The sequence below is a fragment of the Siniperca chuatsi genome, linkage group LG13, assembly GCF_020085105.1.
Source record: "Siniperca chuatsi isolate FFG_IHB_CAS linkage group LG13, ASM2008510v1, whole genome shotgun sequence".
In the NCBI taxonomy this organism is placed as follows: Eukaryota; Metazoa; Chordata; class Actinopteri; order Centrarchiformes; family Sinipercidae; genus Siniperca; species Siniperca chuatsi.
Window position 1 is genome coordinate 27791574 of NC_058054.1, and position 144179 is coordinate 27935752.

At 41.0% G+C, this 144179-nt stretch overlaps 3 protein-coding genes and 1 long non-coding RNA gene across 6 annotated transcripts in view; 1 reads left to right on the forward strand and 3 right to left on the reverse strand.

The window, feature by feature from the left end:
* The window catches only part of chd7 (chromodomain helicase DNA binding protein 7), a 78062-nt gene extending 55648 nt beyond the window's left edge, over window positions 1-22414 (reverse strand). The window contains exon 1 of the mRNA XM_044218366.1: window positions 22073-22414. The gene's annotated coding sequence lies outside the window, so the exon portion shown is untranslated. The remainder of the gene's footprint in view (window positions 1-22072) is intronic.
* An 8971-nt stretch (window positions 22415-31385) lies between these two features.
* Window positions 31386-65033, reverse strand: rab2a (RAB2A, member RAS oncogene family). Its single transcript, XM_044218797.1, has 8 exons — window positions 64807-65033; window positions 52188-52259; window positions 50310-50377; window positions 47050-47132; window positions 43826-43918; window positions 43109-43220; window positions 37304-37372; window positions 31386-32485 (listed from the first exon to the last, which is right to left on the reverse strand). Exons 1-8 carry the CDS (start codon window positions 64850-64852, stop codon window positions 32390-32392), a joined length of 639 nt encoding a protein of 212 aa, XP_044074732.1. The 5' UTR covers window positions 64853-65033; the 3' UTR covers window positions 31386-32389.
* On the reverse strand, window positions 59761-62569 carry LOC122886502. Its single transcript, XR_006380377.1, has 3 exons — window positions 62458-62569; window positions 62264-62370; window positions 59761-61952 (listed from the first exon to the last, which is right to left on the reverse strand). It is a non-coding gene; the product is annotated as an uncharacterized LOC122886502 (long non-coding RNA).
* Window positions 65034-80899: 15866 nt separating the features above from the next.
* On the forward strand, window positions 80900-117077 carry ca8 (carbonic anhydrase VIII). 3 transcript variants are annotated; one of them, XM_044219368.1, is made up of 9 exons: window positions 80900-81302; window positions 88373-88558; window positions 88814-88938; window positions 92083-92178; window positions 95788-95850; window positions 95970-96018; window positions 97262-97374; window positions 104822-105014; window positions 114259-117077. In XM_044219368.1, exons 1-8 carry the CDS (start codon window positions 81230-81232, stop codon window positions 104954-104956), a joined length of 840 nt encoding a protein of 279 aa, XP_044075303.1. In that variant the 5' UTR covers window positions 80900-81229; the 3' UTR covers window positions 104957-105014; window positions 114259-117077. The 3 variants fall into 3 exon arrangements, with proteins under 3 accessions (XP_044075303.1, XP_044075302.1, XP_044075301.1); XM_044219367.1 differs by lacking the exon at window positions 114259-117077 and adding an exon at window positions 109222-109373 and having other exon boundaries at window positions 80905-81302; window positions 88367-88558; XM_044219366.1 differs by having other exon boundaries at window positions 80906-81302; window positions 88367-88558.
* The last annotated feature ends 27102 nt before the right edge of the window (window positions 117078-144179 follow it).

Here is a 144179-nt window from a genome sequence, read left to right on the forward strand (position 1 = left end):
CAAACATTGAAATTAGAGAAGGTACACATTAGACCAAAAGGGTGCTGTATGCTTCAAATGAAGTGTTGTTTAAAACCCTGGCCTGTGTTGAATGTAGTTAGAAAGTGCGATCAGCACCTAGAAAGCATTAATCCCATTCGTATCTTTTTACTGAATATCGGCCAATAACGATCGGCAGCCGACTGAATGCTGCATCCCTACCCAATACAGGTCTTGATAGGAGATTATCAAAACTTTGGCAGTATTGGCCAGGAAATCACAAGCATATAGTTTACCCAAAGCACTAAGCCCACGTTAGAAGGTGCATCAAACACACACACACACCTCTCACATTAGCACTGCCCCGACACCCTCAGAGTCATTATGTGTGTAATGTAATTAATTTTATATTTTTTATTATTTTTTATTTTTTTAATTATTTATTTATTTATTTATTTATTTAGTGTGTGTGTGTGTGTGTGTGTGTGTGTGTGTGTGTGTGTGTGTGTGTGTGTGTGTGTGTGTGTGTATTAGAACAAGGGGCCCAGCAGATGCCACTCTGAACAGCAGCCAGCCAACAGGCCAGAGAGTCAGTCAGTAGTTAACTACTTTGGTTCGTCAGCCAGCTGAATGGCTTGCAAACAGTCAGTCCTGGCAGATGTGAAGACAAGGGGTGCTACCTTTTTAGCCTCTGTGTGAGTCTGCTGATCTCCCTTGCTATAAAAAGGAAAATAAACATGCATGCAACAATCCTATTTTATTATTAATAAACTATCCGATAACTGACGACTCTAGAGGTGTGTGAACATAATCAACATCTAAGGGACTGGGTGGCCAACGCAACACCTCAGTCTGCATGAGTGAGGGTGAAAGTAGGTGGATCTAAGCATGCACGAATGAGTATGTGTAGGCCATATCGGAGACCGGGACAGGGAGGAGGTGGGGGAGGTTTGCTTGTTGCTTCTATGCACTGCAAAAAAAAAAAAAAAAAAAACACCCAAGCCAACTTCTACAGCTACAGAGTTCCCCTCCCCCCTTCACCTCATTTCTTTCCTCCTCCCTCTCACAAATTTTCGTCATCCATTTATTGGGTCATTACAGAGCCCGGCAGGTCTCAGGTGTAAAACGTCTTATTATTTCTTCACTGGAAATAATGTGCACAAACTAGTAATTTTCCTTTTCTAGTAAATATTTTGTACAATTAAATGGCTAAATTGTGAACCAAAATGACTTAATTCATCCACTCAAAAAAGGTTAACAGAGTTATTGTAGCACCAGGAACTGAAGTTAAAGGTTGTTGTGGCTAGGCTGCTCAGTTTTAGAGGAGCACCTAAAGTGTTAGCAGCAGGCTAACAGCTATGTTTGAGTGTACAGCCTACTGAGGCCTATTCCAGCATGCATTGGGGAAGAGGTGGGGTACATCCAAGACAGCTCGCTAGTCTATCACGTAGCCATCAGTATCTCACAGTCACACGAACTGTTTTGTAATTACAACAACAATTGGCAGATTCTGTATGGCAGTGTGGCAGCATTGTTAGTGCTAGTGTTTGTCAAAATTCTGACCATATTTCACATAAACCCTGCTGCTTCCTGTCACAAGGCAGATGTTTTCTCTTCAGCTTTACTCATCAGGGTAAAAAATGCTGGAACTGATTTGTCTATCAGCTTTTAATTCCTTAAACCATCTGCTATTGCCAGAAACTCTGAAAGCTTTAGCTTTAAAATCTACCTTGCTCTCTTAAGTAATCCTGACAACAAAAACTTAAAATTGTGGAACATTGTGTATTCGTCTCATTTGTAAAGATTACAGAAAAAGCCAGTTTAATTGATATTCTTCTAAGCTTCTAAATCTAATAACCGCTAACCAGGGTATCTTTTCTGAATGAAGTGTAAATAATTTAACATTTTTAGTAACAACAATAACTAAGACCAAACAATTAGCCTACTCACTAATAGCTAAAATGTTCCTTAATGAGATTTGTCATTTTACTCTATCATCATCATCATACTACTGTTCAATGTCGAGTTTCTGGGTGACAAGAATATCCAGTCAATCAGTAGTAAGCCAACAGTCACCATTAGCATGACACAGGACTGCAGTTAAACTGACTCCTGTGCTGGGAGTCTCAACAATGCCTGATGGGAGCATCGACTTGTTGTGTAAATAGCAGTTAACAAGCCCTTTCCTCCATGTCTCTGAACCATAAACAAGCTGCCAACACAAAAACAGGAAGACAGGTGCTGCTCAACTTTTCACTAGTTTATGGTCAGCAAAAGGCAAGGGCAGGCAAGGCATGCACATACACTCATCTATACACTACTTTGTTATTCTTAAAGCCTCAACAGTGGTACAGTGATTCTATGTTTGCGTGTAAGGTGCTATAACATCTGTGTGCTAATGGCTCAGTTGCTAACATAGCATGGAAGTCAAATAGACCAACACAACTGTATTCTCCGCAGTAGCTGGTGGACTAAAGAGCCAGAGATATAGCCACACTTACATGCAACAATATTTAATTAAATGAATAACTGGTTCAATCACCACTATTTTGCTCTACATCTAGAGCATGAACACATCAGACAACACAACATTTGGACTCATTAAATCACAACATATGACAATTAAATTTATAAAGGGTGACAGTTGAATTAATAGTTCCACTATTCTACCACTGTTGTAAATAGTTCTAACACATCTGGATTAGAGAGACCTGCTGCAACAAATCAAGCGCTCCCAATTTCGCTACAAGTTGTTCAAATTACAACACTATTTCTCTACTTGACTAACTATGCAGAGTCAGAGGGGACAGTGACAAAAACAGACAAAAATCACAAAGACATTCAATTCACAATTATATAATTAACAGAGAAAAGCAGCAAATCCTCATATCTGAGGAGCTGGAACCAGCAACTCTTTGGCAGTTCTACCCTAATTTATCATTTTCCTCTATAGAGCCCATTCAAACATGCTCTTACAGTATGACAGCCCAACAGAAACTAATGGCCTCTACACAGCTAAAGCAGCGCTTCAGCTGTTGTCGTTAGAGAACTTGTGTTTGGCTACTATTAGATCACAGTAGTGTAAGCAGCAGCACTGTTGAGTTACATCACTTCCTGTGCATTTCAATCACTACAGGGGAAAAAAAAGTTTCCGCGTGTGTGTGTGGGGCAGGTGAGAGTAATTGAGTATAATTTCACATCCGTTGCAGCAAGCTACTACGAAAGCAACTGATTTCCTGTCAACTCAGACGCACACTACATTTGGCCGTGAATTTTACAATACAGAATAAATGTAGCTGTAAAGCACTGCTGGCTACTGTGTGTGTGCGGCAGCCTCAGGATATTCATCAGATAACAGCTCTAGTTAAAAGTAGAAAGGCAAGAGATTCTTTCCTCCACTCGTCCGCCTCACTGTCTGGACTTTAGAAGTTAGTCTCCCACGAGATTACACTTGTCTGCACCTTGGGCCTTGTTTTTCAAATGTGGCTACTAATTCCGCCTAATATGCGGTTATCAGGCTAAAATAATCCTGTTTATTCTCATCCAGCTAATTTGGTTCTTTGAAAGCAGTTTGAGGAATGACTCAATCACTAGCCGGCCTCAGCTGTCACTCATGATGTGTAACCTCTTTTTATAGCATCAAATAACTAATTAAAACCAAGCTTATCGGAAAAACGAACACTTGAACACACATCAGCGCTAAAAACTCTTAAAAAGCAGCTTTAAAATTGCATTAACAATTTTAAGTAAAGTGAGTTCTGCAGTTAATCAAAGTTTCAGTGTTCAAATGACAAATTTTAATGCCACGTTCTTCCTCCCTTGGTCTTTTAACAGTCCGAATCTTTTAGTTGAGTTTGACCTTTTGCTCACAGTATCTCAAACTACATTTGGATTGGTTCTTCTTTAAATGTAGATTTATTTTGTTGTATATTTGATCATGTATAAGTAAAGGTAACTCTTCATTATGAAAATTAAATTATGATAATTACATCAACAGATTATGATTTCTCAATAACACACATCTTTTTAAAATTATTATATCAACACTCATTCAATATAAATCTAAGAAAGCAAGCCCTTTGTATTTGAAAATTACTTTATGTACGGGGTTCACCATTAAAAAAAAAAAAAAAACCTTGGTCATGATCCAGCTAACTGTCAATAAGCCTGCACTTTTGCAGGTTTGGGCTTAAGGACTTTTTGCTTTCACAACAGGTCCAGGTGGATTTTAAACCAGCTTCGAAGAATTTAAACATCCAGACTCATGTCAAATTGTCAACATTCTAATCTGGATAACTCGGTCATCCACGTACCGCAAATCTCTAACAGTCATGGAAAAGACAAGCCTTCTGCTCTCCTCAGCTTCGTTTTCTTTAACTTTCTGTACCACTTCCTCTGCCATTTCAGCCGAAGTTTGAGCTCTTGTCTCTTTCTCACAGCAAACACACACAGACACACACGGAATTAGGTGAACGGTCAGTGTGCTGCTGTAGACGCCAAATCTCATCAAAGGATGAGCCCACCACCCTCCCCCTGCCATAACACATGTGGTGAGGAGTTAAGACCATATCCATTAGGGGCGTAACAGTACATGTATTCGTCCCGAACAATTCAGTGCAGGACATCGGTACGCCCTGTGACCCAAACTACTACTGTCAAAATAGTCTATTTATGTTGACTGCTTGCACATACGGAACAGAAATTCTAGAGCCCGAGCATTACCCAGAACGTTTTGGCAGTGCACCGGCTGTTGTCTATCAGCTGTAGCATGCTAGTTGGCTTAGCCCGGTTAGTCAAGCTCATGTAGTGTCGCTGCCTCCGAATGGCAAACCCAAGTGAGAGACCAGAGCTGGAGGATCCTCCTGTGACATTTAGATCCACTGTATGGGAGCATTCCGGTTTCCTGGTTAGTTACGATGGGCAACTATGAGTGTCAAACTGTATGCCAACATTGTTCAGCTGAAGTCGGGTATGTCTGTGGAAACACTTGTGACATTCACAACGGCATCACCCGAATGTGTCGATTAGCGGATTGAGACAAAACCCGACTGGAAGGAGAGTCCTCCTCCCCGCAGCGTTCAGACAGCATCTCACTGCAGAGTTCGTGCCAAAGCAATAACTAATGCTATAGGAGTGCTTCTCGCTGCAGATGTGCGACCATACTCTGAACGAGCGCAAGCAGCAGTTTTTCAGGAATTAACAGGTCAGAGTCATAAGAAAAACACATTTAAAATCACTTAAAATCCATTTTATAGACTTGCTTTTATGTGATTATTTTTTAAACTCTTTAACCATTCTTATCTTTCATCATCATTTGTCTTCTCTCAACTATGTTTTTGCGTCTTTTTTCTTGTTTTAATTTTACCTTAGTTTGGTCTTGCTTTTGTTTGGCCTTTCTGTTATCCAGCTTTTGCTTTGCTTATCAAAGTACTTTGTAAACTCTGTTTTTAAAAAGGTGCTTTGTTGTTGTTGTGAAGATGGAGCATTGCTGACATTTGTGTTACTTATTTTCATTATTGACAATATGCCAGTATCTGAGTGCCTTAACTGTTACAGTAAAAATAATGGCCAATGAGCCACTGAATGTTTACATTTTTCGAAATAAATGACAAAAGTATTATTTTATAATTTTTTTGGTTTACTCTGCTGTACCAAAAACATACCGAACTGTGACCCCAAAACCGAGGGACATACTGAACCATGAATTTTGTGTACTTTCACAACCCTAATAGCATCAAGATGAGGGAGCAAACAACTTCTGCCTTCATAACTTTCCAAGTTGGAAAAAAGCTGCCTCAAACTGATGAAAACGCATAAAACAGTTGTGTAGAGTCTTGGCATCTGAAAAGCCTTTACACAAGACATTTTCTCACTGGTACCTGTAGCAACACACCCACACAGCCCCATCAGTGTGAACATCTAAACATTACAGCCATTTAGTATGCACTCAGACACGATCAACTGAATCAAAAGTGTTAAAAAGCCAAGGCTGATGTCACCTCCAACTGTCGCTCTAATCACTTATTTTGTATGGAAATATTGTCTAATCACAACGCACATGCTGTCATTGATCTGCCTGCTGTCAGACAACGCACTACCAATAAATGTGTTTTGAATGACAGTTTAGTTGCAGCCCTACACCACAGCATCACTACCAATCCGCCTGTCTTTCACCTTCAGCATGGGCTACAATACTAAGTGGTTAACATAGGTAACTGTTATCAGCAGCTTAAAAGGCCCTCAAGCTCCTATCATGCAGGCCTTCACAAATTCAGTGAACTACCCAGTGACCGAGAAAGAAAAGATATAGTAACACAACTGAGAACTTGTGTTCACTTATGTGGTTTCACACGACCACATTGATGTTTATCAGTGTTTTCAGAGGTGACAGCATGAACATGCTCAAGCTCTAAACAACAGAGGTCAGTCTGAAGGGAGATGACTCGATAAAAAAATAAAGTAAAATAAAATCAACAAACTCCATCACCCCTGTGAGAAAGCCATTCCTCTCCATTATTAGTGGTGCACAAATACCGCTTTTTCAGAAGTGATTCCAAGTAGGCTACATCATTAAGTGGATCAACCAATGCTGAGTAACGATCTAAGTACATATTAGTCATTGATGCGGTTGTCATGAAATGACAAAACTTACATAATGTTCACATCTATTACAATACATATTTTCCTACAAAAACAATCTTTCACATATAGTTATAATATAAAGGTATTCATAATTAATGGTACCAGAGACTCTTCGTCAATAAAGTGAAATAATTACATTTAATGGTACTTTCCCCTTGTCACACATGCTTTTCCCTTTCTTTACCAAGTATCAGACTGTTTATCTGAAACTGATTAATTTGCAGATTGACGTACCGCGATACCAGATTTTGGTAAACTTGTACATTTTTAGTTAAATGTCAAAAGCAAGCCTGAATAAAATGTCATAAAACTGAATGCTGGAGGAATACAAGAAGATGTTGCTTAACAAAAGGGAAACTGTAGCAACAAAGTGTCCACGAACTCTGTACAGTGTGTCTGTTGTAAAACTGAACTAGCCTACCACAGCAGCACGACGCCGATGCTTCAGCATCTCAGCAGAAAGCATAACGCTACAGTCTGTGCATCCAGTCCACAGAGAACATGGTTTCTGTAAAACCCAAAATGTAATATGGCACTTAAATGCACTAAATGGGTTTAGTTTTGACAAATTATTATGCAATTTAAGCAATAAAAATTTAGATTTTTCTAAACATTAAACTAATTAGTTCATTTTAAGAGACCTGCCTTATTTTCTCTTTTGCATATTTACTGTTACCCTTTAATAAAGCAAAGGAAATTCTTATCCGATTACTCAAGTAATCGTTGGACTACTCTGTAGAATATTTGATTATTAAAATAAAAATCGATAGCTGCAGCCCTACTACCAGTACTGTTACAATGCAGCTGTGGGCAGTATCTTGACATCAGGTCATATATGTAACTCTAAATCTAATGCTAACTTAGGCTACTAGAAATTCCTGGGAAAAGAAACCAAAGCACTGGACAGCTGAGACAGTTTCAGGGTGAGAGGGACAAAGCCTTTCCTTTGCTTTTCTTGTGTGTTGTAACGATGTCCCAAAATAAAACTTGAGATTCTATATCAGGACTTTGACCTTGAAGCAACTAAAAGTTTTTCTATGCAATTTAAACACAGTGAGAAGAAATATGAAAAGGGTTTGGCCCTGTCACTGCTGGAGGCAGGTACATGAGCCTGTGAATCCAACAATGTAATTAACAGTTCCACAAGTTCCACCTCACCTGAAACCATAAGTAATCACTGAGCGGGTCTAAAACATGTAGTTTTAGCAGATTTGATAAATGAACTGGCGAGCTAGGCTCAGGAATTTACACCAACTGTGCAGCTCTGTCAAACCACAATTAGAGGCCATCCGTTTAGTCAAGCCAAAACCACAGAATATCACTGCCAAGTTAGTGCAACTGAATGCCCTTTCTAGCAGCCAGCTGTGTTACAGTCATTCACTGTGGTGCATTAGAGATGGGCCTTCATTTAACAGAAACCCTAATGAAAACACTGTCATCAATGCCCAACCCCATCAAACCGTTCTTCTCATAATTTAACAGATACATGTAGTGAAAATTAGACTGAAACTTACACTTGTTGTAACACGTGTAAAGTACTGGAAAGCTGATCACAGTATTGTGCAGTTTAAATGTATATAATCTACTTGTACTAATACATTTGTTGGCTATTTAAAATTTTGAAAATGCCTGTAAACAGTTGCACGTGACCATGTACCACTGTCAAGAGTGAGTTTTCACTCAAACCAATCCCTACATCAGGTGATGTAGGTGAAGTACCTCCAGTCTGAGTGAAGGTGTTTATTCAGGACCTCATCTGGTTGGTTGGTATGAAAACCTGCAGGCACTCTGCCACACATCTCCTTTTTCCTACTCTAAACAGTTTTGAAAGCCTATGTTAATTGTAATTTTTTTCAGTCTGAGGAATCTGGTGGACAATTTGTATGTGGTTGTCCCCCTCTTGATGCTCCAAGTCAGATCTGAGAGAGCTCCTTATTCAGTTCCTTTTAACAACAAAACTTATTGCAAATTAAGGAAAATTGCTGATTTTATTTGTCCTTAATAATCTGACATGTCATACTCGACCAAACAGCTCCAAATCACTCTGTGCAGGCAGTGTTAGTGTGGGGTGAAAGAAGGAAGAGATTAGCAAACAGCGGCTCAATGCAGTCCTGTCTGTGCTGTTGAAAGTTTGGCAGCGAAACCGTCTGTAGCCTCCAGGCTTTACTACAGGAAATCTCTGCCATGTCAACAACACCATTTTTCCACTGAGACACAGACAGACAGGCAGAGACAGACAAATAAAACACAGCCAAAGAAACAAACTACACCAAAAGCTTAGCAGACACAACCTAACTAGACACCTGAAGTAGTGAGTGATCTCCCTCTTCCTCTGGAGAACACGTGTGCACCCACCCACCTCCCATTACCACTAGGATCTAAGCCGCTATAATTTATACCTTTGTTCCCAAATGGAGGACAGCACGCAGGAGCTGGCTAGCTGTGTGTGTAATTACGCTCAAGTGAGGGGATGCAGGGCCGTGTGTTTGGGGCTGGGATTTGAGGCCCGGAAGGAAGGAAGAGAGAAGGGGGGGGTCAAGAAAGCGAGAGAAGAATGAGAGAAGCAGTGAAGCTAGAGAAAATGTGGTTATTTTACGCACGGCTGCTTCGTTAATGGACAGTGTGTGCGCAGTGTGCATGTCGGGGTGTGTGTGTGTGTGTTTTAGGGAGGGGGGTGGGTCAGCAGGAAAGGGCTGTGTTTATCTAATCTGTTCCCTGCCTTTACCATGTGGTAGGAAAAACCACTGGCCGGCTCCCAGTCTGATCCCAGAGGACACAAGAGGCCGAGAGACAGGCACAGGAGAGGAGGAGGAGAAGAGAGAGAGAGAAGTAGGCCACAAGGGTGACCAAGGAACCTGCTGGTGGAGTGTATGTGTATGTCTGTGTGTGTGTGTGTATGCATGTGCTCACTGAGCTAAAGAACCTGTTATAGGGTCTCTGAAACTGAGTCTAGTCTGTGAAAGTCACTTGGATCTGAGTGTACTAAAAAGGTGAGGGATGCATGTGTGTATGTGATGATGACATTGAGTGTAAGAGGGAGGGATAGAAAACATAGGGAAGTACAACATGGAAAAGAGATTAAAAGTATTGTTATACTATCAGTTATTGTGTGAATTCTCTGCATTGTTATTTCTATGTTTAACATGTAAAAGCGTTCCTTACTGATGGGAATTTTCAAAAATTGTGCAGTCAGTTTTGAAACCTTTCAGAAACTAATCAGCCCGAAACCTCTCAGATTCAAGGTCAAATGAAAGACTACACCAGTTTATATTTTGGCCAACCAGCATGGAAAATCTATTCATATTGTCCCATGTTGGATGTCAAACAGTACAAGTTGTTTGTTTTGAAGCTAGACCAGGTTCAATATAGTGGTAAGATACAATGAATCTTATTCTACATTCTCTTTTGGCTACAACTCCATTATTATAAAGGATGTGTAGTGATGACAAGGTGAGCAATCTCTGTTGAAAGTGAAAAGGAATTATGCAAATCTGCCAAGCTCATGGGCTCAAACAGTAACAGCACTGCTGTGGATCTTTAAGAGCTTACACTTTTACAACAAGAGCAAATAAAGAGACATTTGACTTGGAGGTGTTCTCTACTGAAACTGACAGCAACCATTTTAACTTCAGCCAAGTCATTACACATGGGGCTTCACAAATTAGGGCTGGGCATCGAACTTCGATACTATCGAGTATAAAAAAATGCCTTGTCATTCGGTACCAAATTTCGATAGCTAAGTAGTAAATCTCATCAGCATGCCTGTACCAAGATGTAATAACGCTGGTGATTGGCTAACGTTACTCCTCGTAGAGGCATGCAGGAAAAACACTACATTTTTTGTTTTGCTGCCAGCTGCTTATCTGTACAGATAACTAAGTGAACTTTGTGCTGCTTGTTAGCTAGCCAGTGCAGCTAACCTGTATCTGCTCGTCGGTGAGTCCGTTCACCACATCGAGGCGAACAGCGTTTCTGATGGCAAACATGATGGTGCTTACCGTTATAGACCGGCAGATGGCTGTCAGACCACAAACATCACCCACACAGTTATTCCTTTCTTCTTATTCCCTGTTTAGTGTTATGTAACATTACTAGCTTACAGCAGCTTCTCTTCACAGCACAGTTGACATTGAAAAGCTAACTTAGCTAGTTAGCAGATGAGCTACCGTTACAAGTCATTGTGATCTATTTCGCTGTGGCAGAAAAAAAAAAAATCACGAGAAAATGCGATCAATAATCTGATTGCTCTGATTACTCTACCCTCAGTTTCCAGCTCCAAAATGTATTTGGGAGACCTCCAGTTTAAGGTCATTTTAATCGACATTAGCCTTACTCGTAGCTGGTAACTAGCTAGCTTCAACTCTGCTGTGAAGAGTAACTTTACAAGACGACGCCGTAGTAACCAACAGGGTCTTGTTATTTATTTTCTGTGGCAGCAAACACAACACACAGCCTTTCAGTAACTATTATACAGCAACCTGAGCTTATCTGGACTACCCCTCACACTGGGAAAGACTCACTTCCCACAACAAACCAGCTACACTCCGTCACTCACTCACACACACACACACACACACAAACAGGTTACCCACAAATCCACCTCTGTTAAAGAGGAAGGTTCAGCTGGAAACACACAGGTGCAGTTAGCAGTGGATGTGCTAACCAGAGGTGGAAGAAGCATTCAGGTATATTACTTAAGCAAACGTACTAATACCACCTTGGAAAATACTACACTACAAGTTAACGTTCTGCATTCTAAACCTATGGTTAAACTACGCTTAAAATAAATATTGCTATAATACTTAGGCCTACATACTTTAAGTACTCATTGCGCAGTAAAATGGTCCCTGTCAATGTTTTACTAATAAAAAAAGTTTTTTATATATTATATATATATATAAAATTAAGATTAATATTACTGCTGCATTAATGTGTGTTGAATTTTAATGCTGTAGATGTTTACGGTTGTGCTAATTTTAACTACTTTATATACTGTTGGGTAGTTTAATTTATAGCAATGCATCATTTTCTAAATGACATGGTACAATTTGAGAATTTACGGTATGTTATTCTAGAGAAAATGTGTATATTGAGATATATATATATATCTCGCATATTAGCCTAAAAATATTGAGATATTATTTATAAGCAATAACGCCCAGCCATAACTGTACACGGACCAATCATGCATAGTGTCGTGCGTAGACAGCCCCCAAAGGCCCATTCTGAGCCAGGAAAAACCCTGAATACTACACAGAATTCCATAATTTTCCTCCTTTTAGTCCAGTTATCCAGGTTGAGGTAAGTGTGCAGTGTAAAAACAGTTTCTCCAGCTGCACACAGGTCTTTGAACTTCCTCCTTTGAAGTGAGAAATTACATCGTAATGTGTATTTTCTTTTTGTTAAAATGGATTTCATAAAATTGGTGTTGAAAAAAGTATCGTTCAGGAACCATGTATCGAAGTCAAGGTATCGGTATCAGAACTTTTTCAACAACAGCCAGCTCTACACAAAATCCCAAAGCGACTCGAGGTTCTACCCTGAAAAGTAGCATACAATGGAGAGAAAGGATTTATTGCCATTCAAATAGCTGTGAAATGCTTCATAAATACAGTTACCTTGTGATTAGCTGACTGGTCTGCTCCACTCATCTACTAAAAGAGGTCACTAGATATGGTCTGAAAACGTATATACAATCATGCAGGCTGGAAACGGAATAGGTTTCTGTTCTGAGCTTTATACACTATTATCTATACACTCATACTCCATTCATATAAGAGATCAACCTATGTTTGACTCATTTATGAGACTACTGTAGTGTCCAACTCACACTCAACTCAGGTCAGGAGGAAGGTCATGATGCCAGGTCAGTTGACATATACTGACCCTTTCAGGACGACAACCAATGGAAAGGTTTACCTCATCGGTGTTTCTGTCTGGCTGCAGTACTATGAATGGACTACAGCTTCTACTTCTCCCACTGCATTATTGTCACCTCTCCCCTCAGACTGCATGGCTCACTAGCAGCAACAGAGCGGTGTCCTATAGAGAGGCGAAGTCGCTCCCCTTCCAATGTCCCCCATAGGACCTTATTTCGGAAAAAATATGTACGGTAGTCAGTGGCAAGAGAAATAATTTTTTAGTCCTGTTTGAGTTGTGCCATGAATTACACATGATGTTTGTCAATTTAACGGAGCATTTTTTTAAGTCAAAAAAGTCGCACTTTGTCATAGGTTTGTCGTAGTACCATTTAGTTTTGTGTTAAACTGCTCAGTGAAGTACATTTCTTGCTCGCACAATATACGTCACCAACACCAACATGGCCGTCCCTTGTAACGTTGGCTTACAAGATGCGTTTTGTCCTGCGATTCCTGGCCTGTTTATCAGCCGAGAAGCAAAAGAACAAGCAAGACCCGTTGCTCATGTGATTAAATCCAGTACTTCATACATCCATGTACGAAACACACAGGTATCGTAGCTTCAGCGGCTCTGGGTAGCAGGTAGAGATAGAAAGTCTAATTCCTTATATAGTTTTACGATAAACTGCGACTTTCTTGACATTAACTTTTAAATTGACAAACGTTTAATTCATGGCACAATTCAAACGGCATCAAACAATTATTTGTCTCTTGCCATTGACTACATTTTTTTCCAAAATAAGGTCCAATGGTGGTCCACCAGAAGGGGAGGGACAACACCTCTCTATTCATTTAAAAAGATCTCATCTCTCTGGATTTCTTCACTGCTCTTTTCATGTGATTATTCCAATACTGGTGTCTGAATTCCTTAATGTAAACCTAAATGAAAATCAGAAATCAAACTGTTGCTCAGTGATGCAAATGAGTTATCTCAGTGGCAGACTACATGCTTTGGGGAAACCCCTGCAACTCCTATCAAAACTTTCAAAAGGGTAGACTTTTCAAAAACTACAGGATTTGTTACTAGCTGGGAGTCTCTTCAGCCAGTTCAAAAAACCACCAGTGGTTTTGGGCTGTTGAGAAGATCAGCCCTATGCAGATAAAGTAAGATGAAGCTCTGGAAACCTTTCTGAGCAACAAGAACCGACCGGACTTTTCTGATTCTCTGTCTAGATACGAGCTTCCAAAGAAAGGGTTTTCACGATGAACTTCCCACAATACTGAAAACACCGGACTATCCCTTTATGCAAGAGCAAACAAGGCAGCACACACACACACACAGTATAGAACAGGCTACCCCCACACCTCCTTAATCCATCAATCACTGCTATTGACATGCCCTTTTAGACCAATGGGACAGGCAGGTCTGGACTGTGTCCCCAGAGATTGGCCGGTTCCCCTCCCTGCCCCGCCTGCCTGCTAACAACCAATTAACTTCCAGAGTCCTGCCTATAAAGCTGTGGGGTAACTTCTCCCCTGGGACACATACACACAACCCCTTTTTCCAGAGTCAATGCGCTCTACAGGATCAAAAGTGCTTTCATTGTGGGTTAGAATGCAGCTTGGGATCTCCTACGCACTTTTTTTTTTTTTTTTTTTTAAAACAACTAGATCTGAGTAACATTTGTCAGCAGGATGACAATTCAGCTGCTGGTGTTTTTGGTCATCTGAATGCTATAAATGATTGATGAACATTAGCTACCAATATTATTTAAGAGGAGGTGTGATGTAGAACCCGGCATGGGCCAAAAACTCAACGTGCACTACTACTACTACTACTACTAAGAGGTAAATTTATTAAGGGCCTCAAACATAACTACCAGTGCCATAGACAATCATGCCCACAAATATTAATATCAACTAGGGCTGTAGTCAACCAAAGTCAATGAAAATCTTGATCTACTGAAATTCTACCTACTCGTCAACCAATCGATTGGTCGATGGGGAGAAAAATAAAAACTACACATTATGTCTAGACTAACTAAAATCGCCCACAGTGCGCTCTACCCGGTAGCCTAAATGGGCGCTAATCAAAGTTACACAACGTTGCCAAGCAAATTAATTCCCGCAGTTTGATTTCTTTTTCACACATAGCTATCAAGTATGTCTATAGAGTAAATTTAAATACAGCAGCAACACACACACCAGCGAGGATCACAGAGAACGGGCTTCCGTATAACAACAAAGCTAACGCTAGCTGAGCTAGCGCTGCAGTATAAAGTTCCACAAAAAGCAGCAATGAAAATATTTACCGGCATCCAACCTACTACTCTCGTTATTAAGTTGGCTTCAAATGGGGCTTAACATTCACAGTTTCTCTTGACTGTCCCTCAAAATTACAACATTATTCCAACATTGCCCCAGCCTGTGGGAGTAGCCACATTAGCTGCACAACATGCTAACAGTTGTCAACAGGATAACCTACAAATTAAACAGTAAAACAACATAAAACATGGCAAAACTTACAGCTTTCAAGTTTGAAGTCGGGTCAAGGACAGCCGTATCGATTCATCATTGAGCTTGAACCATTACTGGGCCTCGTTATGAAAGCAGTCTGTACTAAAACACACACACGTTGCCATCAAAAATAAACTTTATCCACTCAGCTCTTCCGCCCTCTGAGGCTGGGGGCTGATGTAGCGATTTGCGCTGGTTCTTTGACAAGGTATCAATTAGTTTGGAGCCAAATAAATGTCCCGTAAGTTAGGCCTAGCAGTTGCCATTAGGTTGGGCGAGCTCAAGTTGTGAAAACGGGGGTGTTTTGACTTTCTGTCTTTAGTCTTATAGTATATTAAAACATATGATTATTAAAACAAACATTTGTTTGGTAAAATATATTTTTATTCAAAATCAATGTTTTTCTAACATAGTCCTATCACTAAAAAATAAAATACATCAGGTCTGCGAGCACCTTCCTTCTTATAAAAGTAACACCAGCGATTGTCCAACCAATATGAATTTCGTCGGACAAGAGCATATCGACCAACCACCAGAAGGTGTCAGTCTTAATACCGACTGTCCATTACAGAGAAGCATAAGCATGCAGTGGAGAATAATGCTCTGCACATATACACAGAATTCTAGGGGCACCAAAACAAACTATTGTGGTTTTAATAAAGAAGTCAGGCAATAATTGGCCTTTTTCCATCATTCTGTGAGTAACCGTGATCTGATTTTAGCCCCCACAGTGGGCCATGGGCTCAGTCACCATTGTGTTACCTCATTTGGCGACAGATAGTGACTTTAACATGTATTTAAATGAAAATCTTCGAGATTATAACTTTAAATGAGTCAGAGTCCGACCCAAGCCCGGTCTATAAAAAATAAAAGAAGGCCCGAGCCCGACCCAAATTGACTCAGCCCGCTTGCAGGCCTCTAGTGTGATGGGAACATGTATACTCGACATTTCTAGGCGATACGTACATCTTCTCTTGCATGGGGTTAACATTATTCCTTTTTTATACATCCCTCCCCGCTCTGACCTTGCATCCATCTCCATAACTGGATGTTGATTCCACAAGCAAGCAGCACTTGTGCAAACCATGTGATTCACTCGAGGAGAGAAATGATGATAGAAAATGAGGAGAGATGGAAGGATGCATGGATGCCACAACAGTGCCATTAAACCACAGCGTGCGCTGGGAAACTGATGAGATTTTCGCGGCGCCACTTTTCAGCGATTCATCAGCAGCTGATGACACAAAACTCCCACATATTTCCAGCAGAGAGTTCTGGGTTTTAGCTTTACTTATTTGTAGTAGTAAGGTTAGATGGTGTATGAGAGCTGAAGGATGAAAGGGGGGGGGGGTTATGCCACACATCAACACCAGGAGAGGTCAAGGACAGAATAAAAGGCATGCACACATATGGGTCAGATATGTACTTGACAGGCAGTCTCCTCTATCACACACACACACACAAAAAAACACATACAGCCCACACACAAACACTTGAGAGCTGTATCAACGCCAGCCTCTCTTCTAGGCACAGCACTTGGTCCAGAAGGCCCTCACTGCAGGAGGAGGATGGGGGGATGGGGGAGGCGAGTGCTGAGGAGGGGGCAGAGGGAGAGACAGGTGAGAGGGAGCGAGAGAGACAGTGATGACACTCAGTTTTGAATGTCACCACGGTGCTAAAGACCCCCGCTAACCTTTTGGCTGGAAATGAGAGGACTGGAGGGAGGGAGGGGAGGAAACAGACAGGCAGGCAAAGATGGAGAGAGAAAGAGAGATGGAAAGGGTGAGAATGAAGAGTAGAAAGAAGAGGAGGGAGCTCATGCATGGGCAGAGAGGGAGTGGGTGGGTGAGGGGTGGAGCGATAGATGGCAAGATGAAAGAGATGGAGACAAACAACATCACCACTTCTCATCTCTGCTAACAGGGCTACCATCCACGACACATGATGACAGAAGACAAAATGGCCACCCTAACAATCACCAGTACTCTGGCTCAGATACCAAACACCAGGCTCCAGACACTAAACTCTCCGACAGGAGCACTGCAGCATCAGATGCTCTCCACCCTACACAGGCAACAATATGTCAGCTTAATATTGGCCTTTAAGCCAGACAGTCAGTGTCACCCACCTCCAAAATACAAGTTTCTCCCTGGTGATAATGAGGGAATGTTTGTGATTACTTTAAAAATCTGATGTCTGGCCAGAATACAAGTGTGGGAAGGCTTCAGGAAAGTCAAATTGGTAAAATCTGCAGTGACCTCATAAATATAAAGGCAACAATTCTGTATGGAAATTATAAATTAAATAACATATCACCCATAGAGCATTTTCCTCCACATGCCATGTTTTAGATTTTCCCAAAATATTACCACCATTGCTTGCTAATTGAATAAACAAGTCATGGCACCTGCTACCAGCCAAGAATCTGGTCATTTTTTCTAGCCTTTCTTCTATCTTTAACAGTCAATTTTAAGAATAGAGACCTAAGGCATTAAGATATTATTGATGTTCAGCTGCAATGTCTTTTTAGGAATGTTTGTCACCTGTAACTGAAAATATCAACACTAAAAATGAGCTCTACCAATCCACTGTCAAGGGCAGCATGGCCTGAGAGAAAGCACTACCTGTGCCTAAGAAGAGGTATTCGCAAAGAAGTCGCCAAAGAACTAGCTGCTGCTCAGATTTTGCTTTGAGCATAGGTTACTGTTAAAATTGACGACAATGTTTAGCAATTGACTCAGAACCCAGAGATTTTAAGACGTTTCGGGTACATTTCCCCACATCCACAGTGGAAATTCTGCCCTTGGTGGTAGAATTTAACATATATTAACTACCCAAAGCTACTGTTCATTTAAAATATTTTATTTTGAGGTGCTGAGGCTTATTCTATGTGCCAATTATTGAGCAGCTGTTCATGTAAACAGTCAATTCAACAATGACATAGGTATCTTAGTGATACCTGTACCACTTTGTTCTTATCCTCACAGTATTATTGGACATATTGCCACAGCCATGTTTAATACCTCTTGTCAGGTCACTTTACTAAAACCATATTGACAACACAATTGCTTTCTTCCTTGCAAATACTTTTTCTGTTAGTCAACTTCAGCACCTAAATGGACCAGGTATGCGAGTGGGTACTGCTAATGCTTCGAGTTTGACATGAAAATCACTTTAGGGCAGCACAATAAGTCATGCTGAGTGACAGGGATCAAAAACAGAGTTTCACTATCAGCTTCTGGACAAAAACAATCTCAGCCCCCCCTCACAGGGCCACAGCTTTCCTTCAGATAAATCCATGTTAACAAACATTCAGCTGTTTTTAATGTCAGAATCAGAATCAGAAATACTTTATTGATCCCCGTAGGGAAACTCTTTGTTACATGTGACTGGTTTTGTGAAAATGTGGACTGATAATCTCATAAGTGAAAGAGTCATTTCATTCAGAGTTGGAAGAAATTAGAGAGAAAGACAAAGAGAAAAAGCAATCTCCAAAACTAGCAGCCTGATGAGCTACTCTCGTCAAATAGTATAAGACCTGCTGCAAAAACAAGTGAACGGGACTGATCGGGATTTTGTCCATCAATGGAAACAGCAAAATTACTTTCTGAAGTTATGAGCAAAGTCAGTATATACACACACAGTGTGTTTGAATGTATGTATGTACAAAAGATAACCAGCAAGGGACATATGCAGATAACACACAGCAAAGAGAGTAAAATTAGATGGGATGGACAAAGACATTAACAATGGCCACTTTCACTAGCAGAGTACAACACCACCAGTGTTGTCAGTTACAAGTTATAGTGCTCTCTGGTGCCAATAGGGGCACTGCTGACCTCTCATCCTCCCTTGCGCATGCACACACATACCTATTTCACCTTTGGCCTCTCCTCATCTGGCCCCTTTCCCCACACCTTTTTTAAGTTTAGCTACCTAGCTCTGAGCTATCCTGAACCAGTATGAAAACAGTGAGTGTTGGTTAAAAAGGTCAATAGAAAGTGGCACACTATGAGTGAAATGTTCAGATAACACTAATGATTCATGGGTCAAAATAACAGGGAACAGCTTATTCAAAAACATGACACATTGAAAAAACACCTGATCCAAACAAAGTGCCTCTTTCATTATTCCAAAAGCTAAAGTGACTGAATGAACAAGGCCATGGCATACAGTGGCATTATCAAATCTTTATGGTCATTATAAATGTTAGTTTGAATGTGTTGAGATAAGATCACGGGGGTATACATGTGGAGAACGAGCATCAGATATTACACTGGAAATGAATTGCATCATTCTGTGAAATCTCAATTAACTGGTAAATTTTAATGCTGTGTTTCGTAGAGTATGAGTCACTTCACTTGGTGTATACCCATATCTTACCCCCAGTGTAAGGTGGCAGGGATTTCCCCGACTGTGTGTGAGGTCATGTCAGGGACATTTCAAGCATGTCGGACACTGGACTTTAAATGTGAAATGAGAAACTTCTAAGCATGACAAAAATCTACATATTTCAGGCTTTATGGTATGGAGCAGACAGGATAAACAGTTAAATGGGTCTAACAACAAATTACACCAAGCAATAATTTAAGGTAAAGTGATTGTTCCAGTAACTATTAAGCAACATTTAGATTTTGAGACGCTTTGTTTCCTATCGTTTCAAATGTTAATGCATATATTATTTTGTACCAGTTTTCCTCCATGCCCTCTGACGGTGAAAAATGCCTATGTGGCAGGGTTTTTTAACCTCAAGGCCTACCAGCCAGAGTTAGGACAAGTGACTCCAAGGTCACCAACATAACTTCCAGAAAAGCCAACCAGTTTGAACCAAAAACAGGCTCCCCTCTTAAAAAAAGAATAAAACTCCCACTTATCAGCCTGCATGAAGCCATTTCAAAATATGTTAATTTAAAATATATACATTTAAAATGCAAAAATGATTTTAGTTGTCACTACGTGAGGATCAAATGGGGGGTGGGGGGTGTAACTTTGTGTCCAAGCTCCAGCATAGTCCAGATCAACTACCTCTCCAAAAAACCAAGGCAGCCTTGTGGCTGAAGGGGGGAGAGTGCCTCAACTTTAAACATAAGAAAAGACAGACAGACAGACAAACGGGAGAGAGACCAAATAGTGCTGAACATCTGTTGTGTGCTCTGTGTGTGTGTGTGTGTGTGTGTGGTCGGGGCCTCTTATCTATCTCTCTGTGGCCCGCTTAACATGACTAGCTGCCATCTTGGCTCACAAACACAAGGTGGTGGGGGTAGCAGCTCCTGGGTCTATTGCAGACAGGGAGGAGGAAAAATAACGAACAAGCACATGTACACCGAATGTGTCAGACTGGGAATAAAACCACCATGTGATAATGAACAGCAACGTGTGTTTTGGGGGATACAACGCTTAGTTTTTTTCCCCAGAGATAGGTCAGCCAAAGTTGCGTGAGAGCGGCAGGGTGACCATTATGCAAGTTGACCGATTACAGAACACATAATGGAGAAAGAGGGCAGGATAGCACAAGAAACACACGCAACAAAGTCAGACTGTAAAGAAAGAAAGAAATGCAACCGTGTGTGTATCCCGTAAAGGTGTGTTGCCGTAACTATCGACAAGTACAAGGGAACCGGCAGGTGTTTTGAGCTGCATTTTCTCCCGTCCACATCGAGTAACAAGTGTAAACGTTGTGATTACCAAACTTCAGTCGCCGGATACAATGTAACATTACAAACAAGCTCTGGTGACAAAAGCCCAAAAGGGAAAATACATAGCGTTACTTTGCCTTTTAACCTCGACAAAAAGTGAAGCGAAAGATGCATTAAGTTAATTTCCTTGCCCAAGAGCTATGTACCGACTGCTAACCGCCCTGAGCAGGTTATTCGCTAGGGGGAGGGGGGGGCAATAAGTGGTCTTCGCCCGTACACAATGGGGATGAGACCTCACTCGCAGGCTAGCTGAACTTCTGTGTCCTAGCGTTGGGCTAACATCCAGCGGCTAGCACGGCTAATTAGCCTATCAACGGTGTTTCGCACGTCGTTCCGGAGCAGGGAACGATTCGCTCATCTCGGTTTTATTGAAGTAAAGCACTTTCCTCTCTAATCTAAAGCTCTACACATTAAAGAGTCTTTTTCGTCCATATGAAATGGGTTTTTAATCATGTAAAACGTGGAAGAAACAACGTGAAAAACACGGTCGTATGGAATGACCGCCTGGCCTCACTGCTCACCCCTCCTCTTCTCTGTCCCTTCCGTCCAATAAAGCTAGCGACTACTACGGACACTTCACACTGTCCCCTTCCAATAAAAATACAAGTATTCAGTGGAAGTATAAGTACTATTTATGCTTGTGTGTATAAACATTTTAATTCAACCCAGAAGAAGCGTTTTTGACGATGTAAGCCAAGTATTCTCCGCTGGGAATCTCCCTCTGAGAGCTCCGCTCATTCAGTCGGCCAGTGACTCACCTCTACGCTCGAGCCACCTCGTGTCTCCTGGAAGCTTCAACACAATTAGCTAACTGGGCTAACGCTCCCATTTTAAATCTGAATTAAGTCAATATTTCATATTACAAAATTCAACAAGTTATCGGGGAAACAGACTCAGAAACAGAGTGTCTCTCCGTGTTGTGCTGGACATTTTTCTTTCCACTTTTCAACTAACTAATGGGACTGTTGTGCGTGTGTGTGTGTGTGTGAGTGTGTGTGTGGGAGAGAGAGAGCGATGCAGCGGGTGGCAAAGCTAAATTTGCTATTGTTAGCATGTCGGCATGGCAGCTACATGGACCTTCAATGACTTTCTGCTGAAATGAAAAAATAAAACGTAACATAAATAAACCAGCAGTCCTGAACATAGTCTTAACAGTGAGTTAGCCCTGAATGAAATGACCATCGGGGTGAAAACCCAAGTCGCACGCCGGATTAAAGAGTCCGATTGCGCTGAAAAAGTACGGAAAACTTACTATTAAGAAAGAATATAAACCGTTTTTATTCAGAACCAGTCGTAACTATGAAACAATCACACTCGTACTGACTTCTGCTCGACAAAATATAAAATGCAGTCACTCAAAGGGGGCATTTGTTAGCTTACCCAACAAGCTCGGTCACTTCGGGCTTTTATCAAATCAACTCCTCGTTAGTACGGTTAGTATCTCCGCTTGCTTGAAAAAAAAATCCTCCGTGGTCCCTTTTCGTTTGAAATATAAATAAACAGGGGAAAAAAGTTCAAGTTTGTTTTTCATGAAATATTTCTCCGGCGTGTCTCGCATCCGCGACCTCGCCGACTAGTGTGCGTTGCTCTTCTCTCCTTTGTGTTAATTTCACTCAAATCGAGTTTAATCCGATCGATCCCTCGGCTGGTCGCGCTCCCGAGTCCTCCCCTCCAGACACTCGCTCACCTTCCTCGGCCAGGGGGGGCGCGCTCCCGAGGACCTCTCATACAGATAAACAGGCGGCGTGCGCGGTCACTGACCCCGCCGTGCCCGTGTGACGCTCACTGAGAGTTCTCATGTAGGGATGGTAAAAGAAATATAGGCTACATGGGCGGTAATTGGACTATGGATGGTGTTTGAAAGTGTGAGTCCAAATTAGATTTTTTTGGTTTAATTTTAATTGTTTTAATGGGACGATATAAACACAATAGAAGCCAGAAACCTGTTTGGAAGCCCAATATAAACCAATATCAAGAGGGCCGGGCAAAATGGTTCGGTGACATGTGTGTTCATTTATCAGATTAACAAGTTATAAAATCATCCTATTTGTTTATTTATTATTTAGATAAATACATACATGTTGTAGGCTATGTGGGTTTGGGTTTAATCTATAGCCAGGTAGCTCTGCCATAATGCTTTAAGTTTCTATTTCTCATGTTGAGGAAGATGGGTATTTTAACACCTATGATTTGTACATCCCTCCTGTGTGTGTATGGTTGGGAAAAGCAAAAGATAGATAGATAGATCTATCTATCTATCTATCTATCTATCTACACACACACACACACATATACACACACACACACATTCACACAGTGGTGTGCAAAAGTGTTTGCCCCCTTCCTTATTTCTTATTTTTTTGCATGTTTGTCACACTTAAATGTTTCAGATCATCAAACAAATTTAAATATTAGTCAAAGATAACACTAGTAAACACAAAATGCAGTTTTTAAATGAAGGTTGTTATTATTAAGGGAAAACAAAATCCAAACCTACATGGCCCTGTGTGAAATAGTGATTGCCTCCTAAACCTAATAACTGGTTGGGCCACCCTTAGCAGCAACAACTGCAATCAAGCGTTTGCGATAATTTGCAATGAGTCTTTTACAGCGCTGTGGAGGAATTTTGGCCCACTCATCTTTGCAGAATTGTTGTAATTCAGCCACATTGGAGGGTTTTCAAGCATGAATTGCCTTTTTAAGGTCATGCCACAGCATCTCAATAGGATTCAGGTCAGGACTTTGACTAGGCCACTCCAAAGTGTTCATTTTGTTCTTCTTCAGCCATTCAGAGACCCCACAACAACATCCAAAGAACTGCAGGCCTCAATTGCCTCAGTTAAAGTCAGTGTTCATGACTCCACCATAAGAAAGAGACTGGGCAAAAAAACAGCCCCAGATCATCACACTACTACCACCATATTTTACTGTTGGTATGATGTTCTTTTTCTGAAATGCTGGGTTACTTTTACACCAGATGTAATGGGACACACACCTTCCAAAAAGTAAAACTTTTGTCTCGTCAGTCCACAGAGTATTTTCCCAAAATTCTTGGGGATCAAGATGTTTTCTGGCAAAAATGAGATGTGAGCCTTAATGTTCTTTTTGCTCAGCAGTGGTTTTCGTCTTGGAACTCTGCCATGCAGGCTATTTTTGCCCAGTCTCTTTCTTATGGTGGAGTCATGAACACAGACCTTAACTGAGGCAAGTGTGGATGAGTCGTCGCTGCGCTCTTGGGGTAATTTTGGTCGGCCGGCCAGTCCTGGGAAGGTTCACCACTGTTCCATGTTTTTGCCATTTGTGGATATTGGCTGTCACTGTGGTTCGCTGGAGTCCCAAAGCTTTAGAAATGGCTTTATAACCTTTTCCAGACTGATAGATCTCAAATACATTCTTTCTCATTTGTTCCTGAATTTTTTTGGATCTCGGCATGCTGTCTAGCTTTTGAAGATCTTTTGGTCTACTTCACTTTCTCAGGCAGGTCCTATTTGAGTGATTTCTTGATTGAGAACAGGTGTGGCAGTAATCAGGCCTGGGTGTGGCTAGAGAAATTGAACTCAGGTTTGATAAACCACAGTTAAGTTATGTTTTAACAGGTGGGGCAATCACTATTTCACACAGGGCCATGTAGGTTTGGATTTTGTTTTCCCTTAATAATGACAACCTTCATTTAAAAACTGCATTTTGTGTTTACTTGTGTTATCTTTGACTAATATTTAAATTTGTTTGATGATCTGAAACATTTAAGTGTGACAAACATGCAAAAAAAAAAAAGAAATCAGGAAGGGGGCAAACACTTTTTCACACCACTGTGAAATGTGACTATATATATATATATATATGTATATATATATATATATATATATATATATATATATATATATATATATATATATATATATATATATATGTATGTATGTATGTATGTATGTATTAGGGACATGGTCATCCATTACAGTTTGTTCCTGGGTTCCCAGATGGTAAAATTTTGGTTAAACATTTATGTTGTGAATGGAATGACTGCAGTAAGACCAAAAATATTGATGAAATATCAGCAATAGTGGTTTTAAACTTTTATTATTTTTCTGAGGACCTCCCAGAACCTTGTCATTGTCAGAACATTGTCATGATTGTGCAAACAGGAAAAGTGTCAAGCCAACAGGAAATGGAAACTTCATTTCAATGTTGTGGATTATGACTGACATGACACTGCCTCTTTCTTTCTTTTATCTGAACAAAATGAAAGCATTGTATTGAAAATCTATATATCTGTATAATAGTGTTATATATAAAATGTATCTAGCATTAAAACTGAACCTGATGTATGCTCAACTGGATGGATCGGTAGAACATTTAGAACAGAGGACTTACTTGTAACCAGTTTCGTCAACAAAACGTCGTACTTGAGTGTTTTGTTTTTGTATTCATTAAAGGACAGGTTCACATTGTTTTGTGCATGTAAGTGTTGTCTTAAAGGGGAACTGCACACATTTTACACATCAAAGTCTGTTTCCAGGTCTTGGGGAGTTCTACTGCATGTGTGAAAAAAAGTTTTATAAAGCCTTGTGTGAATCTAGAAGAAGCTGCACGAAACCTGATAAATGTCCTCAAGTGATGTCACTTGAGTCAGCGTCAGTCGGGGCTGAAGACTACAAGTTTGAAAATGAAACAAATCGGGAGGTGTGGAGTTAGAAAGAAGTGAGCTCACCAGACCTCTGCAGCCCGCTGCTCATCTCTGCTGCAGGCTAGCGGCTGGAGGCTACATTAGCCGCTACTAGCATAACACACTCAGATCTGTACAGTCACGTGAACCGAGTCGAGTTGCATCTTAGGTAATGTAGGCGCCAGGTTTTTACAAGGAAGAAGAATGTGTGGAATAAAAACGACAATACCTCTGGTTGTGCTGCATCGATTCTGATCCTTTTTTTAAACACTGTCTATCTCGAGTCTGACAGAGTTATAGGAGTGTAATGCTAAATCAGTGGAGTACTATTTTAAAGTTCAGCTGAAGGTAGCTCAAGCTCCAGAAGTCCGAGTTAGACAAATCAAGTATGCATCCTTAAATTGATTTTTTTTTTTTGGTACAAAATTACAAAAAACTTCTCAAATCATCGTGTTATATATTCCACGATAGGAATGTTATGGTGTTAACCACATGATGTTATGAGGAGTGGCAGGGACATGCTCCAGCTTTCACAGTAATTTAAAGTTGGTACAGTACCTTGAGAGATTAAAACAGCACCATAAAGAAGGATATGGTCATAAACTAGCCACACATAAAAAAGGGTTTGTTTTATCAGTTTGGACTGATCTAAAATGATGAAATGATGATGCATATGATGGACTGGCAGTAATGCGGATGTCCCTGACATGAACAGTAATTTGCTTATCATAACAATCTGGCCCTCAGAAAAGAGGCCTTTAAACACACACACACACACTCCTTGTCTACTTTCTGACTTCCTCCTTTCTGCGAAAAAACAACACATTTTACTTTAACTTCCTAATATGATTAAATGTATATGTAAGTTGTATTAGGATATATACTATAGAGAATACTGAGTTAAAACATAGTTTGCTCACTAGAAAAGACATTTTCTACATGGAAGTCATCCACAGTATATTCTCTTAGCCAAGGGTCATACCAGTGTTTCTGCATTTTGTCGCTCATTTACTACAAATGATATATATTTTACATTTCTGCTGACTGAATTCCGGAGATTTTTGAACATATTTCCCTCCCTTTCAGAGAGCCCCCGGTTTCAGCTCATTTCAGTATGTTTTGAAAATCAACATGCAGAGACTTGAAACTTAATTGTGTGTGGTAATCCATCACCGTGAACATTGTGTCTGCTTCTGTTATAGTCAAAGTTATGTTATCATAGCGTGATTATGAAGTTGAAAGTGCAGATGTGAAAAATCTAGACTGCATTACTAAAAGGTTTATCTGCCTGTAAAGCTACTTACAGACAGATAACTTATTATTTTCCTTCATACACTGTAAATACCTTGACATGTACTGTTTGCTAACACAGAGGAAGGATTGTTTTCAAGGTGGAAAACATTTTTCTTTAAGTGTGTACAGTAGATGATCGCAGTTTTACAGAATTTTGATGTTTATTTTTCAGCTATTTAGTCTTCTGTTTATGTATGTAGTTGTGTATTGATTTCCCACAACCCTCTCGTGTTTATCTGTGTCAACTAACATGGACGTCATGCAACTCAACTCGCAGAAATAAAACTTTTCTGGGAGAGGATTTTCAGGAAAGTAGCTCACAATGAATACTATGATTCTGGGTCGCAACCCATCAAACATTGGGCCAGTGTTGTTGACTGCAGTGATGGAAAGTACATTTACTCAAGTGGTACTTGTACTTTAGCATGAGTATTTTCATTTTATGCTACTTTATACTTCTACTACACTACTAGAAAACATGTGATCAGTTTATATGAAGTACTTAAAAATTAGCACGACCTCAGCGAGCTACAACATTAAAATGCTGCTTACAAGTTCAGACATTAATAATTGAAATCATTTAATATGTATAAAACTATATCACACTGAAAGGGCAATTCTGCATAATGAGTACTTTTATTCTGATACTTTAAGCGCAAGTTTCTGATAATACTCGTATTCAAAAAGATACTTACGTAAAGTATATGAGACATTTACTTGTAATGGAGCATTTTTACATTGTCGTATTACTACTTTTTATCTTCTTCTTTTGTTATTATAATTTATATTAATTCTAATTTTTATTTATTTTTTTCCCCTGAAAAATGTCTCCACCACTGTTGGGACCACATTTTCACTCCTTTACTGGTTTCAGTCAATAATATTGTCCAACTCAGATACGATTGAGGTTGACTTTTGACAACAGCCACATTAATACACTCAGCTGTATTAATGGCAAACCTCTGTTAAAGTTAATGTTTGTCCCAGGCTGGAACAGAACTGTGTATGCCCACTCTAAGAAATGATAGAACTGATATTTATTGAAGGTAAACGACAATCGGCGTAAAGCAGGGACGAGGATTAACACCTGTAGGAAAACAAGTCAAAGAGTCTGCAGCCATGCTAGCAGCTCTGTGAGGCTAAATGCTAACGACAGCATGCTCCCTAACAATGACAATGCTAACATGCTGATGCTAAGCAGGTCATCTCTACCATGATCACTCTTTTAGTTTAGCGTGTTAGCATGCTAAAATACAAAGTACAGCTGAGGCTGATGGGAATGTCATTAGTTTTGCAGGTATTTAGTCTGTGAAAGTATTTGGAAAATTACAATTATGTCCTAATGCTGGTGCTAGATGAAAAGTTATTACAATTCATCCTCTGGGGACCATGAATGTCTGTACAAAATTTCAAGGCAATCCATCCAGTAATGTTTTTTCAGTCTGGACAATATGGTGGACCGACTGAACATCGCCATATATCACCGCTGTAGACAGCATCCGTTAAAGAAACAAACCTACTGTACATCTGAGTTGATCTGGCTATAAACAGGTGTGTGGTATGAAAAATAATGTAGGCCTAACTCGGCTCACAAGAATGTAGAAGATGACAAATTACGTGTTAACACAGCTGCTGCGTTGAACAAATAATGTTTGACATGATGAATGGAAAAACTTCTCAAAGATTCAAAACCTTCCTTACAAGGTCCTAGCTTCCTGTTGATCACACACATCTTTTAATCCTAAAAATGTAGCACATAACATTTGAGCCACCATGTACTCCAGTGACAGTCCATGATGACAGATGAAACCGGCCCTAACTCTCCACAGTCACACTGAAGCTGCTCTTTCAGTGCACCTTCAAACATAAAAATAACAAATGGGCCACAGGCATATTCTTCCTCTGGGCAAGGACCTATTAAATATGATTTACTCAGATGTTATGTTTGTTTAGTCATTGCCAGTCATTCACTGTTAAATACTATACTGCTTAAAAATACTTACTGTAATTCTGTCTGCATGTTTTTCTTGCAGTCGCAGCATCCAGGCTGGTAGGGATGGATTCCTTTATATTTCATAGTCCTTTAAGTGTGTAAGTTTTATGTTAAGTTGTATTAAAAGTTCTGGGGTTTGTGACTGACAATAATATTACTCCTATGATCATAGATGCTCAGAATTTATGAAGAGGACCAACTCTGTCCTGAAGTTCCAAACCAGAGGATCAAGGCTCTGGTCTACCATGTTATTTTGACAATGATACTCTTGGTACTTGGCTGAAAAAAATCATGATCCAATATGGCTTCACTAGGAGGTAGAAATGTAACATTCCAAAGACTATACAAGACTAAACTCATATTGTGGATAGTGTAACGGTAAAATTATAATGTGCAACCATCACTGAAATTACAAAAACATCTTTTCTAAGGAAACCTTTTTCAGCAGAAATGGTCTCTGACAGCAAGGTGAGTCATTTATCCACTGGAGTAACTGGGGATAGTTTCTGGAAACAGATGTTACTGTTGAGTTTTTTTATTTCATTTTCCAATGCTGTGGGCACCACAAATTAAATTGAAAAGCAGATAAATACCAGGCTAAGGGATTTTTTGAAACCAAGAGCTATTCTTATCAATGGCTCATTATTGATCAAGATAAAGTCAGCCATTAGTTGGAACTTATAAACCCTTTAAGTGTGTCGAATTAGAAAGCGGTTCCATGTAGTTCACTGTCTCCAGCACTTAATATGCTTATAGTAGCCTACCAGCTACCATGTTTACATACAGAGTGCAATGTGGCATATTCCTGCAAATGTAGGAATTTCATTTAGGGCATTGCTAAAAAGCTCATGCACATACAACGAACATGCAAACCTTCCCTGACTACATATGAGTTAAATGTTTAATTCATTAAGCGGGCTTCAGTCTGGCTGACCTTCATCAGGGAATACAATCTCCATGACAGCTGAAGGTTGAACGACACAGATCCAAGAGTGCACAAGTCCCTAAATAAGATAGAATCAGCACGTGGAACCATTATGATTAATTCATTCATACACTGAAAAGTCAACATGGGCAGGCTGGGTGGCAACAAAACAAAAGGTTTTTTTTTTTTTAAACACTATTTTTTTCATCTTCACATAACCATTGAAATGACATGATTGGAGTTTAGAATGTTTTAATATAGTTTATTGTGATAGCATTTTCATTTTTTCTTTTTTTAAGTTTTATTTTTTCCAAATAACAAACACAGCAAATAACGTTGAGGGGGAGGAGGAGAGGCAGGAAGAGCAAGAGAGGAGGGCCACATAGATAAGATAGATAGATCAATCCATAGATAGATGCGTACGGTTTGGCTTGATCCTCCCCCTCTGAGTCCACACATACACACACACACACACACGCACACGCACTACATTTTGCTTTAAAAAGAATAATTATCATCAGAGTAAGATTAATAACTGTCTGAATATATCTAGGAATAAAAAATAAAATAAAAATAAGAGAAGAACACATTGCAAAGGAAAACAGATTCACTCGCACAGCTGTGAAACCCAAAAACTCCCTACAGTTATACAGTTAGCCTGGAGAGAAAACAGCTAGCTTAGATAAACAGAAATATATGTATGCATCATCTACGTATGCATGCATATACTGTATGCAGGCTGGGTGTGTGTGCGCATGGAGGGGATAGAAGAAGAAAAAACTGTTAATATGTGGGTTTGGATTCATTTCAAATGCCCCAGTTCATACACACTTCAAACTAGGCCTGCTTTCTATGACTTTACATATCTCTCTAAGTGTGCATCTATGCATGTGTAATGCATCATCAACTCAACCAGCTAGTTAGTGGTAAAATGCCAATCTGCAGATACAGGGTCAGTTTGATTCATTTTAGCAGCTGTCCAAATCTCTCAAGGGGGTGGAGTTAAGGCAGACAGCTGATTTCAGGACAGATTATGGGGGTTTAGTTGATTCTTTTCCTTGTTTTTTTGACAAAACACAGGAAAACAATAATTTGGCATTCAAAATAGGTACAGAGCTAATTTTACTACACAGTCTGAGAAAGAGAGAAAGATAGAGGAGAAGGGGGGTGAGAGGGAAGGATGAACAATAAGTAACTGAAATAGTATATGTAAAATGGTGCCTATTACATTGGGATCTCGAAGCAAAAAACATTGCAGCAGTCATCGATCAAGCTCTAAACAGTATACATTATATATCTGCCAGCTAATTCATGGTGGAAATCTTAGCTTGCTTAAAAGGGAGACGCCTTGACATTTTCAGTTGGAGTCTGTTCTCCACCAGGGACTTTCATTGCCTCTACACGGTCCTGTTAACAGCCTGTTATCATTCATACTTGTCATTTAAAAGAAAGGGCATCACCGACCCTAATATAACAGGGTGGCTGAGTACCTTTGGGTTTAAATGAGAACTGTTAAAAATGCTAAAAAGCTGCTTGAAATGGTTTCTTTTCCAGACCCTGGTGAAGAAATAACTAGACCACAACAACATACCAAGGTTCACCTTAAACAGCCCAAAACAAAAAAAGCTACAGAAACTTAAAGAGCCATATATACACAGAAATGTGCCCGATAAATATAGTTAACCAAAAAAAGTCTCGATTTCCAATCTATTTTCCTCTTTTTACTTCTTCACTTCATAATGGAGGCCATTGCTCTCAACATCCCTTAACGTTTCTTTAACTTTCCTGCTTTTCTTTTCTGTTGTTCCAAAAGGATCCATTTTCACACTCACCAGTTTGGTCTTTTATTCTCTCTCCAGACAATTTAAAACACATTTTAAGCAACAGCCAGTTTGTAGTGTTCATTAAATACAAATCATTTGCAAGTCAACAAAAAGGACACAAAGACAGAGAGAACAAAATAACATGACGAAAAATAGGGAAAGGAAGCACAAAATAACATAATTTGCACTTTGTTTTTATGGACAGAAAATACAGAGTGACTCGAATGCCTCCCACAGCTTACAAAAAATGCCATACTGGAAAACCTATATCATCCCTATACACACAGGCACAGCATGAAAACTGGCTCAACATGTAGAAACATGTCCTGCTATCAACATGCTGCGTCATTTTCTTGAAAACATGTACAGATGTGTGTATAGACACAACACAGTGCATGATTTATTCCATACAGTCAGTGTGTTTAATCGCTACCCACAATCCTGTCTCTATCTGGACAAAGTCAACTCACTGTTACTGAAGATATAGTTGTTGTTTTTTTAATGATTGTGAGGTACTGTAATATCCCAACAACATCCTCATTAAGAGGAGTGTGTAAATTAAACTGCTGGAATAGAATTATTCACATTCCAATATGGGTGTTTTTTTTAAAAAAAAAAAAAAAAAGATTAAAATCTGTTTATCTAACAAAAAATAAAGTGAAGTGCAAAACTTCAGAATTTGGTGACTAAATCAGCAGGTGAAGCTGACTCTGTCCTCGTAAGACTGTAGGAAGTCACGTTGATTTATGGGGACATCGCCCCTAGATGCTTAGGTATGGTCAAGAGACTTAGGAAAGACATGGCTGAAAGAGAGAGAGAAAAAGACACAGAGAGAGAGGGAGGGATGGATGGATGGAAGAAAGAAAGAATGGAGCGGCCGAGTGAGAGAGAGGTTAAACTGTTAGTGAGCCTGGACAGTTCTGTAGAAACGCAAGGGAGGGTTGGAGAGGGCGAGGAGGAAGGGTCGGGGTTGGAGGAGGAGGAGGAGTCTTCTGGGGCTTCAGCAGCAGCCCCCTCCAGCCTGTTGGCCTCCCTGGCTACCGGACAGTGTGGAGTTGGTGGTAGGATGCTGGGGTCCAATCTTAATACCATTAGCCTATGTGGAGACACAAACATAGACAACGAAAGAGACAGAAATTAGAATTAGCACAACATCATTAAGAAAACACAGATCATGACAGTAAAAAGTGACTAAATATATTGGTATGATTAGGAAAGTGTTATTTTGTGGACGAACCCTGTCTATTTTTAATTGATCCTTAATTTTCCATACTGCAATATTTTATGGGCAAGTACATTTTCTACAATTCTTCATAACATTTTCTTTCTTCAAAAACGTCAGAATCACAACTGGTTATAATTCTGTCAGAAATGTCTCGCAATTTACAGTGGGATGTTTTCAAAATATGTAATTTCATAAACAAGATGAGGTTCAGAGAGGGAAAACTTGCACATTATCTTATTTCCCATTTTCAAACTAATTCATAGATGCACTTTTAGTCATCTCATGAGCCGAGGTAAATTTTCAATAAGATATGCGAGTCCTGACTGACTGAACTCTTTGTCCCTTGGTTAAAATGATATCTTCCTTAAAGTCCTACAAAACAAAACTTTAACCTCTATTTTACAACATTTGTTTTGTTTGTATCAACAAAGGCAAGCCCTACATTATTACTGATACGTGTGGCTCAAAAATCTATAAGACATTAATTATTTACATATATTTTGTGGTTCACATGGTTAATATTCCAACAAAAAGTTGGGTTTAATGAAAGTACCACAAAATAATTTACAACCAGAAAATCTGGGGCGAGGTAGTGTTGGGGCTTGGTCAGACCAATAGCGCACCATCTTGACAGTGCTGATGTCTGAGGTAAGGAACGGCTATGGAGTCCAAAATAGATGAAGCTATCATATTAGCTGTGTTGCACCATACACTTTCATATAACCCTCCTCTGCCACAGTATAAACTGTTCCGCAAAAGTGCAGTCCATGGTACAAATGTCTCTTGAATAAAATTGAATAAACTTAGCAACCAAGCCAGTGAGAAAGCAAACTGGCAGTTAGCAAGCCAGCTATCTCTGAGGGAGACGGACTGCTACGACACGCAAGGCGAGGCTCACTGTTGGCTAGTTTTTGGTAGCTTGTCTACTTGTACTGTTGAAGATTGTAAACAGTGAAGAAGCACATAACACAACTGTCCTTGGAAACTTAGTAAAACTCGGTACAGGAATAAGAAAAACACAATAAAGCTGTTAAAAAACCTGCCATGTTATTCTATCCCCTCTATTTAAATATGACAAACTGTAATTAGAACAATGCAATAACTTAATATAGTATAATCGAAAGGGATGCCCAGATTGATCGGCCGCCGATCATTATTGGCTGATATTCAGTGAAAAATGTGTGATTGGGAGACTGTACGAAAAATGACAGATGACGCAAAAAACTGAGTTGGTGTCTTTAGCCCGTTTTACACAGCCTGCTCAAGACAGGAATGTAGCGTCGTTATTCTGCCTTGCCGCTCTGTATAAAAAGTACGAACACACTGCCAGTGTGGTCTATTAGAAACCATTGTAATAATAGCTCGCACAGCCAATAGTAGTTAGCAGGCAGTAAACATGCAAGCATATTAGCTTGCTAACTGTCATGCTAGCTTGGCTACCCCCCTTGGTCATGTGACCCTTGCTTTGCAGGTTGTAGCGGTCCGTCAAGAGTCTCCCTGTGGGCTATCATGGCTGGCTAGAGCTTGTATGTTCCCAGCTAGCTAGCAATTTACTGGTTAGCTTTTAAAGATTATAAAGAGTATTTTTTGGGGATTTTTGCCTTTATTTGATAGAGACAGCTGAAGAGAGGCAGGAAATGTGGGGGAGAGAGAGGGGGGATGACATGCAGCAAAGGGCCACGGGTTGGATTCGAACCTGGGCCGCTGCAGTAAGGACTAAGCCTTGTACATGGGGCGCATGCTCTATCAGGTAAGCATCCGAGACCAGACATTTATTCAAACATAGCAGTACTAGGGTCTGGTCTCTTGTCCTAAAATTAAGCTGTCATGTAAAGTCTGCTGTGTGGTCTGCACTTGATGGGAACTTGGAGGCGACAGGGTATACACAATGGACAGAGGAAGGTGAACAGGTGGGGGCTCAAAGGGGTCCCAAAAGCAAATTTTTGCCCCTGGCCATCTAACAGGTTAATATGGCCACGGACAGGTTATAATTTAGATAGAGGTAATGAATATGGCCTTTTGGGACTTTGTTCCTCTTCCTGCACATTACTTTACTTCTTTTTTTTTTAATGTAATTTGTTTGATTTTACCTTGTCAATAAAACTCAAACACAACGCAAGAAAACATTTTTTAATTATAGCCCCCCCAAAAAAGTAATCATAATCACTCACTAAATGAAAAAACACTGAAGAACGACTGTCATTGCTTTCATGGTGAGATTAACATAGCGCAGCACCTGCAGGGGCTCCTATTAGATCACATCATAGAGGAAGCAACAGGTGCTGCTGCGTTGCACAAAGGCAAAAGGAAACACCAGCAGCACTCAAGGACACGAGGAGAAAAAAAAGAAAAGCACATATAAAAGAAGAGAAAGAGAGAGAGGCAAGCAGGTGGGTGGTAGAGAGACACAGCTCTTTCAACTCTCTCTGTGTACTGTAGCACAAAGTCAGCCTCGCTCTCTCCCTCTGTATATATTTATCTCTGTCTCGGTCTCAGTGTAACTCCCCCTCCTACACTCAGTAGCAGTAATGCCTCTGGGAAACACTGTATGCCTTTAAATCACATTTATTGAGCTAAGGCCATGAGTATGTGTGTGTGAGTGTTCTCTCATCGTGGCTGCCAACATTTCTGGCGGGGCTTCCCTCTCTCGCTCTCTCTCAGCCAGTCAGCTGATGTGGTTTGGCCGGCCGGCCTGCCTTCACTCCGTCTTACTGTTACTAATAACAAAAACACTCGCTGGCTGGCTAACTCCAGTCCTGTCTGACTAACATTTGTACTTGTGGCAGGCTGGCTAAAGGGCCAGATATACTCCAACACAGACGCAAACACAGACATGGTTCTGTTTATATACCACATTGGCTGTCTGCATTCGCGGACGTGTTCACACTTGTTTGCTGGCACATATGGTCCGTGTGTACAGGCCCAAATTTTGGGCTGCACGAGGACAGTCAGCGTGGGCCATGACGTGATTTACGTCACAATTTCCGACTGGATATCAGTGTATCCAAGAAGATAACCATCTGTATGACTGAGTAAACTCAGAGTACATCCACACTAAAGGTCACATCAGCCCAGCCTGGTTCCTGAGCATGACTTTTAATTTATTTATTTTTTCCCGTCCGAGAGGCCGACGCCATCCGCGATCGATTAACTAGTAGACAATCTCCCCTCGCTCAACCCCTCCCATACGGTATACTGACAATCATATATATGAGAGAGCGAGAGAGCAACGGAGACGTTCTCTGGCATTACACAGACACGGTGGATATTTTACAAGCAACAGTGAACACACCTAAACGGTTAAACAGTTTTACTGCTGAACGTGCAGGAAATGCATGCTTGGATTTGTCATTTAGGTTTCATTTGAAGTGAACGGAGACGGATATTTGCAGGATGGAAGTGTACTGGACACAGACAGGGCGGACAGTAGATGTGCACGTGGTTCTGTTCATAATGCATGGGATGTCTGTGCATGAGGACATATTGCACATGTGCAGTCAGCGCTTATGGTCCATAGCGTCATACTTTTTAAATGATAAAATGTGGACACTCCTAGCTACGATACATAAAGTATCATTTTTGAGTTGAAGTGATTTTTAAAGCCAGCTTTAAAGTTTTAAAATACATCTTTTTCTCTCTCTCTCTCCAGAGTGAATACATCTGATAACATAGACCTAGATAGATCTGTGCGTTTTAGTGTGGCGAGGAAAACTGAGCTTTTGAAACACCCGAATGCATCTGGGTAGTCGGGTGCTGGTAAGAAGAAAGATTTCCGTTGCCTCTAACTTTCTCTGTGATCTCATTTTAAATCAGTGCAGCTGATCAACACAACACAGGGATTGTCAGTAATCTGTATTCATTTTGTCAGACATGAATCAAAAGAGCAACATCTCAGTGCGGCAGCGCAGGAAACAGGAAGCATTGTGAGCCAGGATCAAATCGCTAATTTATGCTTATTCAGTTGCTTGATTTCGGAAACCAGAAAATGTGTTTAATGAGAACAGAGATTTTACCAGATGTTAGCGCTGATGTACAGTTTTGTTGTTTGCTGACCAAAACAGGCCGACAAAGAAGAGATTCAGCCCCTTTCATATTGTTTCGGCATTTCCGCGTGGAAGGACATCTTTATGAAACAGACCTGAAAACGCTCACGTTCCTGCTTAAAAAGAGTTTTCGGATTTAGCCGTTTTAATGTGGAAGTAGTATGACTAACTAACACTTGCTGACATGTGCATACTTGCTGACAAGCTTGGTGTCTTGACTTTCCTGCCTGGATAACTGTTCCGCTGAGAAGATAACCATCTGGTTGACTGGATAGCAAACTTACTGACTGGCTGGATAGACAGCTTACAGGCCGACTGGCTGGCTGAGTGTTTGTTTTCTTGCCGAATGACTGAGATCTTGTGGGATGTCAGGAATTTATGAGCTGGCAAGATGCCGAGAGAGAGAGAGAGAGAGAGAGAGAAAGAAAGAGAGCTGAGGAGTGAAGAGAGAGCGAGTGGAAAATAGAGCTGGGCAGAGGAGGAACGCAGGGAGTTTTGCTTGGCTGGACTCAAAGGAAGCAGGAAAGAGGGTTTTTTCCCCCCTCTTTTTGAGGAGAGAGGGAGCGTGGCAAACCACACACACTGCTGGAAAACCACACTGAGGAGAAAGAGGAGAGGAAAAGAACAAGAAAACAGTGTGGCTCACCTCATTGTTGATATCAAACACTCCCTCCTGGATCTTCTCATAGATCTCCTTGGCTGTGTTGATGAAAGCCTGAGATAGAGGCAGGAAGTGAGTAAGACAGGGAGAGAAAAGGAGATTCAATATTCATATTTGCATGTTGACTCCTGTAAATGAGACTACTCAGCTCTTACGAAAACGTTTTTACAAAAAAAAAAGCCACACATCATTAAGAATGCAAAACAGATTCAATGCAAGTTTGAGATGTTGAAGAAAAACACAACCAGGCTTTGACTGCTAAACAGTCTCGCCAAAACATGACTTTACTACTACTAACTAAACTGAAGCATACCATAGTTTTTAAGATTTTTGAATGTATTTAACTATTGGTTAGGAGTTATGTCAAGACACTACAAAAATCATCTTGCAGAATCTTGAATCTCATTGGAAATTGTAATCTATCACAGTGAACTCTCATTCTCAGTTTTATTTATTGTCAAATTTATGGCTGAAAGTGTCAACTGATTTGTTAAATATCCCATATAGGTGTGTCAAATGCTGGTGAGAAGCTCAGACATTCCACATTTAAGAGTTGGCTGCTGAACAGCATTGCATTCACAAGTTGTATCAATGGAAACACACACCCTGCAGAGAAACAATAACCAAACATGGACATCATGAAACAGATGTGTGTGTGAATGTGTTAGCTGTTTGGTAGCATCGGTCAGATATGGGAAGTCACAGATTCACAGTAGCACTTCAAGACTACAAAATGTACAAATGTAACTATGACAAAAATAAGAATGAGTGCCGTTCACTGCATACTGAAATAAATACAAACCAATGGATGCCTGGGAGGCTAACAAAATGCCCTAATAATAGCTTTTCAAGCAATAGTTCAACATTTTTGGAAATACACATGTACGCTATTATTCTGAGTGTGAAATGAGAAGAACGGTATGGATCTCATGTCTGTGCATTTGGTGCGAAGTTGAAGACAGGATGTGGTTAGCTTAGCATAAACACTGGAAGCAGGTGGAAACAGCTAGTCTGGCGCTGTCCAAAGTGAAAAAATATGCCTACCATCTAAAGCTCACAAATTAACATGTTATATCTTGTTTGTTAAATCCGCACACAAACAGAAAAGTAAAAACGACAAGTTGTGGTTTTATGGGGAGCTATGTGATTTATTTCTTGGTGAACCACAGTCAGGAGAAGGGACTGTGTGCAGCTTCCCAGAAAATGTATTTAACCATATATCCGCTGATAGTAATTTTTTTAAACGGATCCCTTAGATGGACAAACTATGTAATGGTGACACTGTTTCTAAATTACACCAAACCTAGTTTGGTATTTGCTGTGCTGCAATTTCTTGTTACTTATCTGCCGACATGTACACCGATATCCACAATAAGCTAATATCGGCAACTCTGATAAGTGCATTTCATGAAATGTTGAGCAATATCTTTATTATTTCATGTATTAATATACATCTTTTAAAAACTATTTTAAAAAACTATTTTGACAAGCCTGAAACTGAGAAAGGATTTTTACTTCTTGGAAAACCAGGCTCTCACTTGTTGTATAGCTGTAAGTTAAAATTTTATCAAATAAATCTATTGCTGACTTTTGCAAAGTCTCATTTCTCCATCCCTCTGATCAAGCTGCCGTTTTCTCCCTCAGTATAACACATTGGGTTATTTTGTCCTGTCCCAGTATTCGGTTTCAATAGGAAACACATTAAGGAAGGAAGATTCTTTAAAAATGCTGTTTTGTTGAGACTTAAAGAGCTCAAGATGACTATTTTAAGAAGTAAAATTCTTCACTGAACACTATCTAAGCCCTTCCAGAGCTTTTAGAAGTTTAGGTGATATGATTGAAGACCTTGTTAGACGAAGCAGAAACCCTTCCGAGCAGATTTGCTTCTTCTAGACACACACACAGCTTACTGACAGCAGTGTGAGGATCAAAGATGTTAGAATAAAGTGGAATTATGGTCCCTGAGCGACTAGCTTGTGACTGTGGTATCGATGCATTTGTCTCCAGGGACAGGCTCTTAGTGTTTGTGTCTCGAGGGTCTCAACCGGAGAGCAACTGGGATAAACGAGAAATCTGACATCAACTCAGATCACGCATATTTCGGTTTATGAAGGAACAATGAAACACCACTACCAACTGCCTCCACACGCAACTTTATCAGGCCAAAAAGAAGTGTGTTCCTTCAACAGAGTCTTTAAAGAACTGAAAATATATGTCCTGAACTTCTATCTGACTGACACCCAGTCTAAAATAGACTGAGGAGCCCAAGGGTGCTCCCTGGTGCACTCCGTCCTGTTCACTCCTGTCATCTTTCCTTCCTTCAACACATCATTACATCTCTTGTTCCTTTACATCTCTCTACACTTAATTTTCTTGAATTTCTTGGAAAAATTGAATTCAGAGTTGTGTGGTTTGTAAAAACAGGGGAGAAAATGAAAGGAGGAAACAGAAAACTGAGGAGAAGTAACAGAGAAGGAGGGTTGAGAGAAAAATAAAAGTGACAAAGTAGACTCTCTCTCTCTCTTTCTCTGATTGGCTGCTGGATGTCGCTGAGAGGAGGAAGGATGGAAGTTCATGAATATGCATGAACTATAACTGGGTGATATACTGCTGGAGAGAGAAAAGGAGATGATGGAGCAGAGGGAGGAGGAGGGGAGGAAGAAATTAATGGAAGAGGGCAGGAAGACATGGAGGAGAAAGACGAGGAAGACACGTTGGGGGAGGGGGAGGAAGAAATGGCTGGAGAGTGGGAAGGGGGAGGTGAAGGAGGATGGGAGGGAGGTAAAGAGCAAATGATGGACGTCGAGGGATGGAGTGAGGAGAGATGAAGGGAAGTGCGGAGAGGAGCGGTATCAGGAGGATTCAGAGGACACTAATGAGACAAATTAATCATACCACACACACACACACACACACACACACACACGTGCGCGCGCACAAACCCCACCCCCCATCTTAACCCCAGAGAGAGCTCTCCTCGACGGAGGTGTGAGTGTGTGTGTTTGCATGATATAGGCCAGGCAAGAGAGGGTAGAAAAAAATCAATGTAAACAAACACACACATACACACTCTGCAGTGCCCCTGGCTGGCATGCTGTGCCGTGTAGGATGGGATTATTTATGTGATTGGATAAGTGAGAAAGGGGTCCCTGAGGACAACGCCATGCATTCATTACACACAACACCACCAGGGGTGTGTCTCTGCAAGGGGCGGAGCAGTGTGCTAACTGTGCTTCATGATGCTAATGTGAAGCTGGCAAGGTGAAGTCAAGCCAACAGGAGGTTTTCTCCACTCAGGGGAAGCATTTAGACTGCATACATACAAAGAAGAACATTAAACTACAATAGGTAAGATAGTGAAAGCTAACAAATAAGATTGATTTGTATTGTTCATCACAACACTGTTCACCATTCAAGACTGCGGCATTTATCTTTTAATGTTCACTGACTAATATTTCATTCATAATACTCACCGAGCAACAATCGGGTTTCTGATTTTAGGCTAATGTTATTGTGTGTTGCTGTTGGTTAATCATTCAGTTTCCACAATGACAGAGAGCACCTCAGTGGTGGTAATGAGGAAGGCAGGGCTGTAGCTACCGTTGAGGACGCCAAAGTCATGTCCTCTGTATTCTTTCTGGGAATTTGGGGTTTTAGCAACTTGAGGAAGAGTTTCCATCTTGTTTTTTGTCCTTTTTTTTTCAATGTTTTCCTGTGAATCCAGTGTGGGAATGGCGGACACCACCACCAATAAAAATATATAGAGGTAATTACTGAATCTAAATACACTGAAAGACTATTGCAGAAAATGCTGACTATAAATAGTATCAAAAACAGGGTCTGATTTCTGATAAATTTAGGATCTTATTTTTTTAAGGCATTTTTGCCTTTATTTGATAGTGACAACTTAAGAGAGACAGGAAATGTGGGAGAGAGAGAGGGGGGGGATGGAACACAGAAATGGCAGTGGGTCGGATTCAAACCCAGGTTGCTGCGGTACATGGGGCATGCGCTCCACCAGGTGAGCTTCTGGGCGCCCCAAATTTAGGATCTTTTTAAGGCTGATATATTTTTGGGCTTAATGAGTGCTTTGAGGTTAATGCTAACATGCTGATGTTACTTGGTATAATGTTTACTATGTTCACCATCTTAGTTCAGTGTGTTAGTATGCTAACATTTGCTAATCAGTATTGGATAAATTGAAATTTGACCTGATAGTGGCACTAGAGGAAAAGTCAGGGAATCCGTAGGATTCATCCCTCTGGGGACTGTGAATGTCTGTACAAAATTTCATGGCAATCCATCTAATAATTGTTGAGATATTTCAATCTAGACCAAAATGGTGGACTGACATTGCCATCCATAGAGCCATTTGTTTATTTATTTTACGCAAAGCTAAATTTAAAGAAAGGGATTTAGTTTTTAGAATAATAATTAAATGTGGAAAAAAATGTTATTAATCGTGACTTTTTTGGTGGCTAGTCAAAAATATATGAGAGGGTTGCAGTTTGCTGCAGGAGTTGGGACTCATGACCTCAGTATTTCTAAAGTCCTGGCTACAGCCCTGGAGGAAGGGGCCAGGAAACCTTAAGGTCACTACTGCTCCCACAGTTATGATGTGCTCAATGTCACACAGACTGACTGAATATATTTGTGCTAACCGTGAAATCTAGGAGTATCAAAATATACAGCCAAGAGTGATAAATAAAAATTGGGCTTTAAGTCTCACTGCAGGAGAATCATGCAGATCACTGAGGAGCCGTAGGCATGGCCTGTGATTGACACATCGGCCAGTGCACCTTTGGCTAAACGTAAACACTCCAATGCACATGATAAGTGATACTGAATGAAATTAGATGTTCATCAAATCCAGTTAAAATTACAGCGCAAATTGAATCATTTCAGAGGCGGATGACACTAATTAGACTAAGTGTGATTTGTAATACACAGCTAGTATAAGCCAATATATGGGTCTAATCCTAGTACCTATGATGCTGTTTAACAATGTGCTAATGGTGAAACATCATTGCAGCCTGCTAAAGGCTTGGTGATAGTGAACACATCTGACATAAACCATGACATATTCAAAGATTTATCATAGTCTTCAGTGAAGAAAGTTTATGCTTGCATTGTGTTCCAAACAAATAGAGGACTAGCTTCAGCTACAGATGTTTACAGGCAGCACTGATATCTGTGAAATAGCAGATAATGTGTGTGAAATTCTTACAAGAAAAGATTTATATATTTAAAGATTTATCTCTCCAAACCTCTCTCTCAAAACCTAACACGGCAGCGGCGGATGGCCGCCCACCATTGAGTCTGGTTCTGCTCGAGGTTTCTGCCTCTTAAAGGAAGTTTTTCCTTGCCGCTGTCGCCAAGTGCTTGCTCATGGTGGGATTTGTTGGGTCTCTGTAAATAATATTATAAAGAGTACGGTCTAGACCTGCTCTATAGGAAAAGTGCAATGAGATAACTTCTGTTATGAATTGGCGCTGAATAAATAAATTGAATTGAAAAAGCGGTTAGCATTAGTGTTGACCAGTAAGGAGTAGTATATACAGTATTTCAGACAGTTTACAGCCTTGTGAATTTCAGGTGAGCTGTAAATTAGTGAACTGATGCTAAAATACTTTTGTGTAATTTTCTGGTACTTCACTTATTATTCTTTATGTTAACGCCAAACAATATGTCACTTTTAAAATGTAGCCTGAATCAAGGTAGAAATGAATGTGTGCATGGGTATATCTATGTGTAGATACTGTGTGTGTGTGTGTGTGTGTTGATTATTACCTCCTCTACATTAGAGGCAGTCTTGGCTGAGGTCTCCATGAATATGAGGCCATGTTCTCTGGCAAATGCTTCACCTTCCTCTTTCTTCACCTCTCTCCTTGACTCCAGGTCACTAAAAACACACACAAACACACATATAATTTTTCTTACGTAATGCTGTTATGTAACCTCGGGTATCGTGTTAGCTGTCAGTGTTGTCACTAACCAGCTGATGTTTGTTGCAGAAGTGAACTTACTCATTTACATTTGACAAGAGTACGTAGAATACATACCATAGTAGAATTAGTCTCAAGGTGTCTGCCATTTTATCAATAGCACTCTTCTGACATAACTTTATCTTACGCAGTTCTATATTATGTAACCTCAGGTACAGAGTGAGCCAAAAGTATTGTGAATAACTAGCACAGGTTTGTTGCAGATCTGAGTTCCTCATTTAAATCGGACTAGATCATGTATTTAACTTAAATTAGTGTGGAAGAGTTTGATTTATTAAACTCTGAACACAAGCTATAGTGTAAGGTTCGGACCAGGCCCAGGCATAGCAGCATCCCAGCTTGCTCAGACAAATGTTAAAACAAACCATTGTTATACAGCACAATGCTCTTAAACACCACTGATGGTTGCTACACATTGTTTCAATGGAGTTTCACATGGTCCAGTCTGACGTAGGACAGGATTTAACCATCACTGTGTATCTTGCAGCATAAAGGATCTTACCTCTTGTTGCCAATGAGCATGATGACCATATTGGAGTTGGAATGTTGGCGAGCGTCCTCTAACCAGGTCGTCAAGTGGTTGAAGGTGTCCCTTCTGTTAAAACAAGTACAGAATCTAGTTTCAGTGTAGTTTCACATTGATAAAACCTTGTAAAATAGTGAATGATGTCCTTCCTCTTGCAATGTTGACAACCACTTAAACTTACAAAAACACCTCATCGCCCGTTCTACCTACCATGAGAATTCAGATTTGACCCTACCAGCATTTTTTTTATTGAATGCTCTTCCTAAGTAGATCTGAACAGAAAAATGCACTTCCACTTCTGTAAATTAGCTTGAAGCATATATATTGGCCTCAATAACAATTGCTTTGTTTTTAATGTTGACAAATGTGGATGTGTTTGTCGCAGTTTGGGTGATCTTCACATATCTGAACATGCATTAACAGTTTCATATACTTTGCTTTAAGAATTTTTTGGGGGGCATTTTATACTTTTATTAGAGAGTTAACAGTATAGAGATGTCAGGAAACAAGAGAAGACAGAAACGGGGAATGACACAACAAAGACACCCAGCCAGATTCAATCCAGGACGTTGTGGTTCATGGTGGGGGGCCTTAAACCCCTCGGCCACCCGGGCACTCAAACAGTTGAATTTTCATTTTTTATATAATCCAAAATACTGAATAATATAAATCCACAGGGTGATGACTAATGCAGTACAATTGTGACCTGTGCAGAGATATAAAAATACACCCAGGGTTGAAAATAATAATGTCAATTACAGAAATAAAACACTTGGACAGCACAGCTGACACTAACAGACTCTGGGCTATAAGCTACTGATATTTTGATCATTTGCCACAGTTAAAACAACATTGTTGCAGATCAGGAAAGTTTTCAGTTGATGAAAATTAGCACTGGCATTGTTCTAGTTTACAGTCCTCAAAGTCTAAAAGTCCCTCTTGTGGCCTCTGGAGGTTGTAATGTCCACTATGTCAGGTCAGAACTAAGAACCTCAGCAGCAGTGGGGTTTGAGAAGAGAGGCAGCTAATAATCCATTTACACGTAGTCACTTCATGTGTCGGGCAGATCAGAGAGCTATCCGATCTCAAAAGAGCAGTGTAATGAAGTGTAAATGCATCCAAGAAGCATTCAAGATGGATTGAAATCTGATTGTTCAAACCAGCTCTGCAGGTGGTGTCAGTAAGCAGTCTGTGGAAATAGCAACTTACTGTCTGATTTTCTGAATACATCCATGGTTTCTCTCTTCTGTCCTTGTGGTAAAGGCAGCTGAAGTTACACTAAAATTACACTGATATTACCCTCGGTCTCCTGAGCCGAATGAACAGAAAAAACTATGCTGAGACATGTTTTGCTGTCATTTCTGGTAGCGCAGCTTCTGTCCTCTCATCTTCTGTCCTCTGTGAGGAGTGTCACAGTGGACGGGGCTCAGGCAGCTTCACCACACAGTGTTACCAACTTGGCGACTTTCTCGCTGAATTTAGCGACTTTTCAGACCCTTTTAGCCACTTAATTTCTAAAAAGCGACTAGCGACAAATTTAGCAACCTATTCAGACCATCAGGGAAAAGGAGAGAAATATATTCATATACTGTAATTCATTCCCATGCATGCTGCTCAGAGTAATCGCAGTCCTCGGCTCTTGGCTCTCGTCTCTCCTCGTGCCGTGTGCAGACAGTCAGTCAGACAGTCAGTCAGACAGTCAGTCAGTCAGTAGGTGCAGCGTGTGGGCCGCAGGTTTGGGCTTGAGTTCGTTTGATCTTCTCCCTCCCTTTGTAGATTTTTAAAAAACTTTACTTTAAATATACAATGTCCCTGTAGTGAGTTTGCGATTATTTGGCTAAAGATTTCTATATCTCTCCCTTGCTGCAACTGACACAACCTGTTTTATGCATATGAATGAGATGCAAATGCCCTTAAAATGACAATAATATCTTTTATCATAACTATTGCTGGGACAATATATCGTTCAAAAAAGCCGTTATCGTGAGAGGCCGAGGTGAGGGAGCAGCGTGAGTTAGAGCCTGTAAAGACAATAAAACATTTGTCTCACATAAGTATGATTCCTTCATGTGTTTGTGTTAGCTTACGGATAGTTGTTAGCTAAGGCTAGCTAAACTGTTATTGTTGTAACTAAACAGCTAAAGTGCAGAAGTTATTCTTCTTGTGGCGTTTGCTTCAGGTGCATTACCACCTCCTTTTGGACTGGAGGAGGACAGATTTACATGTAGCCAGGAAAACAAAGATGGACTGCAATCAGATTTGTGATCTGGCCAGCAGAGATGCACATATGTGGCTAAGTATAAATGAAAGTGTCTTATATCTCATCTGGATTTTATCTGGATACGAGACACTTGAAATGAAAGTGTAAATGAGGCCTAAATGTCAAGCTACCTACTAAGCGAGAGTTCAAGGCTTAAACCACCAGTGAAGATTATTTCCCCAGGTAGTTTTTAAATCAGCCTTGCTTGCGGCACAGCACTAGGGATGGCAATGTCGGCCTGTCTGTCGGTCAGTCAGTCCACCACTTTGGTCCAGAGTGAATGATCTCAACATGAAATTGAACATGAATTGTACAGACATTCACAGAGCCCAGACGATGAATCCTGACGTCTTTGGTGATCCCCTGACTTTTCCTCTAGCCATCAGCCACCAGCGGTTTGACATTTTTAGTGAAATATCTCAACTATTAGATGGATTGCCATGGAATTTGGTGCAGACATTCATGGTTCTCAGAGGATGAATCATAATGACTTTTAGTAATCCCCTGACTTTTCCTCACCATGAATTTCTCAACAACTATCGAATGGATTGCCATATAATTAGGTTCGCACATTCATGCCTGTCAGGATGAATTGTAATCAAGTAGTGCCATCATCAGGTCATTTTATTTTGTCCAACACTTTTGGTTTATGACCAAATACCTGCAAAACTAATCCCATTCCCACCAACCTCAGCTGTACTTTGAGTTTAGTGCTACTTAGCAGATGTTAGCATGCTAACATGCTAAACTAAGATGAGAACATGGTAAACATTATACCTGCTCAATATTTAGTTAGTTAGTATTTAGTTTAATGGCCCGCTGTGCCTAAGTACAGCCTCACAGCCTCACAGCGCGCGCAGAGCCGGGTATCTTTGAGTTTTTAAGCTCTTGTCGGCTTGGCTAAAGAGTGTGCAGGGCTCCGTCTGATTGGTTTTGTTACCTTGTGATGTCATAGACTAGCAGTGCTCCTGCTGCTCCTCTGTAGTAAGACCTGGTGATGGACCGGAACGACTCCTGACCAGCCTGCAGAAATACATACATATATTAATAAACAGAAATTGAAATTTGAATAATTGAAATGACCACAGACAACTGCTGAGCCTTTGCTTTTCGAACAGCCCTGATCCTGCTGGAGTTTGACTCTGGCTTTACAGGCCTAATTTTACAGTCCTACAGGTCATCCTCCCACCAGTCCTGGTTTTCTATGAGTCCTGTTTATGTAGTCTAGTCCCATACATGTTAAGCACCAGTCCTGATTCTTTAGCATAGTCCGGATCCCAGTTTTCAGTCAGCTGGGGTAAAGGCAGGACAGAGCAGAGCCTGTCATTAGTTACAATGGAGTTCTCTCTTTCTTTATCTGCAACAATCCCTTTCTTTCTCTCTGCTTGTGTGTCTAACCTCCCAGTTTCCCTATTTATGAACAACATGGAAGGTCACATTAGCTGTGGTGTCATATGGATTAATCCTGTAGCATTTATTGTATGTCATATATACAGGTCACCTTGTTCGTTCACTCCCCCTTCAAGTATTATCCCCCATTGTTTCACCTCCACTGTCTCTTCCTTGCATCACTTATCTCTTAATTCTTTCTCTATGAATCTCTGGGCCTACCCTCTTTCCATCACTCCTTTCACCATCCAGCATTCTTACCACCCCCCTGCCATGTCTATTCATCCTCTGTCTCCATTCGATGTACAGTAACAATGTTGTCTGTGTTTCGTCCAGGCCAGAGTAGAAAACAAAAACAGCACTCTATCCTAGCAGCTGCAGCCCTGCACTGCTCTGACCTCATCTGAAAAACCAGGCAGTCAGTCAGAAACACAGTCAGTCGGCTGCCAGTTTGTCACCAAGGAACCCAGTCTGTTGGTCAATGAAGCAGTCGGTCACTGAGTCAGTGAACTAGTCATTCAGTCACTGAGCCAGTTAGTTAGACAGCTAGACACCTGTTCAGATGGGCATTCAACCAGTCAGCCAGAGGACCAGTCCGGGAACCAAACAGCCAGTTAGATGGCCACTAGAACAGTCAGGCATTCAGGGAGCAGTCAACCAGTCAGTAATGCTATTAGTGAATAAATGATAAATAAGGGTGAAAGAGAGGGAACACTGTGTCTGTCTGCCATCTGGCCTACATGCTTGTGTGCAGAAGCACACATACATGGACACACACTTATTCATATAGCATGTGCAGCTTACACAATTATTCCACTGGTTTCTCTAGCCATTTGGTGGTGGTGGTGGTGTAATGCAAAAGTCCAATAAGCAAATAACAGTCATTGAGTCCTTCTGGTTTTCATTTTGACCATCTAATTAGGGACAATATAACACCTGGACAACCAGGTGAAGACAATTAACAAGCTGGTAGGATAGAAAACCTGCAGTAGTCTGAGTTTTGAGAAGCCGGACTGGCATCACTGTTGTAGGCCTCCTCCTCTCACTGCCCCTCTCACTGCCCCTCTCACTGTCCCTCTCACTGTGTTTTTCCATGGAGCTCTAACTCCACCTGCTGGTCAACTGGTTTACTGCATGTACAGGAAACCATAGTGCACTGACCCAGTAGTTGGGACAGACCTGGAAAAAGGATCGAATGTTCTGACACCCACATTTGCGGTTTTGAGCAATTAGGTGTGTTTAAGTGTCTGCAGGTAATAGGCAATTGTTACCCATTTCTGAAACATGGCAACACAAAGTACACTTAACTCACACTGGATGCACACTTTTCCTAATACCTCTTTGAAAGTGGTATTCAGAGCTAAGTGTATCCCACAATTCACCACGGTCTACTGCGCCACACTAGTCCAGCTGTTGGTGGTTTTGCACCTATAAGCTAGTTTTAGGACAGATGATCAACAGACATGAAGGAGTTAAAGTTTATGGCATGCTTAATTCAGCCCGAATATTATCATCAACGTTCAAACACGACGCAGTTACAGCAGAACCTTCCTTGCCTAAACTTCCCTTACTGTCATCTGATTGTAACAGTAATGCTGTACACTTGATCCTACTTATTGGTTCATTATGTGGAAATAAAATAAAGCCAACAAAGCATCTAAACTTGACTGAGCCATGTATTTTGTGTTAGGGACAGGATGTTCTCATTAAGCCCATGTTTCCCAGTCAGGCACGCGGGCAGTTACCGGAAACACGTCACGTAAGTAGGCACTTGATTAAAAGCAAATACCGCAAGTGTGGGTATTGGGACAGACTCTCCGTTTTCCTCACCACCTTTCCTTGACCTGTAAGAAAATGGCGATGACGCCATTCTGTAATACAGAATTCATAAGGAGGTAGGGAAAGACAACCATGGTGCTAAGAGAGGTTACGTCACTCAAAAATGAGTTTTTATATAAGAATTCATCATAATTATTCATCAAACATGTTATTTATCAAATACTAAAAACTGATTAGATAAAATACAAAAAGCTATATTTCTCTCTTCAACTGGGCTTTATCAGAAAAATGTTGCCAAAATGAGTACGTTTATCAGTAAGCCTTTTTGTCATCTAACAGAGCTCAGAGTATACTGTTTTTATAACCCACATCTAAGTCCTGAATTCACTCCAGACCCCGTGTTTATCAGAGCATGTAAACATGTATTCCAAGCTCAAATATTCATATTAAAATTCACTCAGATTCACTAATCAAAATGAACTTTCTGAAGACTTTTTCAGATTCCTATTTACATCAAAATAAAGCTTTTTTAATAAATGTGTTATTACAGAATCACAGGTTAAAGTTTAAGACTAATGCCTGCATTTCAGAGACTTCCATACATTTACAGCCTTGCATTTAGGTCATTAATTTATGATTTATCAGAATCAGAAATACTTTATTGATCCCCGAGGGGAAACTTTTGTTACAGCTGCTCACTGTCACGTCAGTGCGCACAGGAATAGAAGCACTAAGCAAATCAGAATATAATACACTATAATACAGCTAAGATAAATTAAGAACAAAGTGGATATAAGTATAAAAGCAAAAATAAGTGAAAGTACCAAATGTATTTAGAGGTTGATAAGTATGTACGGTAAAATAATACAATGTAATAATATAAGTAATAGTGCATGAACTGTCAAGTTAAGTGTAGCTTATTAAGATGATTATGAGACGGTGGATATTATTCAGGCATTTTTACAAAGTCATGAATATACTACCACAATAAGGGAAGCCTCATTTAAAAAAAATATACAATAGATATATTACCGTATCCCAGATCTGCAGTTTGATCTGTTTGCCATCTATAGTGATCATTCTCGCTCCGAACTCCACACCTAGACACACACACACACACACACACACAGAATAATGTGAATTAGGAACTGGCTCAATCAAAAAGTCCTGCTGCTTATTAATGAACCTTACAAGTTTATTTATCTTCTCAGGTGTCATAAAGAGCTCACATAAAAAATAACTGATGATGAGCATTATTAGTCGAGATATCAAACGGTGACGAACAGACAGAAACGAGACCAAAAAAAGAGGCATTTTGTAACTTAGTATCACAGGGCGATAGTTACTGTCTGGTCTAAACATTTCACTCACTTTTTATTAGGAAAATGCAAAAAAAAAACCAAAACAAAAAAACAACACAACACACTTCTGTTTGAACTCCTTCTCATATTCTGATGTATCAGGGAATCAACCCATGCCTACATGTTTCCACAGTTTTGAAATAATCTCATTATTTGTAAGGCTATACATCACTTACACTGATCGGGTGATTGTTTTCTTAACAGCTCATGATCAGCAGGTTTAACAGTAGTTTAGCTATTGAATTTATGCTAAAATCACATATCTGCTCTCACACAGCCCTGTGCACCAGAGTCTGCTCAGAAGTGGACTGAGACCACCTGAAAAGGGGGGGGTCTGCACCAGAGTTCAAGAGACCGCTTTCAAACAAGCCTAAATGAACCAAACAGGCAAACGCACCAGAGTTTGTTTCAACTGTACCAAACAGGTGTGAAAGCACCCCTACATTACCTCAAACATATGTTTGACATTTCTGTACTACAATTTTGTTACTGGCCGACATATAAGCTAAAAAAAGTCAGACGATAATATTGGCCCATCCAATTTTTCGGTGGGGCTCTATACTGTTGCAGTAGGAAGACCACACCTGCTCATATAGTATGTATGAGCAGGTGTGGTCTTCCTGATGCGGTTGCTTTACAGCTCAGTCCTTCATTGTACATAGATCACACAGATGGGTTGGCAAGACAGACATGCTGTTATGTAGAATGTGACCACTGGCCTACTAGGACGTCCTAACAGATGCTTTTATCTTCTCTGTAGGAATATTATAGAAATATCATACAGCATTTGAAATGATAAAGCAATTAAAGTAATAAGCTTTTTAATTGTTATTTAGAAATCTCACAATAGTTGTTAATAACATTCTGTTTTATTATTCCCCCCCTAGCATAATGTTTGCCTTTAAGACACAAATGGAATGAGCGGACTATAAAGTCTGTTTATCAACTGTAATCTATTTAGTTTCTATAAAAATCTCTTTTTCACATTGTTGGACAATGGACGGCTAATAAAAACCCCTCAGAAACAGAGAATAGGCTATAGGTTACCGATGGCAAGTAACACTACCCTTTTCATGCTGGCCTGCCATATTTCGCATACCAGAAGTATGAATATCTTAACAGATCTCATTTATAATTTCATATGATTGAGAAAACAATCATTATTAATAAATTATTTACTGTAACTGAGGCAGTTTTAAGATGAGACTGGTCTCCTTATTTTTAAGACATCGGATGCAGTGATTGTCCTATTTTCCATGAGTTCAATGTGATTTGATCGCTCTGAATGTTAGGGCTATGGTGAGCTCAACTTTTCTCTGAAACATTATCATCTTTTACTGCAATAAAGGTTGATTAACAACCCGCCGCAGCTAACTACTTTTAATTAGCTTTACCATTTCAGCCTGTACTGATTTTGTACTGCTTTCTAAGAGGCGTGTGTGTAATTAGTAAATGCTAAACCATGATGATATTTTATACATTCAAATGAATATAGTTCTAGTGATGACATTGCTTTATTGCTGAGTGTGTTTAGGACAGGCACTCTTACCGATAGTGAGGTCGTGAACTGGCTGAAACCTCTTGTCTGTGAACTGTAGTAATAGACATGACTTCCCCACACCTGAAAAGCAAAAACACACAACATTAAAGATGCAGCAAGGCTGGAACAGTGATTATACACATACAAGAATGAACACACTCCAGATTAATTTTCAGAGGTGTCATATATGATGAGAATAAAATACCACACATAGCAACATGATTATAAAATCCAGTACTTTTCCTAGCTCTGAACTCCAGCGCAGAGACACACTGCTGTTTGCAGGAAGTTACAGATGTACAACAATTAATAATGTCTTATACGTGTAATTCATTAAAATTTAATATGGAGATATTGGAGTCTTCATCCAGTTCAAACAACCCCAGCAGGGAGCTTACGCGCTATTTTTCCAGCCTAGCTCCAGCCAGCTCAGTTAACCTGAACAAACTGTTAGCGAGCTAACTGACCAGCTGGCTTCTTTGTATGTGTGATGCCACTGTTGTTTTTCCAAAAGGGCACTGGTGAATCTGCTCATTATAAACACTACTCTGCCTATGACTTCAGCTCTGAATGTTGCAGAGTCACAGATCCACAAACACTCAGATGGACTAAGATAACATCTAAGTCATGAGGTGTCACCACTCATTTCTTTAATTTTCAATGACTGGCTTTTATTAAAACAAACAACAAAAAACTGAGCAGTAGATCATTGGATTACAAAGTCAGATGATGATGCCTGCAAATTTAATTATAAAATCAAAACTAACTGTAATAGCATCATGAAATATTTGTGTGGAAATGCTGTGTGTCTACAGATTTTCAGAAGTCATCAGATGCAAAACTAGTGAGTTGTTATTTCCTTGACACATGCTAAAAAACAAACACTTAGAAGCATTAGAAACACACAAAACAGGTTTGGTGCCTGTTTTAACCTTAGTGTTCAGCCTTAGGCAGTGTAGGAAGGGAACATTTTCATTTTCAGTATGCCTAATGTGATTACCAAAAGTGAAACAGCAATGTATTACAATTTGTTACTGGGAACATATACCACACCAAATTAAGCTTTTAGAGGTGAATCATACCTCAAACACTTTAAGGATAGGTTCACATTTTTATCTATCTTAATATAATACTCAAATGTCCATATTTCGATTTTTTATTTTATTTTTCCTGTTTGTATTGGCCGTGAAAAGATCCCTTCCTAATGTGCTGTAAATCCAACATAAGAGATGGGGAAATCCAGAGTCCTTCATGACTTGATGCTTTCTAAAGCTCAGTATGAGGCTTCAGCAGTTAAGGTGGGTATTTTCAAACTAAATCAGTGTGGGGTAGAGATGAAACGATAAGTCTATCAACAGAAACCCATTTTGATAACTGACTGTTTTTAGTAATTTATTTAAGCAACAACCCAAACATTCTCTGGTTTCAGCTTCTCAAATGTGAAGATTTGCTGCTTTTCTCTGTTAGAAATTAAAGATTTTTTTTTTTTTTAAACTGTTGGTTGGAAAAAGACATCTGAAAATGTCACCTTGAGCTCTGGGAAATAGTTATGAGCATTTTTCACTATTTTCTTACATTTTATAGACTGAACGATTGACTGATTAATTTAAAAAACATTGATAGATTAAAATCGACAATTAGTTGCAGGCTTAGTAGGGGGACAGTAGCAAAAAGAGGAATTTCTGTAAAATGATCACTTGATTTGTCTAACTCAGACAGCTGAAGTCTTATACTAGTTTTGGCTGAACTAGAACGCATTTTGCACAGAACAAAGACTTTAGATTTTGTCACCCATGTCCTGCAGGAGGTATAATTACAGCAAGCAAGAGAGTCTTTCACAAAAGACTTTATCAGCACAGACGACACGCTAACTCAGGATTACAGAGCGCCGTGCATTTGCATTTAAAAGCTAGAAACCGCACATTTGAAGACAGCGAGGTGAAGATTCTTAGTAGAGAGAAGAGTTGGTTTGAACGGGGCGTCAAGGAAGCCATTTTTGTGAAGAAAGAGAACCCCTCTTTGAACAGAAATGGTGGTCTGAGATTTAATCTGCCCAAAGTCTATCAGAGTGTATTATCACCTTGGTCACGCCAATCACATGCTAATCAGGCACTTAACAGTGATGACGTAGATGCAGCCAGAGAACAATAGGCCTGATTACTGATCACTGGGCCATCTTGAAACTATTAGGTCAGTTTCAGGTGAAACTAGCTATTAACAGATACTCAGGCAGATTCCCTCCTGAGGGCGGGGCTTATGTAACTCAGATTAGCTTAAATTTCCAGTTCCCGTCCAATTTTTTCACAATTGAGAATGACTTCCGGATGGGAGCCGAAACGTCTTGATTCTGAAAACAGTGTCCAGATGACTACGACTGAAACCTTTTCTACGATAGAACACTCGACGAATGAGGGACTACACCGTCTTAAGTGAATGTGAAGTTAGCGACACCAACGACCATAGTCTAATGTATTCCTGGGGCCAGAGCGGGCGACACTGAATCCTATTTAAAACTGCTGGCTAAGGATAAACGTAAATGCAGTAAGACTGTTTTTCACGTCGCCGGGATCGGCTCCCGATTACGACAATTGGAGGTCACTAAAGTTAATGTTGAGTCGGTGTGTACATATGCAAAGACAATGTCGGACTCCGTAGTTTTCTCTGGGCCCCTGCCAAACCTGAACAGTGATGACATGTTTAGCCGCATGTCTTCATTCCGCCGCTGGCTGTCGAGGTGGTGTCCAGCAAACGATGTGGGCTTTGTAGATAATTGGTGGACTTTCTAGGGAAGACCTGGTCTAATTAGGAGAGACGGCATTCATCCCACTTTGGATGGAGCAGCTCTCATATCCAGAAATCTGACTGATTTTATTAGTGGACCAAAATCATGACAACCCAGAGTTGAGACCAGGAGGCAGAGTTGCAGTCCTACACGCTTCTCTGCGCTTCCAGAGCAGTTACCCACCCAAAACTCCTTAGTGACGGTGTCTGCCCCCCCAACCACTGAAATAAATAAAATCAAAAGTTAACACAAGAGGAGTTATACATACAAACCTAAACAAAATTACCACTATTGAAAAAGCACAACAAAAAAGGAGAATTGAATGTGGACTCTTAAACATCAGATCTCTGTCATCTAAAGCTGTACTAGTGAAAGATTTACTATCAGAGTATCATATTGACTTATTTTGTCTTACTGAAACCTGGCTGGGTCATGAAGAATATGTTAGCCTAAATGAATCCACTCCGCCCAGTCATATTAATACTCATATTCCTCGAGGCACCGATGAGGTGGAGTTGCAGCCATCTTCGACTCAAGCCTATTAATCAACCCTAAACCTAAACTAAATTATAACTCGTTCGAAAGCCTTGTTCTTAGTCTTTCACACCCAACCTGGAAAACACGACAGCCACTTCTATTTGTTACAGTGTACCGCGCTCCTGGTCCTTATTCTGAATTTTTATCTGAATTCTCAGAGTTTTTATCAAGTTTAGTCCTTAAAACAGATAGAGTAATTATTGTAGGTGATTTCAATATTCATGTGGATGTTGAAAATGATAACCTTAGTACTGCGTTTATCTCATTATTAGATTCGATTGGCTTCTGTCAGAGTGTACATGAAGCCACTCACTGTTTTAACCACACCCTCGACCTTGTTCTGGTATATGGCATTGAAATTGAACATTTAATAGTCTTTCCACAGAATCCTTCTTTATCGGACCATTTTTTAATAACTTTTGAACTCCTATTACTGGACTACACACCATTAGGCAAAAACACCTACTCTCAATGTCTATCTGATATTGCTGTGGCTAGATTCAAAGAAGCGATCCCATCTGCATTTAATTCAATGTTATGTCTCAATATAACAGAGGACTCCTATGCTAATTTCAGTCCCTCCCTAATTGACCATCTTGTTGATAGCGCTGCAGGCTGACTGTGAACGACCCTCGATTCTATCGCTCCTCTAAAATAGAAGATAATAAAACAAAGAACGTTAGCTCCATGGTATAACCCCCAAACCCGCAAATTAAAGCAAACATCGTGAAAACTTGAAAGGAAATGGCGTTCCAACAACCTGGAAGAATCTCATTTAGTCTGGCAAGATAGTCTTAAAACATATAGGAAAGCCCTCCATACTGCCAGAGCAGCTTACTACTCATCATTAATAGAGGAAAATAGAAACAACCCCAGGTTTCTTTTCAGCACTGTAGCCAGGCTGACAGAGTCACAGCTCTATTGAACCATATATTCCTATAGCCCTCAGTAGTAACAACTTCATGAGTTTCATCGATAATAAAATTTTAACTATTAGAGAAAAAATTCATCAAATCCTGCCTTCAACCGGTACCGGCTTGTCTTCAAACACAGGAACCTTAGAAACAACTGTAAAACCTGATCGATTCTATTCACCTTATACATGCTTCCTCAAGGCAATATTATTAGGAAACACTCCATAAACTTTCATTGTGTTGCAGATGATACCCAATTATATCTATCGATCAAGCCAGATGAAACTAACCAGTTAGCTAAACTTCAAGCATGCCTTAAGGACATAAAGACCTGGATGACCTGCAATTTTCTATTTTAATGTTAAACTCATACTGTACTTGCGTGAGAAATAATGTTTTAATGTCTATTTGAAACAAAATGGTTTTTTGTTTGTAAAAAGTGCTGCAATTTTAAATCAGCAGCTTTTAAGAAAGGCCAAGAGTGTCCAAGAGGTAAAGAAAATTGTTATTTAATGCTTATTTTGCAGACTTGGGTTTATGCCAGGATGAGCATTCAGATGCTTGAGGTTAGGGAGCACATGTAAGTATGCATGTGTGGTAGAGAAAAGGAGGGGGAGGAGTGAGAAGAGAAGAGAATGATGCTAATGAGATTGCCAGAAAGAGAAACTGACATACATTCAACGAAGTGACAGAGAGGGACGTGGTCTTCCTCCTTCATGGTTTCCAAGGGTTACTATTTCTAGGCAGTGGTGTTGCTGGGCAATGATTGTGTGATGATGATAAGAGATGGAGGGAAGGATAGAGAGATCACGAGGAGGGCAGCTATATAGAGGTGTAACAATCATGTCATCGTCACCTCCATCATACTTGTGTGCGCAGTCAACAGACACCTGCTCTACTGTTCTACTGCCAAGGCTCAATGACTAACATTAAGGAAGGAGGAAACATTAAGCAATTTAGCTTCAATTAGCTTTATTTTTTTCAATTAGCTAAATGAGTCACAATACAATTAACAGACCATTCTAGCAAAGCACAACTTCCTATTTCTAGCCAAGAGGTAACGGTATGACGCCTGTGGCACAGCGCATGAACCAACTGTCTACGGCAGCCCACAATCAAAACCTGCTGTGGCTTCAAATGGTGAGAGTGGCTACAATCATAAGTCATAATTAGTTGAGAACTATGCAATATGTTATAGTGCATGGTCTTTCCTACAGCTTCTAGTTGAGGTAATAATGCCTCCCCATACCAGAAGCTCTTATCATGCAGAGGTAATTCAAAATGTGGAAAAACTGGCTGGGCTATAAAAAAACAAAAAGCCAGCCACGTGACTGATCGGCTGGTTAGAGAACAAGTTGATGGGATGATTGACAGGTGGATTAATTTAGCTGTTCTGGCTAAGCAAACACCAAGATGTGGACCGATGAGATAAGCACTGGCCAACATTCTGCTTCCTACCACTCTACAGTGGTAGGAAGTAGTAGTAGGCTTGGACTGTAGCTAAAAATCTACATGCTAACTATGAGTAAGCTTTGACAAAAACTTTAATATTAGTGGGCTCGACAGTAACGGTTGCCATTGGCAACCATTTTGAGAAACTGTCAACCAATTCTTGGCTTTTGTTTGCCATTAGTGGCAACCACTTTTAAACATATTAGAATTAGGGACAGCAAACAACAAATGTGCACATCAAAATAAATAAAATTGTAATATTTGTTGTAGTATCAATTAATGTGCGATATAGGCGATGACCATATCGTCATATTCAAGTTTTCAGTGTTTCTGCTGGTTGCCCCTGAGGGGTAAGTTACTTATGTTATCGTACTTTAGTCAGCCATATAACATTAAGCTCAGGCTGCAGCACAATAGTTACTGAAAGGCTGCGTGGTGTGTTTGCTAGCACAGAAAAGAAATAAAAAGTCCCTGTTTATGTAACGTTACTTACTATGCCGTCTTCTACTCTTCACAGCAGAACTCAGGTCCAGACTGTGAAAAACTAACGTTAGCTAGATAGCAGCTATGAGTCATTGTGATTCTTTTCTCAGTGGCGGAAAAAAAAAATCACAAGAGATTCTGATTGAGATCTGATTGCTTTGATTACCCTACCTGCAGCTGCCAGCTCTGCAGCTCCAAAACATATTTGGGAAACCTCCGGTTTTAGGCTATCTTAATTGACTTTAGCCTGACTTGTAGCTGGTAACTAGCTAGCTGTTCACAGCCCACTAGCTGTAAAGACTGACAATTACACCTTGAGGTGGACGACCAGTCCAAGCCTTTTACTTCAAAAGTTTACAAACTATTTTTTGTAAACCGTGTCACAGCTCTTGTCAGATTTATTTGTTTTTGGAATATGACTTTTAAAAACCAAAGAAGTATTGTTTCTGAATGTTTATTTGTTTTATAGTGTATGTATTGTTAATTTATGTGCAAAAATGATTATGAGTTGTAAGAGCTCTGTCTCCCTCATGTCTTTGTGTGTCTCATACAAAGTGGCTTAGGAGACAAACCAATGGCGATGGCAGTCGGGAGCAATTTGGGGTTCAGTGTCTTGACCATGTGGGCTGGGGAAAGCTGGGATTGAACCGCCGACCTTCTGATTGGTAGACGACCCGCTCTACCACCAAACCACAGCTTCCCCTAACAATAACAATCTAGCATTTCCTATCGCATCCTAATGAGGCATCAATAAGCGACTCATTTCGGCAGGATATTACAGGCGGTTTTACTTCATTTACATTCATCAGCTAATGGCTTGCGCTGCAGATGTGTTTGAATGTTCAGCAGGCAAATGAGATACTGCTCTGCTCACTTACAGCAATAACCTGTAGCTTAGCAAGGTCAGCAGATTGCACCGCAATCCCTGCTGAGGAATCTGACAGGAAGTCTGTCCTCCTACAGTAACTACTACTGAGGTGCCTTCAAGCATGGCAATTGAGCTGTAGCCACAATACTGCCAAATGACAGTCGTCCCTGCGGCCGACAGTAGGGGACTAGGGATTTGTGGTACCTGAACTTCCAGTCTTAAAATACTAATATGGGGCTTATTGTGGTCTAGGGATCTAAAACGTTGCCATGTATCACAATGTTCCTGGTTGAAGTTCAAGGGACCTTTGTTGCATATTTGTTAAATACACTGAAATAGTGACTTTATTTCAATCATGAGCTGAAGACGTCTTGCCAAGTTGGGTTTACAAGACACACTCATTTTGACATATTCCTAAACAAAATTTGAGATAAAAAAAGCAAAGGACACTTGACCAGGCTTTAAAGAAAAGCCTGCTTTGGATATCAATTTCCTCATTCACAGTTTTGGTTTTAATTTTTATTATTTGTGCATGTCTAGTTTTAGGTTTCAGTTGTAGTTAGTTTATTTGAATTGAAATACACATTACTACAGACAGTACAAAGAAATTCTAAATGTATGATGTAAGTATAGACTACGTCTGTCTAAATACAAGCGTTTCTAGGATGACTTGTTCCACACGTTAACAACAGTTTTAACAAGTGACAGGTGGAAGCGTAACACTATGTAAGCAGATATTAGCCAGATATATTAAACTGAATGTAGCAATAGTCGATTAGAAGTGGCACTGTCCAAGAAAAGTGCAAGGAGGAACTGTCACCACACCACCACTGGACTGTAGGCTCCTAAGGGTTCATGTTGTGAAACTTTTGTAAGGGCAGATACATACACTGTACAACTGACCCAGGATCATCAGTGACCAAATGGAGGGTTTGCTCATGTTTTCTCACGCAATAGTTTTAATGTTGAATATTCAATTTAATTAAGTTAAAGTATTGTTTTTATCGTTGCATTAACCTTTACATGTTTAGGAACATTTTCCCAATGAACTCTAGGTCCCTCAGAGAAATGTCTGTGCTTCTCCTAGTTACCTGTGATCCAAAATGCACCTCAAATTTTTGAAAATGGGGTCAAACCTCTTTAAAAAGTGGTAAGTCGCTGGAAATGTGCAGACTTACAGGCAGCGTTTCATAGAACAGAGTTTATTTTTGGAGGTTAAATCATGTACAGAGACTATAATTTTCTTTCGGTCAGTCTGTCTTTCTGCCAACCAGATATGTGGACAGGCTGGCTAGCTAAAGAGAAAACCCAACCTAAAACAGAATTCACATCCATTTTTTCTATTGACCAGGACAGTTCAATCAATAATTATTTACTTCTAGAACTCCTAGCTACTGCCTCATCATAGAGGAACGTCTCTCCTCAAGTCATGGCACAGTTCCACTGACACTGAATTAGGTGCTGAATATGTCTTTCATTTTTTTTATTAGTATTATTTTAGGGATTTTTTGTCTTTTTTCTTAGACAGCATACAGTAGAGAGCTGTCAGGAAATAAGGAGGGAGGGACACACATTAAAGTTCGCCAGCCATACTCAAATTGAGGATGTTGCAATTATATTGCGAGCGTCTTAAACCTCCAGTCCACCAGGATGCCCCAGGCAGTACTGCTTTTTAACTCATTTCACATTTCAGAAAGCATCAATCACAAATTGAGAATCAGTTCCTCCATTAAAAAATCCTAGCTGCACTATAGGCATGTATGTGGTTTTTAAAATTATTAGGAAACAGTGATATGAAAAGGAATATTTTGGATTATAACTTTCCAGACTATGTCACACAGACTGACCAGTTTAGTTCAAGGATCTAGGCCTACTAAAATATCAGAGGTATACCTCGCGGTATAAGAACTGGTTAAGAAAAGGCAACTGGGAACTGTTGGTCTTGGAAATTGGGGATATACTGTTATTTACTTTGATGTATCAGGACTAAACATGGCAGTTATTAGGGTACAAACAGACACACCCAACTGATTCCACACTATGTAGGCCATGACTAGCCTCAGATAATGATGGACAGATAACACCTGGCTGTATAAAATAACAGCCAGTGAATCTCCATTAGTCTGCAGGAGGTTGAGATAAGGACCTGACAGGTTATATTATAAAAAAAAAAAAAGGTAGGAGTGCAGAATTATGGCAAAATAAAAATAGTCCTTACAGGTTCCTAATATGATCTGTGTTTATTTTCTATACATGTAGAATGTCAACCAACGTAACTGTTGATGTCTTTGTGGACAGAAATCACATGATCCAATATTAACAAACATCCTCCAACAAACTGACCGCTCCTTCAGATATTTGCATGCCTGCAGCTTTGGGTATTATCATTTCCAGAGCTGTAGCATTGGCCTGCCTTATGGCTTGATTATTAAGATTTAGAAACTGGAAGTAGGACAAGTCAACCCTCTTCAAAATATGGATACAGGAAGTGATATTTATATTATTACAACTCAATAAAATATGATTTGTTGAGACATGGACTGTTTGTTGCTCGTGTAAAATAACTGAGAATCTCATCTGGAAATATTCTGTTACTGCTGTGAAAAATAGTTTCTCTTTTTATCTTCAATTATTTCTCAGTGTACATTGATGTGTCTCTTGATCCAATGTGTCAGGGTACAGCCAGACGGAACACGGCCAAATAGTGTGGGATTAGGTTAAGTGATGAACTGCCTCCTCTGCGCAGAACAAAACAAAACATTCGGAGTACTTAAACCCTGTTTTTACTGAGACAGTTATATCTGTTATCATGCCATCTCTAATCTTAATAACAAAAACCTTTTAAGGAAGATTTACATTGGGAACAACAAGTAAGCCAACTAGGTTTGTGCTTGGCAAAATAGGGTTCGGAAGCATGGATCTCTGACAAGCTCCCAAGCACTCCCCACCCAAATTAGTGCTACCACACAGTGACCGTATAGAAATGGCTGTTTTGATCAAACTCAACTTAGGCTTCATCCTTTTCCTTGGAAATATCAAAACCACTCACCTGTACTGTGCCATAACAATTTTCTGGCAACTGTGTTTGTGAAAGCCAACAGCTGTACAATTTCTGTCTTTCCTTCCTTCCTTTCCATTCAAAAAATATAACAGGACCTATGATGTCAAAGGTAAACATGCTGTTGTCACCTCCATTTCCAACATGAGAAAAATGTAAAGACGGGCAACAATTAAAGGAGAAACCTGAATAAAAGAGTGGAGAAACATATCAGATGCAGATGCTTCCGTGCACCAGGGCTCACCGAACAGTTTGGTGTGTATGAACATGATGTGAATAGGATGCTCCGGCCTTTACAGTCACCAGATCTCAACCCAGTTTCACACCTATGGAAGATTTTGGACCAACGTGTAAGACAACGCTCTCCACCACCATCTCCATAACATCAAATTACATCATTTAAACTTTCGTCTTCAAATCCACTTAGTGATGTCTGTGACTGTCTCTGATGCTATATGTCCTTTAGTTATGTCTGGCTATGTTTTTCTTTCTATCTGCTGTACTCGGGTCTCTCTTGATCCCAATGATGATCTGATTAAATAAAGGTTGTGTATATAAATGAGGAAATATCTGGTGGAGGAATGGTGTTCATCCCTCCAACAGAGTTCCACAGACTTGGCAAGGAGCACTGAAGCTGTTCTGGAGGCTCGTGGTGGCCTGAGTCCATACTAAGACACTTCATGTGGGTTTTTCATTTGTCACCCATCTGTACTGTGTGGATGCACGTAATCTCTGCACTGTTTAAAAGGACTGGTTAAGGACTGTTGCTTGTGGAAGGGCTTCAGCACAAGAGAGAAAGGTTTTGGATTTTCTGGCAACCCACAATGATATTTAGGAGCAGTTGTAATGCTACTGGTCATATACTGACCACCCTGAACATGTGTATCTATTGGATGTGCACAAAATAACATGCACACCTGTACAATTTAATGCAATTAAACACATCAGCTCTGCAATAAAAACAATCTTTGTGAAATGTAACATTTTGGCCCTGCAGCCCCTTCTTCCATCCTGTACATATTGTATATATGAAACATGTAAAGAAACATATGTACAACAGATACTCTACATACCAAAACAGACATTTTTTAATATATTTTTCACAGGTTTCAATACCAAAAGATATTTAGTGGTAGTTAATAACGAAAACATGTTATTGCAACAATCATTGTACTTTCTCATTTTGCTGAGGATCCCTTGAAATGCATAAAAAAAAAGCCTGGGCCACACATGACCAAATTAGAAAAACAAACTGCAATGCTCAGTGGACTATACAGAGTATTTCTGGTGTAGACATACATGTAATCAAGCTAGGACCTTGGCTGCAGCTCTTTTCAGCACTCGCTACTATAGATAAACAGCAGCAGCAGGCAAAACATGAACCTGTTTTGCAATAACACCTTAGTTCAGCCCACCACAGTCTTCACCTAAAATAAATGAACACGTATGTCTTCCCAATATGTTTCATTAACATTCACTATAAAAAAATGTTTTCTTGGTTTGGACTAACAAACTAACTATACTAACAAAGTTAACAAATAAATGCATGAAAAAAATATTTCATAATAATTTAATTGTTGCTTTCTTGACTGGAGACACCTGTTTTGGTATTAACTGTATGTTTGGCCCAAGTCTTTGGTTTGGCTTCCTGTATTGAACACATTTCTCACTCTACCTCAGATGACGGTCTGGTTTTCTAACACTGGTGCTACATCATTATAATACAGCAGTATTGCAAAATGCACCTGCTGCCATACTGCAAGCTAACTGAGCAGGCCCCTCATCAGGACAGCCAGCTAACAGTAAACAGATGACAACATTAACTACTGCTCCACTGGTTTTCCACACAGCGATGCTAGACGATAGAAAAACTTACAATTTAGGGGAAAAAAAACAAAAAAACAAAAACAGGAGGAAATCCAACAACGACTCCAATTCGTGCAACAGAAATATGGTCAGAAATACCAAATGCTCTACATTACGCCATTTTAGGGAATATTAGACTTTAGCTTGACGTTCTGGCCTTCTTTGAGAAGCTAAGCTAATGTAAACTGTGTTATTTGATGATGCACCCCCAACAAAAAGAAAGGAATTGTATGGTTATCTGCTTAATGTAACCAGATCTAAGGAACCGTTCATTTGCTGCCGTGACAGCTGTTTGCTAAATATTTAGTGGAACAGCTAATGCTAGCTAGGCAGTTAGCTGAACTAGCAAGCGGTGGCTAACACCCCCACCCTCGACGCAAACGGACAAAAGGCCCAACATCTATCTAACGTTACCAGTGTCAACAACTGCTACGCCAACGTAGTTTAGGAAAAGCTTGTGTTAGGGTGTCTATATTTAATTTTATGGAACTGTCAGAGTGTTTTAAACATTATCCAAATATGTTAACAGTGTAGAATTGGAACTGTCATCCCACACCTTGCGTCTCTGCTTTTACCACGTCATTGGACTATCCAACACTGCGGAAATACACCGCTAGGCGCTAGCTGAATGCTAACTGGCAGTCTAGCTGGCACTTGCTGCAGCTTACCCGTGTCTCCGATGATGATGTATTTGAAGAGGTACGCATACGCCATGGCCCCTGGTTTGTGGAGTCAGCTGTCTCGACCGTTACACCTTCGTTAAACCAACCGTGAACCGTGTGAAAAAGGTATCTGACAGCTTGTTAGCCTGTTTTTCTCTGTCGGCGCTGAGGAAGGAACAATAAACAGCCAGAGCCTCAGCTCTACGTCACACGGTCCGCCCTCGCCACGCTACAGTATGATGTCTTCAGGGTTTCCTCGGAAACTTGATGATGTGCTTGATTACTCTCTTTATTGAAATAACTAAATGGGTCAATTGGTGTGGCACTTTCCATACGTAAGCCAAACAGCTGAGCCCAAATTTGATAATATAACTCTTATTGTAAGAGACAGAAAACATCAAACAAATATTGTCATGAAATTATTGGGAAACGGTTACAAGACAAGTCTAAAATCACTCTGGCGGCCCCTAGCGGCTGTATTGTTCATTGCAGCCTACAACAAAAATTTGATGGGCAGAGCTGAAAATACAGAAGTCATCCCATTTTTTTTTCACGATTTAAAAAACCCCCAACTGTTTTTGTGTGGGGAGCACAATGCAAATTCTACTCCTTACCGCAGCAGGTTCCTAATATGATCTGTGTTTATTTTCTATACATGTAGAATGTCAACCAACGTAACTGTTGATGTCTTTGTTGACAGAAATCACATGATCCAATATTAACAAACATCCTCCAACAAATTGACCGCTCCTTCAGATATTTGCATTTGCATACCCAGCTTTGGGTATTATCATTTCCAGAGCTGTCGCATTGGCCTGCCTTATGGCTTGATTATTAAGATTTAGAAACTGGAAGTAGGACAAGTCAACCTTCTTCAAAATATGGATACAGTAAGTGATATTTATATTATTAGAACTCACTAAAATATGATTTGTTGAGACAAAAACCCCCAACTGTTTTTGTGTGGGGAGCACAATGCAAATTCCACCTAGGATTCTATAATAATAATGTAATGGTAGTAGTAATATTAATATCAATAAACTAATAATAATAGTAATAATAGGAATGATAGTGATAAGAGTAATGATGACAATAATAGTAACAAGACCAATAACAACAACTGTAGTAGCAGTTGTCGAGCAGGAACATGGGGGCAGCAGGTGGCCCACAACCACAGATCCAGACTCTGCAGCTCCGGAGGCAGAAATACCTGCTGAAATCGACAGAAGGAGAGAGGAGAGAAACTAGGAAGCACAAAACTACGGGAGAGAGAAGATGTCGAGTTAGTAACATGCAGTAATGGGATAAAAATGCATACAGAGGGAGAGGGAGAGGAGGAGAGAGGAAAGAGGTGCATCATGGGAAGTTTCCTGGCAGTCTAGGCCTATAGCAGCATAACTAAGGGATGGTTCAGGACTCACCCAAGCCAGCCCTAACTATAAGCTTTATCAAAAAGGAAAGTCTTAAGCCTACTCTTAAATGTGGAGATGGTGTCTGCCTCCCAAACCCAAACTGGGATCTGATTCCACAGGAGAGGAGCTTGATAACTGAAGGCTCTGGCTCCCATTCTACTTTTGGAGACCCTAGAAACCACAGGTAACCCTGCATTCTGGGAGTGCAGTGTTCTAGTCGGGTATGAGCTCTTTAAGATATGATGGTACCTGACCATTAAGGGCTTTATAGGTGAGGAGAAGGATTTTAAATTATATTCTGGATTTTACAGGGAGCCAGTGCAGAGCAGCTAATATTGGAGAAATGTGATCTCTTTTCCTAGGTCTTGTCAGTACACATGCCGCAGCATTCTGGATCAACTGGAGAGTCTTAAGGGACTTATTCGGGCAGCCTGATAATAAGGAATTGCAATAGTCCAGCCTAGAAGTAACAAATGCATGGACTAGTTTTTCAGCGTCATTTTGAGACAGGATGTGCCTGATTTTTATAATGTTACGTAGGTGAAAGACGGCAGTTCTTGAAGTTTGTTTTATGTGGGAGTTAAAGGACAAATCCTGATCAAAGATATCTGCGAGGTTCCTTACGGTGGTGCTGGAGGCAGAGTCAGAGTTTAACATCAGAAAACTGCAGGTCATCCAGGTCTTTATGTCCTTAAGGCATGCTTGTAGTTTAGCTAACTGGTTAGTTTCATCTGGCCTGATCGATAGATATAACTGCATATCATCCGCATAACAATGAGAGTTTATGGAGTGTTTCCTAATAATATTGCCTAGAGGAAGCATATATAAGGTGAATATGTAAGTATGAGTATGTGTATGTAGGTGAGTATGAAAATGCCAACCCTTTTCATACAAAATGCCATTTTCTTCAGATTTAACAGCTTTTGTGAGCAAGTACACAAAATCATAGTTTACATTAATAGCAAACAGGGCTGTGTCTGAGGTGAATATCTGTAGACCTGATAGAAGCTGCACTTAGTGGTACGACTGCTAAGGGGTGTGTTTTACTTTGAGCTGTATTTACTGTACAATCTGAATGTATGTAGGTGTGTGTGTCTACTCCTTATGTTGACAATTCTGTCAAAGAAAAGGGTTCCTCAAGTCCTTTTTTAACTTAACCCACTCTCTGTAACATACACATATGACACACATGCACACACATTAAAACTGACTAAAACTAAGGTGGTCAACAATGCAGATTCTACCTTTGATTCAAGCCAGCATCTATGGAATCAACTTAAAAGCTCTCAGACATTAAGCTCAGAAACAATATAGACCTTTAGCTCAAAGCAACAGACAGCTGTGTTTACAGCATGTGTTAAACCTGCGTTAGGTTACAGGTAGATTCCTAAAACTGACAAACCGACTACCAGATAAAAAAATTACAAAAAGCTAAGGAATCATATGACCTAGTCAAATGTCTGAACTTTAAAAGTAACACTGAATTTTAAGCACAATGAGGTCTGAGGAGAGACTTTGTAAGTATGACTCAGCCGCTGCACAGAGGAGTTATAGCTTTGAGAAAATCAGCTGACGTTAGACTTTGAGATTGTGGGTTCGGTAAGGTGAGTGGTTAACAGCTTCATCATCATGGACGTCAGATATATCTGAGAATGTGAGATGGCTGGTTTAAATCTCCCTTCACTGCCAAATTATGCTTTTTTTTTTGTTTTCCCTGTGTCAAAAGATTGTATCAGCCTTTCAGTCTACTACTACTCTAATTTTATTTTACGATGTCATTTACTTCATAAAACACTATCCTGTCCTTCTCTGAAGCCAGCATTATAGCACCAATATTTTTTTATTATTACCAACAATTTCCTTGTGGAGACCAAAACCAACAATGAATTCATCCTGCTAACAAGTCTGTGTCCCACCAGAGTTGGAACACTGGTCCACAATAGGTGATTGAAAGCAGGACAGGCTTCTCTTGCTGACATTTCCTTGGCCAGTTGTCATGGTTACAGTAGTGGACAAACTGCTGTAAACTAGACCGTACTCTTTAATATTATAAAGAGTACGGTCTAGACCTGCTCTATAGGAAAAGTGCAATTCATAACTTCTGTTATGAATTGTTCGTTATATAAAATTGAATTGAACTTCTAGCCATTTCATGTATTGATCCTGCATCTAAACTGCTTCAATAATGAAGACAACATTTTCTTCTATGACATACAACTAGAACTGTCTCTAAATGTCTCTAAACCAATTATTGACTTATGTCCTCTTATGGAGCAAAAACGTGACATTAGGGAAGAATTGTACACAAAGAATGTTCATTGCAAAATAAGAAACTTGCTTCTTCTTTCTTGCTCATATCTGACCAGAAACACCAAAAATGCCATAAGACCATTTCACATTCAGCACAGATTCAAATATAATATTATTGCTAAACATATATACAGTATATCCAGCGGTGGAGGAAATATTCAGATCTTTCTCTTAAGTAAAAGTTATAAGTAAAAGTCCTGCATTGAAAATATTACTTAAGTAAAAGTATGTAAGTATGATCAGGAAAATGTACTTAAAGTATTAAAAGTAAAAGTACTCAATGCAGAAAAATGGCCCATGTAATGGATATACTATTACATAGCATATCATTTAATTATTAATACTGATGCATTAATTTAAAAGCAGCACTTTACTGTTGTAGTTGGTCGAGGTGGAGTTGGTTTTGCATTATTTTGTATCGGACTGCAACTAATGATTATTTTCAATTAATCTCCTGATTTTTTTCTCACTTAAGTGTTTGACTGGTTTGTAAAAGTTCTGTAGTGAGAAATGCCCACAGCTACCCAGAGCCCAAAGCGACACCTACACAATGCTCGTTTTGTCCAACAACAGTCCAAATCTCAAAATTATTAAAAATAGATGAACTTATTATTAAAATAATTCAAAGGAAAAGCAGCAAATCCTCACATTTGAGAAACTGGAACCATGAAATTACTTTAATGATTTTTAAAATACTTGTCAATTCATTTTTCTGTACGATTAATCTACTAACCATCTCAGCTCTACTTGGATATACTGTTGGGTACGTAGTTTAATCCATAACAAAGCATCATATTTAATGAGCTCTTCATAAGTTTTGTATGCAAAAATCTTATTTGTAAAGTAACTAGTAACTAAAGCTGTCAAATAATTGTAGTGGAGAAAAAGTATAATATCTACCTCTGAAATGTAGTGGAGTCAAAGTATAAAGTGGCATGAAAAGAAAATATTTAAGTACTAAGTAAAGTACAAGTATCTCAGATTTGTACTTAAGTGCAGTACTTGAGTGAAAGGTACTTCATTACTTTTTTACCACTGAGTATATCCCAGTTAATGATGATAGGTCAGCATAGTAACCTACAATATGCACTTTTAACTACATTAAATGTTATTAAAAACAAATGATGAACAGTGAATTTAGTCAAAGGTGAGTTACAAATTGGAAATTGTGCAAAGAAGTGTTTATCTTGTGAATGTGTGTAGGAAGCACTTTAGATAAAAGATATAAAATACACTAAGAGATGGAAATCTAATGGTTTCAAAAAATAATAATTTAAAAAAGTCATAGCTGCAAATAACCGATGGTAAAAAAACTGAAATTGGTACACTTTACAAGAAGCCAGTATGATGTTGGTCTATACCACCATTGTAGTGACCCAAGCTGAAACAGCCACTTGATGGCAGCAAGTATACTGTACAGCGTGAAGTTATTGCAACATACAGTAGGTAGCGCAAAAAAATAAACTACAAAAAAAATATATAACCATCTCAAAAGGAATAATGGAAAGTAAATAGTCTGAACAGTCAAAAAGGCAGCAATAATTAAACCCCTTCTGCAGGTGAGCTGCAGTGGCTCATCATTTCCTGCAGAGAGAAGCAGAGTGCCAAGGGTCTGTGTGTGTACCTGATTGTGTGTGTGTTTATTTATTGGTTTATCTAACAGAGACAGTGCACATAAATAAATGTGAAATAAATCTTTAGTCCCAGATGTTACAATGTCATCCTAAAAAAAGAATATAAGATTAACATTACAAAAGTTACTCTAATCATTTATAAGAGTTACGAGCAACAATAAAATCAATATTAGCAAAACATATCCTACAGGACACCATAATACAACACTGTCAGTGTACCAACTAAAACATGCAACACAAAATCAATGGGAAATATTAATGTTAATAGAAATATGCACTAAATAAATACTAACTAAATACAGCCCATATACTGTGTGTGTGTGTGTGTGTGTGTGTGTGTGTGTGTGTGTGTGTGTGTGTGGTGCCAGTGGGCCACCCTCATCTCACCCGCCTTGCCAACGGAATATGATAAAATATGTGTACACACACTGTTTACCTCAAAATGTATTCCATTGATTGAGGAGTGTAGCCTTTGTGGAAGCCAATTTTATTTCATCAGCTGAGCTAATAAATATCTAACTAATCTGGGGTGCTGGTTATGTCATTGTCTTACTATTTGCTCTTGTATGTTTTCTTTTAATGTTTTTTTATATGCCATCAACCTGCAAGGGACAGCAGATGAAAATGAGCCTCTATGGCTAAATCTGGCACATTTACATGATGGACCCAAGTACTCATGTTAATTAACTTGCATTGTCCCTTCTTAAATTAAATAAACATACAACATTCTAATACGTCTCAGCTGAGACCACAGGCCAGTTCATATTCACTAAATCTACAAAGAATGTAAAATCATGAGCAGTGGTGTTCTAAACAGAAATATACAGTGAGGTGGGACTGCATGCTGCCATCTTACATGGGTATGGAACTATTTTCCCTGCATGAAGCTGCTCACAACAAATGTGTGGATTATATATATTTTTTTTGGCGCTTTGAGCACCACAAGCCGAGATATCTCCAAAGCTCACACCAAAACAATGTAGATGGATAAGTAGCACTACAGGAAAGAGGAAAAATATGGATTTTTGAACAGTAAAAACAATTCACTCATCTGATCCTACTAGATAGGTTTTTGATATGCTTAATATAGACTCAAAAATACAGACATCATTAGCTTTATGACTTTAATTTGCTTATTAACAGTTAACTTTGGTAATGCTTTAATAAAATGGAGACATTTAAGTGTGGTATTGTGTCAGAACTTTCCAATGGATAATCTGAACCACCCACATGTGCAAAAGTAGTGGGGCCTTCTCAGATGCTTTTGCTATTTTATGAAATATTTAAGTAGTAAATAAAAGGCAATTTTTCATGTGCATGCGTGTGCGTGCATGAGAACGTGTGCGTGTACTTTAGTGTGTAGTTATTTGTGTGTATTTCTCACTCCCGGCATCCCTCTTCCTTTCCCAGGCATTTGGCCTGACCCAGAATGGCAGGATGGTTAAAACATGTCCCAACGTGCATTATTCTTAGGTCTTCATTTGGTTTTTTAACAAATGTAATGAATGAATTTAATGAATATACTACAATCCATGATCTTTAGGTGGGGGTGCTGAAGCGTCCCAAAGGTAAACAGGAGGTAGAGGGGTGTAGGTCATAAAGTGAAAAGTGTCGTAAAGCAGACCAAAGGCACAAAACGAGGCAACTAGAAATAACTGCAACAATCCTTAGCTCGGCCAGGAGAGGCGCCGTACAAGTGTACGGAGACAATCTGGCACCGGTGGTGTGGGAGAGCCAGGTATTTATGCTGTGGAGACTGATGAGTAACTGGCGTCAGGTGTGCCGGTGATCAGCAGCAGCCGGGGGACCAGGGAGCCAGACCAGAAGACACACACACACACACACACACACACACACACACACACACACATCTTGAAACGAACAGAGGACACACAAGAAACACAAGGAGAGGAGCGCACACAGGAGCACGCCGGGGTCGGAAGGGCATGGTGGCTGACTATGACAAAGAAAGAGACCACAACGTGACCCCATTTATGTTTTATTACCCAGAATGGCAAGATGGTTAAAACATGTATTATCCTTAGATCATCATTTGTTTTAACGAATGTAATGAATGAGTTTAATAAATATACTTCAGTCTACTCACCAAATCGATCCATCCAGGAGCTGCTGCTGTTGTTGCTATTGTTCTGGGAGTTTGGAAAATAATTAGGTATGTTGTGAGTCTGTAATACGTGACACCACGCATAAGACCGTGAAACTGCACAAAACATATGTGGCATATTAGAACATACATATGTACAACTTTTAAAATAATAATAATAAAACTTTATTTATAGAGCATTTATCAAAACAAAGTACAAAGTGCTTCACAACAAAAGAAATAAAATACCACAGTGAATGATGAAATATAAAGAAATAAAACACACAAAAGCAATAAAATAAACAGCCAGTTCAGGTAAAATCAGGATCTGCTTTCAGATAAAAATGTGTTTTGAGAAGAGACTTAAACGAAGACACTGACTCAGACAACCTAATGTCTTCAGGCAGGTTGTTCCAGAGCCTCGGGGCCCTGATGGCAAAAGCTCTGCCCCCCTTAGTTTTCATCCTGGACTCAGGAACAGACAGGAGACACCTACCCAAAGATCTCAAACTACGTGAAGGTTTATAAGGGATTACAAGGTCTAAAATATAGTCTGGAGCCAGGCCATGAAGAGCCTTAAAAGTAATCAACAAGATCTTAAAATCAATCCTGAAACAGGGAGCCGATGTAAAGAGGCTGAAACAGGTGTGGTCGTACTTCTTGGTCCTGGTTAACAGCCTAGTAGCTGAGTTCTGTACAGTCTGCAGTCGTTTCAGAGTTTTTTGATTAAGACAGTCATCCCACCATACTAAAAAGCCAGTGGTATACCAGGCTGACCATTCTTCAGGAGTTATGGGGCACTGTTGTCAAGGATACCCCTACCTGAGAAGTGCAAAACAGAGTTGGCCAAACATTGTCCAACAAGAATGTAGGATTCGGGGTCCTTAACAGATGTCTCTACTCGGTAGGTCTCCTCGTGTACTGTTCCTCAGGAACTGTTTAGCGCTTTTCTCTCAGATTTTGTCTCTGAAAAGAAACCAGTCCTCAGCAAAAAAATGTATGTGTGGTGTTGTAGATAGATAAAAAATCTCTCTTGTGTAAAGATATATTATCCCTTGGTCAAACAAGTAGCCCGGAACCCTAAAGTCTTTTTACATTCCATTCATAATGCAAAGACCTGGCTTTTTGGTCTTTGTGATTCAGGAACTTATCCAGGTTTTTAGAAGCAGACTTTTTCTTTTTAGGAGCCATGATCAATTCAGCATCATCAATATTTGTACAATGTTTTGGAGTTAAATTCCAGAAGAGATACCTGTGTTTTCCATGATGGCGATGGTTGCAACACAAATCAAATGAAACGCGCTGCAAAAACACACAACACAACCAAATACACAAACTCATAAAAAAATACTGTTTCTCCAGTCTGATCTGCAGCATGCAGTTACCTCAAGGGAGCAGATTAAAAGAAAAAAGTTTAAAGCATTTTTGAAACTGAAAATTAAGTTAAATTTGAAGGAATTTGAAAAAAATGTTGGAAAACTACAGTTAATCAGCGATAATAACCAGTTCATCAGTGATGACGATTATTTTATCCACTGCTAGGTCAGGACAAGACAGGACCTACTTTTGTACAGTCCATGGTCAGCACCTCTACAGACGCCATTTTAACTACACGACAATGGTGAGCGCGATCACTAAGTTACTCCTCCAAGACTCAACCCTAACTCTGTAAAATCTCTCCTCCAAGATCTGTTTGAGAGGAGAACTTTGGCGGAGAAACTACAGGTGAAAGAGCTGGGCCCAGATCAACCTGACCTCGCAATCAGACAGCAGGCTAGCGAAAAAGGGAAGCAACGTATGCAAGGCTTCTCTCATAGCTGGTCCACCAGAAAGGCCTGGTTAGCTGCATGCTGTCATGCTGATGGCTTATTTTGCTTTTTTTAACAACATGATCCAGCATGGAGCATGGAGAGTTATGGGAGTGAGGGATATGAAGCACCTGTCTGAGAAAGTAAGGAAACATGAGAACACCAGGGCACACATGGATAATTCTGTCAAGCTAACGCTAGCCACATTAAGCAGAATGAGCATCGCTACTCAGCTGGACGGCGGCCACAGGATCTCAGTGAGGAGACACAGTGAGGAGGTGGATAAAAACAGGCCCAATTTATCCAAAATAATCGATTGTGTTTAGTTTTGTGGGGCTCTTGAGTTGGCCTTGCGTGGGCATGATGAGACTGACTCCTTGGACAACCCTGGCATTTTCAGGGGATTGGTGGATTTTGCTGCCTCCCTAGACAGTGTGCTGGAGGAGCACCTTGACAGCTAACTTACCGCATCTCGTGACCACGGTCGTCAAAGCAGCTTGATTAGTGATTTAATACCTGTAAGATAATTACTGCATGAGAGAGTGTAGTGACCAACCCTGGATGTCTTTCCAAAACATAGCCTGTCAACTTTTGGTTTATCAGGCCCCCCCTTAAAAAAATGTGATACTGTGTGACGTGCAACTTTTTAAATATCGAACATCTTTATCATTACAATGCTTGGCCTTCTGTAGCCTATAACTCCGGATATTTCTGGTCTAATAATGCCTATATGATTATCATGCAGGCTAAATGCTGTCTGTCAAGACTGATGGTAGGATAGTAAAGGTTAATATTTGTCATAAACACTATATCTCCTCACAAATCATTAAAATTACTGATGGAATTCCATTTTTTCACTCTGCAAGATCTCGCTAGGCACTTGCAGTGGTCACTCTGAACGCATGCGCAGAGTAGAGCAGCAGCAGAAGTCAGAAACCCACGACATAAACATGAACGGATGATACACGGACCCGACTTCAGTAACTTCATGAGTCACAAACAGTGGCAACAAACTTGACAAGCATGTCCAAGCTGTGTTCAGCACTGTTTTAGTGTCCTCTGGAAACACTTCCGTTGTTGTTTTGTGTGTTTGCAGCGTGTTTGTGTATTTGGTTGTGTTGTGTGTTTTTGTAGCGTGTTTCTGTAACATTATTTGCAGCGTGTTTTCTAAATGCTGCGCATGTGTTGTCAAATTATTGAAGATATTTTTAGATTTGCTTGTGCTTTGTCCATTTGCACTTTTTTTTAAGGTGCAGTGCGTTTGCCCTTGTCGGTCACCGTATTTATTGGATGACGTGCCTCAATATCGATTTTGTTTCATCATTGTATCATTCTGTGTTTAAGAAAAGATGATATCATATTAACTATCCTCAGCCACATATTCTTGGAAATATAAAATTAATTGAGCAACTTTCCATTTTACAATCACAGGCTATAAAATGCCTTTTGTTAAAAGAGATAGTGATGTTTGGAGCCCTATGTATGTCTTTCGAATGAATAGTGCTTTCACAAATTAGGCGGCACAGGCCCATCCGTCCCTATGCGTATGAACTGCAGTCCATGTTCTACTTTTAGATCCAGTGTGGAAACAGGGGAGCTCGCCTGCATTTCGAGGGCTCTGAGGATAATTTCATGATAAGGAATGTGGGGCAATTAACATCAGCAGCCTGGAGGATGTAGATTAATAAGGAAAGAAATTTAATCAAGGAAGAACATTAGGGACCATGAACTATTTATCCCCCTTTACCTTTTGCATATGCTTTTGAACAAATAACCCAAAAACTGAATACATCTTTACCATGTCATGGCTAGTCACCATGCAGTGTGATCCCTGCAGTATACTGTGCAATCTTCCCTCTCCCTGTGTGTCTTGTGTTTCCTCCGTTTGTCTGTAGTGTATGTCTGTGTGTGTGTGTGTGTGCTCCGGCTTCCCAGGCTTCCACCTGCTGCTGATCACCGACGCACCTGTCGTCAATCATCATCAGTCTCCACAGCATAAAGACCGGGCTCTTCCTCATCTCCAGTGCCAGATCGTCTCCATATATCTGTACGAGCATATGTAACAGCCCCTCGCTTCACACAGTTAAGTACTGTAGTAGCGCTGTCTTGTAATCTCGTGTTTGGTAATCTCTGGTTTGCTTTTGCCGCAGACATCCCTCTCGCCGGTGATCACAGCCACGTCACCTCACGGATTTCTGCTAACCTGTTCACCCGTCTTGTTCCTGCTCTGCTAGCTAACCAGCGGTCTCCCTGCACTACCAGATACCAGTGAACTTCCTGCTCTGCGAGCTAACCAGCGGACTGCCTGCTTTGCTAGCTAACCAGCGGTCTCCCGGCTCGGCAAGTTTACCAGCAGTCTCCCAGCTGGCCAGAGAATTCTGTCCTCGATTCCACCTGTGAAACCTCCGGGCTACTCAGAGCCAGCTCACCTCGCTCTACGGATCCGTGGCCGGCCTCACATCGCTACCCGCCGTTCTTGTGCCGGAGCAGTCCGCGCCGGACTGATTCACCTCTTCATCAAGAACTGCAGTGGACGGCTCTGTTTTCTCCCTCCCTCAAGAAAAGACTATATTCTTGCACTTACCGTGGTCTGAATAAATACCGACTTTTTTACTCACTCCTTGTGTTCTGCATTTGTGGGTTCTGACTCGTACATTACGACAGAACGATCTGGCCACAATGGACCCAGCAGACACAAACCCGGAAGTGGCGCCATTCCACCAAGCTCTCACCAGCCAAGGGATTCTTCACAGGCAGCATGAACAGGTCATCCGGGCACTCTCTGATAGCAACCAGGTCCTGGTCACCCAGCTCTCCGCTCCGGTCTCCATGGCTTCCTCCTCGCCGACCACTCCAGCTAATCCACCGTCTTCTCCAGCCCTGCGAGATTCCTACGCTTCGGACCCGGTCCCCTTCACCGGGGACGTAACCAAGTGCCGGGGTTTTTTGCTGCAGTGTTCCTTGGTGTTTTGCCAGTGTCCCGTGACTTTCGCATCGGACCAATCCAAGGTAAACTACATTGTGGGATTACTCCGGGGAAGAGCGTTGGTCAGTGCAGAGTCTATGCACGCTAGCCGACCCCTTTTGTCCTTGTGGAGGATTTTCTAGCAAAGATGAGAAGTGTCTTCGATCATCCTGATGTCGCTAGAAACGCCGGAGGGCGACTGTTACGGATCCGCCAGGGAACCCGGAGCGTAGCAGATTACTCAGTGGAGTTCCGTACACTGGCGGCTGACTTGGGATGGAATGAACCAGCCTTGGCCAGTGCGTCTGAACAGGGACTCAGTGAGGTGATGAAGGACGAGCTGGCAGCTCGGGACGCACCCTTTGGATTGGACGCACTGATATCACTCTGCATTAGAGTGGACAATCGCCTCCGCGAGAGACGCCAGGAGCTCACCAGCCATTCCCTTCCGCCACCGTCACGCAACCTGTCTTCTCCTCCTCATGCCAGACCAGGGACCCAAGCCCAGACTTCAGGGTCACGTGCGCAACCTCAGATGCTTCCTGAATCCAAGCCCATGCAGCTAGGTCGATCTCCTTTGACGCCAGAGGAACACGCCCACCAACGGGCGGCTGGGGACCAAAGGCTCCATCCGTGCGCCTTCTTCTCCTGACGCCTCAACCCTGCCGAGCGGAACTATGACGTTGGGAACCGGGAACTGTTGGTCATAAAACTGCCGTTGGAAGAATGGCGACACTGGCTGGAGGGAGCGGAACAGCCGTTCATTGTATGGATGGACCACAAAAACCTGGAGTATATTCAGACAGCTAAAAGACTCTCCTCCCGCCAAGCACGCTGGGCTATGTTCTTCGGACGCTTCAGTTTTACCCTCACCTATCGTCCCGGCTCCAAGAATATCTAGCCCGACGCCTTATCCCGCCAGGACCACCTCCTGGACCATAACCCTAAACCTGACACGATTCTCCCGTCAACGTGCGTGGTGGCCGCCCTGACATGGGAGATCGAATCGGTGGTCCGGTAGGCACAGCGGAACCAACTGGACCCGGGCGATGGCCCCCCAAATCGTCTGTATGTTCCTGATTCTGCTCGCTCCCAGGTGCTCCAATGGTCCCATAACTCCCGCTTCGCATGCCACCCAGGCATGACTCGCACGCTCTCCTTGATGAAACGCCACTTCTGGTGGTCTACCATGGAAGCGGATACCCAGGCCTTCGTGGCCGCATGTACAGTCTGCTCGCGGCAAGACCTCCCATCGACCACCGGTGGGATTACTTCAACTTCTCCTGGTTCCCAGTCGTCCATAGTCCCACATTGCTGTAGATTTTGTTATCAGGTTACCTCCCTCTCAAGGCAACACAACCATCCTCACCATCATAGATCGGTTCTCAAAAACGGTGCATTTCATCGTACTTCCCCAACTCCCTTCTGCTCGAGAAACTGCAGATATCCTGGTTCAACAGGTTTTTCAGCTCCGTGGTATACCTCTAGACATAGTATTGACCGAGGCCCGCAATTCGTCCCTCAGGTATGGAGAGCCTTCTGTCTAGCCCTGGGAGCCACCATCAGTCTCTCGTCCGGTTTTCATCCCCAATCCAACGGCCAGACGGAAAGGGCCAATCAGCAATCTGGAAGCTTCCTTACGCTGTGTGGCAGCCACCAACCCATCCTCCTGGAGCTCCCAACTTCCCTGGGTTGAGAATGCACACAATTCCCTTACCTGTACTGCTTCTGGTCTCTCTCCCTTCGAATCTTCTATAGGGTATCAGCCCCCACTCTTCCCAGCCCAGGAAAAGGAGTAAGCAGTCCCCTCGGTGCAACATCACCTCCGCCGCTGCCGCAAGATATGGAGAGGGACCAGGGCAGCATTACTCCGATCATCGGAAAAGAATCGCCAGATCGCGGACCAACACAGGCACCAGGTCAGAAAGTTTGGTTATCCTCTAAAAACATACCATTACGCACAGAGTTGAAGAAACTGTCTCCACACTACATTGGTCACTTTACCATTGAACGCATCATCAATCCCTCAGCAGTGAGGCTTAAACTGCCCACCTCCATGAAAGTCCACCCCACCTTTCACGTTTCTCAGTTTTAATAATAATAATAATAATAATAATAATAATAATAATAATAATAATAATAATAATAATAATAATAAAACTTTATTTATAGAGCACTTATCAAAACAAAGTACAAAGTGCTTCACAACAAGAGAAATAAAATACCACAGTGAATGACGAAATAAAATACACAAAAGCAATAAAATAAACAGCTAGTTCAGGTAAAGGTGGCTTTCAATACCTGGTGGACTGGGAGGGATATGGCCCGGAGGAGTGTTCCTGGGGCGTACTGTCATGGTTAGTCACCATGCTGTGTGATCCCTGCAGTATACTGTGCAGTCTTCCCTCTCCCCCTCTCCCCGTGTGTCTTGTGTTTCCTCCGTTTGTCTGTAGTGTATGTCTGTGTGTGTGTGTGTGTGCTCCGGCTTCCCGGGCTTCCACCTGCTGCTGATCACCGACGCACCTGTCGTCAATCATCATCAGTCTCCACAGCATAAAGACCGGGCTCTTCCTCATATCCAGTGCCAGATCGTCTCCGTATACCTGTATGAGCATACGTAACGGCCCCTCGCTCCACACAGTAATCTCTAGTTTGCTTTTGCCGCAGACATCCCTCTCGCTGGTGATCACAGCCACGTCATCTCACGGATTTCTGCTAACCTGTTCACTCGTCTTGTTCCTGCTCTGCTAGCTAACCAGCGGTCTCCCTGCACTACCAGATACCAGCGGTTCTCTGCTCTGCCGGTGAACCAGTGAACTTCCTGCTCTGTGACCTAACCAGCGGACTGCCTGCTCTGCTAGCTAACCAGCGGTCTCCCGGCTCGGCAAGTTTGCCAGCAGTCTCCCAGCTGGCCAGCGAACCAACGGTGTCCTCGACTCCACCTGTGAAACCTCCGGGCCACTCGGAGCCAGCTCACCTCGCTCTACGGATCCGTGGCCGGCCTCACATCGCCACCCGCCATGCTTGTACCGAAGCAGTCCGCCCCAGACTGATTCACCTCTTCATCAAGAGCTGCAGTGGACGGTTCTGTTTTCCCCCTCCCTCAAGAAAAGACTATATTCTTGCACTTACCGTGGTCTGAATAAATACTGACTTTTTTTACTCACTCCTTGTGTTCTGCATTTGTGGGTTCTGACTCGTACATTACGATATACCAACCATCTTTTTAATTCAACCCAGTGGAGATTCAAGAACATTAAAGTATAACAGTGCCTACAGTCTCCTTTGAAATGCGTTAGGGTCTGATGACTGTGCTTTATGAGAATCTGCGCCAAAAGTGAATGTGGGTGTGTTCAATATAGTTTCAGTATCCAGTGTTTCAAAGTTTCTCTGTCCGTCTTGAAGTCATCGAGGTTGGAGAACAGTTTGGCAATTCACTCTCTCTGTCCTGCCGTTTTCTGCCTGTTTTCTCAACCACTGCTGTTTCCTTCACCCAGGGGTGGGACTTTGGCCTCCAACAGAAACACCAGCATGACCTTCCTGCCAGCATTCCAACACACACACCCATACACAATACCACCAGGGTATCCAAAACAGCAGAAAGGTTTACAGAAAATAACATGCAAGTAAAACTACAACCGAGAAACATTAATAATATAACGGAAAGGGGAAAAAATAATTTCAGCAAATGCACTTAAAAGTTAATTTTCATGAATAAAGGGAGCATAGAAGGAAGGTGGATGACAAAAAAATACTGATCCATAATGATTTGGAAGAAAGCCAGATTGAGCGAGCACACCTGCAGTCTGCAGAGTAAAAGAGACAGAGAAAGGAAGAGAGAGAGGCGAGAGAGAAAACAGCAGAGCAAAATGAAGAGAGAGGAAGAGGAGGAGCAACAGAGTAAAGAGAATTACAGAGAGGCAGAGAGCTCCACACACATTAGTTAGTAGCTGTAAGAAGACAAGAGCACGAGAGAGGACATAAAAGGAGAATACAGAAAGAACAGAAACAGGGAGAAAGAAAGAAGAAACTAAAGAAAAGAAAAAGAAGAAATTGAAAGGCTGAGGGAGTTGTTGCTCGGCTAGGAATCCATCCAGCAGACTGCAGAGACTTCAGTTTGTGTCCAAGTGAACGGATAAAACCAGTGTGACTGGGAATCTACTGGGAGACCCACAGTGAGCAGACTGCCAAGCACCATGGCTGACAACGTGACTGAGGAATCAGATTATATCCCAGGGAAAGATGAGCTGGACTGGGGCTACGAGGAAGGTAGGCTGGTCCTCATGTGGAGGGATGATGAGCAATATGTGATGTTAGCTGGTATAAAAAGTTGAGGGTCCAGATGGGTTTTAAAGGGGTCTGAACCCAAAACTTTACGTATAGTCTTTACTTATTGTGTCGGCCTGTTAATTCTGTGGAGTTTTGCAGTGTTGACACATATTGTAGATCCTGGTTATGTGTTAGTACACTGTAAACTGTCTGTCAAAACAAGACATAAAAATTTGTATACTGTTTTTTCAAATGAATAATTGTCTATTTTGCACCCCTCTCTTGCAGATTACTCTAATACGTATAGCTTTTTATTCATGAAAGCTTTTAAATGTGCTGTTTTAAACAATTATGAGGGTGGTCCTTGTTCCTCTGCTGTACAGGAAGAGATGCACTTTATATCAAAGCAGCAACATTAGTTTGTTTAGAATAAATATAAGAAGGTAGAAGAAATATAAGACGTCACATGCTGTACTGAGTGCCTCAACAATATGTGGAGAGCCATCAGTGCAAAACATCAAAAGAATGATACCATATCAACAAAGGTGTTGCTAAAATCAAGACAAACACATAAATAAAACAATAATCACATTAAACAATTCATTATGATATTGGCAGTTTTGCTGTCATGAATTTCTTGAAATATCTGTAATATCTGTGATGGAAATAAAGGGGTACTCCAGCAATTTACAATTGCACTTCTATAAAGTTGGGTGACTCAACAAAAAGATTGGTCAAAATAGAAGCAGCAGTGGTTTTTAATCATTTCAACTTAGCGTCTTGTGAGATCATGTTTTTTTCAGTTTGGCATGGGGGTGGCTCTGTATTCTGCAATTCCAACAAACCTTGGCCGCCATTGCTGATTTGGACACTTCAGCATTGCAGTTGTGAACAAAAAATGGTGCTATAGTTACTGAATTCACCCAAAACTGAAAGCTAAAATCGCTGATTTTTGCTGCAGATTTCAGAGATTTCTCAACAGTGTAATATTTAGCTTCCGTCTGCCATTAGTGGCACACGTAACAGAATTTTACATCAAAAATCCTCCACATTAAACAACAAAATACTTTGTTAGCCCATAACCCTGTTGACATCATCAGGGTTACTTTCTCAGACATGACAAAGCTCCTCCAGAACCACAGACATGGCAGGTAAGATAATCTAAATTGGTGGAGTGCCCCTTTAACTAACTGTCAAGTCAGTTGGTACATTTTTTGGCCTAACAAGATCAGTGGAACGAGACACCGTCCAGCAATTGTGGAAAGGCTTACCTGGAGCTGACTGACGTTAGCTCCAATTAAACTTTTCCACAGACATATGTCTGTCACTGACGCGTAAATATAGTATAAGAATATCAAACTCACTGTCATAGTTATAGTGTGTCATGATATGATATAATGATATAATGAGTTCATTTAGTTTGTGTTGTTTCACTCTTGTCTTCTTATATTGCTGCCTTTACTGAGAATCGAGGGATGCACTGTGATATTGAACTGTAAAATTCTTACTGTAAGTATACTCGATAATATGTAACACTTTGTACGCATGAATTAGACACTAATGTATGGCTTGCAAATACCATCCGTGTCCTGTGGAAACCGTTGGTCCTAAAAGTGATGTTTTCATAAGTAGAGGAATAATGGATCATTGGATGTTCCATCGACACAGATAGTATATTTAAACTTTTACAAATATTTGAATTGCTCTTTAAACGCTATCATTGAGAGAACAATTTTGTGCATGTGAGATCAAAGACTTTCTGCAGGACACTTGTGATATTATAAGTTTAGAAGGTCTTCATTAGAATGGACTCTATTGGAAGAATTGGCTTTGTAAGGGATTACAATGTGAGATCATAAATTCATAAAAGAACATAAAAAATTTTAAGCATTAACTAGAATGCAAAAAGTTATTTATGATTCTTCCAGAAGAATTTATAGACTGGTTATGAAAAAATAACAAGCCTGCGGCAACAGTTAAATAATAGTAAAAACTCGATAAAAGGCAGTGTTGTAGTCAAGACCACCTACATCGAGACCAAGACAAAGCAAAAACTTGCTTTGTGTCACCACATGACCTGTCCCCTCAATTTCCCATGAAGTTAACACTGCATTAATTAGCTTTACATCCCTCAATATATGTTAACTAAATTAGGTAGCTTGCACACCTAGCAAGGGGGCAAATAGCTGGCAAGCAACTGAAACTAGCGCCCTGAAACATACAGTATATACATACCGTAAAACTTAAATTAATAGCCAGGGCTTTTATTTGCTTCAATCACTAAACGAGAGAGAGAGAGAGAGAGAGAGAGAGAGAGAGAGAGAGAGAGAGAGAGAGAGAGAGAGAGAATCTCTGCTGTCAGAGACAGAAAGCAGAGACAGATCCTGACCAAGGACAGGCTCAGTGACCACAAACTGGCAATCGAAACAGGACGACACAAAAAGTCCTGGCACCCAAAAGAAAACAGAATATGTGCTCACTGTTGGACAGGTGAGCTGAGACAGAGATGCACTTCCATCCAATGAAATAAGGAACGTTTACTTCAACAAGTTCAGCTCTGTAATCTCAGATTTCAAAGAGCTAAATGCCCTCTCAAAATTAAAAATACTCCGAGGAGAAGGAGACAGGGCCGATCCTGCTGCCCAGTACATATCAACATGCCACAACCTCAGGGACAGTGAATGACCTACACACACACACACACACACACAAAAATGTTGCCGTGTTTAGTTTTCACTTTTGTATTTTAACTGCAAGTCTACAATTTATTCTTATTATTTTTATCCCATCTTACTTATCTGTATATATTTTAATATCACAATTCTTCTGTTTATGTATGTTTTTATTTCACACATGCTTTGGCAATGTTAAGATCTGTTTCCCATGCCAATAAAGCCCAACTGAGAGAGAGAGAGAGAGACTACCTTAGAAAGGATGAAAACCAAAGGTTACTGTAGTTATTTCAACTTGGATTATTTTTATGAAAAACCATTTTGATTGGTGGACCCTTACGGACTAAAGGAATATAAATAATCAAGGAATGGAAACATATTCTGACTTTATGACCGCTTCAAAGGTAGGGAGTCGCCACTTTGTTCTCTCTTGTTTGCCATGCCAGTAAATATGAATGAATTATACTTTGGTGCTCGTGGTTTCCGTAAAATGAACTGAACGATTGAATTGTGGAGAATCTAACTGATCTAACGATGTGTAGCATTTCCATATTGACAAAAGTTTAAACATTTATATCTACAATCTAAGGAGCTCAGAACTAGCTCAAGCGGGCGACCCAGGTTCTCTGCCGTTTCTGTGTCTGTTTTATTGTAGTTTATTAAATATTTCTGTTTTTATCTGTCTTTAAAAAACACCATTTTCCATAAGCCCTAGACCTTCGAGGGCTAAACGTCACGGCTCGACAAAAGAGACGAGTCCATTGGCGGTTGAAGGTGCTGCAGTTAGCTCAGATATGTTTGTAATAACAGCAGGACAGAGAGGTCCATTTTTCCAGTATTTTACATATTTTTCATGTGGTAGTCATGAGATAAAGGCCAAATTCTCCACACAGTTAATTTCATTGACAGTTGCAGTTCAGTCGTCCTTTGCTGGATGGTTTGCCTTGCAGCCATTTCAGGGTGATGGCTTTTTTGCTAACAGCCAAAAGTATTAATTCATCCTTTGCTATAAATTTATCTGGAATTGTGGGATCTGGGAAAACATGAAGTCCAAAGAGGTTTTGACAGGGCAAAGACTTGCGTAGTTTTGAATGCTAAAATAAGAATTTTCTATACATTATATAGTAAGTCAGTTGGTCAGTAGGATTATAGAGGATTTAGCCATGCGGTCTTCTGCCATCCCAACCAAAACTCATTTGCACAGCCCTTTTATGTGTATTGTAGCTGCAGTGAAACCCTCACTGCCTTTAGTAAATTGTTGTCAAGGCTTTTGTTGCTGAGGAAAGCGGGAATGTGACGGGTCCCCTCACCCCTCATTGCTATGGAGTGAGTAGTGAGTCAGCGCGGAGCGTCTGTCTCGACTGTAGCTGCAGTAGAAGGGCATACTGTGAGGAAAGGAGTTCATTTTCTTGGAGGGACATGGGTACATTGGGTTTTCCTGAAAACGATACTTACCAAATGTGTTTGTTTCCTCCTTTTAAAAACACATTGGGTTCCACACATCTTACAATGGTCTCATTGTGCTGTTAGAGTGATTGTGGTCAGCAAAAAGCTGAAGTGAATCTAGACCAGTGTGTACCTTTGGTGTCACTTAGTATCACTTTCTCTACTCTGAGCTTCTTCACTCTCTGACAGTGCAAGAAAACGTAAGTTGATAGCAACAGTGTTACTCTCTTAACCTAAGACAGTTTTCACCTCCCGTCGTTTGGTCAAAGATATTACAATATCTCAATCTGTCTTACAATACACATATATACAGGACATGCTTATACAATAATTCTTTAAGTCTCGGTCCCAGTTAGGCTGACAGGCTGACCCTCCTTTCTGCAAACATAACCTGCTTCAATTTGTTTTTAAGTGCTTTAAACTCCCTTCCCTTCTCCTTTTCTTCTTCTGTCACTTTCCAGCAATTCTGTCATTGCCACACTCACAGCAAGAAATCCTGTTCACAAACTGGACACTGAGAGGAAGCAGAGAGGGGATAAATGGAGGGGTAGAGGGAGGAAAAGGCAGGGGGATACCAGGCCGATTTCAACCAGTCACACATGGGAACTGGCCTCAATACAAGTTGAGAGGATGATGAAAATAGCAAGGAAAAAAAGAAGGTTGAGGGTAATGCACTGACTGACTGAAAAAATACATCAAAGTCCATTTACTAACTTTGTCAAGAGCTTTCAAATGCTAGCCTAGCATTGTTTGCAACTGCAAAGCTGTGTTATTGAATTTAGACAATGTATGTGTGTATTTAACTTGTATCTAGAATATTAAAAACTAGACATTGTGGGTTAATGAGGAGTTTAACTAGCTAACATGATACTACATATACATTTAGAACAGTTAGCTAGTTTGTTAATAAGTAGTTAGTTAATTTCTCTTTTGACAGAAGCTAGCTGTTCCCACCTGTTTTCACTCTTTCTGGTAAGCTATGCTAAACACACAACATGGGGGCACTATATCTCTATTAACACAGAAATTAAATTGATATTTACCTTTTTCATTGTAGACATTTTGACATGTCATAGAAGGAAAGCACAAGTGTAATTGTAAAATATGAACAATATTCATAATCAGTTTATGGCAGCCAGGTTCACAGACATAATGTTTTTTGGCCAACTATCACAGCTTACTGGACACTTGAAGTGAACAGAGCAATAATTAATGTTATAAATTACACCTGTGCATTTCCTGTTATAGCGAGTGTGGTTGAAATCAAAAGTTCAGAGACAAAGTGAAAGTTTTTTAAAGACCTTTATTGAAATCAATGAAGACCTGAATCGGTTTGCAAAGCGACTGAATCACACAAGCACACAGTTCAGTATTTGTGCATCTTGTCATAGAGGGTGGTAACCTCACGCACCAATTATAGCAGATGCTGATCACACACTTCTTGATCTCCTGATTATCTGTTTGATGTCATGGTGTGACATGACTTTGTCAAGACTTTGGAATGGAAGCCCCGAGGCTTGTTTATCTTCATCAAACACGTCTCTAGGGCACAGTGCTCTGAGTCAAGGTGCACGGTCATCATATGCTGCAAAACCAAGAACACAAGTGATATTATAATGATATTATTATGAACATAAAACATAAGTGTTAACTATGAGTTTCCACCACATGAGTTAAGTTGTCTTCCGTTAAAACGTTTTCTTTTAAAGTGTTATTTTGTCATGGGCAACAATGCCCAAACATGGACACAGTTGGTCTATTAGTATTAATCCTCTAAAGAATTTTCAGTTTTAAACAAAATCCTGAATACAGCTACTGCAGTATACACAGTTGTTAAATTTAATAACCTCTGAGACCATATGGAAGATTCATATTCTGATAAAAAGACATATGGATCATAAATAAACATTAAAAGTGGGTACATTGCAAAAGCAGAGTTTTCATCATTACTACATATGCACTGTTTCCTGTAGTAATAGGAGCGCAATACTGTATAATGTGTACAGTAACATTTGTATTATAATATCAAAGAGATTTTCACACCTAAAGACTCAGGACACATTCAAGATATGCTGTGTAGATTACCTACAGTTACAGTAGATTACCTTTTATACTGAATACACAAATCTGTCTCGAGCTAGATACTTTTCTCTCTGTACAAGGGTACCCTATCCTGCCTTTTTGGATTCTACATTTAAAGAGTTAATGCCAGTTTACGGGTGCGGCAGACTAATCTGTTGCATCTGTCTATCTATGTTTGGTTTTTATTGTTTTCCATTGAGGAGTGTCAGTTTGTTTAACAGTGCTCACCACCAGATTTGTGTCTGTTTTGACAGATGAAAGTTTGGAGAGGCGGAACCTGTCGGACCTTATATTAGAGTATAGGAGTATTGGCACAAGTTAAGGATCTGAATACTTCCTCCACAACAGCTTGCATGGCTTACAAGACACTTAAATGGAATAGGCCTTTTTCACAGAAGAAAAAAATGAATAATTGCTGAATTACATTTAACTGGGTTTCAGGGTCCTGGTATTGTGCATGCTGGCTCACTATCATGGCTTACTGGGATACTTGAATAAAACAGAGCCCTCCTTAATATTATTAGTAAGACCTGTGCTTTTCTTACTGTTACAAATAAAAATGTCTTTTGTGAAAAAGGTCTATCACTCCAGTGTATTCCTATGGTTATTAACAGTTTATGTTTAAGCAACACCACAAATCCATATTATATATTTGCAAACATTAATGTGAAAATTTAGCCTCTTTGCTTGTATTTTGGCTCAGTGTTTCACAGTTATTGTAAGGTTATGCTAAATAACTTTGGTTAAGGGTAGGGTATGAATTTGTAGCACACTACATTTACACAGATTGTAGAGGTGCTCAATGAATACATAGACATGTATGGTACATGTAATTTGTGTGTGTGTGTGCCTGTTTTCACTCAGGTGTAGAATGGGGACTCCATTTTCCAGCAGCCAATGGCGAGTACCAGTCTCCCATTAACTTGAACTCCAGGGAGGCTCAGTATGACCCATCCCTCCTGGATGTCGGCTTATCACCAAACTACGTGGTGTGTCGAGACTGTGAGGTCATCAACGACGGACACACTGTCCGCATCATTCTCAAGTCCAAGTCAGGTGACTCCCAGGAGACATGACAACATGTCAATACTTACTACTCATTGATTTAAGAAGTGATGAGAAGGCAGGATGCATGTTTAGTTTTAGTCACTGTGTGTTAGTGGTAAGTGACACATTTGTGCATTTTAATGTAATGCTTGATAACAAAATAATAATAATCTAGCCCACTGTTAATGACCCCTTTTTCTCACTTTTACTTTTACTCTGACCGCTTTGATCGCTTTTGCCCCGGGTTTCCTGTGCTGTTGGCAGTGGTTACCGGGGGTCCGTTGCCTAGCGATCATGAGTATGAGCTTCATGAGGTTCGATTCCACTGGGGCAAAGAGAACCAGAGAGGATCAGAGCATACTGTCAACTTCAAGGCTTTCCCTATGGAGGTAGTGTGCGTGCACACACACACACACACACACACACACACTATTATGCTATGACCATGGAGTGGGGTGCACTTTCAAACCAGAGCAACAGCCTCTAAAATAGATTAAGTTTTCATATGCTTAGACTTCTGCCATTAACATTTGTCCTTCAGATAACATTGCAGCTTGTGGAGTCCCTGAGCACCAAACCTGTTTTATCTTCTCTAACAAGTAACGCTTTTGACATCTGAAGTTGAAGGCTGAAATCAATGTGTTTGTATGAGTGTGTGTGTCTAGGGAACTATTAGATTGGGTTGTGTCCTCCATTTGTCTGTTAACTTTACATCAAGAGCCTGAAAGAGCAGCTAAAATTAATTAGGTAAAATTAAGTTAGGATAAAATTTGGTCAAGGAACAGATACAGTGGTGTGAAAAAGTGTTTGCCCCCTTCCTGATTTCTTATTTTTTTTGCATGTTTGTCACACTTAAATGTTTCAGATCATCAAACAAATTTAAATATTAGTCAAAGATAACACAAGTTAACACAAAATGCAGTTTTTAAATGAAGGTTGTTATTATTAAGGGAAAACAAAATCCAAACCTACATGGCCCTGTGTGAAAGAGTGATTGCCCCACCTGTTAAAACATAACTGTGGTTTATCACACCTGAGTTCAATTTCTCTAGCCACACCCAGGCCTGATTACTGCCACACCTGTTCTCAATCAAGAAATCACTTAAATAGGACCTGTCTAACAAAGTGCAGGAGGCCAAAAGATCTTCAAAAGCTAGACATCCAAAGAAATTCAGGAACAAATGAGAAAGAAAGTAATTGAAATCTATCAGTCTGGAAAAGGTTATAAAGCCATTTCTAAAGCTTTGGGACTCCAGCGAACCACAGTGAGAGCCAATATCCACAAATGGCGAAAACATGGAACAGTGGCGAACCTTCCCAGGACTGGCCGGCCGACCAAAATTACCCCAAGAGCGCAGCGACGACCCATCCAAGAGGTCACAAAAGCCCACAACATCCAAAGAACTGCAGGCCTCAGTTAAGGTCAGTGTTCATGACTCCACCGTAAGAAAGAGACTGGGCAAAAATGACCACTGCTGAGCAAAAAGAACATTAAGACTTGTCTCGTTTTTGCCAGAAAACATCTTGATGATCCCCAAGACTTTTGGGAAAATATTCTGTGGACTGATGAGACAAAAGTTTTACTTATTTCAGAAAAAGAACATCATATCAACAGTACAATATGGTGGTGGTAGTGTGATGGTCTGGGGCTGTTTTGTTGCTTCAGGACCTGGAAGAATTGCTGTGATAAATGGAACCATGAATTCTGCTGTCTACCAAAAACTCCTGGAGGAGAATGTCCGGCCATCTGTTTGTGACCTCAAACTGAAGCGAACTTGGGTTCTGCAGCAGGACAATGATCCAAAACTCACCAGCAAGTCCACCTCCGAATGGCTGAAGAAGAACAAAATGAAGACTTTGGAGTGGCCTAGCCAAAGTCCTGACCTGAATCCTATTGAGATGCTGTGGCATGACCTTAAAAAGGCAGTTCATGCTTGAAATCCCTCCAATGTGGCTGAATTACAACAATTCTGCAAAGATGAGTGGGCCAAAATTCCTCCACAGCGCTGTAAAAGACTCATTGCAAGTTATCGCAAACGCTTGATTGCAGTTGTTGCTGCTAAGGGTGGCCCAACCAGTTATTAGGTTGAGGGGGCAATCACTCTTTCACACAGGGCCATGTAGGTTTGGATTTTGTTTTCCCTTAATAATAACAACCTTCATTTAAAAACTGCATTTTGTGTTTACTTGTTATGTCCATATTGGACAATTTTGCACCTCATGGTTTACGTCCAATGCCAATTTTCAGTGCCAATGCAGGTAGTGTGCCATTTATGTAGTGAGGTGGAAAGTAAGGGTCTAGAGGTTGGGGTGGTGGATGGGTGTGTAGCACGTCAGACTTTAATTAATGTTTGCCTTTTTATTAATCCTAACCTTAATAAGATATTTCAGTTGCCTAAACCTAACCATACGTTAATGAGAGTTTATTTGCGTTAATGAGAGTTTATTTGCCATAACTACGATTCTTCCCTAACATTAACCATTCAATAGATGCCATGTGCGGATGTTGTGCAAAGCAAGAATTTTAAAGATGTTGGCATTGGACATAAAAAACTTTGTCATTGAATGTATTTCGGTTGCTTGAACGAATTTAGGGGTTTTGCAGAATCATCCTATATTGTTGTTCTTGTCTGGCGATAGGGTTGGTTCATGCAAATAAAAATTGTTGTCTGAGAAGTAAAGGTGGAAGTAGCTTTATGTTGTTCTAATGCAGAAATATCTGTTAGGGAAAAGGTCAGGGTGAATGGTTGGACGTACAAAGTATCAAAATGTTCATATCCCATTCTCTCCCAACAGTCAATGTTGTTTTTTTTCTAACCATGACTAAGACCTTTCTCTAAACTTAAACAAATTATTTAGTCGTCTAAATCTAACCAAACTTTAAACATAGAGGTAGTAGATCATAAAACAGTCATATGAATAAGACCATTTATAACATATTTTGTCGTTTAGTTTGGAGGACTTGTTGAGACATCTAGATCAAAGGATAAATCTGGTGTAGTTATTGTTGGTTTTAGTCTTTTAATGTGATTTTTTGACCAATTATAGAATATTGTCAACTTTAACCTTTAAAACTGGGCTAAATTTGTTTAAAAAGTGAATGATTTATAGGTCAAGTTTTCATATTTCAACAGTATTTCAATTACTATACTTAGACACCAAGACAGTTTTTGACCACTTTTACAAATCACAAAATCAATGCTCAATGGGAAGTCTCAGCTAAAACTACCGATAACAAGACTGACAGGTCAGAAATCACTGAGATTTTATATATTTATTTTCTACTGTTTCTATATTACAGTAAGTTAAGTACAATGGCAGCTTTCAGTCTTATCAACTACATATCTGTGGTCTGATAGTCTATTTACCTGTTTCATGGTAGAAGTTTTGCACTCCTTTCTCCCTGTTCACATTAACTTGGCATAAGAGCCCATATAGAAAGCCCTCAGTCACCCCCAGCTGACCTACACCTGTTTATAACAATGGCCTGTCAAATACAGGTTGTGTTCTGTTATCTCTTTGTCTGTCTGTAGCTCCATCTGATTCACTGGAACAGCACTCTGTTTAACACTTTGGAGGATGCTCTTGGGAAGAAGAATGGAGTCCTCATCATAGCTCTTTTTGTGCAGGTAAACATCCACATCAGGATCCAGTAGGCTGGCATAACGGCCAGATAAGGGGTTGGTTTTCCTCACAGTTTTACACTGCCAATTCAACAGATCTCAAAATTAGTACAATATTCACATTTGAGAAAATATACTGTACATATTAACTGGCTTTTATTCAGTTTTTCTAGTTTTTATTACCTTCAAACCTGAATAAGCATACATTGGGCCCTACATTTTTTCCACTGTCCTTTTGATACTGTAACAGGTAGCAGTTATCAATACACAGTAAATGTATGTAATGATGTGGCAAAAGTTGGGTGAGCATTCTTATGGAAGCCCAGTTAAATTATATTTTGAGCTATTGTTAGGCCCTGCAATGGTTATCAGGCTGTGTCGTTATAAACCTACTGAGTCCTCTGACAGGTGACACCATTCTCTATCCCTGACCCAGTGTACCTTTAAGCTGCCTTTAAATCCTACTCTCACCCAAAGAGCAGATACTTATATTGAATCTGCTTAGGCTAAACTGCAGTGGCTGGACCCACTGGCTTGACAGGCAACTTAATCTGAAAGCCATGGCCCACTCAGTTGTCCAACCACCATCACTGTATATCTGGTTCCACTAGTCTTGCTGATAGCCACTAGTTAACAACCCCTCTGGTATGAGAAACCAGCTACAGCATGCTAGCTAATATCAACCAGCTAACAACATGTTAAGCTACCTAGCATGTTGTTATCACCGACAGCATTCTACACACCAAGCAATAAACCACACAGTCATCCTCAGCTACTTCACCTTAGCAAGCAACAAAGCACACATCTGTCTATAATATCATTGGCTACCATGTTAAGTTAATAACATGCTAACCTAACTATAATTGCCGTCATCACTGGCTTTTTAGGAATTTAATTGGCTTTTGGAAAAAAGAGCTTTATTTTACTCAATATGTCTAGTTTGTATATTCATGAAGGGAGGATTTTTTGCAGAGTGCCTCGGGCACCTCGTAATTAACTGCAACTGAGTGTAATCTTTTGGAGCAGAACTAGACGTGTGCTTGAGAACATATTTTATCAGTGGCCTTAAAGTGTTTTTCCTTCCTGGAATTGTAAGTATTATTTTTCTAAATCAGTTAACAGGTTCATTCCAGATTACCTTGAACCATCCTGTGTAATAGTATGTGTATGACACAAGTTGGAAAGCACCTTCTGTAACATTCCTATGAAATTCCCTGATTCTTCTACTTCATGACTTCTTCATTGAATTGATCCCCAGTTTTCCTGCTGGGAAAACTCTTAAACTTGTAGGAAGGTTTATGCCAGTTTAATGAAACCAATCAAACCTCAGAGAATAACATCACTTTGAGAAGGACCTGAGTCACACCAGCTGAGGAAAACACCCCAGGGACAAAACACCAGCTACAGCAGTCTCCTTCCTGTTTCACCCCAGACAGCCCTGACCTCCTGAGGCCACAGTCAACCTCACACGTCCTGTTTTTGATAGCTCGTCTAGTTTCTGCTTCCTGTCTTTCAAACAATCACTGATAACATTGTCTTTGCTATGTTATCAGTGATTGCTATGGCAACGGCTGCGCATGCAGATGCTGCAGCCTGTAGCTCCATCAAACTCTGCTTGCTACATTCTTGTTTTTCATCTGTTTTCCCCCTCACTTTTGGCTTTATTGCTGAAACACGTATTACCTATGACAGTAATACATCATCATTGTCACTGGAAAAGGAAGCTGGGGTTGGGATTAAAGAGCAGCGGACCTTGAGCCAAATTAACCGGAGCAGGCAGGCACCACAAGGTGGGAGTTGGAGGGAGGAGAGACGAGTAAACGTGGTAGGATTAAAGTTATTTTGGCGGATTAGCATAAACTGTACTCTGACTGTAACATCATGTCAACTAGCTCAGAGGGATATAATAGGAATGAAATGGAATGGATGGTATCCAGGTCTGCGAGGCTGAAAAGGGCTTTAAAAGAGAGAGATAAGCTAGCAAGAGCGAGAGGTTGGTAGGATGACAGTGAGGCCAGCAGGACAAACAAACAATAAGAATTCTAGTAGTGGCCTAAAGAAATGTAGTACAAAGTGACAGTAATGCACCAGTGTGGTCAACAATAGATTATGGTTGTATAGTGTATATGGAGCAGCAGCAAAGACATCATTGCAAAAAGTGGACAGACTACAGTACAGATCATTACGTGTATGTATAGGAGCTATTAAGTCAACCCCCATTAATGCAGTATTAAGAGAAGCAGGAGAAACACCGCTGGAGTTAAGAAGAGAGAAACTCGCACTTGCATACTGGGTCAGGTTAAAAGGAAGTGGGGAAGAAAACCCTACAAAGAAGACGCTACAGGATTGCTGGGAATATTCCAAGTTCCAGGGGTGTGGGTGTGGGTTTGGGTGGAAAAGGGAAGAAAGAGCAAGGACATATGGAATGGAGGCTTTAGAATTCACCAGGTCAACCCCACCTAGCAGCATACCCCCTTGGCTTTTCCCAGAAATTAAGATGGTTGATGATTATTTTGGAAAAGAAAAAAGAATGGCGAATGAATGAAGTGGAAATTAAAACAAGTATGTACCTCAGGGATAGTTATCACAATTATCTCAAAATATGCACAGATGGTTCTAAGAACAAACAAGAGGGTGTGGAAGCTGGTGTGTATGTCCCTGAGTGTAAAATATCTATCTCGAAAAGACTGTCCGACCAGTTATCTGTATACACAGCAGAAATAATGGCAGCCATTATTCGGTTACAGTGGGTTTAAGAGGTCAGACCTGATAGGGTGGTGGTATGCATATATTATTATTAAGAGTACGGTCTAGACCTGCTCTATAGGAAAAGTGCAATGAGATAACTTGTGTTTTGAATTGGCGCTATATAAATAAAACTGAATTGAATTGAATGCACAGACTCAGTAGCTATCTGATGGGGATACTGGGAACAGAAGGAGAGGGAGAGGGGGTAAGAGCCACCAGGAATGCACGCTTTACTTTCTTAAGTGACATAAGGCTGGCAGGAAGAATTTAAGAAATATCGTAAAGTGACATGATGTTACACACTCTTGTACAGTAGGTGGCGGTATGCACGTTAAAATTGTTTTTGATCCGCAAGTAAATCGAGAGAAGAAGAAGAAGGCAGGCACTACGGTGGCTGCTGTGATCGCCCAGGAGGAGAGGAAAGACAGCCGGGACAGGAGCCATGCTGGCCCAGTTTGGACTTAAGGCTGCTCCTGGCTAATGTCCGGTCTGGACGAAATGGGACTCAGTCTGGCCAAGCAACGTGGAGCAGAGACTGTTGTACCCACATCTTTACAAAGACCTGCTCCATCAACATCCCGGATCAAGCACTCGAAGGGCGGACCGTGGAACTATTTCCTGGGTGTATATGTGTATAAATAACTGTGTATATATTGTTTATTTTATGTTACCCCATTTTAATATGAATTGAATTATCTGTTATTTTCTATGTGTGTAGCATGAAGGGGCAACAAACTTTCATTTCATTATACAACTTTGTGTTGTAAAATGATAAATAAATGACCTTGTACCTTGTAGAAGATGCATTGATAAGTCCTATGGCCACCAACTGACCGCCCACTGAAACGCGAAATGTGTTTTTATCAGATTGGTAAAGAGCATCTGGGTCTGAAGGCCATCACTGAAGTTCTACAGGACCTGCAGTACAAGGTGAGAATAAGACTTATTAGATAAGATAAAGATGGATGTCAGATGTTAGATGAATAATCGCATAATTAAACTGAATACATGATGACAATAATAATGTTGTGTTGCTGTATTTCCATCAGGGGAAGAACAAGATAATCCCCTGCTTCAACCCCAACACTCTGTTACCTGGTGAGCAGAAAACTATTTGAATTCAAATGTATAATGAATATGAAACCTTGTGAAAAATGACTGTAGTTTAAGTTTTAGGTTATACCACCATAGTTGACTCAAGATGGCAGCCTGCTGGGTCATCCTCTCATCAGTTCATTCATTCTTAATGCCAGCTTATTCTTAATCACTATCACTAGTATTAAAATATCAAATAATGATGGCGAAAAAAGTAGACGCTCGGGGTAGGGTTGTTTGTTTGGTGGGGAATTAAGACATCTCTCAGTTAAACAATATGTACTGTTTTTATTTCACTCAGCGTCATACCTAAACCACAGAGATTACTGTGCTGAAAGGGTGTAGACATTCATCACACCTGTCCGGACTCATTGTTCCTTTTGCTGCGAGGGAAAACAGCGTTTTCTCCTCACTTGGGGTGTGTGGGGGGATACAGCTCCTTTCCGAACATTTGGCAGCAGCCAGGTCAGAACTTAGCCTACACTGACTGTTCTATTGGCTACATTAGCGGCCAATGCCACAAGTTCTTACTTTAACATGATGGATGCTCAATAAATATTCAAACTGGGACTTGTTGTTTGTTGTGTGAACCCTCTTGCAAATATTGTATTTGGCAGTTGTTTGGTTGACTTTGGTGAAGTGTACCCACACTTTGACTGAACATGGCAGGCCGCCTTAAACGTTCCAGTCAGTCTTGCTAACAACTGTTTCGCCATAGCACGTGTTTGTATACATCACTACTATTCTTTCTTTGCAGATGCCTGTAGTGTCAGAAAGAGGCAAAAGAGACGATCTACGAGACTGTGAATGAAAGATTTGATAAGGGTTTTGTTGGCCGTGGAGCTTAATGAATCCGGGTGTTTTACCAACTTGGAACCGGCTCGCAGAACCCATCCCTAGTCTGGGACATGCACATGCAACATTTTGAGGGACTGTGGCTATTTTCAAGAAAAGGGGTACCAAACTGCCCGACTCCCCTACGACAAAATGATGCGTTTTTGTATATTTAACATATTTAATAATTTGTATGCATTGTGCTGCCCTCTGTTACTGAGAGGAGCACCTACTCTATCCACCTTTTAATTTCCCTTTTCATCAGTGTGAATATGTAAGCTTATTCTCGCCACTTCATCCAAATGGATTGTTTATCATGATGTACAGTCAGGGAATGAAAGCTGCTTTCACTAACACATTTTTTAAAAAGCATTTTAATGCATTTTGTATTAAATGTTTAATCTGCCCTCAGACCCTTTACTGAGAGACTACTGGGTGTATGAAGGATCGCTGACCACACCGCCTTGTAATGAAAATGTGACCTGGATCCTCTACCGCTACCCTCTCACCATCTCACAGTTACAGGTAAAACATTTTAAAGGGGAACGCCACTGATTGAACACCTCAAAGTCTGTTTCCGGGTGTTGGGGAGTACTACTGCGTGTGTGGAAAAAGTTGAATAAAGCCTTTTGTGGCTCTGGAGGGAGCTGTGTGAAGTCTGATAAATGTCTTGAGTCAGTGTCACTTGGGGCTGAAGACTACTACTTGAAAATGAAAAAAAATTGGGGGTGAAGAGTTAGAAAGAAGTGAGCTTACCAGACCTCTGTAGCCTGCTCCTCATCGCTGCTTGAAGCTAGATGTCCATACATACAACTGTTGGCAGTTGTGTTGCACTGTGGGTAATGTAGGTGCCAGTTTTCGACAAGCAAGATGAATGCGGGAATAACAAAGACAATATCTCTGGTTCTGCTGTATCGATTTCCTGCTGCATTCTTTTTTTTAACTGTCCATCATGAGTCAGAGAACAATGGAGTACAATGCTAAATGTGGACTACTCTTGTAGTTCCTTCTTCCATGTTAGGAATGTTTCAACTAGCCTGCTTTTAAATTTTAAAGGGGTTACTTGTGACTGTATAATTTCTTCCATTCCTACAATGGATGAAATGATTACATGTAATGTGAAAGGGGAATTATCACAGAACTCTTCAGTTCACCTCAGCCTTGTGGAGTGTTTTAGTATCTTTTAGCTCACTGTTTTGGTTTTCTGTCCCGCAAGCTCTGATAAACCCACTGTACAGGAGCTGCTCAGCAGCCATCAGCTGACGGACAAAGTTAGCAACTAGCTGGTGAACATAGTGGAGCAGTTAGCAGCTAAAGAGCCACATATTTTTTTCAGAAGTTGGAGACCCAAACAGAGCTAAAAGGAGAGTGAAAATGGAGACTTACATTCATCAGGTGGACAGCCACCTGACTCAAAATGAATGCTAATATTGATCTGGATGTGTGAATAAGCAAGTTTGTACAGTAAGGTAAGATTATGTCAGTGTTGTGTAACTTTTTCCACTGTCCTCAAGTGGCCAAGAAATAAAACTCCAGAAAAAAGACAAAAAATTCTAATCTGGATACAGATACATTTTTACTGAACAACAATTTAGTAGTTGTCCACTAACTTGAGGAAGTCAGTGAAAATCACTGAATTACCAAAGCAATAAAAAAAAAGCTTTTGTTTTCCTCCTTCTCGTAGCTTAATAAGGGTTGGCAAACAGTGAAGTGGTGCATTGTTGCTAGCATCAGAGGATAAATAGACCTTTCTCACAGCTGACATTTTTCACTTGTAATCGCAGTAAAACCACTGGTGTAACTAATAGCATTAATGATGGTAACATTTCATTCAGGTGCGTCAGTTCCAGCACCCTGGTATTGTGCATGCTGGCTCACTGAAACACCTAAATGGAATCAGAATCAGAATCAGAAATCCTTTATTGATCCCCGTAGGGAAACTCTTTGTTACAGCAGCTCGCCTTTACGTCAGTGCACACAGGAGAAGTACTAGAAAACGATATGATACACTATAAACACTATAAAACAGGTCAGAAAATAAATTAAATAATTTAAGTATCAGGTCGGTATAAGTATAAGATAAACTAAGTGTCGAGTACCAAGTGGGTATACATTAATGAAACCATCATTAATGTTTTAAGTTAAACCTGTGTGTGAGGTCTCTCATATTCTGTGTTTCAGTACAAACGATCACAGTTCAGGTGTTTGCATTGAAATTTGTTTGTGATTCTATTGTAAAACAACTGCATGAATTAGATTAGAAAGAGTAGTAAAACGTAGTGAGTAGTAAAAGTGATTTGATCAGTGATAACTGTTAAGTATAGCAACATATTACTTTTTTTTTACTATTTTATTTTAAATTACTATTTTACATGCATGCAGTCATCTGACAAATGAAACTGGAAGATATGTGGCTGTCACCACCTGTATTGTCCTTGTTTGAGCTTTGTTCTCTCTCTCTGTTTTCTACATCCCATCTAAGCCATACATATAAACAATGTCAGGCCCTTTTGTGGCTTTCATACCACACAGGACCACTAACCTGAGGCTGTCTGGCATTCACCACAGTACAGGAAGCCTTTACACCCACTGCAAATCAATGAGCCTGTCACATTGCCTTTAATAGATTTAAACTTTAATTCAGCCTTTGCCTGACTCATGGCTCTCTTCGAGCAGGTTGTTGAAAAGGATGATTATGGTGATCCTCTGACATTTATTTCAGTCTTTCATCCTTGCTGCCCTCTGGCCTGCTGACCCTTTGAAATGCTAACAGAAAGAATGCCTTCTGGCCTCAAGCTATGTCCATACTAATATGGATGATATTCCAGCTGCAACATTTTTTACAGGGACAATGCACATTAATCAACATCACTGTAAATGTGCTAGTGTTAGCCAAAAGGATCATTTTCAACTGTTGTCCCTTGGCCAGAGGTTAGATCAGCTATTAAAACAACAATAAAACAAACAGCATGTAAAATAAGAACAGAAGAAAGCAGGAAAAACAGGAAGCAGTCGAACAGAGGATAAAAAGGCAAGGAGTGAGGCAAGTGATATGCAGAGTAGGATGTCATCACTTATGTCTTAATATGGCCAAGCACACAATACAGGAGTATTCATTGACATATAATTGTACTAGAATTTATATCATCATAAATGCTACCTGCTAACCAAGGCTAATCCCAAGCTGTTGCATCAAATAGCTTTTTTGTACTTGTGTGGTTGAGAAACATCATCATTGTCTGATTGGCTGAAGGCTATAAGAAGTTAGCTTTTTAATGTCATTTATTTATTTTGAGAACTGGATTCCATTTACCAAGATGTCACCCATTTATTCCAATGAAAGTTGCTCACTCAGCACATAAGCCAAAACGGCGACAGCATTGAATTGAAGAGTGATTAAAAAGAATTTAAATGAAAGAATTGTTTAATTCAAGCCATTTTAGAGGTAAAACGATTCAGTATTTAAAGCTAGGGTAGGTAACATTGGAGAGCGTTAGATTTATTGATTGCTGTCGGGATATAAAATAAATTTCAACAAATATACCAAAAATTGCTTCTGAAATCAGGGGTGGGTAGTAACTCGTTACAAGTAACGCAAATGACTAAAGCAGTTTTATTTAGGAACGGTAACTTTTCACGGTCCTTTTTAAAACTGTACTTTTACTCTTTTCTCGGCTAGTAATCTACTTTTAACTTTGCTACATTTGCCATTTATACCTTCGTTACAATTAGCCTGTTACCAGTCTGACCGAAATGAGCTGTCATCCGAGCTGTGTGCAGGCCGTTACGCAGGGGAGCGCCGGTCTCCCTTGCGTTACAAGACGACGTGCACTTGTGCCAGATGTTAATGTGCTGGGCAAAGGCAAAAACTGACAAAATACCTTTTCAATTTAAAGGTCTGGTAGTTCCACTAATGTAACTCAAATCCAGTAACTGCACACTATGCCATTGGTGGCCGTGTTGGAAAGCAGCAAAATACTTTCACTTTCCATTAATGGCGTATTAAAGCGTATTTAGTCTATGCAGAATGAATGTAGGCGACACACTGTATAAACAAGTCAGATGATCACTGGATTGATTCTGATATATTAAGAGAATCCTCTCGTTGCACAGAGCATGGCTTTTTCTTTTGATGGAAATTTGCCTATTTCTCTCATTCGCATCGGTTGCTATTTGCTTTCTAGCAGTGCCCGACGGTGAACTCATTAAATAGAATGTCGCCGGTGAAACTGATCTTGGCTTTCACTCAGTAGGATACCAGTTGTTATTTATTTAGGTAACAATCATTTTTGAGAAGCATAGGCAGAGAGCAAATATGGGTGGATAAAGCAGTCCTTTTGGGCTTTACGCGTGACGCACATGGGCTTACCCTACTTCATTCAACAATAGGCTGCTCCTGTGTTACTGACACAATCATTCTTTACATTGTAAAGATTATGTTCATAGATGCTTTAGGAATGATCATATTGTGCCCTTGCTATTGGAGAAGGCAATTCATATGCAGCGCCCTTTATATCAAAGCAAGTGGTTTGGTTGGCTACATGTCCATATCAAGAAAACAACAGATACAGGCAGCAATAGTAGAGTAGGCAGCTGGCAAGTATGATATTCTAAAGTTGATACCTTCACGTAGATAAAAAAACGAATAAGTAAGAATTGTATTAAACAGAAATAGCAAAATTAGAGATAATCAACATGCAAAGCAAAGTGCATTCCCTAGAAATAACTGTTGCACAGTGGCTATTTCTAACCTGCACAGCAGATACACTTATTATTCCAAAAGAGAGACTTGGCTTGGACTCGCACAAAGTAACTTGTACTTTGAGTAGTTTATTGACCAAATACTTTTATACTTTTACTGAGTGGGTTTGTCAAATGGTAATTTTTTGCTTTTACTTCAGTATATATATTTTTGGAGGTAATTGTCCTTTTACTTGAGTAAAGATTTTCAGTACTCTACCCACCACTCTCTGAAATACATTACCTACCCTAGCTGTGATAAGAAGGAACCAAAAATGAGAGAAAAGTCACGTCAGAGCAGGGCTTTTCAAAGTCTGACATTGTGGGTCCTCCTTCAGACAAAACTGAGACAACTGGGGCCTCCTAACCTGGGGGCTTTGGGGGGATGTCAACAAGAAGTAGAACGTTGCCATGGAGTCAGTGAGTTAGCTGTTGGCTACATCTCGAGCTCCATTTTTTTTTGCTGATATTTGTCAAATTGGAACCATTAAAAGTATGCTGAATTAGCAGTTCCTGTTTGCAATGTACCCGTGGATGTACAGACAACTAGTACTGTATTACTTTGATAATGAAGAAAACTTAAAAACATGATGATTCTCAGGGAAGTTGTGGTGTTATAAGGAGCGTCTTTTTACTTATGTAGATTTATGGACATTTATTCGTGATGGACAGCTGAGATAATAATCGGGAAGTGTAAGTCACACTGAATCTAAAAATATGTGTATCATGTCTGTATGTTCAGTAAGTGTCTAGTTGATATCCTCCATGAGCCGCTGCTGCTGGAGCTGTTGACCGTATTGATAAGCGGCCAAATCAACGGGTGAAACTTTTTTTTTTTAGAGCACTGGCATGCACCTGTCTCTCTCACCTCTGAATTAGACTTATTCTTAGTCTCATTATCTACTGTATTACCTTATTTGACTATTTGTAAGTACTGTAGGAGCCTGCAGTATTTTCTGTATCCTGTTTCAGCCATGGTCCCACTGCTGAATGAACACAAACAACAGCAGAAATGTTTTAAAACAGCATGTCCTGCTTACCTAGAGCCCACACCTCCCATATCCGGCTGTTATTGACTGCTAAAAGACCGAGAGTGTGTGTGCACAGTGCATGTAAAAGTGTGTGTGTGTTGTTGCTATACCGACAAGTTTTGCGCTTTGACAGTGGGCAATAAATCCTCCTTCTGTAAGCCAATGGCACAGAACAGCACAGAAGCTGTTGTCATGTTTGTTTTGGCTGATGTAACCAGCCACTATACAGTACGTTTGTAAAAGTGATAGTATCTGCAGTGGCTGCATTTACACATGAACAGGAAGTCAGATTTGGGATCCTTTCTGTCACAGTTCTGATTTGAACATTTCGGTGTGAGCAAGAAAACAAGAGAAGATGTTGTTTCTTGTAGATGACCAGATCTGTCAAAACGTCACATTTAGTGCTAATACATGCTGTTTGTTCTCCCATCTGCCATGCTTTCTTTAGGCAAATGTTGTGCTCGTTACTGTATACTGTATTGTTAATGTAATACTGTTGTATTCAATGAGTTTCCACAGCTATGGAACCTGTCAGCTGCCTTTCGATGATCACAGTACATCCCCCACTATCATTATGTCATTACAGGGTTTTTCTCTGCCGTTAGGAACTCCACATGGATCCCAGTCTTCTAATCCTTTCCCAGCCAGGTTCCTTTTACTCAGCACTGAAAGCTTTGTCACCTGAGTATTTAACAGCCCGAGGAAACCCTGAGTGTACAGCAAATATTTGTCATATGGAGCACTTGAATCATCCTGTGTATCTATGGAAAGCAAAAGGGCAAAAGCAGTGTTTAACCATGTTGTCTTCTTATGTAGAGACCAGGGGCCATTCTAGAGTCTGTTGGGGCTCTAGACAAAAATCCCAGGGGCCCCCACCAACCAGCGTTTATCACCATTATGTTATAAATGATATGACACTGACAAAAAGTGTACGAAATCTAAACTTTTTTTATTTGAAATGTTCACATAGTAGTTTTTTAAACACTGTTAATATAAAGAACATGAAAAACCTTGTCATTTTCAAAATTTAAAAGAATAAAAAAAACCTAAATAAATAATTAAATAACTTCAAGAAGTGATATAACAAAAAAAATGTAGGGCATGTGTTATCAACTAAAGTGGAATTTATTGAACTCAGTTATCAGTATCAGCACTGATCTGCCTGTGCTGGTGTATCTGCCTGCTCATGACAGGCAGGAGGTGGGTGGCCGTCATCCCGCTGGAGGTGGACTATTGACTGAACTGATATGACCAAAAAACCAACAACAACAGGGTACATATTGTCATAAAGAATCTTTAGAGGGCAAATGTTATCAATTAACATGGAATACTGAACTTACAGTTTTCATTGCCAGCATTTGGAGAGGGCACTTTATCCTTCTCTTTTGCTGCTGTCAGAAACTTCAATAATGATCCTGAGGAAAGATAAGAAAGTGATATAGTAGCCTATATGATACTTATTATAGTAGCATGTTAATGAAGTCAATTCAAAATGCTTTCACACTATAGAATTAGAATTCCTGAGTGTAGCACTCAACTCGGTCACGGCCAGCGGAGCTGGACCCACACTCCAGGCTGGAGTCTCCAGCTCCGCTAGCTAGGTTAACTAACAAAAAACGCGAAAGAATAAACGTCATTAGTCTAATGCTAGCTGAAGGGATTCAAGTGTCTTCCCGATTGTTAAGGCTAACGTTAGACTAAATAACAGCATTCAGACAGTTATTTTACTATTATACAACGTAATCGTCATATCTGCTCCACTTACTACTGTCTTACTTTTTTTTCTCCTCATCCTCTTTTTTGTCTTTGTTTTTTTCACTTCCAGACGATAACCCCTCTTCATTTTCCTTCATTGACTTTCAATCCAAACTTCATGTATCATGCTAGTTCAAAGGGACGGAAATGACATGGGGCCCCTTCAGGGAAGTTTCCTACTGAGATGTCATTGCACAAGTCCATTGTTTGTTTAAGGGGGAGGGGGTTGCGGTCACTGCGGTTGCCACAGTTTGAGACATTGCTGTTTGAGACAAGTTTGTCAGCCCTCGGGGGCCCCCTGACAGCCTGGGGCCCCAAGCAGTTGCCTGCCTTGCCTGTTTAAAGTTTGACTATATTGGTCAAACTTGTTATGTGTGGAGCCTTGAGATATGGAGCTGTGTCCTAGTTTGGCCTCTAAAATGAAATATTTTCTCTTCTGTCTGCAGATTGAGGAGTTTCGGAGGCTGCGGTCCCATGTTAAAGGGGCAGAACTGCTAGAAGGGAATGATGGGCTGTTGGGGGACAACTTCCGTCCCACCCAGCCGCTGAGTGACCGGATGGTTCGTGCTGCCTTCCAGTGACTCATTTTCCACTGCCAACTCAGACAAACTATGGGACCTACAGATACAAGTATAGAAGGTAACAGTGTTACAATTAGTTCTGCTCTGTCCTGTTAACATACATTACATGCAGCTGGGGTAGCTGCATTTCCTGAAGTATAAGGTCCTATTGCTGACACATATACACGCTGTTCTGCATCAAACTACATTATACAGTAAACCCTTTAAAATGTGTGAACCACATATGTGTGTATGTGATTATGGATCTAAAGTAGCAGTAACTGACTGAGTCTAATATAAACTCTCCTTTAAGCTCTGGTTTGGTCTCCACCAACTCCTGAGGGAAATATCTGGCTCTTTAGCTGCTAAATGCTCCACTATAGCTGGTCACAGGTAGTGTGCAGTTGGTTTATCAGAGCATTTTCACTGAAAACACTGCTGCTGCTAAGAGAAACTGCAGAGTGGGTAATAATAATTCTCTGAGTTTGTCATTATTACTGACACCTTTCACTTTACATGTACACTGTTAATATAAAAACACAGATTAGTGCAGCTTTAATTTAGCATCTACATGAAAAAAACTTATGATAATAAGTCGGACCAGCATTTGCTGAAACTCTCACCAAACACTGTTCTCTGTATTTTTAGTTAGTTCAGCACAAGGGACAGACTTTTAATGGAAGTAGGTGTGCTGTCCCTGAGGTATTTGGGTCCTCTGAAACTACAATGTAATAGATCAAGCCCTGGAAGAACTAACCCAGTTCAGTTACTAATCTGGGACTAGCCTATATACAGTATGTAGTGTCTGGAGGGACCCCAGATTTAGCTCAGCAGCACTGCGGCAGGAGGACAGGGCAGAACCTTTGGAGCTCAGAGGGGATGAGGAGGGTAAAAAAATACAGATGAGACTTTTATACTGAAAGTCCTGGCTTTGATCAAATGAGGGCACAGGACCTTGAGTTTCTGAATTTTTGGGGATATTAAATCTTAATATATCTTAAAAGTTTATTTCTACATGTCAGCATGTTAAGTTGTACAAGAACAGACGAGGAAGGAACTGCAAAGGTATTTTGGTGTTATACTATCTTCTTAATAGCTTGTTCTTCTCACAGTCTAATGCTTTCACATCACTATCAGTTAGCCTTGGTACACAACATAATGTCAGGGACAAGAGGAACACAGCATCTGTCATGCAGTAAATTATCTAATCTGACCCTGGTGTAACATCAGTAGACATTTATCTCATACTATACGACATATCTGTGTCACACCACATGTAGCAGTTGACTTCAGTAAATTATTTTCCGTGTTCAGTTTTAGGTCTTCTTTCTTTAAAGGGGTACTCCAGCGATTTAGAATTGCATTTCCAAAATGTTGCGAGGCCTGCAAGAGACAAATGAAAAAAAGAGTGGCCAAAATCAAAGCAGGAGAAGCAGAGATATCCTAACTTTTAATCCCTAGTGTGGGTCAAGCTCCAGAAATGCTGGATCCTACATTTCCCATAATGCAACTCAATAGCAGCTTGTGTTAGACCTTCTCTGACTGGTGAAAGCCCATGTGTTTCAAACTCCATGTCCCAGTTTGTAACACACACTTCCTGTTAAAAAACGTTGTCCCTGAGCTTGAGCCAAGATAACCCTGAGAACAGCATAATTTTCCCTCTCAAAATGTTTAAAACTTTCTCTAGAGCCAAAGAGGACATTAAACAAGTGTTCAAGAGTAGTACTCCTCATGACTTCATTTGTCTGAATCTGTGGCATGCTCCTTCAAGCAAATGATAATAATAATAATAATAAAACTTTATTTATAGAGCACTTATCAAAACAAAGTACAAAGTGCTTCACAACAAGAGAAATAAAATACCACAGTGAATGATGAAATATAAAGAAATAAAATACACAAAAGCAATAAAATAAACAGCCAGTTCAGGTAAAATCAGGATCTGCTTTCAGATAAAAATGCGTTTTGAGAAGAGACTTAAACAAAGACACTGACTCAGACAACCTAATTTCTTTGGACAGGTTGTTCCAGAGCCTCGGGGCCCTGATGGCAAAAGCTCTGCCCCCCTTAGTTTCCATCCTGGACTCAGGAACAGACAGAAGGCCCTTGCCTGAAGATCTCAAACTACGTGAAGGTTTATAAGGGATTACAAGGTCTAAAATATAGTCTGGAGCCATGAAGAGCCTTAAAAGTAATCAACAAGATCTTAAAATCAATCCTGAAACAAACAGGGAGCCGATGTAAAGAGGCTGAAACAGGTGTGATGTGGTCGTACTTCTTGGTCCTGGTTAACAGCCGAGCAGCTGAAATAAACCCTTTGCTGAGAAGATAGTAGATAGTAACCTCATTACAAACTTTACAGTGTCAACATAGAGGAAAAATCCTGCAAGTGGGTGTTTTCATGCAGTCATGGTATTTTAGGGGTTATGATCACGTAATGACTGGTGCAGTTGTTTGCTGGTTTTATTTGTAATGAATCATTCCTTCAGCTATTTTTTGCAGTTCCAACTCCAAACTGAGAACTCCCAAATAGTGTTAACCCTTTGAAGGTTGAGTTTAACATCGCAGAAGTTATTTACAGAGCAACACTTATTAGAGTGTATTAGAGGCTGATATAGTTTTAACCCTGTGACACCACTGATTGAAGATCTGAACTGACTTCAATGTAGTTCACATTCAAGGGATAGAGAGATGAGAGTAACAGAGTGAGGGAAGAAGGGTGTTGACAGTAGGGAGATAGAGGGGTACTGTGGTGAAGGGAGGTGAGAATGCCAGAGGGATGTGAGAGGAGGATACAGAGGGAGGGCAGGGAAAAGGAGGGAAAGAACAGAGGACTATTGTTTACAATGTAAACGGATACTGATCTGGTCCCACCAGCACAAACCCACCCGAGACAAGACATGTGAATGAGAGAGAAAAGGTAGAGAAGTAGAGAGGAGAGGGTGCTGGGTGGAGATCAGACAGAAATCTAGCATGAAAGAAGTGTAAGGGTGACATTTAGTATTAGGTAAAAGGTGCCAGAACATTGTCATCTTTTCCCTTTTTTTCACACTGTCTGCCAAAATATACAGAAACCAAACTAGGGCTACCTGCATGAATCTGCTGTCACCTGCATATATGTGAATATGAAAATACAACTGGCTATCACCAACTGAAAAGAGCATATGTTGTTGTGGAAATAAAGATCCTGTCTTGCAACCTCAGGGTTCCAACATGTCCTGGAAAACCTGGAAAACCAATTTTCCAGTCATGGAAAACACATGTAAAATTAGAAAAAAAGTAAAATGTCCTGGAAAATCTTGTGTTGTCCTGGACATTTATTTCAACATCCTCCTATTTTCTTTTAACTGAGAATGAACTACTAGGCTATCTATCAGAGCTCCCCAAAATGGATAACATTGTCATCTGAAAGGGCTAAGTTCATCAAGATCATATTAACGTTCAAATAGTAGTTTGTGGATGAGAGTATTTTGAATAGGCTGCTCTCTGTTATGTTGTGGAAACGCTGTGAACACACACCCAAGTCACGTTACATGGTAGCACATGCAGGTTGGATCCACAACTTAAGTGGCGAAAATCCGAATAATATGAGTTAAATTATCCATCCATCCATCCATCCATCCATCCATTTTCTACCGCTTGGTCCCCGTTAGGGGGTCGCGGGTGACTGGAGCCTATCCCAGTGACTTCGGGCCTTAGGCAGGGCACACCCTGGACAGTGGCCAACTCGTCGCAGGGCGAACACAGACACAGACAAGGACAGACAACCATTCACTCACACATTCATTCAATACGGGCAATTTAGAGTTATCAATTAACCTACACATGCATGTCTTTGGACGGTGGGAGGAACCCGGAGAGAACCCACGGTAACACGGGGAGGACATGCAGACTCCACCCAGAGAGATTGTGTGATGTTGGTCCGGTCCGGGAATCGAACCCACGAACCCACGATCTCCTTATTGGGAGGCAGGAGCTGTAGCCGCTCTGCCACCGTGCACCCCTTAAATTATCCTTGAAATGGAAATATTAGTCACTGCTGGCTGGTAACTGTTGTAGTTAGGGGTTCAAGCCCCAAAGTGTCATGGTTTTTATCCTGTTACTTCCTGTTTTATTTTGTAATAGTCTCCTCCCCTCATATGTCTTGTTGTTCCACTTCCTGTCTTTGGTTGCGTTTCCCTCCAGTTTTGATTGTTTGTCCCACCCTAATTAATTACACCTGTGTCTCGTTATCTCCTCTCACCTGAGTGTATTTAGTCATTGTGCTTCCCTTGTTTCTTTATCAGGTCGTCTTTGTACCTCATGTCAGGCATCCCAGCCTTGTTGTGATGTTTTTGATCTTTGTTTTTCCTGGACCTTCCCCATGGATTGAACTTTTGGACTTTTCTGCCTGCCTTTGGATTTGTTTGCCTGTTTGTACTGCTTCTTTGGATTTGACTTTTGCCTGTCTCCCCAACCCGTACGCTTTGTACCTTTTTGTTTAATTAAGTGTCACTAAACTGCACCCACTCTGCCTATGTGTCTGCATTTGGGTCCTACTCCTGCTTTCCTGGTTCCCCGGCTTGACTACCCTACAACAGTATGAATGGACCAAACATGGACCCAGCAGATGTCATATCTCTCATGGAAGAGTTTAAAGAGGTGTGCTCATTTCTTGAGAGATTACACTTATCCATTGAAAACTCCATGGACATTAGGACATTAATGGAGAAAACAATTTTTGTCAAGACCCAGGCTTTCGATCTTTCCGGTTATGGCAGAGAACTTAACTGTGATTGCCAACCTCAAGCAAAGTTTGCAGCCCTACCTGGATTCTCTAGGCAAATCTGATTCTGGGCTTAGCTTGGAGTTGGCCAGCCACCTGCAAGTACCAACTTCTGAGCCTTCAAGCCTCTAGCCTGCTAGCTCCCAGCCTTCACTCCAGTCTGCTAGCCTGCATCCCTGCCTACTAGCCCTCTGTCAGTCATGCTCAGGTACATTAGCCTGCAAACTGCCTGTCCTGAGCTGGTCCCAGCTCCGAACCCGTAACTGGGTACCCGCCTGGCTTTTGGAGGTCCTCGCAGCTATCAGCTTGGTTCCCAGTCTGCTAGCCGCCCAGCTAACCCTGCTGCTCATCTGCCTGCACCCCAGCCTACTAGTTCCCAGCTGATATGCCTGCATGCCTACCTCCTGCGTGCTAGTCTCCACTCTGCGCTTCAGCCTGCTAACTAGCTTACATCTCAGCCTGTTCCTGTCTTCGAGGCACCTTCTGGAAAACCCTCCAGAAAGAAGCGTGGATTCCCCTGAGCTGCAGCAGCTTCCGGAACCCTCTGTGCTGCAGCTGCTCCCTGAACTCTCTGGGTTGCAGCACACTCCTGCCGCTGCTGGATCGCAGCAGCAATCTCCTGATCCACCTGAGCAGCAGCCTCCTGGTGCCCTGGCATCACTGTCTCCACCAGCTCCGCTGCCAGTCCCTCCGTCGCCGGCCTCCATCCCTGCTGCACTGTTACCAGACCCCGATCTTGAGCTCCAGCCACGCCTCCGACCTCCAGAGGGGTTTCGCCTTCTCCGCCGGTCTCCAGTCCGGCCTCCGGAGGGATTTCGCCTTCGTCGCCGACCTCCTGAGTTGCTCCTGTCCTGCCTCCGGATCCTGCTTTCCTGGTTCCCCAGCTTGACTACCCTGCAACATGAAGGGGTTGAAACCCTATTATGTTTGTGCTGGTTTATTAGCTGGAATGAGCTAGAAACACGAACCTTAGCCAAATAACTGGAAATGATGTGCATGTGCTTCCACAGAAATATGAGCCGGGGGGACGCTACAAGGGCAAAAACTGTGCATGGCATAACACAAATCAGACTATGAATCAGAAATTGTTTGTTTTCTTCATTCTATTTGTGATATTTGTGACAAAAGCAGTGAAGATTTCACTGCTTTTGTCACATCTAGGCCACATTTGACCAGGTCCAGATCAAAAGCTTTAAACTTCCAACAGTCTGTGTTGGCTTGAACCCCAGAATTTTTTATTAGGTTTATATATAAATGTTGCTTCCTTCCCAACTTGTTTTAAATGGTTGAATAATGTTAAATTGATCAGCATGTTTGGTTCATTTGTTAAAGTTGACATGCTTGCTAGCTTTGTTTGCCTGCAAAGGTTTAAGGTTTGTGATACAACTCGGGCTAGGAGCAATGGTTTCAAATGTGTATTGGGCGTTATTGAGAGAGTTGGATAATAATGAATGGGAAGCCGGGTACAAAACAATGAATGGGAGCCGAACTGTATGTGAGTCAAGCACCGGCTAAATACTGGCTGATACTGGCTAACAGTACTTTTTTACTTTGCTAGCATTGTCTCTTCAAACACAGTGCTGCATTATTAAGGTAAAATGGACAAATGGATATGATATGAAATGTTTAACTTTTGTAGTGGTAGCTCACAGTGGGTGTAATTAGCATTATTAAAGACTCCACCTGAACCTTCTTTGTCCACCCTATGAAGAAACAAGACTAAGTGTCCACATACATGCTAGCAGCTCTGTGAGGCTGTAGGCACAGTGGTGTTTGGAGCTAAATGATAATATTAGCATGCTAACATGCTCACAATAACAAAGATAACATGCTGATGTTAAGCAGGTATGTTTACCATGTTCGCCATCTTAGTTTAGTGTGTTAGCATGATGACATATGCTAATTAGCAATAGGCTGATGGAAATGCCATTAGATTTGCAGGTATTTGGTCATAAACCAAAGTACTGGACAAATTATCATTTTGACCTGATGATGGCGCTAGATGAAAAATTAAGGGCCCACCAAAGTTATTATAATTCATCCTGAGGGGAACACGAATGTCTAAAACACACAGTTACAAAGTGCTTCACATATAAGATAAAATACGCACATACACATACAAGTATACATAAATACAAACATACATACACATACGCCGATATTAAAGCATATGACAAAAATAAACAAAACTAAAGGCAAACGGAGAGTATTTATAAAAAGGCTAACCTATAGAAATGAGTTTACATAAACTACAGATTAAGTGGATCTGATGGAATGGGGAAGGCTGTTCCAGGGGAAGGAACAGATAAAAGGCCTAGATCAGATGATCGGAATGGCCGAGAGCTTGATTATGGACTCAGCAACTCTGCTATATATGCAGGGGCCAGGTCATGCAAGGCCTTGCATGTGATTAGTAAGATTTTGATATCGATTCTGTGTTATACTGGAAGCCAGTGAAGGGAGGCAAGAACTGGGGTAATGTGGGACCGATGGCTAGTTTTTTTGTTGATAGTCTCGCTGCTGCATTTTGCACTAATTGAAGACGGGCTAGAGAGGACTGAGTAATGCAAGTAAAGAGGGAGTTACAGTAGTCTAAATGAGAAAAGATTAGGGTATGTACTAGAAGTTCCATGTTTTTGGCTGATTGATTTTTGCAATATTTCTCAACTGAAAGAGACAAGACTGAATGAGCTTAGTGATATGGGGCTCAAAGTTCAAATGATGGTCAAAAAGAATGCCAAGATTCTTGGTGGCAGTGTTGATGTTGTAAGTGAGGGGACCACTATAGTGATTGAGCTCCTTAGTAAAGTAATCGGGGCCGATCACAAGGACCTCAGTTTTGTCAGAATTTAGATGGAGGAAATTATGAGACTTCCAATTTGTAAAAGAAGCTAGGCAGTCATGAAGGGTGGTAAGGTTATTGAGGTTATTTGGTTTAACTGAGAAGTATAGTTGTGTGTCATCGGCATAGCAATGATAAGACACAGTACACCACTGGAGGAGTAAAGCAAATGACCCAGAGGAGGCATATACAGTGAAAACAGAATAGGTCCAAGACATATAATTGTTAATGTGAACAGTGATGTGTCTGTCAGACAAGTATGATGAAAACCATTTGCGTGCAGTTCCAGAGATCCCTATCCAGTTTAGTAAACTGTCAGTCAAAATGGCATGATCAATGGTGTCAAAGGCGGCAGATAAGTCAAGTAAAATTAATTTTGAATATTCCCCTTTATCTGCACGTATGAGAATATCATTCGTTACTCTAAGCAGTGCTGTTTCAGTGCTGTGTTTTTGATAGAAGCCCGATTGAAATTTATCAACGATATTATGTCTCTCAACCAGTTGAAGAAGCTGGTGAGTGACAACTTTTTCCAGAACCTTAGAAATGAAAGGAAGTTTGCATATGGGCCTGTAGTTAGCTAAAACGGGGTGTATCTAGGGATGTTTTTTTGAGGAGGGGGAAGACACTGGCTGTCTTGAAATAGTCAGGAATGCATCCAGGCGAGAGAGATTGAATGACAGTAGAGAGAAGACAGGGCAATGACAGGCAGGACCTCTTTAAGAAATTTAGTAGGGATATCAGTAGGGCAGGATGACGGATGCAGATGAGAAACTATATCAGATAAATCTTGGATGGAAATAGGGCTGAACTCAAACAGCAAAATAGGAGAGGTGACTTGATCAGAGTGAAATATGTCATGGTTGAAATGTGATCTGAGACCATTGATCTTGCCAACAAAGAAATTTAGAAACTTATCACAGTTGTCAGAGGAGGTGGCAGGAAACCAGAATGGGCTTTTTCTTACCTCTCTGCCATGCAGAAATGAGGCAAAATCCATTCTTTTCATGTCCACAACAGTGGACTACAAGACTGAGACAGTGTAAAAATGTGTTGAACAGAATTTTCAAATTTCTGGTTGTTTTAACGATGTACGTGTTAACTACACACATACGTAGGTTTAACATTTAGTTTTTTTAAAACTCAGATTTTGTTATTTCAAAATAACAAAAGTATTGGAGAAGTCCTTTTTTGCAGCCATTTAAAATTTTTCCTGGACCTGTAACAGTAAGTCCTGAAGCTGTTACAGACAATGGAATAGCACAAAAATCTGGGCCCCATACATATGCAACCTCAGTGGGCTCCCTTTCCCCTTTAATACATCCATTGTCACACCTGCACAAATAACAAGTAAACACATACATCTGTAGTGGTTATAAGGATAATCAGTAATGAAGTCTGGACAATCGGAAATCTCAGCATATCTCAGCCCTCTTTTCTCCCCTCACTACTACAGCCCTTATAACAGTTTATTATTGCTTGCCTTGATCGACTAGAGATGCAAAATCAATACAAACTCAAAATCAAATCAGAACTCATAAGCAAAAAAAAACCCCATCAGTCCTCTAGAATAATCCCAGTAAGTGACCTCAGTGCATAAAAGTTCTCTCTCTTCTCAAAATCCCCCTCTTTCTGAAGTTTTACTCAGCCGTAGAGCACATCTGGTTTCTCTTTTTCTTTTCTTTTTATCTGATCCATATTTCTTTTTCTTTACAGGAGGGAAGAAAGAAGAGGTGTGAAGAGTGGAATAGAGGGAGAGAAGGAAAGTTGATGTGGTTGTAGATCAGCTGCAGACTGAAGGTGGAAAAAGAAACTACTGATCTCACACCTTCACTGTGTGCTTTGTTTGTGTGTGTGTGTGTGTGTGTGTGTGTAGGTGTGTCCATTTCTGCATAACCTCTCGCCCATCTCATTCTAATTGTATATGTGTATGTGAGTATCATCCTCCCTGTGCCTGTGTGTGTGTGTGTGTGTACTGTAGGTATGTCTTGAGTATTATTGTGCTAATCTGCGAGTGTGTGTGTGTTAGATGATAGGAGGCTTTACAACCGGCCAGCCTCTGCTGTTAAAACAAGTGGAAACATGAACCACAGATGTACCTGGACACACACACACACACACAAAAAACTGTACCGAGAGACAGAGTGTGACCGAGCTTCACACACTCAGCATACACCCATGTGTTGTGTGTGTACTGTGTTGCATACACATTATGTGCAGACACCTGAGGCTGGTCATTATGTGTTACAGACTGAATGTACTGCAGTAGACCTACTGGACAAGTTCAACACACAGTTTACAAACTGTACTTCTAACTTAATATTTTATTTTAAATCCAATGAATCTGAAAATGAGGTCAACATGAACGGTAAATATCTTCATATAAATATATATATATAAAATAAACTGAACCTGTGGTGGCTCCTCACTGGTAAACCCTAATATAACAATGTAATATATGTAAAGAATTTCACTTTTTAAGCACTTTTGCCAAGAAATCTGTCCAAGAGATGCTGTAGAACCCGTTATGAGTTGAAAATATAGGCATCAAATGCCATTAAAATAAATGTTATATAAAAACTTTTCAATGATATTCAGTCCAGTTTCAACAGACAACTAGATGTCTTTTTCTGGGCTGCTATCAGCTGATCCAACAACATACTGTGTCTTGGGGGGGGGGGGAAGCCACAAGGCTCTGCTCCAGGAAATCTATTTTGCTCTCCTAAATCTCGGTTTTTATTAAACTCTCATGTTTTGATCACATTATGAGCGGCCTGCCGACAAAGGACAGGCGAGGGACCATTAAAGACCGAGTGATCTGGTTACACAGTGCCCATGGGGAGCCGCCACCCCTGCGTATCTCTCGCTAGCTTGGCACTACGTTCCCAGGCTCGAATGTGTCTGATTTTTATTTAATGGTGCATGTCTTCTGATTACAAAGCAAAGAATCATGGACTTTGATGATTTGAATCTGCAACTCCTGTCTCTCTTTAATTTGCTCTTCCACACAGAGCTGTCACATCCAGACTGTCACGGTCAGACAGAAGCTTGTGTTTATGTTATATTTCCCCACTGCCTTTGTCATAATTCATTTCAGAACAGCGTTTTGAGACTGAATAACTTCCACATTTACAGAGACTACTGTTAATCATGTTCCGATTAACCCAAACATTTTTGCTTTCACTGTCAGTGTGAATGTGTTTAGTTTCCCTCTGTAATAATGGCGGAGGCACGCGAGAGTGCAACACATAAATCAGCCGCCGGATTCGCCTATCGAGTAACTCGACAGTAGTTTGATACTATTTGCTCTGTAATGACTAGCTTTATGTCAGTATATAAGGGAAAATAAACAGGAGTTTAGGAATAATGAGTTGGAGGTTGGGTTTACATTGATTTCAATCTAATAAAATGCATGAAATGGTATAATATTTACCTTTTAATGAGTATGTTAAGACTGTTTAGGTTATATTCTGGTGTGGAAGTGGATACAGCTGGGTTCAGCAGTGTGTGAGTGCTCCATGCAGGGAGATCTGACATCAGCTGCTGCTTAAACCTCCTCCACATCTTCATCTCACCATACACTCAAAACACATTTAGTTAGCCAAACTCACATTACATGAACTGTGGGTAATGACGTCTGTCAAACTCTCAAATGTTCACACTTAACCTCTCCTTGCATGAGACCGTCAAATATCAAACTGAAAGAACTGTTGTGCTGCATCAATGTCCTATTCATCCAAACCCTGAATTTGAATTTCAGTCCATCCATTTTTCTGGTCAAACTGGGTGAAGATACAGATTGAAACTACAGTCCACATGTTGAATATCACTGTCTATCCTAGAGTGACTTTATCCTTTTGGACCCTTAATACTCCCCATGAAAGTACTGACTACAGTAAAATCAGATGTGGTCCAGTCATTCTTATCTGTATCATTAATGGTGTTAGTATTACTGTCTTTATCCTCCGTGTCAACACGGGGTTTGAGACATGTCGTTGTCTACAGAATGTAATTCTGAACATTTTTCTTCATCTAAAAAAAAAAGAGGTCAAATGTAGGTGACAGTGAATGTCTTGGCAAAACGTGGACAGCTTTAACCCCCATTGACATCAGTGGAACACTGCTCTCATCACTCCCTTCATGTTGTTTTAGTGTGTGTGTATATTACCCCAGTTACACCTGCCATTAAAATGCGATCTGTGTCTGGACACATTGCTTCCCTCGACCTGGGGCTCGCCATGTCTGTTGACCAGTCCCCCAGCCCTGCCTAACTAATTTGCATATTGAAATCCGATGACACGGCACAATTGAGATAACAAGAACGCATTTTATCACCAGGTGTAAATGCAAAGACCCATAGATCGGCTGTCTTTATACAGATAACGCATCCAGATACAGATCACATGTTATTGGGGCCTGTGTGTGTGTGTACTCTTTAAAGGTACAGTGTCTGACAAACTGAGCTGAAATAAACTGTGAGAACTGATGACTGTTACTGTAAAGCAACAATAAACTACAATCTTGACTTACTAAAACACTGAATTGAAATGGTGATTTTTTTCTATGTTGAACCAAGAGAAACAGTAGCCTCATTCTCATGAACACTGACCAATAGGCTACTGTTATTAAAAGATACGTCTGGTGATATTCTATATTTTTCTTACAGTAAATAAACCCCAAAGACCCAAACCAACAGTGAATGTATCGTAGTAACAAGTATTATGTGTGTATCCACAGCCTGATATGTCTTCTTCCTCAGAGCTTCATTGTTGGAAACACATCAGTGAGCCACACTGTTGCACAGGGTGAAAAGTTCCTTCATCACCATGAACACACACACTGTAGTTTATTTTGACTCAGTCTCATATTGTTACGGACAGAACTGGCCGGAGACACAAGGCAGGTATGATAGAGTTTATTCTGACACAAGTACGTTGATAGTGAATGGAAGAAAGTATACGGTCCTTGGAATGGAGGTGGCGGAGCTCTGAGTATTAGGTCCACACAGGTCAGGAGACTGGAGCTACACTCACGGAAGACGCACGGGACCAGGAGCTGGAGTGGATAACTCACGGAGGGCTGGAGACGCACGGGGACTGGAGCTGGAGTGCCACACACCAGGAGACCAGGAGCACGAAGGAGCCGAAGACGAGGTACTGGTAGTAGTTTGCTCAGGAAAAGGGAGTCCAAGGCGTTGGCGAGGAGCTGAGTTATATAGGGGAGTAGAGTGGCTGATTACGTGCAGGTGTGAGATAGGTGACAGGTGATTTGCATTAGTACTCAGGTGAGGGAGTGCAGAGTGAAGGAGAGTGGCTGGAGAGAACATGACAGACTGTGACACATATACACCCCTCTGTTGCCGTAAATACCACACCAAATGTGGATTATTCCGCTGCTGAAAATAGTCCCCAACAAATGCACCTCCTCCTGTTTGAGTACTGTTTAATAAAAACTACAGTGACCAGCTGTTTTAGGAAACGACTGAGCCTTTTAAAGAAATGAAATGATTTATTTGTGAGCTGTTGTACTTGGGTCAACAGACAGGGGAGGCAAGTCAGAGAGTATTGAGGACTAAGGACTAACATATTGTTGGTTTGGTCTTTTTATGGAATTACTTGACAATAAAGAAAAATATAGAATAACACCAGCCTTATCCTTTGAGTAAATATGGAGGTTTAGCTGATTTCAATACATGTTTTGTTCAGTCAGCTGTGTCCTGCCAAGTAAATCGAACGCACCTTGGGCTTGTTCAAATATTTGAACCAAATTCTGGTAGATTTATCAAGGTGTGGTTGTTTGGTGTCAGGATGACACAGGCTGCTGTTTAGTCTGTTTAGTCTACTGGGACAAAGTGTTTTATTTCAGTCATTTGTTGGTATTAGATGTCCTCTGCGCTGTTTTGCCTGAAAAGACGATTCAGGAGTAATACACACAGGTAGGTCTCAGGGCTTCACCCACAATTTTACTGTATATTGTGCACATTTAGGTGTTCTGTGGAGCAAAGAAAACCACCAAGCTGCAATATATCTGTATCAAATTAGCTCTTTACTTTGTATGATTATTGTAAACAAATGTGCTGTTAGTGCTATACACCAGTATTTCATTATAAATTCTTATGTATTGGAAATAAAACTATTTTTCTCACTGCCAAACCAGAGCAATACATTATCTTTCACTTATTATAAAGTACAATATGATTTTCCAAGAATTGAAATGCACATATAATTTACCTATTCATCTTTTTATTTTTTTTACAATTATGCACTGTCATGCAAACCCATGGAGTACCTTGGAATCACCCACTGGCATCATATCCCATGGTTGAAATTTGAATTAGTGGATCTGGCCTCTCATCTCATATCTATGAAAATGCAACAAAAATTGCATGGGTGTATACTGTAGGTATAGTGTCTGTATGGAATGTAGATTTATTAAAACATGGACAGACTATTAATTGGAAAAAAAACTATGTTGCAATCTTTCTTTAACTCTGTACAGTTGCAATCACCAACTATTACAGTATGACGTGATTCATAGATTAATAAACTCAGAGATGCTGTCACCTAAAGATGATTCCAAGTCCAATATGCTCCCTTTGTAATCAAAAATCTATAAGCATAAATAGCCACATACTTTTTACATGTCCAGATGTCCATTGTTTTTGGCGTCAAGTGACCAGAATATTATCAGATGTTATTGGTTCACATACCTTGTTTACCAAGCATTGTATTGCTGAATGGTGAATTGTATGTTTTCCTTTATAAATGTATCTAGGCAAGTCAGACTTAGTAAGAAAATGGCACTGATTCTAGAAAAGTCTTGAAACGTGGAATTGTATTGGAATTGACATTTTAGCACGATTTCTTGACACGACAAAAGAGAGAATGACTACCTTTGAAAAAATGACAGAAATGCACATATGTGTGTGAGGCTCCTATATAAACCATATGTCTGTGTGTACGTTCTCCTAAAAATGTCAATCCTGAGCTTTATTATCAAACGTTCAAACTATTAAGATGAATTAAAACCAATGGACTTAATACTTCATTTATACAAATATGAGTCTCACACGTCTGTGCCAAAAATTAAAAATAGTTATTCATTCTTTTTCGTGTGATAAGAAAAGCTACTTTCAGCATTATGGTTTCATCAGAAGATCAATATCAAGACAAAATTTGGGTCAAAGGAAATTTCCAAATTTTAGTTATGGAGCTGAATGGGTTGATGTGATACACATCTGGAACATCTGGAGCATCTGTGCAACTGACAGACATTAGGAAGCCGATCGCATCTGTTTCCACATACTGTCCACTCTGAAACCAGTTTTTCATTGATCTGACTGAGCTGTGCTAACAGCTGAGCTCGTACAGTATAATATGACTGTCCTCATCAGACCTGGCTGGATGTAATGATGTCTCTTTCCAAAAATATCAGGAAAATAGGTTTTGAAGGGAAAATGGCCTGAAGATGATTTATAAACCCCAAAACATCGGTATCAACCATACTAAGATAAGGTAAGACTTCATTGATCCCCCAGGGGAGATTCACAGGTTCCAGCAGCACACAGGCAGATGAAGAACTTTCTGAAATAAATCAGTTATACATATAAAATAATTAATGTTAAATATATGTGTAGTATATGTATTATACACACAATACAGTAACAACACAATTATATGAAGTATATATAATAGAAATCGAAGAGAATACTATGATATAGCATATAATATAATAATATAATGCACAATAATAACAATATAGTACTACAGTATTGTTATATAGTGACATAAGTAGTATAATGAAATGTAAAATAAAATAGTGTTAGATATGTTATTAATACTAATATAGGTATGTAATAATATAAGTATCACTTCATGCTGTGTCATAATGAGTGACCCTGGCCACACCAAAGCTCGTCCCTCTGCACTTGGGAAGACGAATGTTGGATAAGAGGACTGATATGTAACTGTGCTGCCCTCTGCTGTTAGAGAGAGGCATCACAACACACACACCTCAGCACAGCTTGGCTCTGTTGTCACTGATCACCACTGAAAAACAAGTGAGTTTTTTGTTTTCATGTCAGTCATTTCAGGTTGACCTTTAAAGACGCACACTGTGAGTTCAGCACATAACTGTTTCTGTCTACAGTATGTCCCATGAATAAAAGTTAGTTAAACTCACTGGAGGTGAACGCACTACATCTCTGGCACTATCATTATTTGTGAGATCCGTATGAGCCAGGAGGGTCCTGGAGAGCTCACCATCCCTGGACTGATTGCAGCCGGTAACCTCTGCATGGCAAACCCTCCTGTCTCTCCCCATGTTTTCTGTTCATGTCTTCACTATCATCCTATCCCATAAAGGTAAAATTGCCAAAAATTAATAAAAAAGAAGATCTCTAAAGCCAAACATATCTGCAAATGAGCCCTTTTGGATCTGTGAGCGCTGCCAACTAAAATAAATACATTCTGGAAATAAAGTTTTATAGAATCACCCTGGGACTGTATTAGAGGCATTTTTAAAGAAATCTCATTTCATCTCCATATATTACAGCGCTTCTCCACAAAACAATTACTTTACTGATCATGAGGAGTACTACTCAGTCTGTGAAAACAGTTGTATAATCTCTTATGTGGCTCTGGAGGAGCTTTGTCAAGCCTGAGAAAATAACCCTGATGATGTCATAGGATGTCATCCGGGTTATCTCAGCGTGGACGTGGACACTACAAATTTACCACAGAAGTCTGTGTTACAAACCGCAGGCATGGAGTTTGAAAGCTGTGGGCATGGGTAAAGACAAGGGTGTGAAGAAGAGACAGTGTCAAAGGTACTGTATATTCACCTTTTTATCATTTTGGTCTTGTGCTGACACCATTCCTCCTTTTTTTTACAACAGCATTCAGTTTTATTGACCTGGGGAGCTTCCTTTAGCCTCTCCCACGGTGAGTCTGTGAATGTGTTTTTTTCTTGATGCAGCAGGTGACAGTTCCTCTGGTGACCAGCAGGGAGCTCTGTAATCACGTGAAAGAAATGAGTGAACCTGCTTTAAGCCTGTAGTGATGTGCAGAGGAGTGTATAAGAAAACTGCGATTCATCCGTTTTTATTACCCATTTAAAGAACATGATGTAACCTTTTGGAGAGGTCCACAGTCAGGGGTCAGGGTCAGCTACAGAAGCCCTGGAACTGGTGGAGATTCAGTCTCTTGCTCAGGGACACTTCAGCAGCATTCCTGGTCCTCTGCCCCATCAGAGCCAGATTTCCCCCTGATCCATGACACTGCTGTCTGGATTTAATAACACCATAGCACTGTACAGCTTATAGTACAGCATAAGTAACATTTGGTTTCCTATGAGATTATCACCCTTGAAAGGGGTAAGTAGATGCAAACTGCAACAAATACCCATCTTAACAATAGCACGAAATCTTTGCATTTGAGACTTTATTTATACATGCTTTCCCTTTAAAGCATTAAGCCTTCAGATGGGGTTTTCATTGAAGTGTGTTAGCGAAAATGTCAGTTCTTTCCAGTGCACATCAAAGTGGTCGAAGACCTTTCTGGAATCACGTGTCATTTCCTTGCTGTTAGTATCCTGGTGTCCATGCTTCTGAAATGATTCAGGCTGACTAGAAGTACCTCGCCCCACTGGCTTGTCTTCAGTCGTGTGTTTGAAAGGCCCTGAAAATCTGTGCTCACAGTCAGCTTCTTACCATGAATGATGGATTCTACATTAACACATGATGTTCTGAACAGATTTGGTTGTTTCACGTGAGATTTCTGTGTTTGTGTTTTTATCAGTTTTCTTCTCACTAGCTTGAGGTGGGCGGGGCTCGCTTATAAAAAGGTGACGTCACATACTTCCACGCACCAATCAGGATTCAGCAACATTTAAATCCAAATCTGCTTGCAGTTGTTGGGTCGTTTGCACTGTCAATCAAAGGTGATCTAACCACACCCACACACTCCTGATGAAGCTGAGTGTTATAAATAATAACTAAGGATGTGTTTTTTTTACTTTAACTTTGATTATTGCTTATTTGTTTTTAGCAGCTTTAGAGTGTGGAGAGTATGAAACTAAATATATAAATACATTAATAACTATATAATTAAATGCAGGCAGCACCTGGCGCGGATCTTAATGAAATCTTGCGTGCTACAATGGCAGCCAACAGATATGCTGGCTGGAGCTGAACTTCGGAACGGTATCGGCCCTGACCGACTCAGAAATGAATGAAGCTGTATTCACGCTGTATCCATTTCTGATTTATTTATTTATGGTGACAATTAAGCATTCAATTAAATAATTATGTATTTATTTAAGAATTTCATTATATAATTATATATGTATTAAGCATTACATTATATCAATATTCATGAATTAATTTAAGCATTTTATTATAAAGTATATATTTATTCATTTTTTAAGCATTTAATTATATAATTATTTATGTATTTATATATTTAGTTTCGGCCCTTAAAGTGTCCACAAGTGTCACGGAAATAGTAATAAAGCATATTATTAATAACTAACTGTACAATAAAAATACATATTAATACACATTCAAAATACAAATTCGTTAATCTATAAATAAATAGACTAAATTACAAAGTAATTCCTTATTTGATATTTTAATGGGCAACAAAAAGAGGAATTATAAAAAGAATTTACAAATGAAATATTAATCCATCATTTACAAAAACATTAAAACAGTCAATAAGTACATCATTTAAAAATTCATTTATCAATGAATTCATAAATAAATACTGGAATTTCAAAATCTATTTGAAAATGAAAGAGAAATAAATGACTGGATTCACAGATTTTAATCAGGCATTTAAAAGGGCAACTTCCTTTTCCATTTGCATTCCCCGCTGCTCTCCCTTGTCTTCAGTGTTGGACATTTTAAAGAGCTTGCAGGTTGGAGCCCCGGTGGCATTGTAAAGTTTGCTGTCAGGGATCAGTCTATACGGAAACTCGGTTTTGGTGGTCTAATACTGGCAGGAGCATTGATACTTACCCATAACAGACTAATGCACGAGTATCAACTTTTAGCAGTCGTATCTCGTACTGCATATTATAACTCCACACTCTAACGTTACTGTACCGTACGTAAGAGAGAGATAATCCATTACTCTGTTGAATTGTTTGATTTTTTTCTTGTTTGAATTTGAATAAAAGCCTTGTGGACCAAGGTAATAAGGTACATACTGATGCTGAGCGGTATCTAAACCCAGAAACCATTGCTTTCAAATCATATACTTGATATGTGGAAAGCTGACTTTACCTATTTGAACTTGTGAATAGAACAGCTAAGAAGTACTTTACTATGTAGATAAATAGTAAAGTGGAGACATTAAAACTTAATCTGGAAAACTTCCTGTGTCCCTATTCTAAGTTGTCCATATTTACATCATCAAAAACATTACCAGGTTTTTGAGCTACCTCACAAATAAACAAATGTGACCGAGAATGTCTTTGGCCGAGGATAATGTGAGTTGTAGGACTGATCTGACTTTGATTTGATTTATAATAATCTCAACCTGAAAACTGGAAACCAAAACATCTGTGCTGGTTGCACTTTAACGTCCTGAACGCCGTGCGAGATACAGGGCAACTGCCTCATCCTTGGTGATCTTCTGGCAGGATCTGGAAAAGGGGGGCAGGTGCAGTGGAGGACAAGACAGCACTTGTCTCTCGTAGAGCCTTTGGTGACCTGGAGCCGCCCTCTCTCAGAGACTCCATGAGGGCTGATGCATATGCTGGGGAAAGGAAGGGGGAAAAATGTATAAAATATGAAACACCTCACCATCAAAGTAGAAAAGGCAGATTATGCCATTCATAAGTTGTACATAGGAATAAACCCAGAAGTAGAGACAACATATAGGACATTTGTGAAACCAAATTTTTCTTGTATTGTGTGAAGTGTTGAGGCAACGCTGCCACCCTGTGGCTAAAAAGTGCCATTAGCCGTTGACGGGACAGAATATTCAAATAAAATAAATACTTAGTTCCAGTTTATTAGGTACACCAAGCTAAAACTAATGCAGTCCAATACAACAGCCCTGCAATAAATTCTATCTTCATGAGGGTTATAATGTTTTTCTTTTGTGTGTTTTTATATCTTGAAAATGGCTGTTGGGCTGAAACAGCAGATAAAAGACTCACATGATGGAACTGGTGAATTTAACACATTTTTCAAAACATCATTTTTACTCTACAGAATTACCTGTGATTTACTTCAGTACAAATTTTGATGTGTTGCATCTCCTTTATAAAATAACACTGCAAGCAATTCTTGGCACAATCTGGGACATTTACCACAGCAATACCAAACCAAGCACCAACCAGCCCTGCCATAACATCTACCTGCATGAAGCTGACAATGCTCAGTTTTTGCTGATATTCAGTCTGAGATGTGTCATTTCAATTATATGTTGATTATTGAGGTCACAGTCATAATGTTGCGTTATACTGAGGTGTTTCTAATATTTTGCCCTCCTACATTATGTAAAAGCAGTGGATTTGTTTGCTATAGAACATGCCCAGCTGGGTGTAGGTGCATCTGATCTGTCCCTTCATTACTTATAGTACCTCCCAAAGCCTATAACACACCAACATGACACCACATGAAACTGAATTAGAAATGTTTTATCTGTGCAAACCTGTGTGTCACCAAGCTGGAACGAGACTTCAGGGTTCTAATGTTAGCAAACTGAAGTTACAGATTTCTCATGTGGAATTTATAAAATAGGATGCTAATGCTAGCTAACATTAGCCATTATGCCTTATCAGCTGGTGGGTTTTACAAGATAGCTACGCTGCCTTACAACAACTAATACTTCCCATACGTTGCTTCTCATTATTGAAATCATTATGCGGAATCATCTGGAAGTTAGCAAGTTTAAGAAAACAAGACTTTACGGTGCACAGCTCATGTTTGGTGGCAGTAACGTTACCAATTTAGGTTGTCTGAGTCAGTGTCTTCTTTTAAGTCTCTTCTCAAAACACATTTTTATCTGAAAGCAGATCCTGACTTTACCTGAACTGGCTGTTTATTTTATTGTTTATTTTATTGCTTTTGTGTATTTTATGTATTTTATTTCTTAATATTTCATCATTCACTGTGGTATTTTAGTTCTCTTGTTGTGAAGCACTTTGTACTTTGTTTTGATAAGTGCTCTATAAATAAAGTTTTATTATATTATTATTAATTTGCACAAACACAATAATTCACCATGATGTGAAATCAAATGTAAAACTACCGAAAACTGACCAACTTGCTAGACTACAGCCACTCAGGCCCACTGCACAGGCAGAGTCAACATGGCTCCAGAGCCTCTAACTACAGTATGAGACAGCTCTCTAACCAATCAGAGAGCTTGTTACATTGCAGCTAACTTGCATTGTTTTACCTCGTTTTACCAGCGCAGTGTCATGGAAAGGCTAAATGGAGAGGCTAAATGACTAAGCAAATCAAATAGCTAATAGGACAAGGAAAAGCAGCAGGGAAATGCAAATGGAAAAGGAAGTTGCACTTTAAAAGGCCTGATTAAAACCTGTATTTTTAATTCAATTTGTGAACCCAGTAATTTATTTCTCTTTTTAAACTGCATTTTCAAATAGATTTTGAAATTCCATTATTTATTTATAAATTAATTAAAATGATGTACTTATTGACTGTTTTAATGTTGTTTTTGTAAATCCCTTTTTAAATTGAACTATTTATTGATGGATTAATATTTCATTTGTAAATTCCTTTTATAATTCCTCTTTTTATTGCACATTAAAATATCAAATAAGTAATTACTTTGTAATTGAGTCTATTTATTTATAGATTAATAAATCAATTTGTAAATACATTTATTAATGCCTATTTTTATTGTACAGTTAGCTATAAATTAATGAAATGGTTTTTTAACTATTTCTGTGACACTTGTGGTCCTCCATAAAAACCCTCCATATTAGAGAGGGTATAATTGATATTTCTATAATAACAATGTATCAAATGACAATGCGAAAGGGGTCGCTCACAGTGATGAACCTATATAGAATTATCACCTGAGTCTGCAGCTCCCCTTGGCTTTGCAGAGCTTTATTGTGAGTTTCAGCTCATTACTCACTAATTTAGTTCACTCTCACTGCTCTCACAGCGTCATTTTTGGCCACAGCAGGCAGCTGTTTTCAGCAAAAAAGCTCTAAAAAGTCACTGTACACTACCTCCTCAGCACCAAAGACACAGTTAGAGACTAGCTGGTGAACATAGTGGAACATTTAGCAGCTAAAGAGCCAGGAGTTGGTAGAGACCAAAACAGAGCTAAAAGAGAGTGTATGTATCATTTGATACGTTGCTATTATAGAAATATCAATTATACCTGCTCTAAAGCCCCTGAAAACCTGGTTTCAAATCTTCAGTATTTCTCTATAATATGAAATGTTTGTGACAACCAGCAACCCATTTCACTTTGTTTTCACAATGTCATTTGATACATTGTTATAGTAAAACATATCGATTACTACTGCTTTAAAGGAGTGTTTAAGTGGGATATTTATTATAGTGCTGCCATACCAGTGCTTTTTGACCATCATGGCCCAGCACATATGTTTTCTTGCTTTACCAGTTTGCATCTATTATACCCACACTGCAACCAAATATTCAAATAAGCAGCCTTTGAGTAATATCATCAAAAGGAATTCATACATTTGACAAAATAATCTTAAAGGTGGGGTATGCGATTCTTATCCAATACACGTCAAATTTTTATTTGTACACAGCCCTGGCTCTGTAAATGGGAAATAAACAAAGTGACTAGGACCGAGCCACACAACACTATTCAAGCCATTCCGGCCATGATTTGTGTGTCAGGTGACGTTAAATGACTTGCCCCCCTAGTTTGCCAAGATATGCTGTTGTTGTGATGTTAGCTATAGTAGCAGGAGAGTTGTGAGTATCGCTGTCTGGAGCTGGTGTGCTGACTCTGGGAAACCATCTTGTCCTCTCTGGCTGTTAGCTTCGCAGCAGCAACTGTAGGGACAGTTTGCTAACCCACAACCTAGCTAACTGTGGAGGTTAGATCGGCTGGATAGGCTGGGATTCTCCAGCGAAGATCACCGCTGCCGGTTCCGGAGCATGAGGCTGGGGTCCGCTGATCGCCCTTTCGTCTACGCCCAGCAACAGAGGGATTCAGCGATGAGGTAGCTGCAGCCAGGGGAATCCTCTGACGAGGGGTGGCTGATGGACACAATCATTAGGCAGCAATTCGCGGAGGGGCTCCCTACCGGGGCGGCAAAGTGGGTGAGTTGCCACCACCCCGTGGATCTGACGGCCGCGGTCACACTGGCGGAGGATTACCTTGCAGTACACCCCCGAAGCCAGACACCGCAGGACCGCCCCCTGGATGCTGCCCGGCCAACACCAGCACCACGGAGAAGGTGCATTGGGCCAACTGCACGTCCCTGCCCCTTACCATGCTCTAACCCTCTCTCTTCTCTCTCTCCCTCCCAGGGTCCAGCTGCTACAGGCGCTGCTCATGACCTGCAGGGGGCTCCTCGAATGCTGGGGCAGGAGTGCTGGAGGTGTGGGTAGCCTGGACACTGCCGACGTGACTGCCCACTCATGGAGGTCGGACAAGTGATTTGGGTTGCCGGCTCTCTGACACCCTTCCCTGGCCCAGGGGCGACATACCGCGTTCCGGTAAGAATCCAAGGGAGTATACACCGGGCAATGGCGGATTTGGGCTGTACGCAGTCCATTATTCATCAGAACCTGGTTCGACCCGGGGCTTTGGTGGAGGTGGGTTGGGTGGATATTAAGTGTGTACATGGGGATGTTCACAGATACCCTGTAATGGCGGTGGAAATTAGACATCAAGGGAGAAAATTTTGTGATTGTGAATTGGTTAGTTCCCGCCTAATGCACCCCCTGATGTGGGTACAGATTGGCTTGGGTTTGATAGGTTAGTGAGGCACTGTGTGGGGGTGCGTGCACGACCGTCAGGGACATGGGATGTGTGTGCTGTGCTCAGTGGCGATGCAAGGTTGTCCGATGCTGCAGATGGGGAGAGGGAACCGGTGGTGCCTCCACAGGAGACGCCACAGGCTCCTGTGTTACTCACCATGGAAGATTTTCCACTGGAGCAGTCTCCGACACTTCGACCAAGTGATAAAAATTGATGGTCATGTGGTGCGCCCAGTCATATCCACACTTTTCAGTGATCAGGAATAGACTGTACAGAGTGAGTTGTGACACTCAGACAGGGGAAGAAGTAACGCAATTGTTGGTACTAAAAAGCCATCGGGAAACAGTTTTCCAGGCAGCTCATTACAACCCGATGGCCGGGCATATGGGGTGTAATAAAACACTAGACCGGATAATGGCCCAATTCTATTGGCCTGCGATTTGGGGAGACGTTCGCCGTTGTTGTGCGTCTTGCCCCAAATGTCAGATGGTTAACCAACCAGCCATCCCGAGAGAGCCTTTGTGCACATTACCATTGATGGAGGTCCCATTTGAATGCCTAGGTATGGACCTCATTGGGCCATTTTACCAGAGTGCACGTGGATATCACTTTGCAAAGAGTGTGGCGCAGGCACTGTTTCAGGTCATCTCCCGAATCGGGATCCCGAAAGAGATCTTGACTGACCAGGGCACCTCATTCATGTCATGCACAACACGAGAACTTTACGGATTATTGGGCATCAAGTCGATTCGAACCAGTGTATACCACCCTCAGACCGGGCTCATCAAGCGTCTGAACAAAACTTTGAAGTCCATAATCCGTAAATTTGTGCACGAGGATGAGCGCAATTGAGATAGGTGGCTAGATCCATAGTTGTTTGCAGTGGCGGATGTACCCGAGGCCTCCACGGGATTTTCTCCCTTTGAGCTGCTGTTTGGCAGAAACCCACAGGGGGTCCTGGACCTAGTTAGAGAAAACTGGGAGGAGGGTCCAAGCCCCAGTAAAAACGAAGTTCAGCACATCCTGGACCTGAGAGCAATACTCCACACGTTAGGGCAGTTGTCACAGGAGAATTTGCTCCAGGCTCAGGAGCATCAACAACGCCGGGAGATAAAGTGCTTGTATTACTCCCTTTGTCCAGCTCCAAATTACTCGCCAGGTGGCAAGGACCCTTTGTAGTCACACAGCATGTGGGCGACGTGGACTATGAGGTTGTGCGGTCTGATAGGGGAGGGGGCAATGCAGATCTACCACCTCAACCTCCTAAAAGCATGGAGAGAGGCGGAGCCTGTTGCTCTGGTGACAACGGTGAGTGAGAGAGATGAGTTTGCGCCTGAGGTTTCAAAATCAGCCAGTGCTGCCTCGCTCCCTTTTGACAAACATCTCACACTGTCCCAGAGAACAGATGTTGCCGAGTTGCAACAGCGTTTTGCCAACGTGTTCTCCCTCCTTCCGGGACGCACCACCCTCATAGAGCATCACATTGAGACTCACCCGGGAGTGACGGTGCGTTCACGGCCCTACCATTTGCCTAAGCACAAACAGAAAAAGGTTCAGAAAGAATTAAATGCCATGCTGAAGATGGGGGTAATAGAAGAGTCCAACAGTGCCTGGTATAGCCCCATCGTTTTTGTAGGTGACCTGTGTGGACTACAGCAAACTAAACGATGTGTCACGATTTGATGCCTATCCAATGCCTCGGTTCGACGAGCTCCTGGATCGGTTAGGCACCGCTTGGTTGCACCAATTTACCACACTTCCGTTTAGGTTGTTTGGGGCGCCGGCCACCTTCCAACGCCTCATGGACCGAGTGCTGCGTCCGCACGCTGCAAATGCGGCCGCCTACGTAGATGATGTTATCATCCACAGTGACAGCTGGGCGGAGCATATTTGGCGGGTGGCTGTGGTGCCCGGGTCATTGAGGCAGGCTGGTCTCACCGCCAACCTGAAAAAGTGTGCGCTTGGATGGAGGGAGGTACGGTATCTGGGGTACCACTTGGGCGGAGGGCAGGTGCATCCCCAGGTAGACAAGACAGCTGCGATTGCCGCCTGCTCCAAAGCCCAAGTCAAAAAAAGAGGTGAGGAAGTTCCTGGGGCTGGCCGGCTGTCACTGGCGGTTCATTCCCAACTTCGCAGAGCTGACCAGTCTCTTGACCGATCTCACCCAGAAAGGTGCCTCAGATCCAGTCCAGTGGACAGAGCGGTGCCAACTGGCATTCAAAAGGGTAAAACAAGCCCTCTCTGGGGAGCCTCTTCTCCACACACCTAACTTTTCTCTCCCTTTTGTTCTGCAGACTGACACATCGAACAGAGGAGTGGGGGCCATTTTGTCCCAGCAGGTGCAGGGTGTCGACTGCCCGGTGGTATACGTCTGCCGGCAGCTGTCAGAGAGGGGGGCCAGGTACAGTACAATCGAAAAAGAGTGTCTGACCATCTAGTGGGTGGTCGAGGCCCTGCGGTATTACCTGCTGGGGCACCCATTCACCCTCTGTTCGGACCATGCCCCCCTCCAGTGGCTCCACTGCATGAAGGATGACAACGCCCGGATTACCCGGTGGTATCTGGCTCTCCATCCTTTTAATTTCAAAGTGATCCATAGGCGGGGGCGCAGATGACTGTGGCCGACTTCCTCTCCCGTTCCCATGGAGGGGGGGCTAAGTTGGACGGTGGGGGTATGTGGAGGTGGGTATGGGTGGTTGTCAACTGCAGAGGGAGAGGTGGTGGAGTGGTTCAGGTGAGCAGCATTGGGGAGAGGTAATTGGCACAGCTGAACCCGGTTAACTAATTATGCTCTCCCTAAATACAGTAGAATGCTGGACACAAGGAGAGAGAAGCAGAGGCGGTCGGAGGAACAGCGGATGCTGGCGGAAAGATTGTGTGTGGAGAAAAAGAAATAAATAAAGAATATAAACTGGAAACGTGGTCTCAGCATGTGTCTCAGGGCCAAGGGAACTCAAAGTCAGCCCACGACACTAACGTTAGTTACATTACTTGCTGTGTCGTTGTTCACTCTATATCATGGTATTTGTCATGGTATTTCACCAGAATCGCATACCCCACCTTTAACTCAAGGTCCTCTTCACAGATTTTTCTGGAGCTACTGTATTAACATGATGACATCTGAAACAACTCCATTACATCTGCATCGTTGATGAAGGCCATTTGACACATTTGAAAGCTCCAGAAAAAAAGATAGTAAAAGGATTCAGGATTAAGTTAAGATTATGTCAAAATACCATTTCCAAGGTCAAGAGTGAACGTTCACATCCAAATATATACAATATATGTAATATCTGATGGGAAGAATGGGAATACTATAGGAGAGTGCTCTTAGGAATATTACAGGAATAAATTGTGATTAGAAAATAGAAATGTGTGCCAGTATGGAAAACCACTGAATATACTGTGTCTGCTTTTTGTGTAGGATTTGTTAAGCCTTGGTGAGACAATTGTTCCCATAATAACCGACTGATTTATGAACAGATGGATTGATGGATGGATGGATAAGCGGACAGGAAGGATGCAAGAAGATGCTGATAGGTGAAAGAAGAATAATGGCTGTAAAGCTCTGTTACAAAAACGTTTTTGACTTCACAAAGGTATAAAGATGAGGAACATTCTTCTAAGTGAGAATATTTGAGTTGACCCTGGTTTAGAATTAGAAATTACCTGTATTTACTGACGTTTAAGGTTAAGATCTGAATCATGATCAGGTTTAAATTAGGCTATGGGTTAAGTTTATGGTTAGTATGGGATTGGGACTGTGTGTGTGGCCACTTTATTATTAGGTACACCTGTACAATCTATGGCAATTCAGTTACTCTTCCTGGAAAAAGAAACAATATCAATTTAAATTAAGCTCTTTAGAGATGGACATTAAAGTTCTTGAAAATCAACATTCTCAGTCACAGGCAATTTTAGATCAGCTGATTGCAAAAAAAGACAGAATACAACATTACTACACAGGAGGTGGAGAATGTGATGCCTAGGTTGAAACAGCGTCATTATGAACAGGGTGACAAAGCAGGCAAATTGTTAGCATAGCAGATAGGAAGGGAGGATGCCACTATATGTGCCACCATTTTTGATTTCATCCAAATAATGTTTTACAAATGATTTCTTGATGAAGAAATCACGCCTGATTAGGCGTGACCAAGGTGATAATACACTCATGTGTGTATTATCACCTTGGTCACGCCTATCACATGCTAATCAGGCACTTAACAGTGATGAAGTAGATGCAGCCAGAGAACAATAGGCCTGATTACTGATCACTGGGCCATCTTGAAACTATTAGGTCAGTTTCAGGTGAAACTAGCTATTAACAGATACTCAGGCAGATTCCCTCCTGAGGGCAGGGCTTATGTAACTCAGATTAGCTTAAATTTCCAGTTCCCGTCCAATTTTTTCACAATTGAGAATGACTTCCGGATGGGAGCCGAAACGTCTTGATTCTGAAAACAGTGTCCAGATGACTACGACTGAAACCTTTTCTACGATTAAACTACCACAGACACACAGGGATGGGGAGGATAGGTGACTGACTACAACACATGTACTGACAAGAACTAGGAAAAGAGATCATATTTCTCCAATATTAGCTTCTCTGCACTGGCTAAAAGTAAAATCCAGAATAGAATTTAAAATACTACTACTCACCTACAAAGCTCTTAATGGTCAAGCACCATTTTATCTTAAAGAGCTCATAATACCATTTTACCTGACTAGAACACTACACTCCAAGAATGCAGGGTTACTTGTGGTTCCTAGAGTCTACAAAAGTAGAATGAAAGCCAGAGCCTTCAGCTATCAAGCTCCTCTCCTGTGGAATCAGATCCCAGTTTGGGTTCGAGAGGCAGACACCATCTCCACATTTAAGAGCAGGCTTAAGACTTTCCTCTTTGATAAAGATTATTGTTAGGGCTGGCTTGGGTGAGTCCTGAACCATTACTTAATCTGCTATAGGCCTAGACTGCCGGGAAACTTCCCATGATGCACCTCTCTCCTCCTCTCCCTCTCCATCTGTGCGCATTCTTATCCCATTAATGCATGTTACTAACTCGACATCTTCTCTCTCCTGTCAGTTTTGTGCTTTCTCGTCTCTCTCCTCTCTCCTTCTGTTGCTTTCAGCAGGTGTTTCTGCCTCCGAAGCTGCAGAGTCTGGATCTATGATTGCGGGCCTCCTACTGCCCCCATGTCCCTGCTCGACAGCCGCTACTACAATTATAATTATTAGTCTTATTATCATTGTTATTACTATTATTGTTTTATTAACATTAATATTACCTCTACCATTACATTATTATTATTTTAAAATCCTATGTGGAATTTGCATTGTGCTACTGTATGCTCTCTCTCTCTCTCTCTCAACCCAACCAGCAGTGGCAGATGGCCACCCACCCTAAGTCTGGTTCTGCCCGAGGTTTCTGCCTCTTAAAAGGAAGTTTTTTTTGCCTCTGGAGCTGCAGTGTCTGGATCTATGATTGCGGGCCACCTGCTGTCCCTGTGTTCCTGCTCGACAACCACTGCTACAATTATTATTATTTGTCTTATTATTATCATTATTATTCCTATCACTATCATTCCTATCATTATTATTGTATTAATATTAATATTGCCACTACCATTACATTATTATTTTTAAATTCTATGTGGAAGAAAATAACGGTATTATGAGCTCTTTAAGATATGATGATGCCTGACCATTAAGAGCTTTGTAGGTGAGGAGAAGGATTTTAAATTATGTTCTGGATTTTACAGGGAGCCAGTGCAGAGAAGCTAATAATGGAGAAATATGATCTCTTTTCCTAGTTCTTGCCAGGACACATGCCGCAGCATTCTGGGTCAACTGGAGAGTCTTAAGGGACTTATTTGGGCAGCCTGATAATGAGGAATTGCAATAATCCAGCCTAGAAGTAACAAATGCATGTACTAGTGTACTAGTTTTTCTGCATCATTTTGAGACAGGATGTGCCTGATTTTTGCAATGTTACATAGGTGAAAGAAGGTAGTCCTTGAAGTTTGTTTCATGTGGGAGTTAAAGGATAAATCCTGATCAAAGATAGCTCAGAGGTTCCTTACAGTGGTGCTGGAGGCCAGGGCAATGCCATCTAGTGTTATAGTGCACGATCTAAGGACCCAAATGCAGAAAACAAGGAAGTGGTAAACTGGATTGTAGTGGCAACAGTCTTTATTATAATATTGCAAGCAATCACAGGTAGATAGATCTTCCAGAGCGGGCGAGTCCGGTGATCCACTATAGCCAATGATGATGTAGTAGACACCGCCCGTGAAGAACCGACTGGGCCCAGATGACGGAGACGGTAAGTGTAGGTTCTGAGTTTGGCTCGTGTAGTGTGACAGGCAGGACAGGATAGGCAGCTGGCTCGTGTAGTGTGGCAGGCAGAACAGGCAAGCCCGCTGGCTTGTGTAGCGTGGCAGGCAGAACAGGAAGGCAGCTTTGCAGAGATCGGAGAGGACACGGTGGCTGCGATCACCAGCAGGGAATAACTACGGGTCTCTGGCAGGCAGTGGTCAAAACCAGGGAATCAGTCTAACTAGGCAAACAAATCCGACAGGGAGCAGGCAAAGATCAACAGTCCAAAATCCAGGCAAGGTTCCAAAGAAACAGAAGAAGTCCAACAGAACACACAGCTAGCAAAGGCCAGGAGGGTTGACATAAGACAAAGTTCAACCAAAAGTGCACATGAGGTAGGTGAGACAACGAGACACAGGTGCAATCAATCAAGGTTGGGCCAACAATTTAAACTGGAGGGAAATCAAACAGAGACCGGAAGTAAACCTACAAGACACACGAGGAGAGAAGAACACTTCAAAATAAAACAAGAACAAAACCCCAAACTATGACATCTAGAGTACTATATCTTTAGATAATGTGTCTCGGAGGTGTATGGGGCCAAGTACAATAACTTAAGTTTTGTCAGAGTTTAACATCAGAAAATTGCCTACATAAGTGGGCTTTTTAAGAATAGGTTTAATTACAGCTACGGGGCCCCATTTATTCCTTTAAAAGTTGCTCAGTGGCGCATTAAGCCAAAAAAGTTTGACTTCCGTTGTAGAAAATTACCCAGATCTTCCGCATAGCTTCCGTATCATGTAATTATGCTGTTTGGCAAAGCTATATGATGATGGTATCTGTCCATCAGGGAACTCCGTAACTCGCTGAGAATTGAGGCAGAGCAGTCGGAGGACATCACAGGGAAAAAGAGAAAATATTTTCCCCATAAAATGTGATCCAATTTCACCAAAATCAGTGAATAAAGTTGCTGTGTTTTTGTACAGTAATCAGTGAGGCTTGCCCCCCAGAAACACTCCGCTCCAGCATCTACCATTTTTCCAACCTAATTCTTGTCTCATTTGTGGTCTGATAAACAGTAAATTCATGAAATTAAATGCCTCATATCGCTACTTTAACCAAAACCATTCAATAAAGTTATAAGTTGTGTTTTACAGTAAGGCCTGCTGTGCAAAAACGACACTATAAAGACCAACTTCCACTGCTGCGGTCACATGATTTCCTGTCAGCTACAGAGATGCTCTTGTGGAACATTGAGTGGAAGAGGTAATGATGATTTATATTTGTGATAAACAATTTTCATTCAACGGTAGCTTGGACCAGTAATGTTGTGATCGATACAGTCATGTGATGCAGAGAAGACGTATTGCTTGTATACTTCAGTGTGAACAGTTGGCTGGTAATGGCATACTTAATCGTTCATTTAGTCGGCAGTATGTAGTACATACTGATTGAGAATGTGGTAGGCAGTATGTTAGTATGTGATTTCGAACACAGCCTATCAGAGGTAGGTACTTAGGTCATTGAGTGTGTGACCAGAATATGACTTCAGGTCATCAAATACTGTATCTGAATCACATTTGGTTGTTCAGATAACTGTTGAAAATGATATTTGTTTGGTCATGACAGGATTTTAATTTACCTTCATTAAGTCATTTTCAGTGTCCCAGTAGGAATAATTAAAGTTTAATTTAATCAAATTCAGATTGTTTTAGTCAACCTGGTGCAAAGGTTATTTGTAGATCACTGTTTTTCAGAAAACCATTCAGAAAGTTTGCTATTTTAATTGAAAAGTCTATTTTCAGTCTAAAGAAAGAAGGAATAAAATAAACATCAAATAATAAACATCAAATATAAATTCTACCCTAGTAAGTCTAGCAAAAACAGAGAGTGACTCTGTAGTGTGTGAGTGTGTACGTGTGTGTGTCCATCCATTCCTGGGGTGCAGTGGAGCATCCCGGGAGCTGATAGGAGCTGAAGTGTAATTGTGTCAGAGCAAAGACCCAGAAAATACAGAGAGACAGACAGATAGATTGAGACAGGAAGAGAGAGAGCGAGTTCCCCCCATCATCCTGAACTTAGCTAAATGTCATCCATCAAGGCATTTTAGTATTTTGTAGTTCAGTCTACTGCACACAGAATGCTGCAGAATAATTCTGTTTGACTCACCAGCCTTCCACCTGCTTCTCATGTTCCTTTATCAAGGCTGCAGCTGGTGCTGAGCAGAGACTAATAACATGTATTCAATTACCATTCATGCATTTATTTGATTAAAAGAATCATGAAATAATAATATAACTGTAATACTGAAATAGAAACTGGATGTGGTGTAGATTTATATAAAAATATAATACACTATAATACAGGTAAGATAAATTAAGTACCAAGTGGATAGAAGTATAAAATTAAAATAAGTGTAAAGTACAAAGTGGATTTACCGGTTGATGATAAGTATGTACAGTATAATAATACAATGTAATAATATAAGTAATAAGTAGTGCATGTACTGTCAAGTTAAGTGTAGCTTATTAAGATTATTATGAGACGGTGGATATTGCACAGCAGTAATAGAAGTATGAATAAATATCAATAAATTAAACTGAAAACAGAGTATATTGCACCGGAGTATTAAACAGAAAATATTGCACAATTATTTCAAGTACTACAGTGATGTTAATGGTCCAATGTCCAGTTTTAGATTGCTTCACACGTGTGAATACATGAAAGCATCCCACCACAACCACAGTCTTATCAGGCAGCTCCACTAGATCAGGAAGTTGGAGATTAAATGACACTGGCAATAAGGGAGGGGCAAGCTCTGTTGTTTCACTTAGCTACAATGGTTTGTTGCTGTTGTTCTGTGGATCTGCCAACCCACTGATCACAAGCCTGACTGTGCCATCAGCCTGGTGCCAAGTTGAAATGAAATTATCCACTGGACTTCTGTTATGAAGTTAAAGCTGCACTGGTCAATATTTTTATGTTAATGGATCAAATTACTATATGTACTGTGAAATGGAGTCGCTCGATGGGTTGAAATTACAGAGAATTATCACCTGAATCTGCAGTTCCCCTCAATTCTTCAGAGCGTTTTAGCTTGTTTTAGCTAATTGTCTTGGTTTTAGACCTGCTCTTATGAACCTTGTTTCCAGCAGCAGCAGCAGCTTTTTTCAGCATAAAAAACATCCTGATAAACCCACTATACGCTTCCAAAGTGCAGACAAAGTTAGCAACCAGCTAGTGAACATAGTGGAGCATCTAGTAGCTAAAGAGCCTGATACTGGGGCGCCTTGGTGACCTAAGGGTTAAGGTGCAGACCATGAACCGCAATGTCCCTGGTTCACATTGGGCCAGAGACCCGCATCTCTCCCTCTCTCTCTCTCTCTCTCTCTCTCTCTCCCCCTCTCTCTCCCTCTCTCTCTCTCTCTCTCTCTCTCTCTCTCCTCCTCTCTCTCTCTCTCTCTCTCTCTCTCTCTCTCTCCCTCTCTCTCTCTCTCTCCCCCTCTCTCTCCCTCTCTCTCTCTCTCTGCCCTCTCCTCTCTATACAATCAGCTATCAAATAAAAGCATAATGCCCAAGACCCAAGAAAAAACTAAAGAAGAGCCAGATACTGGCCCGTAAAGTATACCCCCACAGCCCTCGCAAGGCTGGGGGGCCCTGCAGTCCAAACAGGCCCCGCCCCCACCTATATTCATAAAGCACCATTCCATATTACCAAGTGTGCCTGATGTAGCCACAGCTATTAAACTATTTCTTACGCTGCCTGACTGTCACAAGCGCCCTTCTCAAAATTGAAAATAATTAAAACATGTCTGAGAAGCACCATGGCATGGGAGGGACTGTCGGGGCTGTCCACCCCGAGTACTGAAAATAAACGCTTTGTAAGAAAACAGATACTGTACTCCTATTGCTAAGATGAACGTGTATTCACAATTGATGTAATATTTGTCGCTCTGTTTAAGAAACCGATTTAAAAATATTAAAGGAAAGCTTGTTCTATTTATCTTCACAGTACAGTTGTGTAACAATCTCATTTGAGTGGTCAGGTGGGCTTTTCACAATCATTTTGATGATGAAATCCTGCATTCTGCCACAATGAGTAATGAGGAGTCAAATACGGAGTATATATGGATATAGTGGACAGCTCCCGCAATCATGGCCGTTGCAGGATCAGCACCTTTAAAAAGCTCCAAATGTACCCAATCCAATTAACTCCAGAATCTGTGTCCAGTGCTCTAAAGTCATCTGTTAAATCTTGTTGTGTGTTTGAAATGATTTAGTATGCTCACTATGAAAGATGTTGAAATTCGCCTGCTCTGTGCTGCAGGGAAGGGGCCCACTCAGGGTTAGCTGCGGGGGGCCTCACATGTTTGCATTACGGTGCTGGCCAGATATATTTCTCAGGAGTTGGCGGAGACCAAAACAGAGCCAAAAGGAGAGTGAATATTGGACTTAGAAAAAAAAGAAGAAGAATTATTACTTTAATAATCCCCTTTGGGGGAAATGATAATATATTTTTTCACACACACACAAATACACACAAATAGGCCCGAAATACACACATGCACACACAGGAACCATATACATGCTGTTAGGGAGAGATGCTGCCACATAGTAAGGCGGCCCAAGCAGTTTGGGGGTTGGTGGATAGGATGATTCCAAGGGCCACAGGCTGACAGGGGCCCTCAAAAATACTACACTCCCTGACAAAAGTCTTGTCGCCTATCCAAGTTGTAGGAACAACAAATAATAACTTGACTTCTAGTTGATCGTTTGAAAACAGAAGTGGCTTATATGAAAGGCAAAGGCCTCTAGATTATGCTTATTTTACCAAAATAAAATCTTATCATGCCTTGATTTTTAATTATTTAATTAGGACAGAGAGGTCAGACTTTGCTTAGACAAAAGTCTTGTCACATCTTTAAAGGATTCAACCAATCACAGATTAGAGCATCACCTGTGACAAATACTGTAATTAACACATTCCCAGGTGTGTAGAAGAAGAACCCCAGCACACCTAACCTTCATTTGAAATGCATCCTGACCTCTGACAGCATGCCAAAGATTCAACCACAGACCAAAGTGCTGATCATCAAGAGCCTGAAGACCAAGTCTCCTGCTGAGGTGGCAGACATCTTTAATGTATCTAAACGTCAAGTGGAGAGGATAAGAAAAAGATTTGAAGAAACTGGTGAAGTTCATGACAGGCCCAGGTCAGGCAGACCCCGTAAGACTACTGTTCGAGAGGACCGTTTGTTGGTTCGACAGTCCAGGGCCAGCCCTTTTTCAACTGCAGCAGAGCTACAGTACAACTGGTCACCAGAAACCCCCGTATCTACAAGAACAGTTTGTCGAATTCTGTCACACAGTGGTCTCAATGGCCGAATTAGTGCTCAGAAACCAGCATTAAACAGAAGACAACTAAAAAATCGTGTTGCATTTGCCAAGGCCCACAGCATGCAGGAAGGATGGACTGTGGAAAAGTGGCAGAAGGTTAATTTTTCCAATGAATCATCTATTGAACTGCATCCCAATCATCGCAAATACTGCAGAAGACCTATCGGAACCCGCATTGACTCAAGATTCACACAGAAAACAGTCAAGTTCGGTGGAGGAAAAATCATGGTTTGGGGTTACATTCAGTATGGGGTGTGCGAGAGATCTGCAGAGTGGATGGCAACATCAATAGTCTGAGGTATCAAGACATTCTTGCTGCCCATTACATTCCAAACCACAGGAGAGGGCAAATTCTTCAGCAGGATGGTGCTCCTTCTCATACTTCAGCCTCCACATCAAAGTTACTGAAAGCAAACAAGGTCAAGGTGCTCCAGGATTGGCCAGCCCAGTCACCAGACATGAACATTATTGAGCATGTCTGGGGTAAGATGAAGGAGGAGGCATTGAAGATGAAACCAAAGAATCTTGATGAACTCTGGGAGTCCAGCAAGAATGCTTTCTTTGCCATTCCAAATTACTTTATTAATAAGTTATTTGAGTCATTGCCGAGACGTATGGATGCAGTCCTCCAAGCTCATGGGAGTCATACACAATATTAATTATTTTTCCACTGCACCATGACTTTATGTTCTGTACTGTACATTATTTCTTTTAAATGACAAGACTTTTGTCTAAGCAAAGTCTGACCTTTCTTTCCTAATAAAATAATTAAAAATCAAGGCATGATAAGATTTTATTTTGGTAAAATAAGCATAATCTAGAGGCCTTTGCCTTTCATATAAGCCACTTCTGATTCCAAACGATCAACTAGAAGTCAAGTTATTATTTGTTGTTCCTACAACTTGGATAGGCGACAAGACTTTTGTCAGGGAGTGTACATGAACATTATTTATCTGATGAAATTATTTAGGGCCCCTAATATAATTTTTTAGCCCCTTGGAATTTCTGAAATAAAATTATGGTGTGTTTATCCATTCCTTTTTTGCTAAAATCATCCAGGTAGCCTGCCATATCACATCCCTCAACACAAACACCGGATGGTTCAGTCCTACCTAGCTTCGCTCACGAGTCAGGAACGGTGGAAACTAGCTGACAGTCTGTGCGTAGAGCGCTCGTCCGGCGCTGTCTGTACAGAATGTCAAACTCAAAACCAAAATCAGGGGGACAGAAATGGAAAAACAGGCAAAAACAGTGCCTCTGTAGTGCCCATGAAAACCTGTTAATAATACCCTGGCTTAACGTTGAAGCAAGTCGCAAGCTATAGCTACAGTTTAACAATATCACTAGGTTTGATTTTGCTTAAATATACTATAGAACAACATTATCCACTTACAACATTCTTACAGTCATTAGATTTTCTTTATTTAGCCAAAATGTTATCAATACTTTAATCAGTAATCAGTTCTGCCCTCGTCATGCAGATGCAGCTCCAGTGAACCCACCATCAGTCCTCCCTAGTCCTTCCCAACTCTCAGCTGAAGGAGAAGGTGAGCAGTACTTTGTTGACAGCAGCTAGCTAGTTTTACCCAGAGCAGTCCATGGAACTGATGGTGAAGTTAAACCCTCCTCTACTTCTCCCAGAGCAGAGATCATTCAAAAGAAATAACTAATTATTGTCATGAAATAATAATAATTATAATTATTATAATGCATTTAAGATATCCCCTCCTTGAACCGCCACCTTAACGTGGTGGAGGGGTTTGAGTACCCGAATGACCCTGGGAGCTATGTTGCCTGGGGCTGTATGCCCCTGGTAGGGTCACCCATGGCAAACAGGTCCAGGGTGACGGGTCAGACCAAGAGCGGTTCAGAAGCCCCTTATGGATTACTTAAAATCAAGGCCAGTTACGTCGCCCGGATTGGCGCTACCGGGGCCCCACCCTGGAGCCAGGCCTGGGGTGGGTGCCCGACGGCGAGCGCCTGGTGGCCGGGCCTTTCCCCACGGGGCCCGGCCGGGCACAGCCCGAAGGAGCGACGTGGGGCCGTCCTCCCGTGGACCCACCACCCGCAGGAGGATCCGTAAGGGGCCGGTGCAGAGAGATCTGGGCGGCAGTCGAAGGCAGGGGCTTCGGCGACCAGATCTCCGGACACAGAAACTGGCTCTAGGGACATGGAATGTCACTTCGCTGGGGGAAGGAGCCTGAGCTTGTGCGGGAGGTTGAGCGTTACCGGCTAGATATAGTCGGCCTCGCCTCCACGCACAGCCTGGGCTCTGGAACCCGTCTCCTCGAGAGGGGCTGGACGCTCCATTTCTCTGGCGTTGCCCGGCGGGGAGAGGCGGCGGGCTGGTGTGGGCCTGCTCATAGCCCCACAGCTCAGCCGTCACGTGTTGGAGTTTACCCCAGTGAACGAGAGGGTCGCGTCCCTCCGCCTCCGGGTGGGGACAGGTCTCTCACTGTTGTGGCGGCCTACGGGCCGAACAGCAGTGCAGAGTACCAGGCCTTCTTGGAGTCCCTGGGAGGGGTACTAGACAGTGCACCACCCGGGACTCCGTTGTTCTACTGGGGACTTCAACGCCCACGTGGGCAACGACAGTGACACCTGGAGAGGGGTAATCGGAAGGAACGGCCCCTGATCTGAACCCGAGCGGTGTTCAGTTGTTGGACTTCTGTGCTAGTTACAGTTTGTCCATAACTAACACCATGTTCAAGCACAAGGGTGTCCATCAGTGCACGTGGCACCAGGACACCTAGGCCGGAGGTCGATGATCGACTTTGTTGTCGTATCATCTGACCTCCGCCGCGTGTCTTGGACACTCGGGTGAAGAGAGGGGCGGAGCTGTCAACCGATCACCACCTGGTGGTGAGTTGGATCCTCTGGCGGGGAGGAAGCCGGACAGACTTGGCAGGCCCAAGCGTATCGTGAGGGTCTGCTGGGAACGTCTGGCGGAGCCCTCTGTCAGCAGGGTCTACAACTCACACCTCCGGAGAGCTTCTCCCAGATCCCGGGAGGTTGGGGACATTGAGTCCGAGTGGACCATGTTTTCCACCTCCATTGTCGATGCGGCGGCTCGTAGCTGTGGTCGCAAGGTTTCTGGTGCCTGTCGCGCGGCAATCCCGAACACGGTGGTGGGACGCCGGAAGTAAGGGATGCCGTCAGGCTGAAGAAGGAGTCCTATCGGGCCTTGTTGGCTCGTGGGACTCCCGAGGCAGCTGACAGGTACCGGCAGGCTAAGCGTGCTGCAGCCCGTGGCGGTCACAGAGGCAAAAACTCAGGACTGGGAGAGGTTCGGAGAGGCCATGGAGGAGGACTATCGGTCGGCCTCAAAGAAATTCTGGCAAACCGTCCGACGGCTCAGGAGGGGAAGCAGTGCTTCACCAACACCTTGTACGGTGCGGGTGGAGAGCTGTTGACCTCGACTGGGGATGTTGTCGGACGGTGGAAGGAATACTTTGAGGATCTCCTCAATCCCGCTGTCACGTCTTCCGAAGAGGAAGCGGAGGCTGGGGACCCGGAGGCGGACTCATCCATCACCCTGGCCGAAGTCACTGAGGTTGTTGGCAAGCTCCTTGGTGGCAAGGCTTCGGGGGGTGGATGAGATCCGTCCTGAGTATCTTAAGTCTCTGGATGTTGTGGGACTGTCTTGGCTGACACGTCTCTGCAACATCGCGTGGCGGTCTGGGACAGTGCCTCTGGACTGGCAGACCGGGGTGGTGGTCCCTCTGTATAAGAAGGGGACCGGAGGGTGTGTTCCAATCACAGAGGGATCACACTTCTCAGCCTCCCGGTAAGGTCTATTCCAGGGTACTGGAGAGGAGAATTCGTCCGATAGTCGAACCTCGGATTCAGGAGGAGCAGAGTGGTTTTCGTCCCGGTCGTGGAACACTGGACCAGCTCTATACTCTCCATCGGGTGCTCGAGGGTTCATGGGAGTTTGCCCAACCAGTCCACATGTGCTTTGTGGATCT

Coding starts and splice junctions, on each gene's coding strand:
- rab2a (XM_044218797.1), bottom strand. CDS start 64,852: ATGGCGTATGCGTACCTCTTCAAATACATCATCATCGGAGACACGG. Junction 43,221..43,825: donor ATGCTCATTGGCAACAAGAG/GTAAGATCCTTT, acceptor GTGTGTTTTTAG/TGACCTGGAGTCAAGGAGAG. Junction 32,486..37,303: donor TGTTTGATATCAACAATGAG/GTGAGCCACACT, acceptor GTCTCCACATAG/GCTAATGGTATTAAGATTGG.
- ca8 (XM_044219367.1), top strand. CDS start 81,230: ATGGCTGACAACGTGACTGAGGAATCAGATTATATCCCAGGGAAAGAT. Junction 96,019..97,261: donor CCCCAACACTCTGTTACCTG/GTGAGCAGAAAA, acceptor ATCTGCCCTCAG/ACCCTTTACTGAGAGACTAC. Junction 97,375..104,821: donor TCACCATCTCACAGTTACAG/GTAAAACATTTT, acceptor TTCTGTCTGCAG/ATTGAGGAGTTTCGGAGGCT.